We start from the raw sequence: 141890 nt of genomic DNA, 5'->3' as shown, positions 1-141890 counted from the left end.
AATGTGCCCGCTAGTTGAAAGGTTCAGTGTGTCAATGTGCCCGCTGGTGGAAAGGTTCAGTGCGTTAATGTGACCGCTAGTAGAAAGGTTCAGTGTGTTAATGTCGCCCGCTGGTTGAAAGGTTCAGTGTGTTAATGTGACCGCTAGTAGAAAGGTTCAGTGTGTTAATGTCGCCCGCTGGTTGAAAGGTTCAGTGAGTTAATGTAACCGCTGGTGGAAAGGTTCAGTGTGTTAATGTGACCTCTGGTTGAAAGGTTCAGTGTGTTAATGTGCCCGCTAGTGGAAAGGTTCAGTTTGTTAATGTGCCCGCTGGTTGAAAGGTTCAGTGTGTTAATGTGACCTCTGGTTGAAAGGTTCAGTGTGTTAATGTGACCGCTAGTAGAAAGGTTCAGTGTGTTAATGTGACCGCTGGTGGAAAGGTTCAGTGTGTTAATGTGCCCGCTGGTTGAAAGGTTTCAGTGTGTTATGTGACCGCTGGTTGAAAGGTTCAGTGTGTTAATGTGACCTCTGGTTGAAAGGTTCAGTGTGTTAATGTGCCCGCTGGTGGAAAGGTTCAGTGTGTTAATGTAACCGCTGGTGGAAAGGTTCAGTGTGTTAATGTGACCGCTGGTTGAAAGGTTCAGTGTGTTAATGTGACCGCTGGTGGAAAGGTTCAGTGTGTTAATGTGACCGCTGGTGGAAAGGTTCAGTGTGTTAATGTGACCGCTGGTGGAAAGGTTCAGTGTGTTAATGTGCCCGCTGGTTGAAAGGTTCAGTGTGTTAATGTGCCCGCTGGTTGAAAGGTTCAGTGTGTTAATGTGACCGCTGGTAGAAAGGTTCAGTGTGTTAATGTGACCGCTGGTGGAAAGGTTCAGTGTGTTAATGTAACCGCTGGTGGAAAGGTTCAGTGTGTTAATGTGACCGCTGGTGGAAAGGTTCAGTGTGTTAATGTGCCCGCTGGTGGAAAGGTTCAGTGTGTTAATGTGCCCGCTGGTTGAAAGGTTCAGTGTGTTAATGTGACCGCTGGTTGAAAGGTTCAGTGTGTTAATGTGACCTCTGGTTGAAAGGTTCAGTGTGTTAATGTGCCCGCTGGTGGAAAGGTTCAGTGTGTTAATGTGCCCGCTGGTGGAAAGGTTCAGTGTGTTAATGTGCCCGCTGGTGGAAAGGTTCAGTGTGTTAATGTGCCCGCTGGTTGAATGGTTCAGTGTGTTAATGTGACCGCTAGTGGAAAGGTTCAGTGTGTTAATGTGACCGCTGGTGGAAAGGTTCAGTGTGTTAATGTGCCCGCTGGTGGAAAGGTTCAGTGTGTTAATGTGCCCGTTGGTGGAAAGGTTCAGTGTGTTAATGTGCCCGCTGGTTGAAAGGTTCAGTGTGTTAATGTGCCTGCTGGTGGAAAGGTTCAGTGTGTTACTGTGCCCGTTGGTGGAAAGGTTCAGTGTGTTAATGTGCCCGCTGGTTGAAAGGTTCAGTGTGTTAATGTGCCCGCTGGTTGAATGGTTCAGTGTGTTAATGTGACCGCTAGTGGAAAGGTTCAGTGTGTTAATGTGCCCGCTGGTGGAAAGGTTCAGTGTGTTAATGTGCCCGCTGGTGGAAAGGTTCAGTGTGTTAATGTGCCCGTTGGTGGAAAGGTTCAGTGTGTTAATGTGCCCGCTGGTTGAATGGTTCAGTGTGTTAATGTGACCGCTAGTGGAAAGGTTCAGTGTGTTAATGTGCCCGCTGGTGGAAAGGTTCAGTGTGTTAATGTGCCCGTTGGTGGAAAGGTTCAGTGTGTTAATGTGCCCGCTGGTTGAAAGGTTCAGTGTGTTAATGTGCCTGCTGGTTGAAAGGTTCAGTGTGTTAATGTGCCCGCTGGTTGAAAGGTTCAGTGTGTTACTGTGACCAATGGTTGAAAGGTTCAGTGTGTTAATGTGACCGTTGGTTGAAAGGTTCAGTGTGTTAATGTGCCCGCTAGTGGAAAGGTTCAGTGTGTTAATGTGCCCGCTGGTGGAAAGGTTCAGTGTGTTAATGTGCCCGTTGGTTGAAAGGTTCAGTGTGTTAATGTGCCCGCTGGTGGAAAGGTTCAGTGTGTTAATGTGCCCGCTGGTGGAAAGGTTCAGTGTGTTAATGTGCCCGCTGGCTGAAAGGTTCAGTGTGTTAATGTGCCCGCTGGTGGAAAGGTTCAGTGTGTTAATGTGCCCGCTAGTGGAAAGGTTCAGTGTGTTAATGTGCCCGTTGGTTGAAAGGTTCAGTGTGTTAATGTGCCCGCTGGTGGAAAGGTTCAGTGTGTTAATGTGCCCGCTGGTGGAAAGGTTCAGTGTGTTAATGTGCCCGCTGGTGGAAAGGTTCAGTATGTTAATGTGCCCGCTGGTGGAAAGGTTCAGTGTGTTAATGTGCCCGCTGGTTGAATGGTTCAGTGTGTTAATGTGCCTTCTGGTTGAAAGGTTCAGTGTGTCAATGTGCCCGCTGGTGGAAAGGTTCAGTGTGTTAATGTGCCTTCTGGTTGAAAGGTTCAGTGTGTTAATGTGCCCGCTGGTTGAATGGTTCAGTGTGTTAATGTGCCTTCTGGTTGAAAGGTTCAGTGTGTTAATGTGCCCGCTGGTTGAATGGTTCAGTGTGTTAATGTGCCCGCTGGTGGAAAGGTTCAGTGTGTTAATGTGCCCGCTGGTGGAAAGGTTCAGTGTGTTAATGTGCCCGCTGGTGGAAAGGTTCAGTGTGTCAATGTGCCCGCTGGTGGAAAGGTTCAGTGTGTTAATGTGACCGCTGGTGGAAAGGTTCAGTGTGTTAATGTGACCGCTGGTTGAAAGGTTCAGTGTGTTAATGTGACCGCTAGTAGAAAGGTTCAGTGTGTTAATGTGCCCGCTGGTGGAAAGGTTCAGTGTGTTAATGTGACCGCTGATGGAAAGGTTCAGTGAGTTAATGTGACCGCTAGTAGAAAGGTTCAGTGTGTTAATGTGACCACTGGTAGAAAGGTTCAGTGTGTTACTGTGCCCGCTAGTTGAAAGGTTCAGTGTGTTAATGTGCCCGCTGGTTGAAAGGTTCAGTGTGTTAATGTGACCGCTGGTTGAAAGGTTCAGTGTGTTAATGTGACCGCTAGTGGAAAGGTTCAGTGTGTTAATGTGCCCGCTAGTTGAAAGGTTCAGTGTGTTAATGTGCCCGTTGGTGGAAAGGTTCAGTGTGTTAATGTGCCCGCTGGTTGAAAGGTTCAGTGTGTTAATGTGACCGCTAGTGGAAAGGTTCAGTGTGTTAATGTGCCCGCTGGTGGAAAGGTTCAGTGTGTTAATGTGCCCGCTGGTGGAAAGGTTCAGTGTGTTAATGTGCCCGTTGGTGGAAAGGTTCAGTGTGTTAATGTGCCCGCTGGTGGAAAGGTTCAGTGTGTTAATGTGCCCGCTAGTTGAAAGGTTCAGTGAGTTAATGTGCCCGCTGGTGGAAAGGTTCAGTGAGTTAATGTGCCCGTTGGTGGAAAGGTTCAGTGAGTTAATGTGCCCGTTGGTGGAAAGGTTCAGTGTGTTAATGTGCCCGCTGGTGGAAAGGTTCAGTGAGTTAATGTGCCCGTTGGCGGAAAGGTTCAGTGTGTTAATGTGCCTGCTGGTGGAAAGGTTCAGTGTGTTAATGTGCCCGCTAGTAGAAAGGTTCAGTGTGTTAATGTGCCCGCTGGTGGAAAGGTTCAGTGTGTTAATGTGACCGCTAGTTGAAAGGTTCAGTGTGTTAATGTGCCCGTTGGTGGAAAGGTTCAGTGTGTTAATGTAACCGCTGGTTGAAAGGTTCAGTGTGTTAATGTGACCGCTGGTGGAAAGGTTCAGTGTGTTAATGTGCCCGCTGGTGGAAAGGTTCAGTGTGTTAATGTAACCGCTAGTGGAAAGGTTCAGTGTGTTAATGTGCCCGTTGGTGGAAAGGTTCAGTGTGTTAATGTGACCGCTGGTGGAAAGGTTCAGTGTGTTAATGTGACCGCTAGTGGAAAGGTTCAGTGTGTTAATGTGCCCGTTGGTGGAAAGGTTCAGTGTGTTAATGTGACCGCTAGTAGAAAGGTTCAGTGTGTTAATGTGACCGCTAGTGGAAAGGTTCAGTGTGTTAATGTGCCCGTTGGTGGAAAGGTTCAGTGTGTTAATGTGCCCGCTGGTTGAAAGGTTCAGTGTGTTAATGTGCCCGCTGGTGGAAAGGTTCAGTGTGTTAATGTGACCGCTAGTGGAAAGGTTCAGTGTGTTAATGTGACCGCTAGTGGAAAGGTTCAGTGTGTTAATGTGCCCGTTGGTGGAAAGGTTCAGTGTGTTAATGTAACCGCTGGTTGAAAGGTTCAGTGTGTTAATGTGCCCGCTGGTGGAAAGGTTCAGTGTGTTAATGTGCCCGTTGGTGGAAAGGTTCAGTGTGTTAATGTGCCCTCTGGTTGAAAGGTTCAGTGTGTTAATGTGCCCGCTGGTTGAAAGGTTCAGTGTGTTAATGTGACCGCTGGTGGAAAGGTTCAGTGTGTTAATGTGCCCGCTGGTGGAAAGGTTCAGTGTGTTAATGTGCCCGCTGGTGGAAAGGTTCAGTGTGTTAATGTACCCGCGGTTGAAAGGTTCAGTGTGTTAATGTGCCCGCTGGTGGAAAGGTTCAGTGTGTTAATGTGCCCGCTGGTGGAAAGGTTCAGTGTGTTAATGTAACCGCTGGTTGAAAGGTTCAGTGTGTTAATGTGCCCGCTGGTGGAAAGGTTCAGTGTGTTAATGTAACCGCTGGTGGAAAGGTTCAGTGTGTTAATGTGCCCGTTGGTGGAAAGGTTCAGTGTGTTAATGTACCCGCTGGTGGAAAGGTTCAGTGTGTTAATGTACCCGCGGTTGAAAGGTTCAGTGTGTTAATGTACCCGCGGTTGAAAGGTTCAGTGTGTTAATGTACCCGCTAGTTGAAAGGTTCAGTGTGTTAATGTGCCCGCTAGTGGAAAGGTTCAGTGTGTTAATGTGCCCGCTAGTTGAAAGGTTCAGTGTGTTAATGTACCCGTTGGTGGAAAGGTTCAGTGTGTTAATGTGCCCGCTAGTGGAAAGGTTCAGTGTGTTAATGTGCCCGCTAGTTGAAAGGTTCAGTGTGTTAATGTGCCCGTTGGTGGAAAGGTTCAGTGTGTTAATGTACCCGCTGGTTGAAAGGTTCAGTGTGTTAATGTACCCGCGGTTGAAAGGTTCAGTGTGTTAATGTACCCGCGGTTGAAAGGTTCAGTGTGTTAATGTAACCGCTAGTTGAAAGGTTCAGTGTGTTAATGTGCCCGCTAGTGGAAAGGTTCAGTGTGTTAATGTGCCCGCTAGTTGAAAGGTTCAGTGTGTTAATGTACCCGTTGGTGGAAAGGTTCAGTGTGTTAATGTGCCCGCTAGTGGAAAGGTTCAGTGTGTTAATGTGCCCGCTAGTTGAAAGGTTCAGTGTGTTAATGTGCCCGTTGGTGGAAAGGTTCAGTGTGTTAATGTACCCGCTGGTTGAAAGGTTCAGTGTGTTAATGTGCCCGTTGGTGGAAAGGTTCAGTGTGTTAATGTACCCGTTGGTGGAAAGGTTCAGTGTGTTAATGTACCCGCTGGTTGAAAGGTTCAGTGTGTTAATGTGCCCGCTAGTTGAAAGGTTCAGTGTGTTAATGTGCCCGTTGGTGGAAAGGTTCAGTGTGTTAATGTGCCCGCTGGTGGAAAGGTTCAGTGTGTTAATGTACCCGCGGTTGAAAGGTTCAGTGTGTTAATGTGCCCGCTGGTGGAAAGGTTCAGTGTGTTAATGTGCCCGCTGGTGGAAAGGTTCAGTGTGTTAATGTAACCGCTGGTTGAAAGGTTCAGTGTGTTAATGTGCCCGCTGGTGGAAAGGTTCAGTGTGTTAATGTGACCGCTGCTTGAAAGGTTCAGTGTGTTAATGTACCCGCTAGTGGAAAGGTTCAGTGTGTTAATGTACCCGCGGTTGAAAGGTTCAGTGTGTTAATGTGACCGCTAGTGGAAAGGTTCAGTGTGTTAATGTGCCCGCTAGTGGAAAGGTTCAGTGTGTTAATGTGACCGCTGCTTGAAAGGTTCAGTGTGTTAATGTGACCGCTAGTGGAAAGGTTCAGTGTGTTAATGTACCCGCGGTTGAAAGGTTCAGTGTGTTAATGTGACCGTTAGTAGAAAGGTTCAGTGTGTTAATGTGACCACTGATGGAAAGGTTCAGTGTGTTAATGTACCCGCTAGTGGAAAGGTTCAGTGTGTTAATGTGACCGCTAGTAGAAAGGTTCAGTGTGTTAATGTACCCGCGGTTGAAAGGTTCAGTGTGTTAATGTGACCGCTAGTGGAAAGGTTCAGTGTGTTAATGTGACCGCTAGTGGAAAGGTTCAGTGTGTTAATGTACCCGCTAGTGGAAAGGTTCAGTGTGTTAATGTACCCGCGGTTGAAAGGTTCAGTGTGTTAATGTACCCGCTGGTTGAAAGGTTCAGTGTGTTAATGTGACCGCTAGTAGAAAGGTTCAGTGTGTTAATGTGCCCGCTAGTGGAAAGGTTCAGTGTGTTAATGTGACCGCTGCTTGAAAGGTTCAGTGTGTTAATGTGACCGCTAGTGGAAAGGTTCAGTGTGTTAATGTGACCGTTAGTAGAAAGGTTCAGTGTGTTAAAGTGACCGCTAGTGGAAAGGTTCAGTGTGTTAATGTGACCGCTGCTTGAAAGGTTCAGTGTGTTAATGTGACCGCTAGTGGAAAGGTTCAGTGTGTTAATGTGCCCGCTAGTGGAAAGGTTCAGTGTGTTAATGTGACCGCTGCTTGAAAGGTTCAGTGTGTTAATGTACCCGCTAGTGGAAAGGTTCAGTGTGTTAATGTACCCGCGGTTGAAAGGTTCAGTGTGTTAATGTGACCGCTAGTAGAAAGGTTCAGTGTGTTAATGTGCCCGCTAGTGGAAAGGTTCAGTGTGTTAATGTGACCGCTGCTTGAAAGGTTCAGTGTGTTAATGTGACCGCTAGTGGAAAGGTTCAGTGTGTTAATGTGACCGCTATTTGAAAGGTTCAGTGTGTTAATGTACCCGCGGTTGAAAGGTTCAGTGTGTTAATGTGCCCGCTAGTGGAAAGGTTCAGTGTGTTAATGTGACCGCTGCTTGAAAGGTTCAGTGTGTTAATGTACCCGCTAGTGGAAAGGTTCAGTGTGTTAATGTACCCGCGGTTGAAAGGTTCAGTGTGTTAATGTGACCGTTAGTAGAAAGGTTCAGTGTGTTAATGTGCCCGCTATTTGAAAGGTTCAGTGTGTTAATGTGACCGCTAGTGGAAAGGTTCAGTGTGTTAATGTGACCGCTATTTGAAAGGTTCAGTGTGTTAATGTACCCGCTGGTTGAAAGGTTCAGTGTGTTAATGTACCCGCTGGTTGAAAGGTTCAGTGTGTTAATGTGACCGCTAGTGGAAAGGTTCAGTGTGTTAATGTGACCGCTGGTTGAAAGGTTCAGTGTGTTAATGTACCCGCGGTTGAAAGGTTCAGTGTGTTAATGTGACCGCTAGTGGAAAGGTTCAGTGTGTTAATGTACCCGCTGGTTGAAAGGTTCAGTGTGTTAATGTGACCGCTAGTAGAAAGGTTCAGTGTGTTAATGTGCCCGCTAGTGGAAAGGTTCAGTGTGTTAATGTGACCGCTGCTTGAAAGGTTCAGTGTGTTAATGTGACCGCTAGTGGAAAGGTTCAGTGTGTTAATGTGACCGCTATTTGAAAGGTTCAGTGTGTTAATGTACCCGCGGTTGAAAGGTTCAGTGTGTTAATGTGCCCGCTGGTTGAAAGGTTCAGTGTGTTAATGTACCCGCTGGTGGAAAGGTTCAGTGTGTTAATGTACCCGCGGTTGAAAGGTTCAGTGTGTTAATGTACCCGCGGTTGAAAGGTTTAGTGTGTTAATGTGCCCGCTGGTGGAAAGGTTCAGTGTGTTAATGTACCCGCGGTTGAAAGGTTCAGTGTGTTAATGTACCCGCGGTTGAAAGGTTCAGTGTGTAAATGTGACCGCTGGTTGAAAGGTTCAGTGTGTTAATGTGCCCGCTAGTGGAAAGGTTCAGTGTGTTAATGTGACCGCTGCTTGAAAGGTTCAGTGTGTTAATGTACCCGCTAGTGGAAAGGTTCAGTGTGTTAATGTGACCGCTAGTAGAAAGGTTCAGTGTGTTAATGTGCCCGCTAGTGGAAAGGTTCAGTGTGTTAATGTACCCGCTGGTGGAAAGGTTCAGTGAGTTAATGTGCCCGCTGGTGGAAAGGTTCAGTGTGTTAATGTGCCCGCTGGTGGAAAGGTTCAGTGTGTTAATGTACCCGCGGTTGAAAGGTTCAGTGTGTTAATGTACCCGCTGGTTGAAAGGTTCAGTGTGTTAATGTGACCGCTAGTAGAAAGGTTCAGTGTGTTAATGTGCCCGCTAGTGGAAAGGTTCAGTGTGTTAATGTGACCGCTGCTTGAAAGGTTCAGTGTGTTAATGTGACCGCTAGTGGAAAGGTTCAGTGTGTTAATGTGACCGTTAGTAGAAAGGTTCAGTGTGTTAAAGTGACCGCTAGTGGAAAGGTTCAGTGTGTTAATGTGACCGCTGCTTGAAAGGTTCAGTTTGTTAATGTGCCCGCTAGTGGAAAGGTTCAGTGTGTTAATGTGACCGCTAGTGGAAAGGTTCAGTTTGTTAATGTGACCGCTAGTGGAAAGGTTCAGTGTGTTAATGTACCCGTTAGTAGAAAGGTTCAGTGTGTTAATGTGACCGCTAGTGGAAAGGTTCAGTTTGTTAATGTGACCGCTAGTGGAAAGGTTCAGTGTGTTAATGTGCCCGTTAGTAGAAAGGTTCAGTTTGTTAATGTACCCGTTAGTAGAAAGGTTCAGTGTGTTAATGTGACCGCTAGTGGAAAGGTTCAGTTTGTTAATGTGACCGCTAGTGGAAAGGTTCAGTGTGTTAATGTGACCGCTAGTGGAAAGGTTCAGTTTGTTAATGTGACCGCTAGTGGAAAGGTTCAGTGTGTTAATGTGCCCGTTAGTAGAAAGGTTCAGTGTGTTAATGTACCCGTTAGTAGAAAGGTTCAGTGTGTTAATGTGACCGCTAGTGGAAAGGTTCAGTGTGTTAATGTGCCCGTTAGTAGAAAGGTTCAGTGTGTTAATGTGACCGCTAGTGGAAAGGTTCAGTTTGTTAATGTGACCGCTAGTGGAAAGGTTCAGTGTGTTAATGTGCCCGCTAGTGGAAAGGTTCAGTGTGTTAATGTGACCGCTGGTTGAAAGGTTCAGTGTGTTAATGTAACCGTTAGTAGAAAGGTTCAGTGTGTTAATGTACCCGCTAGTGGAAAGGTTCAGTGTGTTAATGTGCCCGCTAGTGGAAAGGTTCAGTGTGTTAATGTGCCCGTTAGTAGAAAGGTTCAGTGTGTTAATGTGACCGCTAGTGGAAAGGTTCAGTTTGTTAATGTGACCGCTAGTGGAAAGGTTCAGTGTGTTAATGTGACCGCTAGTGGAAAGGTTTAGTGTGTTAATGTGACCGCTGCTTGAAATGTTCAGTGTGTTAATGTGCCCGTTAGTAGAAAGGTTCAGTGTGTTAAAGTGCCCGCTAGTAGAAAGGTTCAGTGTGTTAATGTACCCGCGGTTGAAAGGTTCAGTGTGTTAATGTGACCGCTGGTTGAAAGGTTCAGTGTGTTAATGTGACCGCTGGTTGAAAGGTTCAGTGTGTTAATGTGACCGCTGGTTGAAATGTTCAGTTTGTTAATGTGCCCGCTGGTTGAAAGGTTCAGTGTGTTAATGTGACCGCTATTTGAAAGGTTCAGTGTGTTAATGTGACCGCTAGTGGAAAGGTTTAGTGTGTTAATGTAACCGCTAGTGGAAAGGTTCAGTGTGTTAATGTGCCCGCTAGTGGAAAGGTTCAGTGTGTTAATGTGACCGCTGGTTGAAAGGTTCAGTGTGTTAATGTGCCCGCTGGTTGAAAGGTTCAGTGTGTTAATGTGCCCGCTGGTTGAAAGGTTCAGTGTGTTAATGTGCCCGCTGGTTGAAAGGTTCAGTGTGTTAATGTGACCGCTAGTGGAAAGGTTCAGTGTGTTAATGTGCCCGCTAGTGGAAAGGTTCAGTGTGTTAATGTGACCGCCATTGGATATGTTCATTTTGTTAATGTGCCTGCTGGTTAAAGTTGAATAGACAGGTAGTTGCGCTAGCTAGTGGCTAGCTTGTTGTTATTATTTGAGGTGAATGCATTTATTCATTCGAGAATTTGCGTTGAAGATTTTAACAAATGCAAGTAACAATAATTTGGTCAGTTGGTTTTAATGATAAGTTGATATATGAAAGTATTTATTAAAATCATTTGTCTAATAGTTTGGTACTTTTTATTTGTCTTAAACAAACATATACATAACAAAAAACATAAATACAAACACAGGCCACACGAATCAAAGTAGCATTACTGATAATTGATTCAATTATCTGCTTGGAACGGTCTGTGAAACACGAGTTCACTAGAACATGAGCTTAATGTGTGCATGGCCATAAACGCACACATGTCAAAACCATTATTATTTTAAGTACTCAACGACCGGATACAGGCTTTACCTGCAAACGAAGGAAGCCGGAGCAACGGTGCCAACCCTTGAATGGACGATAAAGTCATTCAAAGACAGCCATTTGACAAAGCTCGATTTAGCAAGAGTAAAAAAACTTTGAAAGACCGCTTTCTTAATTGGCCTAATGAGGGATAACTGCCACATTACGTTATTTCCAATTAAAATCCTTTTTTGGTTTGTTCATCCTGCTGTTTGAAACGAATTAATTTTTGCAAGAAGTACGGCTATCATTTATCAAAACAAAAAAATGTATAATAAAAATATCTTCCAAACATTGGAAGATTTTGCATTAAAACATGGAAATAAGTGATTTAAAAAATAACACGTTTTTGTTAGTGTTATGTAGCGTGTTGCATTAACGAAATCGGATATTTCCGGTTGAAACGAGCTTATTTTCCAGACCAAAGATAACTATCGTCATCTTGAAGACTTAATGGAAAACCTGTCATACGGAAACAAATTCGAATTTACACAGCATACTCATTTTTCTGTCATATCTCATTCTTTTATAGATATTTTTCGACGATTTTGACATGAAAAATCGACCGACTCCCTAACATTGTTTTTGCTGCGAGATTCCTGAAAAGGTGTATACTAACTGAAGGATTCCGATCTCTTATTTATAGAACTTATCCTTATTTGGAGCAAACATTGAAGACTTTGTAAAACGGTTATAAAGATGAGGCTGCCTTCTTTAAAGCCACCACGCTTGTCTTCATCGAAGCTCCATCGGCAGCAGAAAATACATCAATAATTTCATTTTTGACTTCGTGATATTGAAGAATGGGTTCGGTAAATCATTGATTTACCACATGCAGCACTTTCTAATTAATGTCTAACGATTATACAAAATGTTTTCTACCTGACCGATTCCCATTAAAAACAACATGTATTCATACAGTTCAGGGAGGTTTTGTAAAAATGTAACGTTCAACGTTCATTATTTCAGCCTTTTATCTACACATTCCAAAATTTGTTTGCTCTTCTTGTAAAAAAAGAGTTGTGATTTGAAAATATAAAGGACACACGCATGAGGCGCGATTTATTCGTTTAGAATAATTATGTGAGAAAATAATAAATAATTGTACAAGGGACTGCTCGCTGCAAAGTAATTGAAGAGAAATATGTCACTTAGGGTGAGTTCACTAGATAAAAGGCAATTATATCAGGTTGAATGTACTAGTATATGCCAATGATTAACTTGAACAATATACTGGGAGAGAGCATATCCGGAGGCATATTTACAAGCCTGGCAATGGCATATCTCTTCATGAATATGTCGTTGTTTTGTTACATGATTTGGCAAGTTTAACTGACGGCTCAATTTCATACCATACTTTTAAGAAACAGGATATAAGTGTATTCCATCGGGTTAGTAAACCCCTACTCGAGATGCAGTTGACAGAAAGATGGCCATTGTTAAGTTTGTCTCACAGCAATCTGTGGCTGTGGTGTTAAGTATAAGATGAATCTGCAGAACACTGCAAAGTATAAGGATTGGTAATATATTAAAGTCAGCCTCCAAAATCCACTGAGAACTACATTAAGGGAACACATTAAACTTCTGAAACCAAACATAACGAATTATAAACTGTGAATATTGACGGATACATTTTTTTAAACTTTAATAGTAAAATATATAAACGTCAATCTGGTGGCATTTTTCCTTTAATAAAAAATAATTGAGTTCCTTATTTTAGAATCTGAAAATACTTAAATATTAAAAAAAATAATTATTATGTTATACTTTTGAAAACAGTAATATAAGTTTATCGTCGATTTAAATGCCAAAAGCAGAATTTGTCAGACTTTATAGAAATTCCTGAAAACAAAGCGCATGCTAATTGTTGTATACCACGGCTTAATACATATTTTACTATATATAGTAACACATCTGTACAGGGATTTCGCGATTATTTCCATGACTCAGCGAGTATCAGTTTTGCGGCCCGGGCCGATTTTCGATTATTATTTTGCGGCCCGAAGAACGTTTGCTCGTGAATTTAATTTTCGCTTTAAAATCAAATTTGGCGACTGTAAAGAAATGTCATGACCAAATAAATCCATTTTATTGATCTGCTTGAACATATTTATTATTAAAATCCTAAAGGGAGGCAAACACGAACGCAGTTTAGGAAGATATGCTAGTGTTTGATAGGCAGTGTGGACCGTTAGGGTGGCGTTTTTCATTCTGCGTCGACATTCAAAACAAAACAAAGGAAGCGGCAAAATTGAATTGACTTGAAAAACAGCAACCATTTATACGTGTTGACATCATTAAAACGAGGTATTGGTTTATTTAAGTACAAACAGTCGTTCTACTTGTTAAGTGTTCATATTTATTGAATTGAATTCAGTTATTTAGGACATGATGTCTGTGATTCGTACAGAAAAAATCGGATAGACGTTGTGGAATTTTCAAGGTGATCAATTGAACTTGGAATGGGAACATAAATGTTGTTTGCCTGTTTGGCTCACTAAAAACTAAATAATAAAAAGTTAATTTAATTTGAGAGTGAGTTAACTCGTCGTAGTCAAGCCATCTAGCGAAATGAGAATGCACAACTGGATTGCAGGTAAACTTTATAAAAACAAACTTTAACCTTGCAAAATAAGAAAAACAAACATATGTATTAAAGAGGTTGATACACGGCGCAGCCGGGCCGGGCCGTTGAGTGAAAATCAGCCCTCGTGCCCATAATGTCCCTCGACAACGTCTCGGGCGTCACTCGGGCCAATTTTCACTCAACGGCCCGGCTACGCCGTGTATTAACCTCTAATTATACACGTCTTTTAAAATTAGTATTACTGAGTTTTTGCTCTATTTTTGTTGTAGATTTGGACCAACTGTTAGATATTTATTGAAATACAGAAAACTTGTTTCGGGGTCTAGAACAATGAAAGAATGTTAATGTTGAAAATAACTGCGATCTAACTAATAAAAATGTAGGTTAAATACAGACACCTAGACTAGAATATAGAAGATAAGTTTTTTTTTACATTTTTAAGTAGATTAAACCAATTGTCTAAAAATGCTACAGTTTACTTACTCTTAGGTTATTTTTCGATTATTTATTTTCACAATGGTGAAACACTTTTATGTGCATTGGTAGAATATCAAAAGGCAATTTAATATTTTGAATGTGTAGGGTTTTGCTCATGATATTAATGGTAAGGTGTTAATGATAATGCAAAATTATATGAAAAGACTAGTTACTGTCCCGGTTTGGCGCCCCGGAACGTCCCGGATGGTGGTCCGTGGGACACCGTGTTTAACCGGGAAGACTTAAGTGGCGGCACCGTAGTAAATTGTGATGATCCGTGATGAGCCGTGTTGATCTGGCTCGATCTGGCAGACCCTCCCGGATGTTTAAAGTGTCTAACACAACCGGGGACCATTGGGAGGAACAGCAGGAACCAGCGTTATCCGGAGTGATCATGAACAACGCCGTAAATGCCGGCGCAGTACAGGGTATCTTCTGTTGCTCAATCGTTGCTATACCGTGATACTCCGTGGTAATCCAGGGTGGTTTGGAATATTTCACTCACGGTAGACATACGGTAAACCCCGGAGTTAAGAAGGACAAGTTCCGGCGTTTGCTGGTAATGTCCCGTTTTTGCACCGATTGAGTTAGGAACTGACACGGTCTAAGCCGGTTTAGCAGACGGTTTGCAACAATGTGTTCCGGCACTCCGCCGGTTGAGGTCGGTAGATCCCCCAATTACGGGCTGACCCGGGTTTTCAGGGTTTATGTCGGATCATCCCTTTTCCACGACGGTATTACAGACGGCGAAGTTACGATCAGACAGGGTGTAGTAACGGTTAGCCGGTAAAATTATCAGTGTGTATAAGTTGAGAGAAAACAACTTCAAAAGTTGAAATATGGTGAATTACGTGTATAACCTGTTGATCGTGAAAATTGTAAAAAACTACTGTTGTATAGTAATTAATAGTAACGAGATACAATTTGAAATGTTACGTACAGATTTATGTTGAGCTTCAAAGACATTATTTATATCATTCACCATTGATAACACATGTTTAAGAATCATAAGAACAGTTCGGATTGGCTGCATTTTGGATATATCAATATGCTACATATAAAAATACATAACAATAAAAATACAATACATCTAACAATGGAATGAAAAAATACATAAAGTAAATGTATAAAATTCATCTTTTTAAAACTAAATTCTAGTTCAAAAATACTAAAAAATACCTAAGAATTTATATTGAACGTTATGAAAAAATATGCCACATGTGCAATTATCATTTATTAGGTGATTCATTTCAATATAATTTTAAATATACACCCTTCAGTGTTGATAGAAATTCATTCCTCATTTTTCCGTAAGCAAGATAACGCCAGACCTCTAAACAACAATTTTTAAACGAGGTTTTGGATATCCTCGGGGAACTGTCTATTTTTTGCGAGAAAAACCATTGAAATAGCAAATTGATTCCTTGATCCACCTTCCTTGTCATTATCTTAAACTGTCAATAATATCATGTTTATACTGTCTCATATATGTGATAAGTTTTGTTGTTGTGATGTGTTTTTCTTTAAAATATTGAAGTTGATGCAAGTATCCTAGGAGCATTGTTTATTCTTTGTTGTGAGAATCATGTTTCTTTGTTTTCATGTATTTTTGTGTACTTTGATATTTAAACATATGGGCCTAGTTGTTTTAAATATGTCCATATGGCACAGTTTCCTGAAAAGATAATAGTGCTTGTATATATAAGACATTAAATTTAATGTGACTAAAACTAAAACATCGCCACACGATAAGTTCTTGCTCAACTGTTCTAAAATATTAAGATATTGCAACTAATACAAATTTGAAATTTTGTTAAGAATATTATCACCTAATAAAAACAAATCCGACCATTACAAAATATTGTGTTGTTTGTTCAAGTTTTCTCGGCCATGACCGGCTTCCTTCTGTCTTAACACATTGTTCAATACTGAAATGTATGTTGCTCTTGCCAATGCTTATTTAATTCCCGAAAGAGTTCGTAGAACAGACAATTAGCCGCATTTCTGCCATATCTACATAATAGCAGTTGTACAATTTCCACAAATAAGCAGGATCTCCTTAGATGTGTCAGGCAAGAAAAATGCTAACCTAATATAACGGACAAAGTGAATATAAAGAAGTGTTACTGACATGTTTGGGATTAGTTTCATTTACTGTGTTTTATTCATTTATGATATCTGTGTAACCTTGCTCATAAGTTCAAGACAGAACAGAACATTAATTGTTAATTTGAGCATGTACAGTTTTTCGCTACGTTATATTAATCATTGTGTAAACTTTAGGCAAACTCTTCCATACACATCTGACAATAATTTTTTTCAGAACGATTCGATGATTCTTCGCTTTATGTCAAAACGGACTGAATTTAAACAACAACGAGATGCATAAAAAATAACACAAATGTAAATGTGTTTTTAAAAATAGAAACAAATGTTATGAAAGCACGAGGTGGTGTGTTACTGATGTCAACGATGTACAAACACAGATACGAGCAATCGCCATTAACTTATCATTATCAGTCACGACCTTATCTCGTTAAATGAAGTTGTCTATCGATTAGAAAATAAATATTGAATGACATGGGAGGCTCCTTGCCATTGTTAGATCACCAGACAAAGAGCGTTAACTATACTACCTGGAAATGAAATTGACATATAAAATACATAGTGCTTTAGGTGCGCTATTGATATAAGTCACGCGGCTGCACCTTAAATGGACCAGTTCAATCATTATCTTTAAATAGCACACGGATGACTGTTGTTATTTCCATGCTTTTAATAAATAATGTTGTTATGTTTTAGCAGCAAACATATACATATAGTTATACGTTCAAACACTGCTAATCCAAACAGCTTTAATCCGATCTGTTTCTTTAATTCGAAAAATGGTCTTTATATACATGTTTGTATGGTGTTGATTTTGTTTGGAAAATAAACTACAGAATAATGCAATGTTACACAATGTTCAGCAAACTTGTCCCTCGACCATGCTAAGCTGTTTCAACTATCGTTCGAAGAAGGTTCGATCCCGATTAACACACCAGCCTAAGAAAATGAAGCCGTTCCACACACTCGAGCAAACGACATGTCTCATTTTTTACGAGTATTTGGAACACTATTAATGTGAAACTACAGAAAAAAGCTTAGTAGCCAAACGTTTAAACATAAACCCCGTTTAATGGCAATGGGTAAACGCCAAAGACATTGAACACAAATACAAAAAAATCACAAACAAGAAAAATAGAACAAAAGCACAAAACTCCGCAAACAACACAGTGCATATATACTATATAAAAAAACTAGGTATGTTTATCTAGGATTGTTAGGTACCGCCTTGGAACGGTCAGTAAAATGTAAACTTATTGGGCGTTAAAATCAGGTACGTGCACAAACCTTGCTCTTATCACAACAATCTTGTATAAAGTAAAACTGTAAAAGGTAAATATTATCAAAGTATGCATTAACGTGAGAAAACTTAATAATAAAACAAATAATAATAAACAAATAGGTAAACCCCAAGTACTTCAATGATAAGGGATCCCAACTCTACATATCATCTAAAATAACATCATTGATATAGAGAAAATTATAGGCACAAAATATTCGCTTGCTGAAGGTACACTTCCAAATTACAACAACACCTTACAAGACACGTGACGCCTATGACTCATGCATACACATGTATAGTACGTACTCAACCATTATTGGGTAACCGCATATGATCAGTGGCAAACCAGGTCACTGGGGCTTAAACCGGGTTTCGTGACTCCAATACAGACAACGTCCTCTGAGACAATAAACATTGGTTTGAGAGAATTTTATCCGGCGACATACATCTTACCATAGCCTTATTGATGTATAGTCCCAGCTATCAGATTGACGATGTCCAAAGAACTATATTTGGAGATTTTCGACTAAAGTCACCTACAAAACCTGTTGTTCAATTGTATAATTATCATCTTAGACCATTTTTTTCCGTTCATGTATTCGCTGATGGTTACCAGCGGTTTCTGGCTTAATAAAAAAACTACAGTGTGGCCCACATAATCTTTGAAATCCTGGGAGAAAGGTTGGCAGGTTACGCATAACCATTTATACTCATTTCAACGATGTGTAACCCTTCCAATACATCCAGCTGATTGTTCTTGCAGAAATCATTTAAAAAAACACACACACACAAAACACAAATTCTTCATGGATAACCTAAAATCCAGACCTACAAACGACTAGTTCAACACAATAAGTGCGTTCGCCCCTGTGTTGAACGCGCTTCAACTGCCTTGTCCCTAAAATTTAGTTGTCACATTCATGAAAAATAAGTCTACGGGTTCGTGCAGCAATCGTAAAACACCACCCTCCATTACCGACCTCATTACCGGCGCAGCACAAGGTCGCCACGACCTCACCTTTTGACCAATTGACGTCAAAATTATAAGGGTACTAGTAATGTTTGAGGGACCTCTAACAAGTTCAATGTCTCTAGGCTTAAGCGTTTTTCAATTATTGACTGGAAGATGTGTATTGAAAGCCCTCGGTCCAACGACTTTGACCCACTGACCTCAAGAGCAATAGGGTTCATCTGATGGTCATGAACAACCAGCTTACACAGTTAGATGATCTTCGGTCATTCTTCAGATATTGTTCGGACGCCGATTCTCAGCTTACGGTGACCACCAACTTGACTATTGATCTACTGACCCCAAAATTGATGTAGTTTATCTCCTGGTCATGACCAATCAAATTACCAAGTTTAAGGTCCCTGGGCCAGAGCGTTCTCCAAGTGTGAACCGATTTTCAACTGAAGACCTCAAAATCAAAAGATTTCATAGTCATGACCAATCTACCTAGAAAGTCTGAGATTCCAGAGCCTAATTGTTCTTCACATATTGATAGGAAACCGATTTTTACATGAAACTAATCTTAAGGTCACCGCGACATTGACTTTGACCATCAGGCCAAAATCAAAAAGCTTTATCTGCTGGTCATAACCAACCTGTCTACAAGGTTTAAGAACCCTGGTCCTAAGTATTCTTTAGATATTGATCGGAAACCATGGGGACGGACGGATACATATCACCCTTAAGGGCAAAACTTCCAGGTAATATAACACTTACAATCATACACTTAAGGTTTTCTGCTTTAAGTTGTGAGCAAAGTGTGACACAAGCTTTGGATGAATTAGGGAAAATCTATACTCTTCCAGTTAATAAAGGGTAGGTTAATAAAAAAACTGAGCTTGCATTCATAAAACATCTTAAGTAATTTCTTAACTTAAATCGATTTTCTAAAATGTTCATGGCTTTAAACACAAACGTATGTGTTTAACATTAATTTATTAATGAAAACGTATTTAAGATATAATTAAGGAATTATAACACATGGCCAGTGATATTCTTAGCCTAAGAAAATGACTTGAGTAAGGAAATGACTTACAACATTTTGTGAATACAAGCCAATGAGCATATATGAGAAAAGGTAATTAAAACAAGTTTTATGGTATTCATATTTAAAACTGAGCAGTAATGATATTAAAATTTAAATTCACATGATACTCAACCATGATACTCATTAGCAACAATACAATGGTCTGAATAAAACAAACTGCACTGGAACGTTAGAAGTACAACAGGGCCCGCACAATAGCTGATTTATCATAAAAAAGAGATACAATTTATTTTTTACAACTTCAAGACGTTTTAACTGATTTAACATAGAAATTAAGGTAATATTGAATAATTTATCTAAATTCAACCACAAAATTCCTACATGTTTATAGTCCAAGTCCCAGTATTTTTTAGTAAAGTAAAAATTGTCTTAAATGAATATATTTTTTTTAAATTATATTCAATTCTGAAAAACCACTGCTTTGCGGTGTTTATGCGACAAATGGTTTGAACTCATTGCAAATATACTCCTTGATACTTTTGCAGTAGTAGAGCAATCACACAAAATTATGACGAGGAGGAATTCGGTAATGTTTGAAATAATTATGCTATTATGTACTATATTTTCTTTTGATTTTCACGCATATGACCTACCATAAAACATTTTCACACTTTTTATTTTGTACAACAATATAACAATATAACAATATTACAGATTGGTATTTGATAGACAACCTGTAGGCTATTAAGTACAATGTTGTTTATGAGTTTTTCAGTCAATAATACTGTTGTTTACTTCTTATTTGTTATACCGTAGGTGCACCAAGTGTCGTTCGTCGGTGTTGTTTATTATTGTACATACATATTTAAATGAAAATCGGCAGAAATAAGCTCAGTAGTCGTAAGTTAAAACATAAACCCCGTTTAATGGTACTGGGAAAATGACAAAGACACAGAACACAAAAACAAACAATCACAAACCAGAAGCATGAAACAATAGCACACAATTCCACAAACAACGCTGAACATATATACTATAACTTAGGAGAGTTTATCATATAAGTTGACATCGTAAAGGAGCCCTAACGGCTCTATTAGTGCTTTATACATATGCATTTCAGTGGCACCATATGTCATAACAAAATATTGCTTTCATTAAAGTTTTCCCTGTTGGGATATTCTCACAATATTCCATTACTACGATAAAAGTCCGTAACAAAGTCGAGCCTGAATAACACCATTATCCTGTCAGAAGAACGATAAAATACATTAGTGATTCCTAGTTCATCTATTGGACTGCAATTAGAGTTAATTGAATCTGGTTGACAGGCGGCTATTGAGCCATGTATTGGTAACACGTTCACGGTTGAGCTGCGCAGCCACAAGGGCAGTGAGGCCGTGTCCTGGAGTCCCCGACTGAAGAGCTTAATGCAGACCGCTCTCAGACAAGTTATTGGTTTCCAGTGGCGCTTCCGTTATTTGATTCCATGAGCGATATTAGGATTTTTCCGGAGCGCTCTATGTTGTGAATAACTTTTCCTTTAGTAGCGGATTAGCAAACGCGTTTTTCAATGTGTTCCTACTTTTATATGAAAATGTGACATTTGTTAATGGTCTTAACATTTATTGACGGTGTTTTTGAATGTTGTACAAATGCTACTTTTAAATTCTCGAAGTAATGCAAAGTTTGAATACATATAGAAAACTGGACTTAATTTAAGCAATAAACGGGTGAGTACTTTCTTATCAATGTGTCTTTGTTAATATTTCTGCATTAGCCTGAAAAATGTATTGGGTGCCATTTGAAATATGCTTAGGAAATATCCTTCTCTGTATAACACTATCTTTTCTAAAATGCTGTCAATTGAAGATTTATACAAATCAACACGATTAAGACTATTAAGATTGGACGATTATCATTATCACATTTTACGTACTATTTCACAATTTCTTATATAGACATGCCGAATCACATGGCAAACGCTCAAGCCATTTATATAATTGTTAGTACAGACAAAAAATCATTCTCATTCTCAACTCATTTGTTTACATTATAAGGAGCGTGGTTCGATGCAACATATTGTGAGTTTTTCCTCTTTTTAAAATCGTATTTTCTCATAGAATGTGTTAATATCATTTTTTTTTTGTAAACGCTCGAAAATATTATATTGAGCAGAATATGTTCTTGAATCAAAACTAATGAGTTGTACTCAATTTCAATATCTTTTGTCGAGTATGCTTTCTTTTGAATATTGACAACACATTAAATCAGCCTATTTTGTGTGAATAAACATTTGAAAAGAGCAAAACATATGATATCAGAACTCACTTTAGATGTACTATGGTGGAATTATAAGTTGAGACTGAGATTGTGATTTGACTTGAATTTTTGGGCCTGAAATTTTATTTATGTTCTCATTCTAAATTGATATTTAATGCTGACTTCGAAAAGGCTTTAATATATTTTTAGTTAAGCTTAAAGTATAAATATACCTCGATTGTAGCTTATGCAATATATATGTTCACTTCATATTCTGTATAGCTCAACATGCTCATACTTTTGTCTAGTGGCCATCATAAACGAAAGTTTTGCTGAATGAATGGGTTAAACACATTTCAGACAATATTGATAGTATTTGGATAACCAATTCTTTTGTTGTTTTAAGGAATATTTCAAGTAGCTTAGAACATATATGAGGGCAACATCATGACTACCTCTGTCATGTTAATAATCAACTCTTGTTGGTAAATGCTGTCATTTCAACATGAACTTGTAATATTGAAACTGTAGTCAAATCTCCTGAAAGAATTGTGTCTAAGTGTTACACAAAAGCCGTTTTCTGCAATAGAATCTATAGAGTAATGCAAAACAAGATTCAAGATTCAAAATATAACTTAAACATATACATGCTTCTCGTTACCTGATATTATGAGTTAAACAAACATATGATCAACGTGAGTATTTTTAGAATCAAACGTGAAAAGAAGAAGAAGAAACATCATATTGGTCTATAAGTTAATTCCCGGTAAAATATCTGGCAGTATGAATAAAATAATTTCACATGCAGGAATTTCCATGCCTTTAATGTTTGCAACATGCAACACTAGTGCTAACCATAATATCAAAATGCAATATACGGAAAACGTGTTATGGTAGTGTTCGTGTAACCCTTATCTGTTTCCCAGAGTAGACTATTCTGTTCAGACCTGTCATATAATTACAACCAATTGTCAGCGACAGTCTGCAAATTATCTTTATATTCCGACTACCTTGCCTGTCTTTTGTTTTGGTCGGCTACCAATTTGGATACTGATTTTCAGGAAATGCAGTTTATGGCCTTGCTGGTTTTGTTAGTGTAAGTGAGCTTCGTGCAATATAATATATATGGATACAGGCGATAACTGTTTAAGGCGTAGTATGCTGAACATAAACATATAAATGTATATTGTAAACATATTAATTAAATCTCTCTCTCTCTCTCTCTCTCTCTCTCTCTCTCTCTCTCTCTCTCTCTCTCTCTATATATATATATATATATATATATATATATATATATATTACTACAAGAATTTATAAGTGATATTTGACGATCCGCTCACGTGCATAGTCAAAAGGCGCGGCACGTGTTGCAATATTCAATAATAATTCCGATCTCAATAAGTATACGTTATTAGATATTGGGATGTATGATAATATATTTATCTAATTAGATAGGAACCGAGTGGGTCAATGCGTACGGTTTGTTCTAAATGTTTGATCAGTTGTAACATAGCTTTTTGAACCCATTATTCTATCACATTGTTTGTTACTCAATATAATGTCAGCTGTAATCATGAGGGACGTCATAACTTACACTTGAATGCCTTATTTTAGTTCAATACCCTCCATTTATAATCACTCACGCCAGATGCTATCAGGATGGTGCTTGAAGTTTATTTGCATTAACCGACGAGCTTAAAAGCTTTTCAGAATGATATCTTCCCCGGATCTAACGCGAGAAACATAGTGTTCCATATTTGCAATCATTTGTTAATCACCGCCAATAATATATTAATAATACAGCATTATGGCTTTCACCTTCCTGTTGTACGTAAACTTTCATACTCGAAGTTTAAAATAATGTATTTTCCCAGACAAGCCATAGTTATGAGCCTAAAATAAGCATTCCTCGAGGCAAACAAAAATGTAAAAGAATCAATTTTCGACTGCAGGAGAGGACCTCAAGGGAAGGCTGATTGGACATTATTGTTCATTCGTATTTTCCTAATCACGCTGACCACATTGATATTAGCTAATATAATTGTATATTTCAGGGGAAATATCGCTAGTGGCCTTTCTGTCGAACTTCGTTCTACGTAGGCAGGATAAGGATAACACTTCGGATGCCATTTACATGGAGAAATTGAACAAAGTGTTCTGATTGTGGTCAGTTTTGGAAGTCGGAAGGTCTTTTACAGTACGGAAAGATTCCAATGACTTTACAACCGTAACTTCGAACTCGAGTGATCACGGTGAAGTGTTGCTCAAGCGAGACATGGATATAATGTTTTATTGCGTGCTGGTGGCTGTTATTCTGCATGAAGGTTAGTAACATCGTTTGAAATACATAAATATCCGCCCCTTTGTAGGATGGGCATGTTAAGAGCATTTTATATTGTTTGTGCCACTGTAGAATGCATCGATACAGTCCTATAGTTATCGGTATCCATTGTTTTTATTCAGGTAATTCAAATAATAAAACTTCATCATTATTGAAGTAAGTTTAATTATACAACAGCGGCACAACAATGTTTTAATGTTGGACTTGAATAGATTTTGATCTTTCAGTTTTATTAAAAGCAAGCAGTAATCTGAGATTGACTCCTGAATAATTGATATCATAGTGAGCAGCAAGCAACATGCTTGGGCGGCCGTGTTAAAAGCTGTTAATGAATTTGGCGCTCAATTACTCATTTACAGGGAATGATTTATTCCATGGATTTGGGAAAACTCAGAAAGGCATTTTCACGCGTTATAACGTTGAAACATTACAAGTCCTATTTTTTAGTGATGGTGTTTATTTTCCTATTTTGTTTCATAGAAAATTCTCCTAATAGATTGTTCCATTTAATAATTAACACCATTAATGCAATCCTTTCAGGAATATTTCGACAGGCATACACAAAGCAGATATGATTTGATAAATTTATATCCTTCTTCTTGTAGTGATTTTCTTTAAAAAAAATCCATAGATACATTCCGGTCCGAGTAATGTCGTCTTCGTTCTGTCCCGTGCACGATGCAGACCTTTACATCACAACTCCAAGTAATATTTGCGGAAAAACATACTACTCAATTTTATAGCCAAAGTTTACCATAAAAGATATCTTATATACAATTATACACAGATTAGAGCATCTTTATTGATTTCAGAGCCCATTCATTCTGGCCGTAATGGAAGTCTACGACCCCAATCATTTTGCCGAGTGATGTTATTTCTAGTATTCATAAATGTCTTTAGAAATAAGAAATTTCCATTTGCAATAAGCAAAACACTACGCTTTAGACTTGTAAGAGACGTAAACGCCAAATTTTCAGTTAGAGATAAGTGTTTATATTTAACCAATATTTGGGAATATCAAGCACATGTTGTTCAAGCTTTTTTTTCCAAATTTGACAATACCAAACATTATTTCGAGCACAACTTTCAATAATTCATTATTCAAAAACAATTTTAATACCAGGGGATCATTTGTGTTACATCAGATGCCAAATATGTCCCTGTAGACTATAATATAAAGCGCTACCAAAATCCTTACCCGGAGACTAAATCTTAATTCTGGACGGCTTCTCTAGAGCTAGTCCTCAGGAGAATTGGCGATAATACGTTGCGTGATGGGAAAGAAGATTCTGTCAAACAGCTGACTAAAAATAAAATTTACATTTGAAATTACGAGTTTATGTCATCGCCTCTGAGATATAGTGTTGACTCTGCATTCAATTTAAGGATTAAAATAGTGGCAATATTTACTTAAAAAAAATCTGAAATAAATAACGGACGGAGCTCAGCATCATTTAAGACAAAAAGGATTCCCAGACTGCTTTCAATTTAGTCTCTAGACAATGGTTCCCTGATAAACCTGCATGCAATTAGGTGGCATCAAAATATTGTAATATTACGACAGGGAACTGATATCTACAAATTATGTTCAATGACACAAGTACAAAAATGTTAAAAGACGAATGGAATATCAAAAACGAGAAAACATTGGACAATCAATACATCCCACAGTCCGATTTCGCTGGTGACAAAATACATATACTGTTAAATGGAGTATACCATTTACATTAAAATGAGACATTTACTTAGGGTTATGATTGCAAGTTCCTGACTATTCAGAACTTGTCTATGGCTTAATTTTATTTATATAATTTGACTTCATCCATGCCTGGTATAACGATACGACCGGGGCGATATTAACAGTCACGCATGGTTAGCTAAAACAGACACATCATCCTACGCAAGTCAAGACTAATTTAATGGGTGGAGCTGCGGGTAATTTAACCATTTTGCGCAAAGCCAAAATGTAACATCTCGAATGTTTAAGATACTATAGATTGTCAAAGATTTTGGTCCTGTACCTGTATGTTTTACGTATACTTATATGGAGTGTGTGTGTCTAAAATATGTTCACGGGGTGATGGATAGCCATATTGCGCGGTAGAGAAGCCAATTGTAAGTTTTAATATTTAAAACAATAATGCCTCGACCAGTTTGGTTACGGTAACTGATATGAAATTATTATACAGTGAATAATAATCGTTTGATACTTAAATAGTTTACACATGTCCCTACTGGCCCTCGTTCAATATCTGAACCTCCAGTCTTTGATTAGGAAACAAGCTAAACGAAAATTTGAGTCTTAGTAATATGAAGAAAAAAAAAAGTTTCTGAGGAGCTGAACTCATTTTCAAACTAATTGGATATTGAAATTAAAGCTAAATAGTCGTTTATTGATCCTAATGTTATGGTATGTAAATTCTTCCAAAAGCTTTCAGACAAGCTATTAAAAATGACACGAAACGTAATCGAACTTTTCCTTCATTTCCTAATTTTGGTAGATTGTCTGCAGGCAAAGATTATAAGATCTGATGTAGCCGTGTTTTAGGAGAAGTATAATGGAATAACGTAGACACACAATTAACTGTTTTGATCATTAACAAAATCACAGAGGAAAATAGCTGATATTAAGTAATATGCCCTTACTTTTTTCTTTACATAATAATGTGATTGCGTATGCTGTGTTCAATCCACACTTTAACTTTGCACTAAGTGCCATTTACCACGTTATTTTAGATCTGCTGTTTTCGTTGCGTTTTTGTCTATAAAAGACTATCCCTTACAGTCATTTTTTTCCTCCTTCATTCGACATGTACGTAAATGGGGGCGACTGGGAGCAGCCAGAGACATTCCATCTCCTCGGTCAGGCTTTCATCCCTTGTTTTGCCTTTTTCAAGTAATGAATATTTTATTATCTTAGTCAGGTTTACCAATCAATACTTCATGCCAATGGCGATTAATTAATCTACCATTCCCAGATACAATTGAAAGTTTAAATACATATTGACTCATTAGAGGGTTAGCATTACAGTTGTTTAATACGGCATCATTCAATTTAAATAAATCATATACGAACACTATTGTTAATCGTATATTACAATGACGCATTCAATTAACGCAAAACAAATTCCTAATTTCATATAAGCAGCTATCAGCTTCATTACTCCCAATTATTTGCCTTTAGCAACTTGATTTCACATAAACTGCATTTTTGACCCACTTTGTTATATATGTCACTTCTGCTTTGATATACTGTTAACTGAAACCATTACATCTTTTACTAGGAGAAACCGGTAAGATGTATCTTGATAAATGATTATGTAACATTTTCAAGATAAAATGTAATACAATCAACCGATTACAGGTTGCATATTTTCGAGTTTAACATAATGTTGTAACTTTTGTATTAACTACGTCTTAGCGTCATAGTTTGACCAAATTAATCCAAATACTTCGAAGATGGTGTGATTTTCGATTTCATTTAGAGTTTATTTCATTAGCATCCAGAAAATAGAAGTGTTATACAAAGAGTATTTCGTTTGTGTTTAAGGGCAGATGATACAGTGGCTTTCGTCGGGATCTTCTGAAAACATCGTCTTGTTATAAACTATCGTATGTTTTGTACCTTAAAATGTATTAGATACATAGTTGTTTGCTTTAAAAAATGACTGTTTAGTGTAATGTTCCTGTATAAGATTGCTTAATTTGGGATCAGCCAGGTTTATAGTAAGTCTGTACAGCCTTTGTCCGATGAACAGTTCGAATATATTAAACTATATTTTTAGGGTTACTTGGATACAATTGCTTGTTAAGACCTATCAGTAAATAAACGTAATCAAGTTCGTGTTTGTTTAGTGACAAACGCACTTAAGAAAGGAACCAAAATCCCTCAATATCGGTGTTTATTATGTGGGATGGTTTAATGTCATTTTGACTTTTCTTTGTAATCAACTGGTTTGATAGTATTCTTGCAGCCACAATTAAGACAAGTCTAAATGGACAATAACAAGGTCATTTGGTCCATAAGAAACTACCTGGAATACAATTTTAGGCCACACGTTTGGTGTTTGTGACATAAGAAACTTCATGGAATACAATGAGGCCACACGTTTGGTGGTTGTGAAAAAGAAATCTCTTTGAAAGATTCGTTTGGGAGATGCACAGCAAGGCTACAACAAAAAAGCGAGAACCAAACGATTCGTGACGCACGGAATAAAAGCTTGAATTCCGACAAAAAAAAATGAAGAAAAGTGCCTCTTTAAATCCAGACTCACGTTTTTGTTAAAACTAAATTTAAGAAAAATCATTATATCCAAACGCGCATTTTTGCTTCATATAATTTGATCGCTGACAACGACTCTATTTATTGGAGGAAATATCACCACCAAGTTAGGGATTTATAGAATTTTGCACAAAGAAAGGATTCGAATATACACCAGCGCATTCCATTCATATTGCAATGTGTTTATCATAATTGATAGATAGTAACACGCCTGCCAGTGTAATTTAGGCAGAGTTTTATGCCATCAAGTGGTAGCACTCTGTTAATGATTTCACATATCCAACTGAGAAAAGTGTAGTAAAATCTATATCGATAGGTCAAGTAAAAAAAACTTAACACATGAAATATCAGAATGTGTGCGCATCGATTGAAAAGTGTCTAGGCCAGTGACTACAATTAAATTTCCTGCATACGTTTAGACAATTTACCAATTTGCAAACGACATAACACTGATCAGTGCTTCACGACCTAAATTCCATATATATGGGTTTTAACTTTTACTTCTGTACTAAACAAAAACAACTTAAGACATAAGTTACGTTTCTCATAAGAAAAATAAATTCAGTTGAACGTTACCATATCCGGTTTAGGAATACAATCAAGTGGATCTAGCACTTTTTATACACTTTTTAAAATCACAATTCATACAGCTTCCTAACCTATTAATCGAATGAAGACAATGGTCTGAGATGGTATATGCATGCTTTCACTCACGGTCATGTGTTAATGTGGGAGAAGGGAATCTAACACTGAAATGTCACTTCGGAATTGGTGTAATTTGACCTCTATTGCAAAGCTGTGGCAAGCTATTGTTTATTGCTTAAACAGAATTTCAAATTCATAAATTACTGGATACTCAAATTAAAATACAAATGTTACTTTCAGCATGAACACAAACAGAGGAAAATGAAGACAAAACTATTTTAAACAATTAAATGATACACTTTTTGTTGTTATAGGACTGCTAAGAGATGGCTTGAGAACCAAATCCGGTTATATCATCAGTATGATTTTCTAAGGTGTATACCGTGCCAACCGAGACAATCCGAGTTATTATAACCTCCAAGCACAGAAAGGATGTTATTTGTTCGCGTTACAGTGAACAATACTGGTCCTAAGTGGCAGATTGAGTTTCGTGAATAGACCCCATTAGATATGACATTCCTTGTATACATAACAGAATTCTCATTTATCAAAATCGAGGCGATCTGTCTGTTTGTTTGGATCATAGGACAATTCCTTGTGAGTGACAGATAGGTCAGCGAGGCTCTGTGGTTGTATGTTACCATGTCAAATATATATGAACGATGTAATCTCCCTCACTAAGTGTTTGAAAAAGAATAAACAAAGAACATGTGGATGAATTTCTATGTCAGCATGTTTTTCCTTACCGTCGATATTTTATGATATTATGATACTCCATTGCATATGCTGCATCATTTGTTGGCATTGTGCAACTACTTTTGAGTTTTCTTTGACCCTATTATTAGTAGAAATATTAACCTTGATTCATGACGCCACGTTCCGTTAGCTGAATGTTAAACAAACACGTTTTTTTTTTAAAAAGAAGAAAGAAATCAGTGCCTCAAACTGAACAGAAATCGTCTAGAGAATGTTTCACTTACCCTCGGCAATACCAATTAAGACGCGCATTTGTAAACCATTGTAACGGCAAAACGATAAGCAACAATACCAGAATATTTTTCCATGGTTACATTCCAAGAATGCACTTAAGCTCAGACTGAATATATCATTTAAGCCACCAGAACAAATACACCAATATGCATCATCGGCTTACTTAAATATTATAAATTATAATATTTAAAAAATACGTTGGAAAGTCAAAAACAAAGTCAAAACTCATCTTTATATGCACCAACTTCATTCATGGTTTCTTAAATTAATTAGTAACCAGCTTTAGGAAATACTTTGTACGATACACGGATTTAGACTTTGCATGCTTCACCCCGTGTCTTGAAGGCTGCAATATTTGTATAAGTGTGTCTTCATTTAATTGTTAAGATTAACAGCTTCATCCTTCCTATAATACGGGATTATTGAAATGTCGCCCTTTTGCTCTTTAATTTTGGCAGGAATCATTGCCTCGGAGTATCTTGTTATAATTTAAGTACTCAGCTATTTAAAAATGTAAACTTTTTCTGCACCGAAATTCACAGCAACATCGAATGCCCTCCAGTAACCAAGACGGTTGACAATCCTTCCCCGACTGTCCGCCTTGTTGTGGAAAATAACAGCTATCTTTGATTACTAGGAATTTGGCAGTATTTTGATAATTGACAGCAGAAATCGTTTTGCTTAGAACAATAAGCAATTAGTGTATATGCCATTTTCTGAACAAATTGTCTTTATGGCGATGTTAACGATTTCTTTTTTTGAAACGAAAGCCGTTCCTCCCAAACAAGGCTAATGGATGTGGTCTATTCGATTTACATAACGATAGGTACCAAAACAATGTTTTTTTTGACAGCATTAAACAACAACAGATAATAATTAACTTAAAGTGTTAAAGTGTACGCAGTGTTTAGTACTGCCATTCGAATTCATAATATTTATTTCTTACCAAAATGCATCGGCTTTGTAAGGGCAAATGAAAAGTAATCACATTGTCGGGCAACAAAAACAAACAGTAAACATGAATATATCATTAACCCTGAAAGTTGAGAAAATAAAGAACTCATTTGGGAATATTATTGTTAGTTTTGGCAATTCTACTGGTTACTGGTTGCCGTTCTTGGCTTTGAAGTTCCATTTCAATTCCATATTTTGGCTTCATTAATTCATTCATGACTTAGAGATAAAACATGGCAGTATCAACGGTCATGCTTGGGACAGCTAAAAGAGACACAACTTCCTACGCAAGTCAGTAGTACTTTATTCAGTAGATCTGCTGGTAATATTACTCGTAAACGCAAAGCCACGATATAATGTCTCAAGTGTCCTTTGAGGTTCACATTTATTCCAATTTCGACGGCATTGTTAATCGGTATTTGCCCATCGTCTATACAAGACAATGCAACACATCGGCTGAAGTGTGTCTGATAATAACTATATTCAGACCTGGTTTTCCTTCTAACAAAGCTTGTCATCCAGAATTTTCATTTCTTATCGCGTTATGTTAATAACCGCAAGGCATGTGATGTTATCTTGTTTTTAGAATACTTTTGTCTCCCTGCATTCTAGTCTGAATGGTAATGCATGTATTCATTTAGTGCACAATATTCTTCAAGTAATTCAGGTTTCATTAGATATCACAATAACAAGAAAATAGTTTTAGAGTTTCATTGTATACTGTGAAATATTGCTAATTTTAGAACGCATTCAAAAGTTTCTGGGATTGTATACAATCACTCAAAAACGGTATTCGCCCCATATTTTTATATAAATTCTATAACTCTACCTACTGGTATAGAATTTTGGATTTATTTGAAATACTTCCACATACAACAAGGGTATAAATACTTGTACAGCGATTGACCAATGCAGATTTATTCGATTAAAACATAGTTATTGTAGTGTGCGGTTGTGAGCTCAAACATATGGAATCCAGGAAAAAAATGAATACATTCCAAATATAAAACAAGATGTAGATATGTAAAATTAATATAAATCAAGTTGCAGACAAATCTGACATTGGCTTGAGCTTATGACCTCGGTCGTAGTGTGAAATGGAAGTCTATAAAATATTTGTCTTTCACAATCCCCTAGACTAGAACAGAAAGAACAAGAAAGTGTGACGACGTACGCTTTATTTAATGCGTCATCATCTATTTCACATAAAAAATAAATTGAAAGTGTATGTGCTAGTGTTATCGTTTGTTTAGTTTGCTCATGAAACCATACATTTGCTTTTTTCTCATATTATTAGCTCACATAAAAGTCTTTCCGTGAGTAATTGTGACCGCCCGTTGTCCTTCTTTCGGTGTCATTATTTCATCATAGCTTTTCCTTTTCAAATATAAGGCTGGCTTCATCCAATTAACTTGTTCGACATGCTTTGAATTGACTTCTCATTTTAAGAATGTTCTGTTTGAATAAACACCATTGTCACAAGAGCCGAAATAGAAGACTTTCCAAAACGTTAGTGTGTTTAATTAAACATCTTAAAACTCATTGATATCTAGAATCAGCGAAAGGCGGTGTATCATTGTCGTTCAAATCGTGGTCGTTGGGTTCAGGATTTGCCTGGATATGTTGTGTATTTTTTTAAATTTGGAAAAAAACAATTGTTTAAAAATGCAATGTCCTTGATATATTGATTTGAATCTTGTTCTTCTGAATGGATGTTCAAATCGTGTTTTTGGGGTGATGTTTTCCCGCGTAGAAAAAACACACAAATATAAAAAAACAGTTTGTTGAAAAATTATATGGCAAAAAATCGCTTAATTGGCAATATTCTATTAAGTAAGACATTTATTTCTCACTTTGTACTGATGACGAGGTCTTTTTTGAAGGCAGAAGTCCATTTTCCTAGTATGCATTCTTCTCATAAATAAAAGAAAAACAATCGGAAATATCTGTGGATTTTATATTATTACGGGCATTATATTTCTGCAATGCATGTAGCGGGGGAAATGGTATTGCTTTGTGGTATTCGGCTCATTACTAGAGCAAGTGAAACAGGTAGGTCGTCTTTGATTTTTTTTACTGGAACTGCATGTGATAAAAATAATCTGACACTCGTCATTATATATTTAACAATCTAATTCAACTCATCTGAACCCGTTAATAAATGGACACAGTTAAACAACACAAACATCCACAAACATCACACAGCATATACAATACATGTGTATAAAACTAGAAGAATTATGATCTTTTGTATGCAAAAAAGGATAGAAAATGAAATTATATTTTACTTTTTGATAAAGGTCTTCCGAATTGTATGCACACATTAAGCCATTTCGTAAATGACGGTTTTGAGAAAAGCTCACAAAATGTATGAACAAATTAAGCGTTTTCGTAAATGACGTCGTTGAAATTTATTTACCTGTCCTGTACACGTAACAGTGATTTGGAAGTGAAAGCGGACTAAAATTTTAAAACAGCTAAACATATCAAAACGGTATGTCACTGTTTGAAACAGTGAACTTTCATTGTCATTTCACTGATAAATCTCTATAAATCCTCGGAAATAATGTAATAAATAAAACATGAATAGTGTCATATGTTTACATCCACGGGAATATGATTGATAGGAAAATAATGTGAAGTAAATTGGATAATTTAATCTTATTACTATACTATTCAAAGAGAAACTTACTTTTTTTCGGAAGAGCTATACTCATTTTTCAATCTATTTAAATATGGTAATTAAAGGTAAAAAGTCATCCTAGGCTTATACGGGAATGCAAAAATGCTTTGGAAAGCTTTCATGCAATCTCTTAAAAGAGAGAGACAAAACGTAATAGAATCTTTCATTCATTTTCTAATTCAGGGAGATAGTTTGCAGGCAGAGATGACATGCTCTGTAGTATCTGTGTGTTATTAGGATAATTGCAATAAAATTAAGTAAAGACCAATTTTTAGCTGTTGTTGAACTAAATATCAGATAATTGAAAAGATGCACATTCTGTATTCTTAACATACTTATATCGTAACGTTTAATATGTTAAAACAACACTCTTAACTCAGAAATAAATACTGAATCGCCACCACGTCAAGTTCAATTGCATACCCGTCTAGTAAATACTATGTCTTACAGTCTTGATTGCTCCAACAGCCAACATGTATGCATACAGATTTGACATTCCATCTCCTCGGTCTCCTCGGTCTCCTGGTATTTCCCTTCTTAATTTATGAATATTTTGTTATTAAAATGCTAATTTATCGATTGATTCATTAACCTCTCTTACACTCTGACCGACCGAGGCAATAATAAATTATTAAAATGAGGTCAGAGGTTGAGAAAAAACAGCCCGATTTGTGTGCAGTCTTTTTTAACACATTGGTCTTTCCCGTCGATGTTATGTGATATTGGAATAAACAATAGTATGTTTTGTGTATTAAACTACGTTTGAATTTTATTTGCTTATTTTTAGCAGAGATATCAGCGCAAGTTCAGAACAGCACCATCCAAAAACGGAGTGTCAAGAAAACATATAAATGTCTCTTACAAAAATTGAGCTGCCAATCATTGTCCAATACTGAAAGAAAAACGTCACGCGAAATGTCTCACTTCCCCGAGACAATACCATTTAAGACGTGCCTTTGTAAACAATTACTGTTTCAATGCGATAAGCAACACATCCAGCCAAATTCTTTGTTTCCTGTGGAAACATTCCAGAAATACACTTAAGCTCAGACTTAATATATCAATAGTAGACCACCATCGACTAGCCTTAAATATATATTCAAAACGAAAGCTGTTTGGAAAGGAAAAACAAACACATCTCAGCGTTAAATATACACACTATGTTCAGAATATTATTTTGCACATTTTTGAGTTCTTATTTAATAGTTAACAACTTAAAACACTCGTTATTCCGTAATATACACGAATTTAGAAATTGCATATGTTCAATGTATATGCATTCTTGATTCATTTTTCATAATGTTTCATAATTCAGATGTTTACTAATCTAGTTTCATTGTTAGATAACCTAAATCCATTGATGTAAACTACGTTTTTTCCTATGGTATTTTAAAAATGTATTTGTAAGGGAATTGTTTAGGATTTTCTAGATTATAATATTATTTGAAAGTTCTTAACGATATTTGTATTATGTTTTTGGATATTCCTCTTTCATATGCGTTAAATTTTCTATAAAAGTTTCACCCGCTAGAAAATTTCTGAAATGTTGGATCTAATAACTATTTTGTGAGGATTACCTTTGAACATTTCGTTTGAATTATCCTGAAAGCGTGGTTTAAATTAGTAAGTTTTCGTGTAGTGTGTTTAAAATTTCTTTTGGATTATATTCTGTGAACATTGAAGATGCCAGGATAAGTGAAGATATTTAGTGAATGTGTGGACTTTGGACATTATTTCTTATCATGTTTGAATTATATCTGTAAAACTGTTAGTATTTCTTGTTCCTTGTTTCTCTTTCTCTGTTGCCTTTGGTGGTCATAACACATGCTTAACCATGTTGCTCAAAGGGTATCTGCTCATTGATACATTTATGTTCGAAGATGTTTCCATCTTGATTTAATAATATGATTTGTAGTTATACAAGTTGGTCAGTTTCTACAGTACGAGGTGATGTTGATCTCGCCCTTCTGTATTTCAACTGGAAGATGCCTTTCGGTGGTTTATAGAGAAAAAAAAGTTTTTTCACTGTTCAAAATTCAAGAACACTCTCACGTCCCACTCATACTTCATCGTGTATAGGGCTTGAACACAAGTTTTACAGTGTCACTTCTTAAATGGCGTTACGTTCCCACACATTTTCGGGCTTTTTTAGAAGAACTACAATAAATTGTCACTTTTTGTATCCATTATAAGCATATCAAATATATCTTTTGCTGATTAATCAGTGAAATATATTGCGGTCTTACACTGAGACAAATAATTATCCTCCGTATAATACAACTATGAGAAAAAAACAACATGAATTTAAATTGAATGCAGTATTTTATTACCAAATATATCCTGCGTAAGGATGCCTTTCACTAACGTGTACGTCATCCATTTTAGCTGAGAAAAAAACCCTGAAAGAATACAAGGCGTTTCTTTTTGCAATGAAATAAATGACTTTAAGTCACGAAGATGTATCATTCGTGAGAGAGAGAGAGAGAGCCGGCAACAACTTTTGGGCCTTAATTGTTGGATTCTAAACGAATCCCGAGGGTGATTTTCAGAAAAACAGACATGAAGCAATTACAGTGGCATGGTGTTTGTGATTTTTTGTTGGCCACCTTTAACACGCTGTTTATCGGTTATTTAATCGAAAAAATCCGATAAAAAATAGTCATAACCCAGAACCGTTGTTTCGTGTTTATGTTTATGCAGGACAATATTTGCTATCAACTAGCGCCAATATCACAAACAAACTTTAGTCACATCTAAATCTCAATCACAACTCATTTCAATATTCTGAGAGCAAATAATTGTAGAGCAAAGCCTGTACTTTAGTGAAAAATATTATTTTTGAAGTATTACCCGAGTACATTTTGTGCTCTACAATATAATTATCTTGCAGAATGTTTGAGCAAAAAATGTTTGCCAACATAACTTATCAGAGAATACATGCACTTTTAAAAATACTTTAAAAAAGAGGAAAATATTAGTAATTACGACTTCGTGATGATGTAATGTGGAAACAGCTTGAGATTGAAAACTGTTTTGTGTAATTGTGAAATATTGACCTGATGCATGTTAATAACTAACATTTTTTACACTTAAACGTAGTACGTAAACCTTGTTTGTGATTGTTTTGTTTTTGTGTTCAATGTCTTCGGCGTTTACCCTGTGCCATTAAACGGGCTTTGTTATAATTATACACTCCAGATAACTAAAGTTATCGACATATTCAAACAGGATATTGTCAAAGTAAAAAAGGCTTATTTCTCAACTAACCCATTGAAAAGACTACATCATAGATTTATTAGTATTTACAGATAAATGCAATAATTCATAATATTCATGCATTCATTTTAGTGATTCTTGTAGAGGAATTTGACTTTTTGCTACGAAAGAATCATCTTCCTAAAATAGTTTGTAATAATATAATTTAAAAAAATACATCAACATCATCATTACCCGACTGTTCATTTGAGTAGAAAAATAAAGAATTCCTTCACACTGACTTGTCATAAAAGACACCAAATCGTTCAGAAAAAAGGAAAATAGAAATGGGGAAATATTTTCACCCTGACGAGTCTTTACTAAAATTCTAAATATTTCAGATAAGGCATGATTTACTTTCACACATGAATTGACACTTGCATATATATTATATATCTCAGAAGACTCCCATCAATTTTATGACTTAGCAATTTTCTCCAGAGTGCATTTATATTAATGCTTTCGAATGCTTTTTCATAGTCAATAAAAGCGCAATACAATACAACCTAGCAAATAAATACCAATCAACATTTTCATTGAGAAAATATGGTCTTTAGTGCCGTTCCCTTTACGATAACCTGCTTTGTTTTTGAAAATAGGTAAAATCACATCGGTACACCATACATCAGGCACCTCACTAGAAACAAGAACGATACTTAACAATTTACAATAAAGACATAATATTGCATCTGTATAATACTTTGTATATTCTAAAAACATCTTAAGGTGATCGGGCTCAATTGGCTTGTAACGTTTTAATTGCGTTTTCTATTTCAGCAACTGATAATGGCTGATTCTGGGTTTCAATTATGTCAGATATAAAGTGAATATATATGGTTTATTCAGAAATACATGTGGACATACTGTCCATGTGTATACATTTGAGAACATAATAAATATATTTAAGTTGTCAAGTGATCAATGCCATATTTATAATATACAGAACATATATGACATCGCGTAAAATACAAAACTAATAACTATTGTATACATGTAGAGTAAAATCAATACATGACAATATATGACAGCGAGAGGTCAGTGTGAAATAATGTTTATATAGGCTATTACTAGTCATAATAATAATGATACTTGTTTTTTAAACTAAGTGCATAATTAATATACATGGCTAAATTTCTACTTTAACATTTTCGGATTGCATTAATTCAACATATTTTGGCACGTTCGGTCTATTCCGATAATACTTATTGATATATGAATGTCGTAATACGTTAAACAGAGGGCATTCGAGAATAAAATGAAATTCATCTTCCAAAACATCACACACAATACATTTTCTATTTTCAAAAGATATTGGTTCGGGTCTGGGCCATCTTCCTGCTTCTATTTCTAATCTATGAGATGATACTCGTAATTTTCACAGATCTTTTCTAAATTTATGTATATTAACATTTGTCAAATAAGGTTGCAACATAAAATTACAAAACATTGTATAAGTTCTTGCACGTGACGAGTTATTAAGTTCTGACCTCTAGTTTTGGATAAATGTATCATTAAGTCTAGACTTCAACAAAGACATCAATATATTTTCATCACCAACACCTTGATTCAACCAAGCATAATAGAATCCAAGAGATTGTAACAAAGTGCATACAGATTTTGCCCAAGATTTACAATTTGGCTGTGTTTCTATGTAACTACACATTTGAATGTAAACACCTTTAGTATATTTATGATCTTCTAAATTAACAATTTTTAACCAATATCTTATTACATTAACAGCTCTTCTGCTTAACAATAAAGTTCTACCAAGCTCTCCATAGATGAAATTATTCTGAGTTTGAATTTTAACACCTAAATGTTTTTACAAAAATTTAAATGAACTCTTTCTAGAACAAGATAATTATTTAGACCACAAATTTCTGATCCATAATTTAAAATTGGAAGAATTAATTTATCAAACAGATCTAATTTATTTTGCATGTAAATTGAAGGGAATTTTATTAAATATGAATTTAATTTAAAAATAGCCTTAGATGCTTGTCCTGCTAGTGTATCAAAAGTTGTTGTAAAAGAGCCTCCACTTGTAAAGACAAAACCCAAGTATGTAAAATTTCTATCTCTAAATTTTCCCCCTTATATATGAAACTAATATTATTTCTTAACCTGCCACCCTTTTTAAAAAATCATTTCTTTAGTCTTGGTAGAATTTACACTTAGTTTCAATCTATCACAATATTCTTCTAATAACAATAAACCATTCTTTAACTCGTTCTCAGAATCAGCCATGATTATATAATGCATCATCTAATTCATCATCATTCAGATAACTAAAATGTACAATAAAATACTTTAAGATAAATCCTTTTTAGCTCTTCCGATTTTGTGTTAAGAATACACTAATTTTCCTCAAGGCTGGTATGTTTTATAAGTCTCAAATTCTTTACAATACTATTATGGTAATGTTGAAATTTAAGGTATAAAAATCTTAACAATGATCTATCAAATTCAAAAATGATCATATGTACAAACATGTGAAGAACAAAGAGACTTTTTTGTTTTGTTTTAAGTTAAACATCAAACCAAGGTTTCTTTTACTTTTAAGGAACATAGAGTTTTATTTTTACTTTTAACAAATTACATTTATCGGCATCATTTGTCAGTACCTTCCCTGGTACAAGAACTATCTAAATGAATCCTATTAATAACAGAAGAGAGTTCTTTAACAACATTTAGATCAATATGATTTACAAAAAAACTTCAAAATATCAGGAGGCCTATATTTATAAAAGGAATCAGAGTCATTAGTTTAGTTGTAAGAGTATGCTTTCATATGACATACTGTCGTTACTCCGTAGGTTACATACACTAGATAAAGGTCGATATACGACATATAAAGCAGTTAATATTTATTTTACAGTGATGTCAAGCCGTTAGCGAATTTAAGTATTATAACAATGCAGTTATCAAAATCTCTGAGATTTCTGATGGAGGACAACGGATTGTACAATAACATACTACACGTTCTACATTATCATAGACTTTTATCTATATGCGTATACTAACCTCTGTTCGCATGCATTTTAGACACAACTGTGTATGTCTGCCTCCCCTTATGCCGATCTCGACACGATTTCAAAATATTATTTTGGCAACAGCGAACTACAATGAAAGACGGTCATATGCTTTGTAAGCATGCCCTAGAGCGATCAGTTAATCGAGGCGGAATATCTGGCCACTGTGTGTGTGTTGTCAATATAAACCTACTGGTACACAAAAAGCATTTTAGATGATGAGCCAGACCCTATTTGTCAACGTCTAATACGTTGTTCAACATATGTTGCTGGTTAATTAACGATCCGGAATTGCCAATCCTTACTAAATGGCGTATGTGTTAAGTTTGTTGCTGACATCGAAGGAGTCATTTATTTGAGATACTTGCATGTCCTACCCGATGATTATTGAACATGTAATGACACTTCATTTCTAATGAGTCTGATACTGGTTTCTGTCAACCGTCAAACTGCTTATTCGAATAATTAAAACAATAAATGTTCTTTAAAACATGAAGATTATTTAACTTCAGGGAATGCCAGATGATTGGACTTGGTTTTAAATTATTGACCGTACAGTGAAATACCCATTCGTTGATTATTCATGTAACGTGCTTTAGGGAAACATAGTGCGTGATGGCGAGATAACGTGTCTACTGCATTGCTATAATTTTAATTTGTTAAATTACACTTTCATGAATAAAACAAAGCGCTCAGCGGAAGCCTTTATTTAAGTACAGATGATTCGTGTTTTTAAAAGCGAAACCTGTGAAAGCCAGTCATGCGTTATTTCACATCAAAGGGCAATATATCAGCTATAAAACACGAAGGCATATATCAAGAACCTAATATGGCATGTAAACTTGAAAGGTATTGAGATATTAAAGAATCAATTGCTTTTATTCACAGAAGTTGACCATATAAAACGCACTGAAAAAAGGAACTTTACTTTCTGATGTCATACGTTTGCTGTCGTCTCCCAATGTTCTATCCGGCTTGTTATTAGATTATTTCCCTTCTGTTTATTATAAATGGTATCGTTCTTAAAGGAGCTGTACTCCGTATGATGAAATAGCGAAAAAAATAACTTGTCAAAAACTGACATAAACTTGTATCGATGTGTACAATGCATTGAAACTTACTAACTGAAATACCACATAGTTTACAATTTATTTATTTTTTGCATTTTTTTTCGTATTGTTCTATTTAAAAAGATTACTAGGTATGTCTATCTAGTAGAATTCATTCCTTATGCGTGATTGGCTAGTCGATGTTATCACGTGATATTACCAGGTTAGGTATATAGCTAAAATACTCCAACCAAGGTAAGGTAAGCCTTCGTAGCACGGTGGATACAACACTGGATTGCAATTTTGTCAACACCGGTTCGAACCAGGTCTCCGACTGGATCATTTTTTTTACATGTTGGCCTTTTTTTCAATTATGATATCAAAGAGTAAAATATTTTATTAAATGATTGTCCTGAGATTCGTTACAGAAAAAAACTTTATTTGATGGCAATCTGGTGTACAGTCCCTTTAATTTACTATTGTCTACATGAAAATACGTCAATGAAGAGCGAATGCTTTTTTTGCGTTTTTAACTTCCGATACAAATTATTAACATTATTACCATCAATAGCGTTGTCTTATTTATGGTATCAACACTAAGTTCCTGAAGTTAAGGTTAAAATTTGTTTTAATAGTTCCCATGCTTTAACTTGGTTGATTTATAGGATGTAAATTGTAAACATGGCGTCAGATCGAAGTTGTATTTTAATATAGATCTACTTTCGAACTATATCGTATAAGTAAAGTCTTCGGATGAGATTTATTATGACATTGATAGGAAGAAACATTGAACAGACCAGTAAGCATATAATTAATGCATTACCACTAAAGAAGCTCTTGTTTCCCTTTTATTATTGGTAATTAACAAACTAAGTTTACAGTTACATACTTATTAGTATGCCTTAAACATATCATGAAATTGTAGGAAACTAAACTAATGTTCCCATCCTATCTATTCGGAAACAGACAGGATTTGTTTGATCTGAACCCATTTGTTTTTTTACAAAATGTCTTTGTTTTGTGATGAATTATAGGTCTTTGATTTATTAGGATTGACATGTTACTTTAAGGAACGCCGTCTGCTTGGTATTTGTTATTGTATATATATAAATATAAGATGTTACGTTCATTGGAATATGAATGCAACTGAATGGATTTGCGTTCATCTCAGGGAGCACAAAATGATCGCAAATCTCTGTATTTGCTGTGTATTTTGTTTATGTGTATATTTAGCCTTCGAGTCTTGACATTACTAACCTCAAAACAGAATGAACTGGCTTTTTTTGAAAATGTCATAGAATCGAAGCGAGCGTTTTCTTACACATCTTCGCTTGATGATCCGGTAATAGTATGAATTGAAATCAAATGATAGTTGGCTTTTCAAATAATAAAGTAATATAATTTAGAATGACATGTACAGTGAAGAAATACATTGTATCTGCACAGGTTATATCTATATTCATAGATGTTGTTGATCGTTCAATTCCAAAATTGTAACCAAAATGCTATTGACATTTCGACAGAAATATGTGTCCACAAGCACAGTTATTTAAACACCAATGACAGACAGCAAAATGGTTAGAATACAATGTAAAAATACAGGCTTGGGAACCAAATTCGGTTACACGATCAGTATGCTTATCATTCGTTTTGTCCGTGTCAACCTAGACACTCCAACTTATTGCAAGCTCCAAGCAAAGAAAGGATGTTATTTGTTCCGTTACAGTGAACAATGTGCGCTCCAATGGGCAGATTAAGTTTCTTAAATAGACTGTTTAGATATGGCATTCATGGCGATCTGTCTGTTTGCTTGGATCAGAAGAGAATTCTCTTTGAGTGACAGATAGGTCAGTGAGGCACTGTTATCATGTCAAAGACCGAAAACCGCCGTACAACGACTGAAGAAATCTGAATAGATTAGCTGAGGTCAGTGTTTGAATCACCACAGAACATGCGGATGCAGTCTATGTTCACATTTTGATTATAACCTTCGATTTCATATAAAATTAAAATAAACAACTGTAAACACTGCCACATTTGTTGCAATAAGCAACCACCTTTAAGTTTTCGTTGAACCTATTATAAACAGAGATATTAGCGTAGTTTCAGGACACCACTTTCCCTTCGCTGAATGCTAAGAAAACACTTAAACATTTTATATTAGAAATCAGCTGCCAATCAGTATCCAGTACTGAGCGAAAAACGTCACGCAAAATATGTCAAATACCCAAGGCAAACCCATTTAAGTTGTGGCTTTGTAAACATCGGCAGCGTCAAAGCAACCATACCAGCAAAAATGTTTTTTATTCTGGTGGAACAGTCTGGAAATGCACTTAAGCTCTGACTGAATATATCAATTTAAGACACCAAAACATTTTTATAGTAAAGACACAACTCATCATTAAAAGTGCAAACTTTATTTAGGGTGCCGTATATCAATCAGTAACCGAATTGACGCTTTTTATTTGGATAATACACGGATCAAGACATTGTATGCTTACCCGTTTGTCTCAAAGGCTTAAATATCTGTGTAAGTGGTGCGTCTAATGGATATGTTTCTTGCTCAAAAATGTATATACTTTATGGAATACGGTTTGTTATAGTTATAAAACTTAATAGTATAACATGACGGTGATCTCGCCCCTTTGTTCTCAATTTTAAATGGAATCACTGCCTGATAGTACCGATAAACTAATACCCATTTGTTTTTGGTTTTTTTCATCTCAGTCTGCATTCTGTATTTCTCAGTAACATGGTATTCTCTCGTGTAGCCAAGATCTTTGACGATCTTCCACCGCCTGTCTGACTTATTGTGGAAAATGACAGCTATCATTGTTTTTAAAGAATTTGGCAAAATTTCAACAATTTTTCAGAAATCCTTTCCCTGAGAGAAAATTATACCAATACCGTCTATGACGTTTTGTGAACAAATTGATTTATTTAAGTTTATTCGATTAAAATTATAACGATATAAACACCATAATGAGGTTTCATTTGAGAGCATTAAACAACAACGGACAATTATAAATTTTAAATGCAAGCATTAGTTTATTCTGTTCGAATTTTTATTTATTTACTACCCTTAAAAAGGCATGTGTTAAGGCAAGCAAATAGAAACCACATTGTAGGGCAACAAACACACATGGTTAACCTGATTATACCATTTATCATGGAAGTTTAGAAAGTAGAATAAATCATTTAGGGATATAAATGATAGTTTTGGCAACTCTGCTGGTGACTGGCTACCGTGCTTGTTTTTATTCTATAATTTGGCTTCATTATTTTTTTCGGTAGATACATGACATGGCAGCATTGACAGTCATACGCTCGGACAAACGCGAGGGCTAGTTTATTCAGTGGATTTGCTGGTAATAGTAAATTCATTTCACAAAGCCAAGATATATCGTCTTAAATGTCATTTTAGTTTCAAATTTATCCCAATTTCGACGGCATAGTTAATCGGCATTAGCCCGACAATACAACACATCGGTTAAAGTATGTCTTATAATCACCATATACATACATAGTTTTCTGCTGACTGCATCCTCACAACGCTTGTTATCTAGAGATATCGTATGGTTATTACCGAGAGACCTGTGATGTCTTCTTGTTTTAGAATACATTTGCCTCCTTGCATGCTCACTGCAAGTGATGAAAAGTGGTGATGAAAATATATTTAGTGCACACTTTTGTAGTTTTTAAGTTATTCAAGTCTAATTAGATATTATTTAATTTTATAGTGTGCTAATAAATATTGATAAATTAGAACGCATTTAAATGTTTCTGAAAATATTTGTAAACGTACACACAAGAACGATATTCGTCACATATTTGTATAAATATTACTCTTATTTTACCTTCTTGACTAAATACCAATTAGATAATCTTGAAATGTATCTTCATTTAACAAAGCGTTAGACATACTGGTACAGCGATTGGCCAATGCAGATTTACACGCTTAAAACATAAATATTGTAGGGTACGTTTGCGAACACAAGCATACTGATTCCTGGGACGAAATGAATAATTAATATTAAATATATAGGCAAGGTTGATTGTTACAAGTCACTGTGTATTTATATCAATGCAGTCACAGACAAATTTATCACTAAACGTGACATTTTCTCAAAATGATGACCGTTGTTTGGAGTGGGCTTCTATAACAAGATGCGTACGATAAATATCACAATCCCCTAAACTAGAATACAGACACGATAAATTGACGACGGACGATTGTTTTCAATGCGTCATTATAATTGTTTTCTTTATCACAAAAAACACAAGGGCGGTGATGGTGGTTGTGTAATTGTATGTTTGTTTGTAATTGAAAGTCTATATCGTGTATATTGTGAGTAATTGTGACGGCCCCTGTTGTCAATCTTTCGTTATCATTATTTTATTAAACATTATTTTTTTCGAAATGTGTGGTTGACTTCATCCAATCTACTTACCGAGGTGCATTGAATAGACCTCTTTATTTATGCTTTTTAAAAGGCTCTGATTAAGTGTACACGGTAGTCACCAGAGCTAAAATTGAAAAAAATCCTACACCTTGTATTAGATAAAAAACAACGTTTTTGCATCAGCGAGATGTTGTTTATCATTTACATTCCAATCATGAGGTTCAGGAGGTATTTTGATGTGAAGCATGTTCCTCTAACTGGTTTCCCTTAAAATCGGGTTCCTGGGGCCCGCGTAAAAAATAAAACAATAACAATAATAAAATATCCTTAATAGTTGTGTAGGACTTAATTCAGATTTGACTTCATTCACGCAATGCAACGGAAACTAAGGGAAATCCCAGTAGTCTACACTTCAATCGAAAACCCTCTTACGATGGTTATTAAATGAATAAAATTACAAAATTACTGCCTTAGACTTAAATGGTAATTCCGCAAGTGTCATATGTAAACCTCAATTTAAAATCAAATGATAAGAAAATACCATGGAGTGAATTGGATAATTTAACCCTAATGCTATTCAATGAGAAAATTTCATTTTATGGCAGAGCTATACTCATTGCCAATTTATTTAATTATGGTATTGAAAGGTAAGAATTGAGCCTATGCTAATAGAATGCAACTTCTTTAGAAAACTTTCAAACAATCAATTAAAAGGGACACATGACGTAATCGAACCTTTTATTCATTTTCTAATTAAGGGTAATTGTCTGCAGGGAAAGATGACAAGATGAAAAATTATGTCTTATTAGGAGAATTACAATGAGATTAGGTAAATACATACTCTTAAATGATGTTAGTCAACAGCGATGTCAAATAACACACTACCAGATATAAGCTAAAATGCCCTGTCTTTATTCTTTACCATACAATATCGCTACATATCACATGTTAAAACAACACCGTCAGCACTAAATACTGAATACCACCAAGCTATGTTCAATCAGATATTTCCGTTTTACAATTGTCTAGAATATACTATCCCGTACAGGCTTGATCCTCCCAACAGCCAACATATATGCATACCGAGGTGACCGGGAGCTGTCAGAGACATTCTACTCCGTGGCCTGGTTTTGCTATTTGTAATTAATGACTATTTAGTTTTCTTTCATGCTTTACGATGAAATGTGGGGTTTAAACAGTGAAATAACAACAGTGAAAATATCAATTTGATATTTTCACTGCAAAATAAGGAGTGGAAATATCAACTTTCAGAACTACTTTTAAATGCCTTTGTTGTTACATGTACTTGCCTTGATCAAAACAGAACATTGGACTTCAGTAAACTATGTCAAAAAATGTTAAAAAAAGAAAGAAATATTTTATAAATTTAAATAAATATATAATTGGAAATTAACAACTTACCATTTATTACCGGTTATCCCGTTTATCAAACATTTTACTGATATTTGAAGCTGAATGTTCGAACATTTGCTTTCATACCAAACAAATTACAGACAAAAACAACTGTTCGAACATAAATAAAATTTTATATCCTCGTTCAAATGTATTTTAAACTGTTAACCGTTGTAGTAAGTAAAATGAGTTTCCTGGAGAATTCACACATTTTACAGATAGATCCGATATTTTTTACCCCACCCACACCTCAAAATGTATCATTTACTCTTTACATTTTAAATCGAAACAGACTGGTCTCTGACAGTAAGATGACTAAATATTAACTTACTATAAAAACACGCGTACATGCAGTCTTAAACTAAGAAGAATGGTTAAAATCCAATGAGTATCCACATTTGTTTTGCTAACACATTTGACCTTCCAAATTTTCATTCTTTAAATAGCGGCGTAGTAATTTGGTTTTGTATTCATACCCATCTTAAAATGAAAAGTGTTTTCATTATTTTTTGGAACATATGTGCACTAATAATACTTCATTGTTTACTGATCATAAAACTTTGCAATAAAAAACGAGCGAATATTAAGCTATAAGAATGAATAGCAGAGAACTATTTCTCAGCAAACCGAAAGTAGAAAAGTTGACAGCTATAACTATGCATAAGGGGCGCCACACGGGTAGCGGCGTAAAGCCCACCCTTTTTAAAAAGGGGGTAATTCAGAAATAAATAAAAAACCCCAGATAAAACTCCGAAATTAAGCATAAAAGAAACAGAAAATTTGTTTATTTCAGTGTAAGATCGTATTTTATTTCACTCGTGATCATAAAAAAACTACATTTTTACTCACTCGTGAAAATATGTTTTTCTATGACACTCGTGAAATAAAATACGATCTTACACTGAAATAAACAAATATCCTCTATATCTTTCATAATTCCTAAATATAATATCATCGATTTATTAATTTACCATCCCAATACTCTATTGTTATACACGAGTCCTATCCGTCGATGTTATGTTATTTCAAAATAAACAAATGTAAGTCTGCAGCTTTCTTTGAATTCTCTTTGACCCTATTATTAGCAGAGACATCAGCGTAGATTCAGAACACCACTGTCCAACATTGAGTGTTCAGAAAATGTATAATCTTCTCTTATAAATTGTGAGTTGCCAATCAATGTCCAAATCTGGAAGAAAAACGTCAAGCGAAATGTCTCACTTCCCCGAGACAATACCATTTAAGACGTGCCTTTGTAAACAATTACTGTTTCAATGCGATATGCAAAATGCTTTGTTTTCTGTGAAAACATTCAAGAAATACACTTAAGCTCAGACTGAATATATCTGAAGACAACTATTGCTGGCTTGGTATATATGCTCAAAACATAAATCCATGTATTCTTGATTCAGTACTTCATTGTTTTGTTTTCATTCCTAGAAAACCTATATTTATTTCAGTAAACTATGTTTTCCCTATGTATTTGTCAGGATTTGTTTAGAATTTTACAAACTATACAAATTTAAGAACATTTGAATGTTTTGGGACATTCTTAGTATATGTTCATTTTGGTGATCTACAGAATATGGAGTGAGCTGATCTTGGGTCTTTCGATAAAATGTTCTATAAAAGTTTCAACCTTTTATTGCCATTAATCTGAAAGTGTTGTTGTATTTAGATAATGTTTGTAAAGTGTATTCAAAATTTAATTTGGATTCTATATTCTATGTACATTAAAATACAAGCAAAGTAAATATAATATGTGAATGTTTAGACTTTGGAATTTATTCCTTATCCTAGGTGTTCAATTTTGAAACAACGTAAATAATTGCTGTTGTTGTTTCAAATGTGTTATTTGTTTGTCTTTCTATGTTGCGTTTGTTTGTCGTAACACATTCTAAACCATGTGGCTCAAAGGCTGACATATATGTGTTAGAGTGTGTCTTATCGATATAATTAATGCACAAACATGTTTCTATATAATAATTATGCAATTTGGTCAGTTTCTGTAATGCGAGATGATGGCGATCTCAAATTTTTGTTTTTCAACTGGAAGATTGACGACAACTGCATTGTTCAATTTACACGTGTTTTATATATGCTTTTCGGTAGTCTATAGAGATTTATCACTTTTTGAAACGTAAGAAGTATCTTACGCCTAAATCAAACTTCAGCGCACACAAAATGCTTGCAGACAACTTTCCTTTCAAATTCGGGCCTTTTCTTTTCTGAAAAAATGCAATAAACTGTCTTTTTATATCCGTTTTTGGGCATACCGAATATAGCTTTTTTGTGCTCAATCAGTGAAATATATTGCGGACTTTACTGAAGTTTATCGTCTGTAAAATAAACCTTCTTTTACTTCCAAAACAGGTTAAACTGTTTAACGCCACATTCAGTCAAACATGAGATAACAGACCAGGCTAAACATGTTTACGAAATTCAATTCAAGCAAGATGATCAACTGAATAAGACTGCTGTCATTTTTGGAACCCTGTGACTGTTTCCCGTTTACACTTTAGGTATTTTGTGGGAAAATTGATTGGCAAAGCCCGACTGTTTCAATTGTCATGAAAAATGACAGCTTTCTTTGTTTATTAAAATAATTGCCGTAGTTTAATAGTTGACGGAAAATAATTTACGTCGAACAATTAACAAACACCGTCGATGATGTTTGTTGATCAGAAACTTTATGATGATGTTGAAGAATAGTATATTAAAAAATTAAAGCCAATTTATCAAAAAAAATAATTGTTTTTGTGTTCTGTGTCTTTGGCGTTTACCCATTGCCATTAAACGGGGTTTATGTTTACACTTTTGGCAAATGAGCTTGTTTCTGTAGTTTTTCACATAAGTTTTGGTGCATTGGAGTTTGTCTAATGTATCTATTATTATTTAAATATAGAAATCAAAATAATTTAAAGCAATTTTAAGTAAATGTAATTCGACATTATGAATATCAACTATAATTAGTGTCAAACATTTTCTGTGTCAGGATGCTTTTCATTTCTTGTTCGTCATCTTTGCTGTAAAAAATCTGTAAGAATACAGAACCTTCGTGAAATTAATGACGTTAAGACACGAAGATGTTTCAGTTGGAGAGCGGGCTACAGCATACGGGCTTCTATTGTTGGATTCTAATGGATCCCGAGGGTCATTTTCAGGCTAACAGACATAAAACAATTACAGTAGCAGTTTTGTTGTCCATGTCTTACACGCTGTATATAGTTAATTGACTCCAAAAAGTATCCAATAAAAAATTAGTCATAACTCAAAACCATCTGTTATGATTAAATGTTCATGCAAGCCAATATTTGCTAGATACTGGCCCCGATATCACAAACATAATTTATTCAGTTCTCAATCACAACTTAATTCAATACTTTAGAGCACATCATTTGGGAACAGAAAACTCTAAAATAAATGTATTATTCTTTAGTTATCATTACTCAAGAAGATTTTGTGTTATAGAACTATTATTATTGCAGAGTATTGAGCAATGATGTTTGTCCACATAGTTAAAAGATAATGCACTTTTAAAAAGGGTTAAACATTAGTAATTTTGAATGCCATACTGTAATGTGAAAAAAAAAAATTGAGCTTGAGATTGAGAAATGACGTGAGTATTTTTGTGATATTTGGTCCGGTTTATTATAATTAATAACACATTTACGTTTAAAACAAAGACCCACACCTTGCTAGTTCTCAGCCAATTTTGCATAAACCGATATGACGTTTGCACTAATCATTGACACCAAAATGCGTTTTGCTTCTATAATCACTTTCTGGCATGTTACCCTCATGATATGTCTTAATCAATCATGTCAAAACACTTAAAAGAAGCATCCTGCGCGTCAGTGATGTATTGAAACAATTTTAGAAAATGCAGTTTTAATGCGTTTACCATTGAAAAGTCTAGAGGAAATTTCTTTGAAATACCTATGCATAAGATTTGGCTGTCTAACTAGTTATTTTGACGTTAAAAACAAGTTACATTCATTAATTAAACAATAATTTGTTTGTGGAAGTTTTCCGTCTTATAGTACATTTAGTCGTTTGTGTGCATTGTGGGTTTCGTAGGAGAACGGAAGGTTGCCGAAAACTGACTTGTTCATCTTACAACTTATGTTTTATGGCATGAATGGCCATGCAGCGTTTGGGGTTTATAAACCTAGATATTTTAAAGCCACTTTCAGATTATTTCCGTTAGTAGCCTTTAACACTATCTGAGCAAAACAATGTGAGACAGTCGAGTCATAATTATTCGTTTTAAATATATCTGTAGATGACGGTCTTTGGTCCTATAAATTGTTATGCGATGACGAGGTTTCGAATTACATATTCGGTGTCTTTATTTGACGTATCACAATTGCTTTTGGAAAAAATTGTTTTCATTTGATCGTTAATATTTCATATGATGTAAACTCGGGGAGTAATATCGACATATTTTCTTTAACTCTGAACAATATGAGGTGGGGGGACCTGTATCTATCAATCTGCAGCAAATTGTATAAGGGAAAATTTTTGGTTTGGGAAACAATATTCTGATTTTTCAAGATTTATCCAAAAAATATAAATCACAAATCAAACATATAAATATTTTACAATGGACTGATATACTCAATATTAATTCTTATTTCAATGATATTAAGCCGTGTTGGATTGTGTTGTAAAACGGCGATTTTCATTATAATGGCAAGTTTATCTAGTTATCGAACATCTCCGAGAGAAAAACAGTCCCCTGATGGAGTATCGCACTTTATACTTACATACTACACGTTCTACAGTAGCATATATACATATTCTCAATGTGCGTAAACGATCCTTTGCTAGCCATCATTCTAGACAAAACACTTAAAGACTGGAAACTGTGTATGTCTGCCTCCCTATAATGCCGATCTCGATCCGATTTCAAAATATCATTTTGGCAATAGCAAACTACAAGGAAGAACGTGCTCTAAAACGATCAGTTAACCAAGCCAGAATATCTGGCCATTTTGTGTGTTCTCACGATACTCAAAAAATATTAAAAACGATGAACCAGGCCCAATTTGTCTGTATATTGCGTTGTTCAGAATATGTTGATGGAATTTCAATAAACCGAAAGAGCCTTTCCATACTAGATGGATTTGTTAATGTTGTTGCTAACCTCGAAGGAATAATTTATTTGAGATAATTGCTTGGGGTTCAAATGTAAAAAAGATGAACAGCAACTTTCTAATGAATTGGATGCTGGTGTTTGTCAAGCGTCAAAGTCGCTTATTCGAATAATAAAAGCCTTAAATGAGCTTTAAACAAGAATTTTATTCAACTCCAGGGATTTTCAGATGATTGCGGTTGTCTTTAAATAATTGACCATATTGTGAATCCCATTCGTGGAGTATTCATGTAACGTGCTATAGCATAGAGTTTCATTGTGCTTGATGGTGAGATAACGTGTCTACTGCAGAGCTATAATTTCACTCTGTTAAATTACACTTTCATGAATAAAACAAAACAACCAGAGGAAACCTCTTTTTAAGTCCACATCACGCATTTTTTTTAAAGCGGAACTTGTGAAAGCTAGTCATGCGCTTGTTCACATCAATGGGCAATATATCATCTATGAAACACGCAGGCATACTTCAAGCCATTGATATGGCATGTAAGTTTGAAATTTATAGGGATTTGAATGCATCAATTGCTATTGATGTTAAGAGCATTGCTTTTAAGACTTACAGCATATAACTGTGATGTATTTTAGAGTAAAAGTGTTACCGTTCGGTCAACGTCCAAAGAATGCCGTACACATGCCATTACCGGGATAACGTTTGTACCTGAATTAGAAGCAACATCTGCTTACGTAAGAGTTTACATACGTGAAACATTTAACCAGTCCTTCAATAGCCCTTCAATTAGATCGCACACAAGCAAGACATGTCTTTTGTGTGGCGACGTTGCATATTGCACATCACAATATGGTAATAATGAAGGTTCATATCATGGCAAGGAGTTTGATCTTTTTATAATTTATATTATGCTTGTGTACGCCACGTGTGTCCTCAATTCACCCACCATCCTCAATATTAATTTACATTGTACTTTCACTTATCAATAGAACGGTTTATTACTGGAAAATCATCAATAACAACAAATTAAAACATAACAAGTGCCGAATGACAGCCTCTCCCCTGTGTCACTCAATCATTTATAACAACACTTCTGAGCGTGTTACTATAGTGAGATATTACTTCATCATCGAGGTATTAACACGATTATGGGATAAGTCAATGAGACCGTTAAAACACAATTTGTTCGCAGTGAAGTGTGTTTGCTTTAATTATGTTTCGATGACACAACTTTCGGAACCTAAGTCCACCATTGACCTGACCTGTCCACATCACTCACTCACCGTTTTCCCCGCCTCCTCATTTCTATTATTTCCATATTAACATTAACTCCACTTCAAAATTGTCTTTGCCTCTTATCCTTTACTTACTCAACATATCTCATTTTATTAATATTTGATTAAACATAACAGCCTTTTCACCATTACAAGCAGCTTGGCAGGATGGCATTAGTGAGACATAGACAAAGATTCCAAGAGTTCTTCTCTATTCTGTCTAGTTATTGTATTATGCAAATCCATGCTAATTTTTAAAAAGTGTATATTATTTCTGTTTATGCTTAAATTGAATACATTTGTACTTGTATTATCGAAATAGATATTGTTTAAATCAGCTATAAAAACGTTGGTCAATTTGATGACCAACGAAGTTGTCACGGGCTAGAAGTAAGTAAAAAGCACGGACAAAAAGGAGCTGAACCTCTGTTCTAATGTCACACGTTTGCAGCCTTAAATGTTCTTTCCGCCTTGAACAGATCATTTATCTTTTGTTTATTAACATTGTTATCGTTCTCACTTATCTGAATGAAAGTATGCCAACAATGACGAGCTACAGGAATGTTGTTTATGTGTGTTGTTTTTACATAAAATACAAAAGATTGACATAATTATCGCCAATAGTGTGTACTTATTTACTTTACCAATCTGCCGTTTTCAGAATCAATACCACTTATGTTTTTCGTCTAACAATAGATCACATTGCCATTGCCATTGCTTTCTTCTAGTTGAAATGTAACTGTAGATTCCTTAGCTACGTACCGTTTAAGCGCGATACCTGGGTTGGGTTGTATCATAGGATGTGAATTGTAAACATAACGTCAAACGCTGCTAAAATATCTTTCAAAATCAACCGCTTTTGAACTCTATCTTATTCACACAGTCTTCAGAAGACACTTGATATTGGTGGGATGAATGGATGAAAATAAACACATGTGTTATCATAGAATCAAAACATTATCAGTGGGGAAACACGTGGCTTCCTTAAATAATAATGATTAACAAAACTGTGTGTATAGATATTGTTTTCATGAAACTTATCATTAAAATTGTAAAAAATAAACAAATGTACCCAAACTATCTATTGCGAAACAGACAATATTTCGCGGATCTGAACACTATTGGTTTAAAGAAAAAAATCTTTGTTTGTGTGTATTATATGTTTAATTCATTTGGTTAGACATTTAACTGTAAGAAACGCAGTCTGCTTTATTTTAGAGGCTGGTTATTTTATTTTAAATACCATCGAAAAAAAACCCCAGATCCAAAGTGGCAATTAATCAAAGTAAACCTGAGATGATTTCCTTTCAGATAATTGAACGGAATATAAATTAAAATGTTTGTCAATGATGTAGGCTGTGTCATTTAAGTAACATACAATTTACCGCAATAAAACGTCGTTTGACAAATTCGAAATATCGTTTTATCAAAGAGATACCAAAGATATTTCATTCATCGGAATATGCATGCAATTCAAAGAAATGAGTTCATCTAAAGGGGCGCACAAATAGTGTAAATATCTGTATATGGTCTCTCGTTTAAGTGTATGTTTTGCTTTTGAATGTTGACAAAAATAACATCAAAACAAATTAACAAATCATTTTATAAAAATGTTTCGATAAGGTTATTAAACAAAATGAGCGTTTCACTTGATAATCTGCCTATTTAGTGCAAATTGGAATGCAATGATAGTTTGCGTTTCAAATTATGGAATATCAGAGTTTGTAGGATAAAAATTAAAAAATAAACCCTGTTTAGGGGCACAAGATAAGAGCCGAAACGACAAAGACCTATCTACACAAACACATTTACATCACAAACACAACAACAAAAAAACAAACATACACAGCAAACAAAAATACAAACACCATAAACAAACCAAACCCTCATTGAACTTGCTTTACCGTTAAAGGGTGGGATTATCGCCTTTGAACGGTCAGTGAGTTTGCTGGAACTCGAGTCCAGTGGGGGCTTTAACTAGCTAGCATGGCCTTAACCACACACTTGTCCCATCATATTTCAATATTACCTAAATCTAAACAAATCAGAGCCTCATCAGAGCACGCATCAACTTAAAAACAATGAGAAATTGCGCAAAAAAATAACATAGTATAAACTGATGGATTACTTTTAAGTACTTAACGACCGAATACCAACATCACCTGTGAACGAAGGAATCAAACCGTAGCAACAGAGCTATCACTTAAGATGTACGATAAAGTCATTCAAGGACACCTATCAGACATAGCTTAATGTCTCAATTTAGTCTTATAACGAAAGTATCATTGTACAGACTAGGAGGGAAAACACCATGAAAATATATTGAAAACAAGGAAAACAAATTTAAAGCTGTGAACTATTATTTGAGATGCAAAAACGAAATGATAAAGTACGAACAGTCCTAAATGGTCGTACAGATAAGCTTTAAGCTTAAAAAAACATTCGCGGACTGCAACGCTCATCTCGATCAAAAATGGTATTAAGAACTATTTTACCATCGGAAAAAGTAAAACTAAAGCTATGGAAAGCTAAAGTCAAACTCAATCATTGCTTAAGAGGAAGATAACATAAGCACCAATTGTGGAATGTAAAATGTATGTCAAATACATTCAAGACATACATTGTCTTCGCACAACTTTAGTGAGATGTTGTTGATTGTTAACTATTCCAGAATTTTGTAGATAGCAGTATTTCAAACAAATGCTTTCGACGTTTCGACAGAAGTATATGTCCCACAAACACAAATGGCATACAGCATAACACGATTGGAATACAATGCTTTGGACCCAAATTCGGTTCCTCAATCAGTATGCTGATCCTTTATAAAGTCCGTGCCAGCCCATGCGATTCAAATTATCACAAGCTCCAAGCAAAGGAAGGCGTTCATGTGTTCACGTTATAGTCTAAGTAACAGATTACGTTTCGTGAATAGACTCGAGTTGATATTACTTTCCCAGTATGACAAACATAATTCTCATTTATCAAAATTCTAGCGATCTGAATGTTTGCTTGGATCAGAAAACAATTATGAGTGAGTGACAGCTTTTTTGCCATGTCAATTTTCTAAGACCACCGTATTCTCCATTGAGAACCGACCAAAGGAATTTTGAATAGTTAATCTGAGGTCAGTGTTTGAGAAAGAATATAAACAGAACATGTGTGTGCATTCCATTGTTATGTATTTCAGTCCTACCCATCGATGTAATGTTTTAAAATTAGTATCCTTTTTGCTGCATCATTTATTTAGACTATGCAACTAGTTTCAGGTGCTTTGTGTCCATTTCATCAGCAGAGATATTAGCGCAGGTTCAGAACACAACTATCCCTACACGTAGTGTTAAGAGAACACACGAATAATTGTGCTGCTATTCGTTGTCCAATACTGAAGGGTAAAGGTCACGCGAAATGTCTCATTTCCCCATGACAATACCACTTAGGTAATTTGTAAACAACTGCAATGTCAATGCGATAAGCAATTCATCTAGCAAACAGTTTTTGTTGTTTTTTCGTCGGAATTGGACATGCATCTAATCATATATCACTAATATATCGATTTAAGATGAGAACAAATATTTGCCACAATCAAATATGCATTATCGTCTGACCGCAAATATATACTCAAAACGTTGGTTGGAATGCAATACAACACTAACTAGCCTAAAGACACCATGTGTACAACATATCCAAATTTTGTACACTTGACTGCAGCTCTTTTAGGATTCCACCTCACTCTTGATCATAGTTCTCAATCGAATACGGTATTCTATGTTTGAAAAATCATTTTGCTTAGAAAAAAAACAAATAACTACATGACGTTCGGTGATATCAATGTATTTTTGATTGTATTGCGAGTTTGTCCATTATTTAAATAAATTATATAATGTCAACTTGAGGGACAAGCTCACAAGTAAAATAATTAAGTAGTCCAAATTGCAAATATAAACGCAGTTTTGAGGCAACCCTGTTTAGAGACTTTTTTCCTAAAGAGCGTCTGAGCTAAGGGATTTCGTCTGCTCTATTGGCAGTCATAAAGATAGACCCACCAAAATAAAGTTTCATTTTGTAGCATATATCAGAGCATTGTAAGTTAAAATTGTAACTAGTAATATTTAGTTAATTTATCATCCAAGTACTCTTGCGTTAGGACTCTTTTTCATTTTCATACTCTTCAAGCATTTTTGGACGACAAGGACTATCGAGAACTAGTTCGGGCAAAATTGTGATACAAGACTGTAAGAATGAACGTCATTTGCTTCGGCAATGACGCTAATAATGCTAAGTAGCGTTAATTATAGTTGTCCGGCAGAACAGTATTTTCAATTGACTTTATTAAACGTTTAAGTGTTACGCATCCAAGTACTCTACGCACAAACTGAATTAAAAGGAATTGACCCAAAACCTTAAAAGTGCTAAGATAATTCTTACATAAACTTGACATTTGCACAAATTATTGACATACAAATGCGTTTTGCTTCTATAATCACTGTCTGCCATTTTACCCTCATGATATGTCTTAATCAATCATGTCAAAAAACGTATAAGAAGCATCTTGCGTGTCAGTGATGTATTGAAACAATTCAAGAAAATGCAGAATTAATGCGTTAACCATTAGATGTTCAATAAAACATTTTCTTTGAAATGTCTTTGCATAAGTTGTTGTTTTCAAACACGACGTCAAATATACAATATTTACACCTCAACTTTCATTCCTTAAATGAACTGCCTTTCGGCAATTGCGTTCATCTATCAATGAACGCAACATCTTCGGATATGTTCGGATCGTAATTCATTGCATAACAATATACATGAAAGCTATTGATCTTGTTATTGGTTGTATTGTGTCTGCAGGGGCCGTAAAATATAGATCAACATTTTTAAAAGTGTAAGTTTATTATATTTTAAATATATTGGTACCAGAAGTGTTTCAATTTTACGTTTTAAAGTGATTTCAAGTGGTTGATCTTTTCCCGCGTTATTGTGACGTCATTTGAAAAAAAAATGTTTCCGGTTATAGTCGGGTCGTTCTATATACCGAATGGGTAGGAACGGGTTACTGAAAGGTTTTCTTAAATGAAATGAAGTATTTTTTAACAATTCTTGAATGAAATAATGAACTTTTGGTGTAAATATAAGGAATGAATTGCGGGGTTGATGTCATTATCGTGGATATGAACGCAATTGGGTTGGTCGAAGTACGCGTTGAGTCCTTCGGACTCCACACACATTGACCAACCCAATTGAGTTCATACCCCGATAATGACATCAGCCCCGCAATTCCTTCCTTAAATAAATACAAAACGCAAACATTATAGATTGATAGTATTCCGTCTTAAAGTTTTAGTGTTTCGTAACTTGATTGACAGATCGTTAAAGCATTGCGCGTTTTGTAGGCGTATGAAGTATTGCCTACATTTGCATCAACTGTTATGACAAGACTGACCTCGGCATCTATAGAATTTATACTCCTTGATATGTCATAAACACCTACAGATTATTTCCGCTAGAAACCTTCAGAATTATCTTATCGAGTTAATGTTGACTATGCTGTGCGGACAACCCGAGCGGTAGTAAACACATGCCTATACACCGGTTGAGGACGGTCTCATATATAAATTATTTACATTCGGTTTATAATGTTTGAAAACAATCAGGGTTGGGATAAAACATGATTTTTACCTTATTAGACATATCGTTTTTGATTAATATTTAGGAATGATGTTTTAGTACAAAAAATTTGATTGTTAATTCCAAATGGAGAAAATCCTACCCATGAAAGTTGTACATGAGATAAATTTAACAATACCTATATAATGGAGTTAAATCCTGTTTTACCGACGTCCTACTTGTTTATTCAAAGACTTTATACAACAAATTGTCCTCCTAGTGCAAGAATTCAATGGAAATAAAAGCAGTTATGGATTTCTAGCATTAAGGTGACGAAATGTGCTTTAAAACAAGACGATAATACACATTCATGGACTGTCAGATAATTGTGGTTGTCTATACATTATTGACCATCTAGTAATATATCCATCTGTGGCGTGCTAGGGGAACATTGTGTTTGATGGCGAGATAACGTGTTTGCCGCATGGCTATAATTCCACTCTGTTAAATTACACTTTCATGAATAAAACAAAGCAACCACCGGAAGCATCTATTTAAGTCCAGATCACGCAGGTTTTTGAAGACGAAAATTGTGTAGGCCATCCATGCGTTGTTTCACATCAAAGGGCAATATATCAACTATAAAACATGGAATCATATCTCAAGAACTAGATATGGCATGTTAACTAAGAAACATCTTGAGCTATTAAAGCAGTGAAGTTATGTAGAATAAATGGCAAATTGAAAGTGCATCGAGATTTATTTTATTTTTCGTTTTCAAAAACATCCAGAAAAACTCACGCAGGTTAAACAAGCAATAAGTTAATCGACCAAAGACTGCTGTTACTGTTTTTGACATTTCTCTACATACATAGGAAATATTTGTGATGAAGTGCTAGAGCAAACGGGTTAGGGTAATTTCATGTCCAAACGAATGCTGTACAAGAGTGCTCGCGAGAGCCATTGGACGTGTTTAACTTGCAATTCTGCTTTCAAATGAGTAATACTTCATTTTTCTAAATCGTACATCCACTTTTCAATAGAATGTTTTTACTGCAAAAAGAGAATATCGTCAATACCAAAAACAACAACAACATAACAACTGCTGAACGTCAAGCTCTCTTGTATTATATCAATCATTCATAACGATACATCTGAACCTGTTATTATTATGCGCAATTGCTTCATCGACCGAGGTATTAAACATAATAATGGGTTAGTCGGTGACAAAGTCCATGAGCCAGTTATAAAAACAATTGTTCCAAGCGAGTTCTGTTGGCTTCAATTATGCTAGGAATTGACAGCTTCGATGACATAACATTCGCAATTTGGTGCACATTAGGGACCCCTGACAGCCTAAAGATAGGGGCTTTTATTTATATTTTGATGCCGCAAGTCTGCTATGGTATTTTTTCTCTTCATCAAGATGCCTTATCCGTCTTGACAGATCATTGGGTGTTTTATTTGTGTTTTTCTATCGGTTATACGGGAATGGGTGTTTTATTTGTGTTTTTCTATCGGTTATACGGGAATGGGTGTTTTATTTGTGTTTTTCTATCGGTTATACGGGAATGGGTGTTGTGTTTGTGTTTTTCTATCGGTTATACGGGAATGGGTGTTGTGTTTGTGTTTTTCTATCGGTGCTACGGAAATGGGTGTTGTGTTTGTGTTTTTCTATCGGTGCTACGGAAATGGGTGTTGTGTTTGTGTTTTTCTATCGGTTATACGGAAATGGGTGTTGTGTTTGTGTTTTTCTATCGGTGCTACGGAAATGGGTGTTGTGTTTGTGTTTTTCTATCGGTGCTACGGAAATGGGTGTTGTGTTTGTGTTTTTCTATCGGTGCTACGGAAATGGGTGTTGTGTTTGTGTTTTTCTATCGGTGCTACGGAAATGGGTGTAGTGTTTGTGTTTTTCTATCGGTGCTACGGAAATAGGTGTTGTGTTTGTGTTTTTGTCTCGCTGCTACGGGAATGGGTGTTGTGTTTGTATTTGGTATCGGTGCTACGGAAATGGGTGTTGTGTTTGTGTTTTTGTCTCGCTGCTACGGGAATGGGTGTTGTGTTTGTATTTGGTATCGGTGCTACGGGATTTGGTTTTGTGTATTGTCGTATCGTTGCAACTGGAATTGGTTTTGTATGTGCTGTATCATACCGGTGAAACGGGATTTAGTCTTTTGTATGTTATGGTATCAAAGCTACGGGTACAAGTGGTGTGTGGGTTTGTGGTATCGGTGGTACAGCAATGGTTTTGTTTGTGTTGTGATATCGATGCTGCGGAAATCGGTGTCATGTGTTGTTGTATCGGTGCTACAGGAATGGGTGTTGTGTAGGTTGTGATTTTGGTGCTAAGGGAATAAGTGTTGTGTGGGTTGTGGTATCGGTGCTACGGTTATGCGTGTTGTGGTATCAGTGCTACGGGAATGTGTGTTGTGGCATCGGTGCTACGGGAATGGTTGTATGTGTTGTGATACTGGTGCTACGGAAAATATTTTGTTTGGGTTGTGGTTTCGGTGCTACGTGAATGGGTGTTGTGTGGGTTGTGATTTCGGTGCTAAAGAAATGAATTATGCGTGGGTTGTGAATTCGGTGCTACGGGAATGGGTGTTGTGTGAATTGCGATTCGGTGCTACGGGAATGGGTGTTGTGATTGGGGTGCTACGGGAATGGGTGTTGTGTGGATTGTGGTTTTGGTGCTACGGAAATGAGTATTGGGTGTGTTGTGATTTCGATGCTACGGGAATGGGTGTTGTGTGGTTTGTGATTTCGGTGCTGCTTGAATGGGTTTTAACAGTATCGGTGCTACGGAATGGTTTGTTTTTGAGGAGATATTGGTGCCTCAGGAATGATCAAATCTGTGTTGCAATATCGATGCTACGGCTATGAGGTTTGCGTATAAATTTTGACATTAGTGCTATAAGAATGAGTTTTGTGCGTTTGTCCACTGGAATGTGTTTCGTATGTGTAATAGTTGTGGTGTGTTAAATACAAACAGTTAACAACAACTACCTTTGTACGTATGGTACCAGCAAGTCGAAAGAATTTAGTTGTTTTTTTGTAAATAGTTCCCACGTTTACGATTACCACTGGGCTGCTATTGCAATTCCAATCTTTTATGTAAAATGTTATGAATTCAGTCGTCAGTTACCGTTTTTGCAATACCTGAGTTGTATTACATGATGCAAAGTGTAAACATAACGCCAGAATCTGAACATTCCCCCACTGATGAACTCAATCATATACGCACATTCTTCGGCAGTGATTTGTTATGACATTGATAGGCTGAAAATATACAGACCCGTTAACATGCAATCAATGTATTTCCAGTGGAAAAGCACGTGCTAATCTTATGTTATTGGTAATTAACAAATTGTGATTGCAAATAAATTATCGCGGAATTCGCAGGAAACTTAATCAGTGTACCCAATATTTATGTTTGCAAAAGGCATCGTTATTTGTGGAGCTGAACCCTATTTGTTTCATAAAATGTGACTGTGTTGTATTGTTTAACAGTTGTTTTACTGATTTTGTTTGACATTTAATTGCAATGAACACCGTCAGTTTCATTCAGTAATATTTATTATTTTGTTCATAAACCGCCCCAATCAAAACTGATCACAACCCCATGGGTTGTAAAGAGGAAAAATAAATAGGAGTGTCTAAAACGATGCAGCGTCAATTAATCAAAGTCAGTCTGAGATCGTTTTCTTTAACTGATTTCACTTCTCTGAAGGTCTTCTTTCAGTTTTAGAAACTAAGTGTTTGGGTTCTCCAATATCTGCTTCTGGTGACGAAGATCTACGATACTTGAAAGAAATCGAAACGTGAATTGTAACAAGCACTATGCGCTTTGACTGGGATGATGAAAAAAACTGAATACTTCCATGGGAAATGTTGTTCTATAAAAATGACACATAAGATAAACTGTATTCATATGTTTCTCCTAGTTTGCAAAAAAAGAAATTTTCCCAATAGTAAGAAGATATGTATACCGATAGGCTTTTCAGTTTTGAATATTGGCAGCAGTGTGCTTTTCGCAAATACATATTAACGTATACTCAATTTCTCTTTTCAGTCTACAACGAATCGTTTCCTCGCCGCCAGAAGCTCCAGCCCACGTTCCTGGCGACGCCGAAAAACGTCACGGTTCACAGGGGAGAATTAGCTGTGCTGAAATGTCATATCAAAGACCTAGGACCAAAAGTAGTAAGTAGATATATTCTTTTCTTGGAGTTCACGATAAACGAATACAAAAACACGTTAATGTATATTTATTTACGACATGACTTGATAGTAGTTAGCGTTCTAGATGAGTCATATTCACACGATTTCTATGCAATTCTTAGTATTCTGGCAAAAGTCTATCGTAAAACATCAGCATACTTGTGATGAGTGACACATTTAACTTTAATCGAGCTGCGGAGCAGTGTGCACTGTTATAGCATTTAAAGTGTCCATTCAGCCTCTTCATCACAGGAATGACCTACATACTGGTAACAAAATGAACGTTAAAAGAGACACATAATAGACACATGCTAGTTTGAAGCCAGTAATGCAATTAAAAGTCACAGCAGGCTCGCTAGTTGAGTTCAGCCATAAATCACCTGATCAAAGACTTATTTCACGAAAACAGGGACAGTCAATGATGTAAGTTTTTCTTTAAATATGCCAATATATTTGAGGTTCGTTTGAACTTAATGTAGTGCGTTCCTTTAGGGATTCTAAAACAATTTCGACAAGACCTTTGAGTTTTAAATAAATGTAAACACCATTTATTTATGGGTGTTACAAAACCTACTAAACGACATCTGCAAAAAAACTCGACGCAACAAAAAGATTTATATAGCCGTTTCCAGTCCATTTGTTTACAGACACTGCATCTTCAACCCTCACTACCCCCCATTTCCCCCAGCTCAAGACTCGATATCGCTTCACAAATGGAGCGTTTAAGATATATCACCGGCGAACGATTCATTAGTGTGTTAACCCAAGTTTCCTTTGGATAGAAAGTTGGAAAAAACATAAACGTGAAGCAAAAATCTCCTGATGAAAAGAGTGGAAGTATGTTTAGAAAATAAAGCATTAACACGAATAACAGTCGTTGTAGTAAATTACAAGATTCTTACAAAAACCTGTAAAAAGAAACAAGACGTTTGAAAATTCTCTGAATAACCAAGAATGTTAATTGATTGCTCCAAAGTTACAACGCTTACGATGATATTTTTACAATCACCGGTATTTGGTCAATGTTCCGGCCTTGTCCATTTTGGTCTGGTCCAATTTGGCTTACTGTTGTTTTATCAATAAATTGTGAATATGTATTGTGTCAATTCTGGTATGAAAAAGCGCACGAAGTCAACAAAATAAAATAAATTGACGCAGAAAACGCAACTTTGTACATTTCACCAAAAAGCGCGTGCGACGTTGTGTACTGACGTCTTCAAGCGCAGTAATTTTAAATCACTATCGACGTCAAAAAGTTCCTTTAAAATCGCGCTTTTACGATTATTCATTTTCAATTGTAATTAAAAGGATTGTATACTTATATTTTTTATTCCGCATTATTGAAATTGCATAATATACTTTTCATAAACCATACAATTAAAGAAATAAGAAGTGGCGCGTTGTTGCGCGTGACTCATCTTACATGGGGGGGGTTGTAAGATGAGTTTTTCCAGCACCGGTCACATGACCGGAAACACACGTCCGGTATGCAAGAAATTTGCGTCTGTGATTAAACGGTAATATTCGAAAAAATGTTCAATCTGAGAACAAAAATCATATTAAACTAAACCAAAAATGGCCGAGTTTGTCATCGGATCGATTTGACTACGCCAAAAAGGTAACTGGGCTGAACTGATCCGGATTTCTCTGTTTTCTCATTGTGCACTTCACTCAAGTGTCTATTCGTGCTCCAACAAGGTTCCGATGTCCTCAAAGAGGTCGTAAAGAGGTTTCATATTCAACGGCATTAGAGAAAAATAAGGAGAATGAATTCAGAGTGGTTTAGTGTTACAGCTGCCCGCCTCTCATCTATAAAGCGGATTCGACAGTAATCCATGTCAGCATTTAGCAGTTCTTACAATCGAGTAGAGATAAATAAGCAAAAACGTACCGAATTCAAAATCTAGTTATATCACCGTGAGAGTTTCGCATAGAAGGTAAACTGATAGGGTTTAAATTGTATTTGTAAAAATAAGTTATTTTTCTCCCACCTCAGATAAGTAGATCCAAACATTTGACCATGCTATAAATTATTATCTTGCCAACGGGCAAAAATAAAACAAATACCGGTATCCGGACCTTCTTTTAAATACAAACTTAACAAGAACACAAAACAAGTTCCTGACTTCTACTACGAAGGTGACCGCAAATCCTGTGTCAATCACGCGAGGTTACGTATGCACTGTAGCAATCTTAATGAACATCTATTCTCACAGAATATGGTAAACAGTCCTAATTGTCAATGTGGTGAAATTGAGGACACCTTTCACTTTTTCTTCACCTGTCCATTATATGGCGTCCAAAGAAATCATCTGATTTTTCAGTTATCCACCGTTGGGCAATTGTCTCTTCAGCTGTTACTCTTTGGGTCGAAGGAAGCCTCATATCAAAAGAACAAACTTATCTTTGATAGCGTCCAGAACTACATACGCCAATCTAAACGTTTTTGAGTACACATTATAACAAACCTTATCTCAATCCCGATCTGACCAGTGCCTGTACCACCTCTCTCGTTCAGCTTCCTTTTATTCTATCGATATCTTTTCCTCCTCCTGACTAAATGATTTTAGACTAAAACAACTTGTTTTACATACCATAGTTTACATAATATGACTATAAGATTATATTTATTCGAGTCACCGCAACTTGCGCACTAGCCTAAGCAGCGTAAATGACCTACAGAAGCGAGACATAGTATAAGCCTTAAGGCTTTCTTCTCAATTCTGTTTACAGTAATGTTTTGTGCATAATTAACATATTCGTTGTTTATATGCATTACATATTTGGTCTTCGTTAACGTTGATTATGGTCAAATTTGTTAAACTAAACTAATTGTAAATATTATATCGAAATAAATATTGTTTAAACCAAATACCGGTATGGAACTCCTTCTTAGTTGTTATCACACAATTACCTCCCTTGTTGAAGTCGTCGTCTGTAGCATCATCGAAACATTGTCTTGTGGCAACATTTTAAGGCTGCACTCTTACAGATAAACCGTTTTTACCACTTTTTTATATTTTGTCTTGAAAAGAGCAAATTTTTGGGTTAATATCTGCAAACCAATGATAAAAGACTGCTGACAAAAGATCAGATCGCAGATTTTCATATTTCCGTTCGAAAAATAATGTTTTATGGCTTAAACCGTTTCCAGCGGTTTAAGAAAAATGCATTAAACATCATTTTCAGAACTTAAATATAAAAATTTGCAATCTAATTTTTGTCAGCAGTCTTATATTACTGGTTTCCATGCATTTTTGTAAATATTGGCTCGTTCTAAGACAAAAAGTAAAAAAGTTGTCAAAACGTTCAATCTGTGAGAGTGCAGCTTTAAATCCTAATTAGTTATTTCTCGCTTCAAAATTGCACCATATTTTTTTTTCGAACTCCATTCTAGAAAAAATGCTGCACTCTGTCCAGAACTTTTTAAAGAACAATTTGATAATTAACATAATCTGAATCACTGCGCGCATATCCATAACAACCACAGTTTATCACATATTTAGACGCAATTATTTTCACTCCGCACAAAAAAAGTACAATGAAAAAATACATTTTTACTTTATTTCGTTTAACTGAGGAAGGAGAAAAAGCATCTTCCTAGCCGCTCGTGTAAGATAGGTTCATCCAAACCCTCGCGCAGGGTGTTCTGCGGAAACTCGGTAAAACTCGTTTCCGCAAAACACCCTACGCTCGGGTTTGGATGAACCAATCCTACACTCTCGGCCATGTTAGATACTTATAATCTAACTTCTATGGTCCTATTTGATAGCAATACAACTTGTATATACATTTTCCTGCCTTAAACCGCATGTATTGTTTTCCCGTGCAGGTTGTGTGGCGGAAATTGTTGAACGACGTGCCCCTGACGATAGGTGGCACGACCTTCGAGCAGGAAGAGAACCGCATTAGTGTCAAAGCGGAACTCATCTCGGAGGAGGAGGACGTACGTACACAACGGTTCTTGATAAGTGGGATGTTTTGACGACGCTACTCAATCTGTTAAATAAAGTTTTAATTTTAATGGCATATTATTAATATATTGATACATTACGGATTCACATGTTGCCACCTACTTTAAAAGTTCTTGAGGTTGTGTTTTATAATAGTTCAATACATTCGATTGAGAGAACGAAATCATATTCGCGAACCATGCTTTGTTTTTGACATGTTTTCTGTTGTCTCGTATAAAAATGTGTGTTTCTCGCCTAGATCTCTCACTGGGATCTGTACATCAAGGACGCCCAGCCGGAGCACGGGGGCACGTACATGTGTCAGGTCACCGCCTCCAAGCTCTACACACATTACGTAACACTGCAAGTACTAGGTAACTGTTGCCTTTTCTTTCTTCTGTAAATACGGGCTTATATAGTGTCTGCTTTTCTGTAAGTCTAAGACTCCTGACATGCAGACTGATGTTTAAGAGAGAAGTCCAACAACGATCTAGTGTTTAGTAAATTACCCTTAATTTGGAAACCATTTTCCGACGCATAAATGGTTTCTCTTGACATGTTTCCTACGCCATTGACAATGTCATTGAAAACCGTTAAGACAAACTTGGCATGGGAAAGAATACTAAAATAACCAATTAAACCAATAAAACAATTTGAAAGATTGGTTACGAGGAAACCTTAGAATGGGATAGAATGTTTCCATTTTTTGGATTGATTGAATGAAATGGGTTCTATTTTCTTAAAATGACAGTTTTATAGTAAATAAATTAACCAATCTCACAGCCATCTATTATTTGCTAGCTTAACAAATAATACTTGAATTAATAATATGAGTAAAACGAGAGCTGTCGCGTTAAGTAATGAGCTAACTGAAATCTAATACATGTACTTTTTTTTTAATAAATGATGAGAGCTCACATTAGTGTTTTTGTTCGGAAAATCAAGTTTTTTTCTGTTATCAATTTACCATCATGGATTTGTGAAGTAACTATAGCTGCAAGTTATAAAAAAAATACATTAGTGTAAATTCACGTAATCTAACGTCATGTTGCACATTAAATTGCTCATCACAGTGGTGTATTGTTGATGTTAAACTTGCCGTGTTGCATTATTACGCGACAGAATAAAATGTTTAGATGTCATAGCTTTCATAATATTTTCCATAATGAATACATAAATCACAACAGAAGAGTTAATAATGTGTGCACGAACTTTCCGGTCTACTCTCATACAATTTCTAATTACCAATGGGCCTTCTATTGGCTGGAAGAATATATATTAACAGTGGTTGGTTTCCTTAGATACGACCATTTTAGATATCACCCATTCATTGCTCTTATTTCTTTGTATTCCAGATGTTCCACAGATAGTGTCAGAAGGTTTGTTATCTTATGTTCACATTCGGATCATTGCTTTATATTTTATTGCTGTCAAGCATTTACGCTAATTTGATAGTGGCATTTTATTATTATTTTAAATATTTCTCATCATAGAGTATTCATTTTAATAGTTTAGTCTGACTTTGTAAGACATGCAGTGATAGTATGAACAAAATAATCAAACATGGTCTTATTATTATGAAGGTCAAACTTGGTTTCATCAGCTCCCTTAGAGTTTGTCAAAAAGTTTCGTTATAATATTTTTACTTTAACACAACAATTGGCTTTATCTTTTAATTGCATGGTTCATCAAGTAGATTTGAAAGTGTTTCGATATCATTTTTATAAATGTGGTCAATTGTCCAAATAAGAGATTTCTTAAACTGTTTGATGCAAATCAAATTTATTGTACTCTTGCTAATCAAATAGTGTTTATTCACATTATGGTACTTGGTAAAGTTCAAAGTACTAATGTCTTGTGACAGCTTTGACAATATGCCTACAGCAAAACTGAACTTCAGATCTTGTGGCCCGGCTGTGGTAGCTGAAACATCAGAATATATGATATTTAAGGCAAAAAAATGATAATACTATCCGTTGTATATTATATACGTTGCATATTGATAAGATGGATATTGACTGAAAACGGACGGATACTTTAGGAAAATAACCAATGAGGTCTTAATTTTATTTACTTAGAAAGATAAAGTTGCAATGCATTATGTTCTTTTACTGTCAAGTTAGAAATATATTTTAATATATCTCTCAGAAAACCCCAGACATATCGTGGGATTTAAATGGTTGATAATAAGATTAACTTCGTCTTTCAGACTTGCAGCTGTCTGGGACCAAGTACGTAAATCAAGGTGAGACTATACGACTAGTGTGCAACTTCACCACCCCTTCGGACGACCCCCTAGGGGTCGACTGGTTCTTCGAGGGGAACATCGTGAAAACCACTGACCTGCGCTGGAGGGATAGGGCCACCATCACGAGGCGAACGAACGGACAGACATATATTAGTGAACTCATAATAGACCGCAGTTCACTATCAGAAATGGGTGTTTACTTGTGTAGAGTGCAGGCGCCTAGTCTGATGATCAGGAGTGAACGGGTAGACGTGTTAAGTGGTAAGTAATGATGCTTGATCATTTAGAAAAGCCAAAACATGTCACGATTCTTGTTGCCTTGCCTACACTAGCTTTTGTCGCTACTCTGAGCGGTTTCTATAACAAATGATGGTCACGCTGTTAGGAAAATGCACAGTTAACGTTAAAACGTTATTCGCTCATTATCGAGATTAACATAATGAAATAGAGGTACATGATGTGTTTCTTTCACCTTTCCTTTTGTGGTCTTGTAACAAGACTCACATTCAATGTTAGTGTTTATGTTTCACAAAATGCTTTAATATTTCGGCTTTATTGCAGTCACGTTGTGTAACGTATAATTTTCGTTTATTTCGTAGTTTTTGGCGACTTTAAAGAACTCTTGACGTGACTTTTGACTTAAGCTATTAGGCAATTGACATAAACCCATATTAGAGGTGTTTTGTATATTGAACAGCTAAACGTTTTATTCCTTAAAGGAGTACCTGATTTCCTGTTGACAGTATTCCACTGCATTTATTGTTGTTAAAAACCCGTCTTCTTTTTCAGCAGGAAAACCCGTTCATCGAAGAGGTAAGCATACGACGATACAATAAAATAAAGAAAAAAGACAGTAATTGAAATGTTTTAGTCTTCGCCCGAAATATTTATAGAAATTCCCTCCTGAATGTCCGTCTTTATATGTATTCTCTCTATATGTGTCATGTTTTGATCAATAAATATTTGACAAAAATCGCTATATGTTGTATCAACAGTTAACATGTATTGAATATTCCAAATGATATGCTTAATATAAACTTAACGGATATTTCCACCAATTGATCATCCCTTACATACTCTTGACTTCTACAGATTGATCATCCCTTACATACTCTTGACTTCAACATATTGATCATCCCTTACATACTCTTGACTTCTACATATTGATAATCCCCTACATGCTCTTGACTTCCACAGATTGATAATCCCTTACTTACTCTTGACTTCCACAGATTGATCATTCCCTACATACTCTTGTTTTCCACAGATTGATCTTTCCTTACATACTCTTGACATCCCTTACATACTCTTGACTTCCACAGATTGATCATCCCTTACATGATCTTGACTTCCACAGATTGATCATCCCTTACATACTCTTGACTTCCACAGATTGATCATCCCTTACATGATCTTGACTTCCACAGATTGATCATCCCTTACATAATCTTGCCTTCCACAGATTGATCATCCCTTACTTCCTCTTGACTTCCACAGATTGATCATCCCTTACATACTTTTGACTTCCACAGATTGATCGTCCCTTACATCGTCTTGACTTCCACAGATTGATCATCCTTTACATACTCTTGACTTCCACAGATTGATCATCCCTTACATACTCTTGACTTCCACAGATTGATCATCCCTTACATGATCTTGATTTCCACAGATTGATCATCCCTTACATGATCTTGACTTCCACATATTGATCATCCCTTACATGATTTTGATTTCCACAGATTGATCATCCCTTACATGATCTTGACTTCCACAGATTGATAATCCTTTACATACTCTTGCCTTCCACAGATTGATCATCCCTTACATGGTCTTGACTTCCAAAGATTGATAATCCTTTACATACTCTTGACTTCCACAGATTGATCATCCCTTACATGATCTTGACTTCCACAGATTGATCATCACTTACATACTCTTGACTTCCACAGATTGATCATCCCTTACATGATCTTGACTTCCACAGATTGATCATCCCTTACATACTCTTGACTTCCACAGATTGATCATCCCTTACATGATCTTGACTTCCACAGATTGATCATCGCTTACATACACTTGACTTCCACAGATTGATCATCCCTTACATCATCTTGACTTCCAAAGATTGATCATCCTTTACATACTCTTGACTTCCACAGATTGATCGTCCCTTACATAATCTTGACTTCCACAGATTGATCATCCCTTACATGATCTTGACTTCCACAGATTGATAATCCTTTACATAATCTTGACTTCCACAGATTGATCATCCCTTATATAATCTTGACTTCCACAGATAGATCATCCCTTACATGATCTTGACAACCACAGATTGATCGTCCCTTACATCGTCTTGACTTCCACAGATTGATCATCCTTTACATGATCTTGACTTCCACAGATTGATCATCCCTTACATACTCTTGACTTCCACAGATTGATCGTCCCTTACATACTCTTAACTTCCACAGATTGATCATCCCTCACATAATTTTGACCTCCACAGATTGATCATCCCTTACATACTCTTGACTTCCACAGATTGATCATCACTTACATGATCTTGACTTCCACAGATTGATCATCCCTTACATACTCTTGACTTCCACCGATTGATCATCCCTTACATGATCTTGACTTCAACATATTGATCATCCCTTACATACTCTTGACTTCTACATATTGATCATCCCCTACATGCATTGACTTCCACCGATTGATAATCCCTTACTTACTCTTGACTTCAACAGATTGATCATCCCTTACATACTCTTGACTTCCACAGATTGATCATCCCTTACATGATCTTAACTTCCACAGACTGATCATCCCTTACATACTCTTGACTTCCACAGATTGATCATCCCTTACATGATCTTGACTTGCACAGATTGATCATCCCTTACATAATCTTGACTTCCACAGATTGATCATCCCTTACTTACTTTTGACTTCCACAGATTAATCATTCCTTACATACTCTTGACTTCCACAGATTGATCGTCCCATACATAATATTGAGTTCCACAGATTGATCATCCTTTACATACTTTTGACTTCCACAGATTGATCATCCCTTACATAATCTTGATTTCCACAGATTGATCATCCCTTACATGATCTTGACTTCCACAGATTGATCATCCCTTACATGATCTTGATTTCCACAGATTGAACATCCCTTACATGATCTTTACTTCCACAGATTGATAATCCTTTACATACTCTTGACTTCCACAGATTGATCATCCCTTACATGGTCTTGACTTCCAAAGATTGATAATCCTTTACATAATCTTGACTTCCACAGATTGATCATCCCTTACATAATCTTGACTTCCACAGATTGATCATCCCTTACATGATCTTGACCACCACAGACTGATCATTCCTTACATGATCTTGACTTCCACAGATTGATCATCCCTAACATACTCTTGACTTTCACAGATTGATCATCCCTTACATGATCTTGACTTCCACAGATTGATCATCCCTTACATACTCTTGACTTCCACAGATTGATCATCCCTTACATACCCTTTACTTCCACAGATTGATCATCCCTTACATAATTTTGACCTCCACAGATTGATCATCTCTTACATTCTCTTGACTTCCACAGATTGATTATCCCTTACATACTCTTGACTTCCACAGATTGATTATCCCTTACATGATCTTGACTTCCACAGATTGATCATCCTTTACATAATCTTGACTTCCACATATTGATCATCTCTTACTTACTCTTAACTTCCACAGATTGATCATCCCTTACATGAAATTGACTTCCACAGATTGATCATCCCTTACATCATCTTGACTTCCACAGATTGATCATCCTTTACATACTCTTGTCTTCCACAGATTGATCATCCCTTACATAATCTTGACTTCCACAGATAGATCATCCCTTACATGATCTTGACTTCCACAGATTGATAATCCTTTACATACTCTTGACTTCCACAGATTGATCATCCCTTACATGATCCTGACTTCCACAGATTGATCATCCCTTACATACTCTTGACTTCCACAGATTGATCATCCCTTACATGATCTTGACTTCCACAGATTGATCATCCCTTACATGATCTTGACCTCCACATATTGATAAGCACTAACATACTCTTGACTTCCACAGATTGATCATCCCTTACATGATCTTGACTTCCACAGATTGATCATCCCTTACATACTCTTGACTTCCACAGATTGATCAACCCTTACATTTTCTTGACTTCCACGGATTGATCATCCCTCACATAATTTTGACGTCCACAGATTGATCATCCTTTACATACTCTTGACTTTCACAGATTGATCATCCCTTACATGATCTTGACTTCCACAGATTGATCATCCCTTACATACTCTTGACTTCCAAAGATTGATCATCCCTTACATGATCTTGACTTCAACATATGGATCATCCCTTACCTTCTCTTGACTTCTACATATTGATCATCCCCTATATGCTCTTGACTTCCACAGATTGATAATCCCTTACTTACTCTTGACTTCCACAGATTGATCATCCCTGACATTATTTTGACTTCCACAGATTGATCATCCCTTACATGATCTTGACTTCCACAGATTGATCATCCCTTACATACTCTTGACTTCCACAGATTGATCATCCCTTACATGATCTTGACTTCCACAGATTGATCATCCCTTACATGATCTTGACTTCCACAGATTGATCATCCCTTACTTACTCTTGACTTCCACAGATTGATCGTCCTTTACATAATCTTGACTTCCACAGATTGATCATCCTTTACATACTCTTAACTTCCACAGATTGATCATCCCTTACATACTCTTGACTTCCACAGATTGATCGTCCCTTACATGATCTTGACTTCCACAGATTGATTATCCTTTACATACTCTTGACTTCCACAGATTGATCATTCTTTACATGGTCTTGACTTCCAAAGATTGATAATCCTTTACATAATCTTGACTTCCACAGATTGATCATCCCTTACATAATCTTGACTTCCACAGATTAATCATCCCTTACATGGTCTTGACTTCCAAAGATGGATAATCCTTTACATAATCTTGACTTCCACAGATTGATCATCCCTTACATAATGTTGACTTCCACAGATTGGTCATCCCTTACATGATCTTGACCACCACAGACTGATCATTCCTTACATGATCTTGACTTCCACAGATTGATCATCCCTTACATGATCTTGACTTCCACAGATTGATCATCCCTTACATAATCTTGACTTCCACAGATTGATCATCCCTTACATGTTCTTGACCACCACAGACTGATCATTCCTTACATAATCTTGACCTCCACAGATTGATCATCCCTAACATACTCTTCACTTCCACAGATTGATCATACCTTACATGATCTTGACTTCCACAGATTGATCATCCCTTACATACTCTTGACTTCCACAGATTGATCATCCCTTACATACTCTTGACTTCCAAAGATAGATCATCCCTTACATAATCTTGACTTCCACAGATTGATCATCCCTTACATGATCTTGACTTCCACAGATTGATAATCCTTTACATACTCTTGACTTCCACAGATTGATCATCCCTTACATGATCTTGACTTCCACAGATTGATCATCCCTTACATACTCTTGACTTCCACAGATTGATCATCCCTTACATGATCTTGACTTCCACAGATTGATCATCCCTTACATGATCTTGACCTCCACAGATTGATAAGCCCTATCATACTCTTGACTTTCACAGATTGATCATCCCTTACATACTCTTGACTTCCACAGATTGATCATCCCTTACATTTTCTTGACTTCCACAGATTGATCATCCCTCACATAATTTTGACGTCCACAGATTGATCATCCATTACATACTCTTGACTTCCACAGATTGATCATCCCTTACATGATCTTGACTTCCACAGATTGATCATCTCTTACATACTCTTGACTTCCAGAGATTGATCATCCCTTACATGATCTTGACTTCAACATATGGATCATCCCTTACATACTCTTGACTTCTACATATTGATCATCCCCTACATGCTCTTGACTTCCACAGATTGATAATCCCTTACTTACTCTTGACTTCCACAGATTGATCATCCCTTACATACTCTTGACTTCCACAGATTGATCATCCCTTACATGATCTTGACTTCCACAGATTGATCATCCCTTACATACTCTTGACTTCCACAGATTGATCATCCCTTACATGATCTTGACTTCCACAGATTGATCATCCCTTACATAATCTTGACTTCCACAGATTGATCATCCCTTACTTACTCTTGACTTCCACAGATTGATCTTCCCTTACATCATCTTGACTTCCACAGATTGATCATCCTGTACATACTCTTGACTTCCACAGATTGATCATCCCTTACATACTCTTGACTTCCACAGATTAATCATCCCTTACATGATCTTGATTTCCACAGATTGATCATCCCTTACCAACACACTCTTGACTTCCACTCTCTAGACGACGACCCTTCAGGTACTTCCTCATCTTCATAGAGAATCCTGAAGGAGCTGGATTTTTCGGCCATTCAAACTCGGTGCTATGTATTCTGATACCAGATTCAAGGAGAATCACTGCTTTATCAGCACTAACATACTCTTGACTTCCACAGATTGATCATCCCTTACATGATCTTGACTTCCACATATTGACATCCCTTACATGATCTTGATTTCCACAGATTGATCATCCCTTACATGATCTTGACTTCCACAGATTGATAATACTTTACATACTCTTGACTTCCACAGATTGATCATCCCTTACATTTTCTTGACTTCCAAAGATTGATAATCCTTTACATAATCTTGACTTCCACAGATTGATCATCCCTTACATAGTCTTGACTTCCACAGACTGATCATCCCTTACATGGTCTTGACTTCCAAAGATTGATAATCCTTTACATAATCTTGACTTTTACAGATTGATCATCCCTTACATAATCTTGACTTCCACAGATTGATCATCCCTTACATGATCTTGACCACCACAGACTGATCATTCCTTACATGATCTTGACTTCCACAGATTGATCATCCCTTACATGATCTTGACTTCCACAGATTGATCATCCCTTACATAATCTTTACTTCCACAGATTGATCATCCCTTACATGATCTTGACCACCGCAGACTGATCATTCCTTACTTGATCTTGATCTCCACAGATTGATCATCCCTAACATACTCTTAACTTCCACAGATTGATCATCCCTTACATGATCTTGACTTCCACAGATTGATCATCCCTTACATACTCTTGACTTCCACACATTGATCATCCCTTACATGATCTTGACTTCCACAGATTGATCATCCCTTACATAATTTTGACCTCCACAGATTGATCATCCCTTACATACTCTTGACTTCCACAGATTGATCATCCCTTACATACTCTTGACTTCCACAGATTGATCATCCCTTACATAATTTTGACCTCCACAGATTGATCATCTCTTACATACTCTTGACTTTCACAGATTGATCATCCCTTACATACTCTTGACTTCCACAGATTGATCATCCCTTACATGATCTTGACTTCCACAGATTGATCAACCCTTACATAATCTTGACTTCCACAGATTGATCATCCCTTACTTACATTTGACTTCCACAGATTGATCATCCCTTACATACTCTTGACTTCCACAGATTGATCGTCCCTTACATCGTCTTGACTTCCACAGATTGATCATCCTTTACATACTCTTGACTTCCACAGATTGATCATCCCTTACATACTCTTTACTTCCACAGATTGATCATCCTTTACATGATCTTGATTTCCACAGATTGATCATCCCTTACATGATCTTGACTTCCACAGATTGATCATCCCTTACATGATCTTGATTTCCACATATTGATCATCCCTTACATGATCTTGACTTCCAAAGATTCATAATCCTTTACATACTCTTGACTTCCACAGATTGATCATCCCTTACTTGGTCTTGACTTCCAAAGATTCATAATCCTTTACATAATCTTGACTTCCACAGATTGATCATCCCTTACATAATCTTGACTTCCACAGATTGATCATCCCTTACATGATCTTGACCACCACAGACTGATCATTCCTTACATGATCTTGACTTCCACAGATTGATCATCCCTTACATGATCTTGACCTCCACAGATTGATCATCCCTAACATACTCTTCACTTCCACAGATTGATCATCCCTTTCATGATCTTGACTTCCACAGATTGATCATCCCTTACATACTCTTGACTTCCACAGATTGATCATCCCTTACATACTCTTGACTTCCACAGATTGATCATCCCTTACATAATTTTGACCTCCACAGATTGATCATCTCTAAGATACTCTTGACTTCCACAGATTGATTATCCCTTACATGATCTTGACTTCCACAGATTGATCATCCCTTATATACTCTTGACTTCCACAGATTGATCATCCCTTACATGATCTTGACTTCCACAGATTGATCATCCCTTACCTAATCTTGACTTCCAAAGATTGATCATCCCTTACATACTCTTGACTTCCACAGATTGATCATCCCTTACTTCCACATATTGATCATCCAATGCATGATCTTTACTTCCACATATTTATCATTCCCTACATACTCTTGACATCCCTTACACACTCTTGACTTCCACAGATTGATCATCCCTAACATACTCTTGACTTCCACAGATTGACCATCCCTTACATGATCTTGACTTCCACAGATTGATCATCCCTTACATACTCTTGTTTTCCACAGATTGATCATCCCCTGCATGATCTTGACTTCCACAGATTGATCATCCCTTACATAATCTTGACTTCCAAATATTGATCTTCCTTACGGGATCTTGACTTCTACAGATTCATCACCCCTTACATAATCTTGACTTTCACAGATTGATCATCCCCTACATGATCTTGACTTCCACAGATTGATCATTCCCTATATACTCTTGTTTTCCACAGATTGATCTTTCCTTACATACTCTTGACATCCCTTACATACTCTTGACTTCCACAGGTTGATTTACATGATCTTGATTTCCACAGATTGATCATCCCCTACATGATCATGAATTCCACCGATTGATCATTCCCTACATACTCTTGACTTCCACAGATTGATCTTTCCTTACATACTCTTGACATCCCTTACATACTCTTGACTTCCACAGGTTGATTTACATGATCTTGACTTCCACAGATTGATCATCCCCTGCATGATCTTGACTTCCACATAGTGATCATCTCTTAAGTGATCTTGAGTTCCACATATTGATCATCTCTTACGTGATCTTGACTTCCACAGATTCTTAACCCCTTACATAATCCTGACTTTCACAGATTGATCATCCCTTACATGATCTTGACTTCCACAGATTGATCATCCCTTACATGATCTTGAATTTCACCGATTGATCATCTCTTACATCATCTTGACTTCCACGAATTCATCACCCCTTACATAATCTTGACCTCAAAGGATTGATCATCCCTTACATAATTTTGACCTCCACAGATTGATCATCCCTTGCATGATCTTGACTATCATAGATTGATCATCCCATACATACTCTTGACTTCCACATATTGATCACCCCTTTCATTATCTTGACCATCACAGATTGATCATCCCTAAAATGATCTTGACTTTCACAGATTGATCATCCCTTACATAATCTTGACTTCCACATATTGATCATCCCTTACTTACTCTTGACTTCCACAGATTGATCATCCCTTACATGATCTTGAATTTCACCGATTGATCATCCCTTACATCATCTTTACTTCCACGAATTGATCATCCCTTACATGATCTGGACTTCCGCCGATTGATCATCCCTTACATGATCTTGACCGCAACAGATTGATCATCCCTTACATAATCTTGACTTCCACATATTGATCATCCCTTACTTACTCTTGACTTCCACAGATTGATCATCCCTTACATACTCTTGACTTCCACAGATTGATCATCCCTTACATGATCTTGACTTCCACAGATTGATCATCTCCTACATGATCTTGACCGCAACAGATTGATCATCCCTTACATACTCTTGACTTTCACAGATTGATCATCCTTTACATGATCTTGACTTCCACAGATTGATCATCCCTTACATACTCTGCACTTCCACCGATTGATCATCCCTTACATGATCTTGACTTTTACAGATTGATCGTCCCTTACATGATCTGGACTTCCACAGATTGATCATCCCTTACATAATCTTGACTTTCACAGATTGATCATCCCCTACATGATCTTGACCGCAACAGATTGATCATCCCTTACATAATCTTGACTCACTAAAGCTTCGTAAAGGATTTATATTAAGGACGGAACTGACCTTTTTCTAATGATCTTATAAGTCAAACGAAAATGTACGATTACCTATGTTAAGACAAAGATCTAAAACATTTTTACAAACATTGGTTCCTAGTGTTTAAAATCAGATTACTGCTTGTTGTTCATTAATATTTGTTCTAGAGAAAAAGGTGAACAGCAAACTGTTTGCGATTATATATCTGATAAATTGCAACCAGGACGGACATTAGTTCAGTGTACTCATTTGTCTTCTGATTAACAGTTCATTACTGAAAGTAAACGTTTACAAGAAGTGTCATTGGAAGAGTTCTTCAAAGTCGTTTGCTATTGCAAATTGTTGTGAACTCATATTGGATATGGTCTTAGAACTCATCCAAGATGCAGCACAAATTAATTGATTATATGCTTTCCGGTAATTTACACAGATTTATTAGTGAACTCAAATTGGTAATTCACTGATTCATAACTGTATGTTATCACGTCCAAATCAAACTAAAATGAGTACAGGGCTCAAGCTCATTAAAATCTGATTCCCGCAACACGCTTCACGACATTACGCTACGTTACGCTATGTAGTTATAACGGTAAACTTGAGGTGACCATTAAGGTGTAATCAGATCGTACATAACGTAAACAAATGAAGTGAACGTCACGATATGATTTTATATGAATATCAACGACGTCATTTCCGAAATGTCGTTACGTTCGCGTACAATTTAGTGCTATCTTCTGAAAAAAGCAAGTACATGCATAATAATGATAAATCATTATAATAATAACATCTTTCTTTAAAGAAGGTAACCCATTTAATATCCTTTTTATGCAAATAATAAAAAGAAAAAAGAGAGGTATATTTCAGTGTAAGATCGAAATATATTTCACCCCGTGAACACCAAAAGTGAACACCAAATCGTGATATATAACTTTTGGTGCTCATTCGGTGAAATATATTACGATCAGACACTGAAATAAACATTTTTCCTCAATTTGATTATGTCATTCCCGGCAACTATGTGGTGATGGAAAATTATATCAAACGATGTAAAGCTAACGTCATCCGGTCGAGATGCTGAGAACAACTGATCAACATTCCGCTCTCTATATATAATTAACTCTAAATTGCGATGTCAAAATTGCTCTAATGGGAATAACACTAAAATATCATGCAGACAATTATTACCACAAAGGCTACTTGGGTAGATATATAACTACGACTTTGGTGGAAAAGAACTAATATGTTCCGAAATGACCATTCGCTTGGTACGGCTCATTTTGCAAGCAGTGTTGCGACGAACATTCAAAGCCTCGGTGATAAAACTGAACACGAAATGATTCTGGTGTAAGAATTTCCATCGGGAGCATCATGTGCAACTTCACGAACTATATCTGTATCGGACATTGTTATGAAATCTTCCCTCTATACGAAATGTCTTCATCATCGCATTGTAAATCTGTATATATTACTTTATCCGAAGCGTGGAATAATAGCCCGGGCTTCTATACAGTTATTTCAGGGAAATATCACTGAACGAAACCGGTCCATTACTTCGCTTTTATTAATACCGCCGATGATAGAAAAGAAAATAAATCGCTGCGTCTGTACCTCGAATCGATCTATATTTACTGAATTTGATTTATTTCAACCATTTTATCAACTGCTCCTTGTCTTTTAACCTTTTTTAGGATGTTGATAACCAAAGCGTTATCTCCGGTCGTACAACGAGCTCCATATATTTGCCGAGATTCAACAGAAATGCGCTTGCTATTCGTTAAAACTGTCAAAATGACGAACTTCAGACAAGAAAATTAGTTCAATTGTGAGAAATCACTTTTTTCTGTTCTTCGGAATTAATCTAAAATTCAGATGATGTGTTTTGTCCTTTTTTCATGAGAACAACTACATGAAGAGAAGGTATCACCCTGATATGTTAAAAGGCATATTTTTAACACTGAACAAATATTATATATTGTTTTTCAGTTAATGCTTTTATCAAATTCAAATTCCAAATTCAAATCATTTATTTGATAAAGGCCACCGGCCCAAAACAATCATTATGTACAAACAAACAAACACAAATGAGACAATTACAGGTGAATGGTGAACACAAGTTACATGTGAAAATTATTTGGCATATAATATATGTAGTGATAAATGTGCATATAATACCATGTACAAAGTAGAACAACCTTATATATAGTTATGAATAAATATATATCAGTATGGTGTTTTTCAACACTGTTATGGTAAATTATTATTCACAAATTCTTCCCGCAGTTTTAAGGCATAGAAGATAAACATTGCTAAGTTATTAACAGTGCTATCTGTTGTTGTGTTCAGTAAGAGATGAAATTTATGCATGTTCGGATTATTGTAATACTTGCTGGGGAGATATTTGATCCTCAGATCATTAAAAGTAGTGCATTTCATTATGAAATGGTACTCAGTCTCAACCTCTAATTGACATATTTTACAAATTCTATTTTCATAGGGAGTATTATAATATCTGCCTGATTCAACTTCTAAATTATGGGCGGAACACCTAAGCTTAGCTAAAGCACTTCAGAACTTTCTTATTTTTACATTATTTAAGTATGGTGCATGTCTATAATCCGTGTTCAGATTTCTGAATAGGCTAAGTTTATGAGATTCTGATATTAACCTTGTCCAATCTTGCATGTATTGGTCTTTAAGTCTTTGCACAATGTTGATCAAGAAATATATTTTCATTTTGGACCAGTTGATCGATCCATACGTAGCTATACTCCGTCACATTTAATATATGTTTAACCCGTGTTGTCCAGTTGCTGTGCCCCAGTTCGTCCATATATTTGAGCATATTATAAACAAGGCGCACAAATCTATCATTTGGCATATGTCGTATCTTAAGCCAATATTTTATTACTTTTTTCATAGTTTGTATATACATCGGAAATCTTCCACAATCACCAAGAACTGCTATGTTTGTTGTTTTCTGAGGGACACACATATATCTTTTACACGCGTATATTTGGACAGATTCAATTGTGTTACGTTTTTCAGTACCCCATATTCTGAACCATATGTTAATATTGGCGCTATTTTTGTATCAAAAATCTTAAAATACGATTTTTGGTTAAGTTGGCCAAATTTGTATAGTTTTGATAGCAACGAAATAAGTACTCGCTTCCCAGTAGTTGCCTGTTCATTTGCCATTCTTGGGAATGATAGTTGTTGTGAAAGGAAAACACCAACATATGGGAATCCGTTTACAACTTCCAATCGTTCCTTATTAAAGTACCACTTTTCAGTCTTCGAAAGTGTGCCCCCATTTTTGTAGACCATGACTTATGTTTTCTTAGTATTGACTGTAAGGTTAAACTCCTGTGTAAAATCTGATAGTTTGTTAGTATTCTTTGAAGGCCTACTACAGTGTCAGCCATTAAAGCTAAATCGTCTGCAAATAGTAGGCATAATATTTCTCGCCAATCAGGGAAGAGCTGAATCCCTTTTAGTTCGCTTTTCTCTATTTGTTTAACAAACTCATTGACAAAGAATACGAACAATATCGGAGAGCAAAGGCAACCTTGTTTTAAACCGGTTGGGCAATCAAATTCGTTTGAAATGATGTTATTATTAGATCGGACTCTGGCTCTAACTTTAGTATACATTGCTGTTAGGGATTTATATAATCTACCGTATACACGATTAGATGAAAGGATTTCAAACAATTTATGTCTACTGACTAAGTCAAATGCCTTGAGAAAATCGACATATGCTACGTACATTTTACCCCCTTTCTGCTCAATTTATTTTCAATCAAACCCTGTAAAATAAACGCGTTATCAATTGTACAGTACCCCTCTCTAAAACCAGCTTGTGGCTCTCTTATTTTGTCAAAAATATTCGCAAAAAAAAGTCAATCGTCTATTAATAGTACTTGTATAAAATTTCCCTAACACATTGAGTAATGATATACCTCTATATTAAATGGTATTTCCTGTAATTTTAGGATCAGTCCTCACGGAGACGGATGCCAGCTATTCGCAGGCTCGGGATTCATCAAACGGGGCCGCCCTTCCCCCGGGTTCCAGTGGTCTGGTGCTGGTAGTCATGGCCACGCTCACCGTAGCCCTCGTGCGTGCAATCTCGTTGAACATGGGAATAAAGACGATATTATCGCACTGTTTTCGTATTATGAGATGAACGTTTATCACGAAGATGGACAAATAATCTTTCAAGAAAAATAAAAGAGATATGTGCCTTACATTCCACGCCATAGGACTGCTGGCTGCAGACTGCTAACGACAATAACTGCACCCCAGTACAGACAAGTGCGTTAGCCATCTGCGCGGTCATTATGACGGTGATACAAGCAAAATATATCTTCAATTCATAGTAAAGACTCCTTCTACTGTACGTACAACCATGCTTACCATATGCATGTACATAAGACTTTCATATAGCGGGTAATAACTAATGTTTCAATTAGGATTTTAAATTTGATCTCAATATCTATTCGCTCAAATGAAGTAGCATGTTTAATAGCAAACGACAACACTATTCGTTAGTGATATTGGCATCGTGCAAATTCAATGGTTTTACCGATCAGAAAAGGAGCCACTGTATGTACGCATAGATTTAAACGTTCATTCTAATCAGATATTGCAATATGGTTTTTATTTCACAATTTATCATTATATGTTGTATCTGGTACATGTTTTGGGTTTTGTTGAGAGATGCATTCTTGCCAATTGCTATCACGACTCTCATTCTGTTTATAGTAAAGGTAAAGTTTATTAAGAAAATGTAAACATACCTGCATTTTTAAAGGACAGGTTTACCTGTTTTTGCTGAATGGCAGATATCTATGAACAACGACAGGATTTAACACACAGCACTTCTCTCTCCGAAATCATCTTCCAAACGCTTCTGCGTGCCTGCACATTATGTAAACAAATTTGTCTCTTGAAAATAAGCACATTCCAAACAGAAGTTCAATTAAGTGTAAATAAGATCACACAGCCCCTAGGACTTGAACATTGTGTGGAGATACATGTTTAAGTCTTATCGGAAATGTTATGGACTGGTTTAAAATACCTCTTATAATATATAAATCACGACCGACTAAACTCATCTTTTGTATTGATTTATATTTCCATCTTTCGTACATACTTTTATACCTTAATGGTCATTTTGCATTCTTTTCTTTCATCTGTCTGTGATACTTTTGATATGTGTTTCATATGATGCATAGACTGTAATAATACCGTTTAGGTGTTGTGGTAAGACTATTTTAGAAATTGTAAAACGACACTGAGTAGTAAACAGAAGGGTATTGTCGAACTATGTTAAGCCATTGAAAACAGATGAAATGTAAATTATCTTTTCAATGATTAGCTGTGCTTGTGTCACTTAAAATTAAATACCATGTATAGCTCCATGTTATTAAAGTCAAACACCAACAAAAACTAATTAACGGACTTTTTTAGATCTTAAGTATTGATTTTTAGAAATCACTGATGTACTAAGAATGAGGAGAGTTTTTGTTTTGTATATTTTACAAAATACATATAGTTCTTTCAGTAAAAGTTGTTTTATTTGTTAACACCATGTTCTAAACTGTTTTATATAAAACATCAGATTCTTACCAACTCGTGCATTTGCAAATAAATCAAGATAATTCGTCAATCGTCACGTTCCTTACCGATAAGCAATCAGAACACCTCGGACATTTTCTTTTGAAACAAGCTCGGATGTATATGGACGGTATACAAAGTCAGAATTATTCACATTTAACTACGTTGCAAGTACTTCGAGTAGTTATTTCAGCTTAGCAGTTACGCCAAAGGACTACTCCAAACGGGTTATGGTTTAATATTATTCACTGAAAATCAATTTAAAGTTAAAAATAAAAATTACATGTTAAAACACTACAATTAAATAATTATGTTTCATTTGACATTTTCATTTGACATTTTTCTCGTCCGATGGTTGAGATGGCTGATGTGTTTCTATTGACCAATAGGCTCAAGTGAACGAAAGTCAACAAGTTGTAAGCCAATCAAAATTTGAGACGGTAGGAAAATCATAATTGAGTACCTGTGGTTAGCATTTGTAACAATAATATACAATTTAAACGCAAAAAACATTGTGTTTATCACGTAAATGCTTAATGAGTACCATATGCCGCTAGAGGATTATACAGATAAGTATGTGTCATTAACTGTGCGACGTAATGTTTCTCAGTTTTAAAATTGGTGTACATGAACTTTGCTTGACCACTTTTAAACGAAAACAGTTCAACCTACAGGGGCAAGACCAGTACCTAACATTTAACCAAGTTCGCTAAGGAACAATTCATAAGGCCAAACAAACCATAACACGTTACGGTGCATACACGATATTAGTAGCTCATGTCACTAGCTGTTATACAGAAGACACCGTGTATGTATGAAGAGAAGTTGTGCAATAATACAAGTGAATCTACTTGGACGAGCACACTAAGATAATGTTCTCAGAAGAAGTTACAGAGTGGGCACTAATACTGGCTGCTTTGATAATAAACCGCGGAGTGTCGGAGCATTTCACATGAAACATAGTTTTCCTGTTGTGTGCAACATTATATTTAACAGTTGTTGAATTTCAAACGTGGACAAACACGTGGATTCACATATTAATCGGCAAAAGCATAATCAAATAAAACAGAACTTAATCCTGCACAATAAATGCGTAAATTAAGTGTTATCCATCGAGTAAAACAGAGAAAAGAACAACATTCCTTCGAAAATCTTTCATTTAAGATTAATCAAGCACATCACAAGATATTGCATCTTGTAACCGGATTATAAATATAATATTAAGGAACCTGCAGCCAATTGTATAAGACCGGTAAATTCTTTGGGTAAAATAAAGTGAGCCTAAATCGATCTTCAGTGATCAACAGTAATCTTAATTAACTATAAGCAAAATACTTTAGAATGCAATATGGCCCAAAGTTAACCAACGAACAACATGTTATTTCAGTGCCATTTGATGATTATTTGCTGATTACTCATACATAACTGAAATTATGCTATGCTTTAAGATTTTTGTATTATGTATTTGCTCTATATTTCAAACGAGATTTTGTGTTAATAAACATGGCTAGGACTAAACAAAACACCGTGCGAAAGACAAAAAGCGTACAAAAACACAGACAGTCTCATCAAAAAGTTGTATTAATGAATTCTAATATTATCCTCTTAATCGCAAGTGCAGGTTAAAGGCAACTTCAATAGCATATCATAGTTATTAACGAAACTACACGTACACGAAAATAAAATGAGATATACCGAGCGGAAGCAAAAATCATTTCTGTACTTCGGAATCAGGGTTAAATTTTGGTTGACCAAGGTCGGACTTGATTCAAATGACAACATAGTAGACGTAGTACTCCGAATGGTGTTATGACTCAAATGGAAGCAAGAGTTTACGTAGTACGCAGAAATGTATGGGAATCAAGCGGTGTTGGGGTACCTTTTTCAGTTAAAAATCAAGATGGCGGTGACATCACTCTTTGTTGCTTTCAAAATCGTTGAAACGAGCAGCAATGAGTACGTACATGATAACAGCACCAGGTGGTTGGCACTCCTGGCTGTATCATAGTATGCTGTTATCAACAGTAAACGTATTGTTTTTTGTTTAATAACTAATTCATTTCTTTCTAGTTCGAACATAGAACTAAGCACTGTAATTGTTCTTCTTCAGGGTAGTAATCACTCTTGAGCTTATTTGCATATGAACTGTGTACGATTCATTGCGATGTGCGCAGTAAAAACAGCTGCTATTGTTGTGAAATTTGGTTACTATTGGCATCTCAAGTCTGTACAAAACATGAATCTGGAATTTTGTAAATTTTCTATTTAAGGTCAAGAGAGAACAAAGTCAAGTAGGGTGGGTGAAGTAGTGTCAGGGTATAACATGGACGATTTCAAAACGTTTTTCACAGTGTCAAGGTCTACATTGAAGTGATTGCTAGACAAGTTGGGGCATATCTGCCTGAGTATCAAACTGTTTGCTTTTCTGGTCGAACTCCAATTCCAGTCGAAACACATCTTTTATTTTTTCCTGCTAGTTGGAGAGTCTCAAGCCATGAGGTTCAATGTGACTCATTTTTCTGTGTTGAACATTAGCAAACGAATGTGAAACCTATTTCTCAGACATTTGAAAGCAAAGTATTTTGTTTGGCCGTTAGGACTAAATATACTAGTGTCCTTTCAGAAAAAAAGAAGAAAGAGGTTCCGGGTATCGATAGCACGCATATTTAGATCAAACTTTCAACGGAGCATTCACAAGCAAATGTTTACAGAGATGGAAATCATCCAGTTACCCTTCAGCGTGTTCGTCGTGAAGACATGAGATATACTTACTGCTGTGCAGGTTGACCGGACAGTTGTCATGATTCAAGGGTGTAAAGACACTCTGCACTATGGTAAAATGGACACGAACTGTGTAATGGTGGTCGTCTTATAGGAGATGGATGATTTCCTGTAAAACCGTGACTTATGACTCCATTAAGAGAGAATGCCCATTTGGCACGCGACCAGCGCTGCTTCAATTACTGTCTGTCGCCGTCACAATATATTAATGAAAGGTCAATTTCTTACTTCTGAAAGGACGTTAAAGCTGCACTCTAACAGATTTACCATTGTTACCAAAAAAATATTTTTTGTCTTCAAATGAGCAACTTTTAGCGTAAATATTTGCAAACCAGTGATAAAATACTGCTGACAAAAGATCAGATCGCAGATGTTCATATTTCCGTTCGAAAACTTATGTTTTATGTATAAACGCGTAACTTACGGTTGAATAAAAATGCATAAAACATCAGTTTTTAACTTAGATATAAAAATCTGCGATCTTATATCACTGGTTTACATGCATTTTCGCATAAATTTGTTCGTTCCGAGACCAAAAAAAATAATAAAAAGTCTTTAAAAGGTCCTATCTGTGGGAGTGCAGCAGATGGCTACAGTACATAGATACCTGATAAAGGTTGATGTTCAGCGGCGCATATCTTGTGTGTATTTTGCATAATATATGCATAATGCAATCTGCTGACATTGACAAAAACTTAAACCAGTAAATAAAGTGACTAGAATGGAAATCACACTCAACAAGTACAAGTTTAATGCAAATATGTTTTCAAAACTTTTTAAACACTATATTTGGTTATAGAACCAAGTCAAGAATGAAAAATTCTACAAGGAAAAAAGACAACAATATGATATGCAACTTTGCAAAACGTTACTTTGAAAAAGCATCTAAATCAGCTAACACTGCATCATAACAAGCACTCTCAGGAACCTTTAGATATTTCTTACAAGCATGACCATGTACAGCTTCATTACTTTGCATATATTTCAGTCCCCATAACTCTGATCCATACATACAAATATGCCTAGTTGTTGCAAAACGGTATAACACATATAGAATGGTATATACCACAAATGTTGAAACGAGACAAGTACTTGATTTAGTACACGTTTTGCCTTGAGAGCCACAGACTCTGCCATCTTATACATGGACAATCTATTTGTAAAATAAATACCAATATAAGTGAAGCCATTTAAATCTTCTCAGAGGTTATTTTCATAAAACCATTTACCTCCTCGCTGCAATTTTACCACCGTTCTTAAAGACGACTATTTTTTGCTTTTTCTTTATTTACGGTGAGATTCAGATCGGAACTAAGTTCAAGAGTCACTTAACATGCCTTTGAAATCCACTAACTGTATCAGACATTAACGCTATGTAGTTAGCAAACATCAACAAAATCATTTCAGTTTTAATCAGGAAAAAATTGAATACCTCTAAAATCGACGTTTGATAAATAATCAGAAAACTCATCGATAAACATACAAATGAAATAGGACTAAGGCTACAGCCTTGGAGCAATCTAACCGGACAGGAAAATACATTTGAGCAACCCTCATCTGTCTTGAAAGAAGCTTAAACCCAGAACGCCATAATTTATATACTGATACAAACGCTTTATGAAAATTAATTAGAGTTGAATACTTACTCTCTTGGAGTTTTCTTGCCTATTGAACACTCATTATCAAACCAGGTTTTTGTTATATGTTTCTTTTAACTTGTTTTATTTTCAAAATCTATCCCTAGTTATAACATAATACATTGAAATTTCTGTGAGATGTTATCAACATCTGAATCATCAGCTAGCAACATGATTTCTAACTCGTTAAATCCTCAATAAAAAGGTCTTGATTGTTGGGATAAGAGTGCGGTTTGTGAACGTAAACTGTTTTTAACCCCTAGTAAAAATACATTTTATTGACCGTTCCAAAGCGGTACCTAATACTCATTGAGACACATAACTAGTTTTTATAAAGTATATATGCACTGTGTTGTTTGTACAGTTTTGTGCATTCTTTCCAGATTTCTTGTTTTTGATTTCATTGTTTTTGTGTTCTATGTCTTTAGCGTTTACCCTGTGCGCTAAAACGGGGTAAATGTTTAAACTTTTAGCTATAAGCTTTTTTCTGTAGTTTTTCGCAAACTTTTTGAGCCTTGTTATCATTAAAACAATAAACATTTTTAATTGAAATACTTATTTCAACGTCGGTGCATAATATCTCTTGCAGACTTTACATTCATCGATATTGACATGCGGCAGCTCTCATCTGATTGAAGAACCCTGAATTGCTCCACATTTGGCAATAGCTCTTTTGACATATTAATATAGTAATCAACAAGACTATATCCATTCTCAGTAACAAGCTTAAAGTCAGGGCTTCCATTTCTTCCGTTTACTATTGATAACTTGAATAACGATCAATTCTATATAAACTATATGATTGCATTTGGGGTCGAAAACCAACATTCCCTCCAAACAACAGAACCACATTCTGTTGTGGAGAACCAATAAGTACATCTGCTGGGAAATTAAGTGTGTAAGGAGTAGGAATAATAGCATACTGCGTAATCATATCATCATTTTCCAGTGGCGAAATCCAAGACTTAAACTATTGATCGATTGTTTTATTCCTCCAAAATTGAAGGGACGAATTGACCTTGACCCAACGCGGTTCCTTCATGCATATCATCCTGATGTTTCATGAAAATCCTTCAAAAGGTTTAAGTGATATGCACCAGTGACCATTTGTTGACAGACGGAAGGACAAAATCAATATTTCTACCCAAATATGGAGGAGATTTGGGGGTTGGTGGTGGTGGAGACATGAAAAATGTTTCTCCAGAAAAGTGTTATCTTTAATTCTTAAGGCTCATGACAATATTCTTGAACCCAAGTATGAAGAAATAATATTTATTCGAAAAGGTACAGAAACAAGCTCTGTAGCAAAAAGTTTAAACATAAACCCGGTTTAATGGCACTGGGTAAACGCCAAAGACTTAGAACATAAAATCACAAACACGAAACATGGAAGAACAGCACAAAACTCCACAATCAGCATAGTGCATTTATACTATATATAAACAACTAGGTATGTTTATCAAGGATTGTTAGGTACCGCCTTGGAACGGTCAGTAAAATGTAAAATTACTGGGGGTTTAAACCAGTTTAAGTGCACAAAACTCACTCTTATCCCAACAAACCTAAATAATGATAAAACGCAAAAGGTAAATCTTATCAAAGTATGCATTAACTTGAGGAAACTAAACAATAAAACAAATGATAATAAACTTATAGGTAAACCCCAAGTACTTCAATGATTCGTGATCCCAATTCTATCTGCAGACGGAGGACAACAATTCAGAGTACCTTATGCAAAAACTTTTCAAAGATACGATGCAGTCATTGTTTGAAACTATGAACATCACACACAGTCTGTCTAATAATATAAAAGGTTTAAAACTGTGTGATCATAGAGTTTCATAATAAAAAGCATCATTGTACTAAAACTGGGAACAAATAAAGAAAACATTATTTAAAATAAAAGCGACATGTATTAGCTAATCTTTCCTTCCAAATGATTTAAAAATGTTAAATATTTGAAGGAAATGAAGTCACATGCCCAAACACTCCGAGTAATCCAAAATAGTTTAGCCAAAAAATGTTTTAAAGATACCATGAATTAGCAAAATCTTCATAAAATCAAATGACTGGAAGCTTAGTTATGTAAGGATGCTATACAACCCTATATTTTGATTCAGGAAAACAAATCAAGTTGTCTTTAATTCTTAATTGAAACATATTGTATTCATCAGCGTTTACAAACATAACATAAAGACAAACAAATACACATGAACATCGTAGAAAAAGGGTCAGAACGAAGGATAAATATATGTTAAAAAGTTCCTGTCCAAGCCTTAGCAAAAGTATATACTTAGTGCAGATGCCATACTTAGATTAATATTGTTGAATATATTTCTGTAATGAACTTTAAGTTCACTGTGAAAAACGATTTTGTACTATTTAATATTATGAAATATTTTGAGGAAATTTACAGGCGAGTTGCAGTGACCAGACAGCAGTTTATAGTATAATAATGTTGTGTGATTAGCAATACTGGCGTCATCTTAGTTTACTTTCATAAATGGAATACATAAAGCCTTTATTCTGTTCGAGAAGAGCAGATTGAGAAAGTTAGAGGAAGAAATATCAAGAAAGAGACAAGGGTGGTCAAGGTATTATCACCTTATAACACATTGCGGAGTTGAGATCAAGTCTCCTTTGATCAGTAAAAATAGGACAAATGAGAAATGATAAAAGGTTGTCTCCTGATTTTATCAAGACCAGAGGGATGAGGGAACAAGATTTTGTAACAAAATGTCGATGTTCCAATAAGCTACATTTGCTCCCTAAGTGGGTATGAATTACCTGTAATCGGCGTTTTACATAAAATATAGATTTTTGGTGGGTTTGAAGGACAAATAAGTCAATGATGATATCAGCTATGCCTTGGTCGTCTGCAACTCACTCACCAACTAACAGTTATTACCAGAGGTAGGAGGTTACCAGTTAGAACACGTTAGTTGTTAGTAGGTTATTTTCACACCAGGAACCCTGAAGCTCATTTAACTTCATTTTACAAATTATCCCATCTTTTAAAAATTGATACCTTCTTTGATTAAAGCGGCAAACCACCATATAAATCTCCTTGACCATCACGTCTAGCTGACTGAACAAAAAAGGGATAAAAAATGGTATTTGAATGCATCGGCAAACAAAGTTTCAGAAAAGGTAAAACTATTGAAGGAACTCCTAAAATTCTTAAAACTAACATGAATGTCTGGTTAAAGTAAACGTCTGTAAAGCCTTATAAACATGGACCCATGACGTTACAAAACTATGTCTATTGGATTAACCTTTCTGTGCATTTTACACAACAATTATCGTTTCAACATTCCACTAACAAGCAAAAATTGCACATATCTTATGAAAAAGTGGGAATTGAAGATGTACCAAAATGGATTATTGCAAATACCTGGAAATTCATTTTTTTCATCACTGACAAGAATTCTATAAACAATTCTTTCTTTTTTGTTATGTATTCACTGTGGTAGCAGCTAATACAGGGTAGGCTATTCTATTTTAGAAGCGCAATTTGTTTTTAAAGGAACATGCTCACACACCATCAAATTCTACTACGCAGCACCTGCAGCAGTGCTATGCAGGGCATTATATAGCTAGACGCGGAATGCTTTGGTTTCAATCATCTGAGCAAATACTATTGCGTTATTCATACGTTCCAACCTTTGTATTTGAACTTGGTTGATAATGCGCAAGGGTAAACGGAATATTTAGTAGTTCCGAGGCAAGGATAACTATTCACAGGTTACAAACTGGCACGTTCTCCGATAAAATGTAACACGCAGGTGGTAATGAAATGGACTCCACGACAAGCCTTAGAGACGTTAAATATCGTTTAGATTTACATTTTGTTTTGAAAATAATGTTATTCAGTAATGTAATATAAATGAAAATATAAATGGTGTTCAAACTGCGTGTTCCATCAAAATGTTATCATAATCAAAGCTTCCTCATGTGTTAAAGGTATCATTTTATAGGGCTCATTAGTTAGTACATGTATCTCATTAATTTATAGTTCACCTGTTCTGATGATCCTTTACAAATAGCTTATGCGTCTGGTCAATACCTGGGTCAGTAGATTTAGGTGCATAGTATAAGGCTTTTGATTTCATTAGATCGCGGTGATGTCAGGTAAATAATATCTAACAAATATCCAACTATATAAGCTTTGAATGACTCTGTAGATACGCTAATGAATAAGGTGTATAATGAGTATAAATTGGATTTGGATGCGTTTTAAAAAGTTTCTCGTTTTATTTCACTTGCGATAAAATAAAATTACACTTAATTGTTCTGACTTATTCAGCCATGAAAAAAGGACTGAATATTTGAACTTGAAGCGTTTCTAAATCTATATAGGTAATGGATGGTCGTTTATATTCGCTTAACGATGTTCAACTGTGTTCTTTCGGAAAAGCTGGATTTATTATTGATTTACAATGGTCGTATATAATGCAATAATAAATATAAAAATAATATGTCTCTATCTTGGTTTTGACTGTTTTAAGCAACTTATAAATAAATGCAAACAAATTAAACTACCCGTTATAAATACTAAATTTGTAGGGCCCCAGATTGGCTTAAAAACGTTTAACGTAAACGTTTGGTTTAAGCAATATTTATTCACATATTTCAATTACATTTTGTACACAGTTAGAGCATAAACATAAGTTTTTTGCATGAGTAAAATGACATGAAAAATAGACATGTGATATATGCACAAAACAATAATTATACGTAAACGTTTTACGCCCACAAAACAAAACATTGTGTTCATTGAGAGTTTCTACGCGGTTAAGCTGTACTGTGTTCTTTAACAAAATGGCTTATTGAGGTTATAGCAGTTTTCGAATTCTAAGCCATAATAGTCAGAACGAAAAGTTCCTGTTTATGATACATCATAATAAAGACTACTATTGGTATTCTGTATCTTCATATTCCGGCATGTATACAATAAATGTTCAGTTCACAGCTTTATACAAGGAAATGTACATAATGGTATATTTGAAATCTTAACATATAATAGGCTAAATAAAATATTTTTATACTATGTTAGACTGTTAATGTACTATATTTTATTATGAGAAAGTGAATATGAACTGAACGCGATGCAAGAACCAACTGTGGGTTCAGTGATTATAACAAATATGACGTTCTAAATGACCCAAGCGTCGACTAACAACTGTTATAATGATAAAACTAATATAAACCTAGCAGCATGGAATGTTACAGGCGTAATGTCCAGAGCTAGCTACTTGAGTGACTGTTTAATGCAAAGAAACATACACATATGTGGAATAGCTGAACATTGGTTATATAACAGTGATTTGTATTTATTAAATTGTATAAACAATCAGTACCGTAGCCAAGCAATCTCTGAGACTTAGAACTTAATGTAAGCCCTGGCCAATATTTGTATGTTTTTCAGATATATCTTCCATGTAAAAATTATTCTGTAGATACATTTAGACACGCCCTAAAAGATGTAGAAAGTATTATTATACAATTTTCACATAAGAGAACGGTTGTTGTAATGGGCGATTTTAACACAGAACTCCCCTCGCGGGAACAAAGATATATGTGCTTAGACTACCGAGGCCAGTCTCTAACAGATACTTTACTTAAAAATAACCTTGTCGCAGTAAATGGTCTGTCAATTTGCACTGGCGCGCTTTTTACTAACGTACCTTTCAATGGTAAAAGAGAAACTCTTATTGATCATATACTTGTACAATTGCATGATGTATACTTTGTTAATAGTTGCCAAATATAAGATGATGATTGTACACATTTTTCAACAAATCGCCCTATCATAATGAATTTTGTCGTTCCGACATATATGTTTAAAGAAACTGAGCAGTCGAATACATACACACGGTTTGTTAACTGGAAGTCGGTTAAGCCGAGATACATTGAAAACTATAAAGCTAGTAAAGAATGGAGCAAAGTGTTAATAAATCTATCTAGTAAAAGTCCTTGCGAAGAAGAAGATATTAACGTATACTACCGTGAAATTGTCAGAGAAATAAATGCGGTACCAAAAAGTGCATACCAAAGGCAAAATTCAAACCTTATATCAAACCATATTGGACTAAGAATCTTTCACTCCTACACAAGAAAATCACAGATGCTGGAAGTAAATGGATACTAAATGGACGTGAAATGCACGAATCGTCGAACACACGAACATTATATAAAACGGCTAAAGCGGAATTCAGAAAAGCTCACAGATATGCAGTGCAGAAATTTATTATGAAACTTGAACAAGAGATAGACGAAACAGCAGAAATGGACCAAAATCAATTCTGAAAGCTTATAAATAAAAAAAAAACGCAAAAAAGCTAAATTCGATAAAGTATTTGAAATGAATTTCTCTGGTAAAACTTGCAATAGACCGGAAGAAATAAAAAAGGATGGAAACATTATTTTATTGACCTTTATTCACCTGATGAAACTGATATGGAAAAACATTTGTTACGTAAAACAGAATTAAACAATGTTATAGAAAATTTAGAATGTGACGTAAAATGGTTACCTTCCATTACAGAACCAGATGTTATCAAACAACTAAAGAACTGTAAAAATGGGAAATCAAGTGGCTACGACAACATTAACTATGAACATTTGAAATATGGCGGCGAGGTAATCATAAAGACATTGACAATATTTTTTCAAACTATGTTGAAATTCCATTTTGTTCCAAAAGAATTAAAACGATGAGTAATAACCACTTTTCGAAGGTGGCAATAAAAATAAAACAGACCCTAATAGTTATCGAGCAATTTCCTTATGTTCAACTTTTCTTAAACTATTTTAAAAAGTGTTATTATACAAGTTAGACGAGTTAGGTGGGCAAACGATAAATTCTCTTCAAGGCGGCTTCCAAAAGAAGTACAGCTGTACGATGACGTCATTTATGCTGAGAGAAATCATCCTCTTCGCACGTGAAAAGCAGTCGAAAATATACGCATGCGCACTTGATGTCCGGCAGGCATTTGATCATGTAACCTTCGAATTGCTTCTGCTAAAACTGCATGAAACTGGGATAAATAGCCATATATTTCTAACAATAATCGAAATGTTTAAAAACATCCAAAGCTGTGTTAGAACTCAAAAATGCTCTTCACAGTGGTTTGACATTCAACAAGGAACGAGGCAGGTTCAATGTACAATCCCGATGTTATATCTTGTCTATATCAATGACCTTATGAACAACTTATTAACCGATAAACGGTGCCTTAAAATAAATAATGCGAGTTTTGGTTGTCCAACATCTGCTGATGATATGATTCTTTTATCGCTTAGTAAAGATGGCCTGCAGCATTTCATGAACATATGTTACACCAATTCAGTCAATGAAAACTACACATACAATGCACAAAAATGCAGCGTTGTGGCGTTTAATGAAAACATAATAGAAAATAATCGCCGACAATGGAAACTGGGTCGCGAAATCGTTAAAGAGGAAACCGGCTTTATCCACCTATGAGTGTATTGTGACAAAAATGTATCGATTGATCGAAATATCAACGACGCTTGTAATGAAATAAGGAAAACGTATTTCAGCCTATCTGACTGTGGTGTGCTCAATCCAATTTCTATAAATCATCTATATGAAATAATAGTTTTAAGTAAAGGACTATTCGGATGTGAGCTATGGTCGTCGATGTCGGAGACACACAGATCATCTCTAGAAACCGTACACCGACAATGCATTAAAGCTATGCAGTGTTTACCGAAATCCACAAAAAACGACTTTGCTTTATCATCTGTAGGCCTAATTCCTATTGAAAATGAAATCGATAAAAGGAAACTATTTTTTCTAGGCCAAATGTGTCACTCATCAAAAAACAAGAGTGTGAAGAATCTATTCAATTTTCGACTTGTACAATACATTAAAAGACCACAAAACATACAGGGCTTTTTCCCAGATATATTCAATATTCTTGGAAAGTATGAATTACATGAACATTTGAAGACATATATTGAAAGCGGACAATTTCCTGAACTGTCGATATGGAAAAGCCGTGTAAGAAAATCAATAAGACAATATGTTTCGAATGATTTCTATCGAAGACTATCAATTGATGAAACAATGTGAGATTTTATCAGCATACAAAGTGAAATCGCTCCATGTATATCTTGGAAATTTGCACAACTATGCAGAGAATACTTACCGTACTGCCATTCAGTTGTGCTTCTGCTAAGTAAACTTTTTTCTTAACCGTACGTGTATATTTGCCCACATTGTAAAATGCAAACTGAATCCATCGGGCACCATATACTTATCTTTTGCATTAATAATGATAGTATTCGACACTTACTTTGGCGTAAACTGCATTCTTTGTTAGGAAATGATATGATCACTAGCTTTTGTAAGCTAAGCTATCGAAAGCAAATTGTCGCGATGTACATACTTAAATCTTACCGATGAATTACGGGTATCTCTATATAAGGTTATTACAAGATATTCGCATTTACTTGTTAAACCTTTGTGTTCCTAAAACAGATTTAGGACATTACATTCACGCAGCATTCAACTGTGTCAATTTTACGCCTGATTGTCGGAATTCTTACTCATCAACAAAATTTATCATAAATTATTATAAAATATGTGTGAGCCAAACATTTGTCTAATTTCTTTCGCTTTCGTCTCAATTAGACAACATGAAATTGGCACTTTTTTTTGTGAAAAAAAAAAAAAAAAAAAATAATACACTGTCTAATCATTTTCGCTTTCGGATGAATTAGATATTAGGCTATTGGCATTAAAAATATTTATAATTTTACAAAAGCAAAATTTGCACTTGAGTTGTTCCATATGTAGTAATAATGGCAATACAAATTAACTATCGCAATTATTTTCCTTTAATCTATATATGTATTGTTTAATCAGTACTACTTGTAAATATATTTATTTTTAGATATTGAAATTATATTATCATTGTCTTATAAATCACATGTAATTAAGTCATACAACTATGCTCCATGTATATATATGTACATACTCGATCACACTTATAAATATGTCTATGTATATGTATTATATAATGCCATGTTCAATCTCTTCTTCAAAGGAGGAAATAAAGAATTATCTATCTATCTACCTATGTTTCTTGCTGGTAAAACTTGAAAGTTCTTATCTTACTTTTTCTGCGTTGCTATTCGTACTGGGTGCTTTTATCGTTTCGAAGAGTTTTGATGATAATGTCTCGATCGGAAATAGCATACACAATCTCGTTGTAAATGTATTACAAAAACTACAGAAACATGCTCAGTAGCAAAAAATTTAAACATAAACCCGGCTTAGTGGCAATGGGCACTTATTGCCACTAAAGACTTATTGAACCATATGATTCAGATAACAGATTCGAGAATACCATCTTTCCCTGTCTGTTTCACTAACCAGTGGACTATGAGGGAGTCATATATGAGATATGTCCGTTTCAACCACTCCAGGCGTGTTAGCTCTCGACCAGTTGATATGAAATATTGTGTCAAAATGTACTTAAACCTGCTTTCAGGTAATTTTGCGACAGATCCCGGACCTTTTGTTAAGCACCGAACTATCACTTGAAAATTACAACGAATGATACATTTACAAATTTAATCAATATTTCGTAGACTTTTGTTTCATATGCATGTTTTTTGCGCTACAACACACGGTACACAACAGACTTATTCGGACAATGTACGAACAGAAATAAAATCTGTATCGAGTTTTGGGATTAAACTAGTAAGAAAACCTCCGAAAAACAAAAATCATGCGAGTAATCTGTGTTACAATGCGGGTACTCTGCGCCTATTCTAAATATCCTTCTTTAACATTCACCATCCATTAAAGCCGAATTATTCGACATCTTGTTCGGCCGATGTACTTGAGCGATCTCGTGATACTCCCCTGTGCTCAATCTTTTCTGATAGTTAAGAAATGGCACAAGTTGCTCCTTTACATAAAAAGAACGAAAATCTCGAGAAAGGCAATTATCGTCCAGTCAGTATTCTTCAAGTTCTGTCAAAACATTTCGAACGAGCCATCAACACTGAAATAGTTGAGATTTTTGAACAACATTTCAATATAATCTTGTCTGCTATCTGACCAAAATTCGGATGCCAAACAACACTCTTAAAAACCATTGAAGACTGGGAGCAGGCGCTCGATGAAAATAAATAGGTGTCATCAGTATTAATGGACCTGTCTAAAACCTTTGATTGCCTTCCTCATGAATTAAAGTACCATGGTGTAAGTGAAAATGCACTAAACTTAATCAAATCCTATTTAAGCAATGGGAATCAATGTGTTAGACTTGGGTAGATGACTAGTGATTTTAAGCATATATATATATATATTTCTATATTTGTCAACAAAAGCAACTTATATAATTATGCTTGATTATACAACTATGTGATATCCTGATAAAAAATGAAGTTAAAAACATTCTAGAATAGGACAGTTTTTCTTTGATAAACTGGTTCTCAGATAATAAAATGCAGGCAACTTCAGATAAATTTCAGGCTGTAGCTAAAGGTCCAACATCTAAAGAATACAATTAAACCATTCAGCTAGACTATAGTATCATCACATGTGAAGAAGAAGTAAAATTATAAGGTGTTGGAATAGACTTTAGATTCAATACTCATGTTTCAAACACATGTAAGAAAGCACCTAGGCAATTAAAAGCATTCAAACGCATTGGGGAACATCTTTGCAAATTAGGTAAACTTAATATCTATTACTCTTTATACAACTTCTGTCCCTTAACTTGGCATTTTGTGGTGAAGTAAATAATAATAAGATCATTACGGTTTATCTACCTATGACCATACATCAAATTCTTCTTCTCAACTCATCTAAATATTCTTTTATTATATCACAATTTACATTTAAGTAAAAGCATGTGAAAACTCAATATATATATAAATATATTTTAATAAAGAGGTGGGCTAATGGCGGCTTCACAACAGGTTTGGAGTTCATCATTATACAAAACAAATATAATTAGTAAGGGGAATGTGGTTAATTAAAATACTTTTATTTTTATAACAAAACAAATTCATTTATTTGAATAAAGATACACTATAATCGATACAGTTATGCGATAACAAATGGAAAACAATTGAACACATGATCAGATTCGTTTAAAGTGATAAACTAAGATTTTAACAAAAAAAATGCTGTTTTTTCTTAAGGTATCCGGGTTCTTACAATTTGAAACTTCACTAAAATTCAAGACATTAGGTCTTGAGTAAAACGACTATGTGTGTATTTTTTTCCAAAAGGATTAAAAAATGGACATGTAAGTAAATAGTGCAGTTCGTCACAGATACCGTTTAGATTACAAAACGTACACTTTCTATTGACATGTGCATTCTGTCTCCATCTACCGCCTTCGATAGGGAATTTATTATTGCTAGTGCGGAAATACAAGAATGTAAAACGTAGAGGTTTGGGTAAGATATTAAGGTACTCCTCAAACTTTATATCGAACTTAAACAGAGAATACGTTTTATCCTTAGACGAAATATTAAATTGTTCAAAAAAGGTTTGCTGACAAGGTCTACAAGTTTAGATTTCACAAGTTTACTGACATGTTTTACAGGTATTCTTTTTTTATTAAGCCAAACGTATAAATAAACCGTTGAATCAAGTATTGACTTGATGTAACTCGCCAAACTGAATTATTACTATATAAAATGTCTTTATATATCAAGAAACTTATTTTCGAGTCATGGGATGAAACGAGTTTACTCCAGTAACTTATCATTCTGGTTTTAACTATGATGTTAAGAGGGTATCTACCAAGTTCCGAGTAGAGCATGTAACGTGGGCTACTCTTTCTAGTATATGTAATCCGCCGCAAAAAAATACAGAGAAGTTGCTCCAGCAGATCGAGGTTTTCAAATCCCCAGACTTTATTAAGTCTCATCTTTCATCATTAAAAATTAGACAACTAAGAACCACTGCTTTAGAAACTTTAAAGATCAAATACAAACAGACACCAGTTTATCTTCACGATTTGGTTAAAATTGAAAACAACTCTCATTCTTTTAGGTATAATAACAATGCAGAGGTACCCTAGGTAAGGACTACAAAGTATGGTTTCATGCTTTTCCGTTCGGCTGCGCCCAAACTCTGGAACTCTCTCTGTCAGCACTTTCGTGCCGAAACAAACCTGAGTCAGTTTCGGAATTTGGTCAACGCATGGAACGGACAGAGTTGTAGGTGCTCTTGTTGCGCTTCTCATAATTAAACATTCCCTTTCATTTTGAGTTGTTTCTGATTGTTCTTTTTTCATTTTGCCATTCTTTTCTTTTGCCATGCTTTTTAATTTAGTTATACTTAGTGTATCCCTAGCCTGTATTGCATCTATCATATCTAACTGTAACCATTACTTTTATCATAGATATCCTTTGACTTAAAATTTGCTTTGAATTATGTCATATGTACTTGCATGTGTACTGCATATATGTGTGGTGCAACTTCTGAGAGGCAGGCTCATCTTGAATCTGATTCAAGCTGACATGAGTTTTAGTATCCGCTTGTGCTACATTTCCATTGAGATTTTTTTACTAAATGTATCTTAAGATCCTGTTAGACTACGGTCAAGATTAGCGCCAGCACCAGGTTTTAAATGTGTATATTGCATATGACAATTGTATTCGTGTTTTAATCATGTGCGGATTCATTATTTTATTTACGTAAACATTTAATACTAAACTATGTTTACCTATGCTGTTATACGCGTTGTTATGTTATAAATGCAACAATAGAACAACAACACTGAGTTTACAGATACTTGTTATTTTGCACACAAAAAGTATCGTAAATGTTCAAATGTTCAAATATGCAGAGGGTCACTGCAGCTGCTTTTATTAAGTACATGACCAATGTAGTGACGTCACACTCTATACAGGCCCCAAGCACTTAATACAACAGTGCCAGCAGCGCCATGCCTTTCGTCTTTGTTTTTTTTCCTTCTTTTGGTTGTTCCTCCTCTGTAGCTGCATATTTCCTAGAGATTAAAACTTATTTTGGTGTAATGTTAGCTCTGTTTTTTCGCAATCCATCTAATTCCTTTTTTCAAATGCATGTAACTTCTTCTGATTTCCACTGAATCTTACAATATTTTACATTTCTGTAGGCTCTTGGTTTTATCCTTGCTCTTGCCCTTACAATATAAAGAACCTTTAGCTTTCAGCTGAACTGATAATTCTTCTAATTCTTTTTTTCACTAAATCGTCGAGGATCAATCTTACCTTGGCGAAGTATATATTTATTTTTTTCTATTAGAACTACAGTTGCATCCTTTGTCCACATTAGAAGTGCAGCAGTGATAGCTGACTTTGTATAAGTGCATCTTCTGAAGAGCCAATATTAACTAGATAAAGTAGCTTCACATTTATTTAAACTAGAAGAAGCTGCTGAAAAAGAAGAATTGTTTGCTGGAAGATGGAGGGCGAACAAACCAGGCAGCCAGGATTTTTTTCAAGCAGTTTTACAGTTATGCGGCTTAGATTCCCAATGCCATAATATAATACATATTTCCCAATTAGAATGTAAAAAAACTCAACGAGAATTCTTACAAAATTGATTAAAAAAAAGAAATGTTTATACTGTTTAAGCAATGTTGACAGACAGACAGACGGACGGACGGACGGATGGACGGACGAGAACGGACAGACAGACAGACGGACGGACGGACGGACGGACGGACGGGCGGATGGACGGACGAGAACGGACAGACAGACAGACGGACGGACGGACGGACGGACGGACGGACGAGAACGGACAGACAGACGGACAGACATAAACACTCTAAGAGACCGATTTGAGTTCGCAATCCGGCTCACAATAAAGGCTCTGCATATTATGGATTATGTTTCATAGAAACATTTAATAGGCATGGGTTCTTGGAATAAAATTATTTCGAAATTATTTTACTAAACTGGACAAATAACAATATATGACAATAACTCCGAATCTTTACAGATTCCGGTTTCTGTGCTTAGTTTCGGTAGAAATATGGAAAACATACATATACATGGTTATCCATTACCATTCAGCACTCATGGGTGTCGCATAAACACTCCATGTCGAAGACTCATAATTTGCAGTTGCAGTTGAACATTTTTCAGCAAGCGACATATCTTAACCATACTTAAATGTTTTATGCCGTGTAGAACCATTTTATGGCGAAAGAAGCGAACAAACCCCATTCAGTCAACTTTTTTTAATGAAACTGATTAATTTGGAGAACAATTGTGTTTTCAATGAATTTACTTGTGGGAATTATTTTCGTAAAACACGGAGGCTTTTTTTATAAACAAAGTCACAACGTTAATATAAATGAACTCATTATGATTGTACACCTTATAAATATTCTAAGTTATAATTTGAGCTTAAGCAATTGTATACGGTTTAAATACTTGGTATTTATTCCGATGTATTCCATTCGTGTGTTTAAAACTATGTTAACAAAATATTTTTATATTGATGAAATAACAAAATTATTGTTTTCATGCAAAGAATAAAAGACTGATGTAACCAAGAGAACCTCTTGCCTAATTAATCAATCTGCAATGTCAGAGTTTTTCTGAGTGATGGCATAGTTTCACAACTGTTCGAGGTATTTTACTTGGTTTGGGAAAACCATCCGTTAAACTGTGACAAAACTTCCTCATGGGACGCACTTCGCAATTGGTGTATAAATCAAAGAAGAAAATCTAAATGCATCAATATGTAAAGTTGCGTTTGTGGCTTCACGTTCGATAAAGCTTTCGAAAAAAATAATCCTTTCTTTCTCAAATCAGCTTGCTTTCTTAAGGTTGATCGGATGCCAGTCAGCATCGCCTATCAGATGTTTTTATTTATTGTTTTAAATGTTAAGTCGTATGTGTTGATAAATCCAATTTCGTACAAACATTTATCTCGAGGCAAACGGACATACATACATACACTATTAAATAATAACATACCTGAGTTCGCTGTTGTTGACTTTCTAAGTTGAATGCCTGGTGCACGAGACAACTGAATCTGGCCATTACGAATGTCGTTGTTCTTGTTTACCTACCTGCCTCAGACGTACTGCACTTCCCTTATACGTTTCTTAACCAATTCGGTTTTTACAGTTGTTATTTAATCTCTTTAGTCACCGGTGCTAATCAATATCGACCCCAAGCTCTTAGTTTGCCATTGTTAAACCTTTCTTAACACTATCTAGCTGCATTTTTGCAAACCAATTTTAAAAAACCTAAAAACATCAAAGATAAGTTCGCGTTCGCCAGTTCACATGTAAAACAATTTAACGATGGACTGTAGCTATAACAGATTATACTCTGATTTACCTGATAAGAGTTTGACCACTTTGATGACAATGCACATTTTAGTTAGTTTTAATATTTGAAAGCCTGCAACCAAACTGAAAAGAAGAATGATCTTTTCATTATATTTTTATGGTTTTCGTATCTGTGGACAGGTAGCTTTACACTGTGCACGACTGTTAAGAAATGTCTTTACAAATGCAGCTTATCAAACTCATCGATTTTTCTCATGTAACAGGAACCATGCATAATGTATGGCTTAATGAGATTTTCTTCTCAAAGTTTAACACTGCCATACAGCAATTCCTTATCGTGGATAAATACTTTCATCAATTCTCATCTTTCGTCAAGACATTAAAGTATTATTAAAGGGACTTTTTATTTCACCATGATGTGACTTTTACGGACACCACTAAAGACAAAACGTTATTGTTTAACTTGAGAAAAACTACAAACTATGCGGCGTGTTTCTAAAAACACCTACAACAATAATGGTAAAACAAATTTGAAAGTGATTAATGTTGCTGTGTAAGTTTGTAAGTATTGTTTTCATTATTTGATAAATCATATCACAGTCAATTATGTAAAGAAATATATGTGCGTGTTTGACTACTTCTACTTCTACTGTTACTGAGGCTGCTGCTGCTGCTACTACTTCTACTCCTACTACATCGACTATCACAACAACTTCCACAACTATCACGACGACGACCACCACCACTACCTTTTTTGTAGTAGTACTCATGTGCTAGTAAATGTTGTTTCAAAAAAACGGTTTCAAGGGAACGGTCATTTCGGAATGCAATAGTTCTTTTCCATTCAAAGCGTTGATTAAGAGCTCGTATGATGTAATCACACCGTTGACAGTGGGAAAGAAAGTGCCGTTACATCGTTTAATCAGTATTTTTTATTGAAAGAATCACTGCATAAGATTTCGAATGAATATCATCGTATTACAGAAATGCATGTGATAGCATGTGCGATCTGCGACCCTAATGCTGTGGGGCAAGTGTATTTAAATACGATTCCTTTACTTCAATTTTAGTTTTGAAAGTAGAAACACTCAATGATGAAGCGAAATCAACTTTATCATGAACATAATTTAGTCTTGTCAATGATGTTTGCACGGGCAAATCGTACAGTAATACAGAGCGTCCATTAAGCAATGCTGACCCGGTAATTATGCATTTATCTTTTATTTACCGTCTACTTATTTTCAATTTAATTAACATTATAATGAATGACGATGGCAGGGGTATCTACGGCGACAAATGTGGTTGGGCCATAATGCCGATAGGAGCGGTAAGGGCTGCAACTGCATCCTGAACAATATTAACGTCAAGGGGAAGGATAATGACGGCGAGCAGAGGGGCAGGAATGAAATAACGGTACAAGAGGCAAAGGGAAAGAAATCAACTACAAGAAGGGTAACAATTACGATATTTGTGGAAATAATCATGATTTAAAGGGAAAATGAACTCCGGAGGGGAAACATGTACGATGAAAAGGTTTTCAAACTTCAACCGAGGGGATAATAACTAAATTAATACCAATGAACAGTTTATAATTTAACGAGGATAAACTTTTAACTAATGAAAAAGAAGTTCGCATTCGTATTCGCTCAACAAACGAAGCATGTAAATGGCAAATGACAGTAAGTATTATTTTCACTGGTCTCAGGCAAATTCAAAAACTAAATGTCAGGACCAGTGCATGTACACGTAAAGTCTAAATACATTTCAATGTTTACACACACAGATACTGCATGCTGGACATGTTTCGATTCAGGTCTGTAGGGTCTTGTTGGGAGATGCATTTTAGCCAATAGGAATTACAACTCTCGTCTTGTGTATAGTGAACTATTAAATGTCCGATTAATTGTTGCCTTTAACCTTTTTCGCTGAAAGCCAGACGTCTATGAACAACGATACATTTCAATTAAGGAGCGCAACCGGTGATATTACTTATTGTATTTTATGAGACACAAGCGTTGTCAGTAATGAACATGTGTGCATATCAAATTAGTAGTAAATTATGTTCATAACATCGAAATTTACATAGAGACGGCTAGATGAGTAGCAAAACATGTTGACGCCCGCTGAAGGATATTTAGTTGAAGTCTGTTACATTGGCTGTCTTAGATCTTGTGTGCCACACATTCAGCGCCTATTGTAAAATAATGATTATGTCAAGTTTCCTTGATCACATTTGTTAAAAAAGACAATGGAAACTACAGGGTCAATCCCTGTAGCCTTAATTTTAACCAACATTCTGTTTAAAGGTACAAGCACCCCGTCTAAACGACAATGCATAACAGCGCAGACATACTAGTAGAATCTCATGTTACTTAGGGATGAGAGATAGGTTGGTGACCTTGAGCTTGGCCTGAGGTGTTATACAAGTTACCTTGCGTATCAGTCAGGAGAAGTTGTGTCAATAACACAATGTGAACTACAAGGACGAGCACGTTTCAAACTTTTTAGACATAAAGCACACGGCACATCTTTGTATTGTAGCAACACTTTGAAATAATCACGATTTTTGTAGTATATGAAAAATTGTTGATGCGTATTAATGACATTTTCCAGTAAGGCAATATCAAATTGTTCTAAATTAATCCCACGAGTTTAGTAAAACGACGAAAGCAAATGCAGGATGATAATTAAATTGTATACGCTTGTACATGCTTATCAAAAAGTGTTTATATGCACAGACATATTAAAACGCTATAACACCTTTTTAGTAGTAACGTCATATTAAGGCATTTAACCCTTTATAAGTAAACTTAATTTTAAGGTTTTGTAAAATGTTTGCTACAGAGCTTGTTTCTGTAGTTTTTCGCATAAATATTAACTAAAACGCCCACAACATGATATATAATCAGTTAAAGACGAAATTGAAGATGATGACATTTCTATATTAAGTTAGAAGGATTTCATTTGATTGAACAGGCCTGGGCCCAAAAAGTGGTTCATCCGGAGCTCCGATAGGCAACAGGCCACACCCATCAGGTGAAGGCGAGCATTCGTTTCCTTACTTGGGCAGAGTTTCCACCTGGTTGACTGGAAGAGTATTACCGATATAGTAAAAAGTCTTAAAAGAATATGTACTATTTATGTGCTTTATATGCATGTATTTTTACTGGTGACTGAATGGTTTATATTTGTTTAACAAGGTAACGAGTAAACTTTGATGAATCCAATTAACTGTTGTACCCATCAGTATATCTGGAAGCTAATGGACAACGACAATACTTACATTATTTCAATATAACAGACCGAAGTTCGCTCTGGATGTTAACTTGTATACAGTTAACAAATTGCCTTTTATATTGGTTATAGCTTGACAACAATTACTTGTCAAATAAACTTTGGTTTATTCCCATGTTTCTGTATGAATTTAATGACGTGAATGTTTTCTTCTAGCATGACGTGACCTTGCACTTACTATTTCAGACAAATGCGTTAAGCCCCCTGCTAAAATGCAATTTGGGCTTAGATGACACAGGAACTCATCGAAAGTATCGAAACGTAAATGAACGTGCATCTTAAACACAATTATATGTACTCCTTGAAAGTTAAGTGCCTATAACGCGGTGTGGATTCCACTTTCCAGTAAAATAATTATGGGATATTGGAACAGTTGCTGTTGTACTTTTTACAGCTTAAGCTTTATTTTCGTTAAATAACTATGACAATAAATTTGGAACTTGTTTACAATTACGACATTTCCGGAAACATCGATATCAATATATAGATAAAAGCAATTATTTAAAAGTTTTTATCACGACGGTTTATATATATACCATTTTCTAAATGCCCGTTCCTACATGTTTTCCCCACTTCTTTGCTGTGTTAATGTCACTGCATATTTGGTTCGTTCACTAAAGGCCACATTTCTGGCTCTAAATCGCCAGACATCACGTAATGAAATCCCTCCAAAACACTGTGTAGTCTGTTATTTAACGCTAACGTTAACGTTAACGCATTAAAACAACATGCTTCACACACTTAACAAACTGTTCCTGGAATTAAATTATCGTTTCTAAATTGTCTGATTAAATTTGCACTTTAGATTGCTTTATTTAAGACCGAATAAACCGTTCTCAAATAAAGAAATAATTGAAAAAATGCATAACAGCGTAAATACAAAGATAGCACGATGTCACGTGTTTAAAATCAGAACATTGCATGTTGGAAGGAACATCAGGATAAATGCAAATTCGGTAATCGTTTAAAGTATAACCCCTATTTCCGTGACATTTTGCATTCAGTACAAATCAGTAACAGTTTCTATGAATACAAATATTTTGCGATGAGACATATAATTTCCGACACGAAAAACTACTGAAATGCATTTCAATTTCAAGTTCATTCACATATTAGAAACTTAAAATACGCCTTCACAAACTTTGTCATTTAAAGAGGTTTTAAATGTCGTTTACCATTGCATTTATTCTGAATTGTTCCTAGAAATTAATGATCGGACTGTGATCTATGATCTCATTCCAGTTGCCACACTAATTAGTATCTTAGATTGAGGAATTAGATTATGGCATTCCCGGGAACGTGGTTACGCAATGTGGCTAAGAGCTCCAAGAAGACCCGCATTATCTGCACAAACATTTTTCAAAAACGACCTTAAGATTCCTGCATGCAATTACGGTAATTGTTTAACATGGGAATAACGACGAAATTATCAAACTTTTTTGAACCGGGGAACAGTATTGTATAAAAAATAACTGGCATTCGAAATTTAGAAAAAACGACCCGCATGTACATGATTTTGTTCCATTCAGGTCAAAAGATAAGTGTTTTGCACATTTGTAGGGAAAAACGACACCCAAGAAACCTTGTCATCTTGAGGCTGCTTTGTTTGTTTTCACAATAAAGCTCTCAGAAGATACATTAACGATACATTTTACATGGTAAATATTTTTCATAAACAACGGTTTATGGTGACATTTTCCTCCCCGAATCAAGAAGAAGAGGAAACAGCAGTAGCAGTAGTAAAAAGGGAAGTAGGAGGAGCAGTAGACGTAGCAGAAACAACAGCAACAGTAGCAGTGTAAGTATTATTAGTAGAAATTGTTCCTTTTGTTCTTGTTTTTGTTGTTATTGTTGTAATATTAGTGGTAATAGTAGTGATTGTATAAATAGCAACAATAGCAGAAGCATAGCAGTAGAAGCAGCAGCAGAAGTATATCAAGTTGATGATTTTGTTTTTGTTGATGTTTTTCAAGATTCTTTCTACCTGTGGAAACATTTATGTTAGACTGTCTGCACACTTTTAACGGCCAGGATTCGGACGGCATTATTTACAAGTGTGTTTTATGTCTGCAAAGTCAATAAAGTCGGTGATATAAGAAATATATACTTTCACATGAACCCATTGTAGAGAATCCTTCCTTAACTATGATTACCGTAATTCTTAAGGTAGTGTAACTTAATAACGGGCAATAAATCAATTATTAAACGTTATCGCTCAATTGAAAAAACAACAACATGTTAAATGGCAAATGACAACAATAGCTGTTAATAATTATGTGGTCTCAGGCAAATTCAATAATTTAATCGACAAATAAGGACCCACTGCCTGCACACGTTAAAGTTAAATCAATATCATTGTTTTCGTTTATATTTGTAATGTATATCGCATGTTGTCCACGTTTCGGGTCATGTCTGTTTGGTTTGGATGGGAGCTGCATCCTTGACAAAAGGTATTATATCTCACATTCTGTTATGTAAACGTGTTTTTGATTTGGAATTTTAAAAGACTGCATTTCAAGCGGACATATTTTTGCCTTTATCGGCTTTCGCTGAATTCAACACGAATGAGAAAAACGAAACCTTTCAGTTAAGCGACAACGACTGGTACTAAAACATACTGCGTTTTATGAGACATTTACGACTTTAAAAGTGTACATTTAAGCCAAACACTAGAAACATCGGTAGTAACATAGCGGGTGCCAGACAAGTATTATACCATAATGGCGCTAAAGGATACTTAAATAAAATAAGTGACATTGCCTGTCTTAGATATGGTATGCTACGCACTGACCGTCTGCTGTTGACATGGGATTTCGGTGTTAACCACTTTTGATTTTTGATTTTGAACTATAGACACAAGCGCAGGTTCCTAAATTGTAACGAAGATTGTGTTTAGAAACACAAGGACTAAGGACCAACAAACACAAATATGTTACAGTTATATTACATAATGATTGTAGCCTATGTCACTAAATGATCAGAAATAGATTTGTGCACTTGACCTTTGAAAAAACAACACAAGTGTCAGACTTTAATGTCCTAAGAATTGTAAATGGCACATTTTAAAAATGTGTCAAAGCCGTGTAAATATCACGTTTTTGTCATATGTGAACATATTCCTGACATTTTGAAGTATGACAATATCATTTTGCGCTTACAAAGATCCCAAGAACTAAGCAATACTACGAAGGTAAATGCAGAATGTCTGCATGAGTAATGTGTGAACGTTGGTACATCCGATCGAAACGTATGCAATATCTAAAGCGTTTGACAAATATGGTTCTTGTTTGATTGTCTTTCTGTCTGGCTTCAGCTACTGATAAGTTATTTATATATTTTTTGCATAACCACATAATCTTTATAACATTCATAATCGCTTTCTTCGCGACAACACAATTAAGTCATACATCAAGGGCAATAACTCATCTTTTTGGGGAAACATAGACGTATACCACATTTTCGGAACAATCTAAATAACCTAATGTTTGTCAATAGATATCCCAATTTGTCGTAATATTAAAACAATAAGTTTCAAAAATTTAACATTGGTCTACTTATTAATTTCTTGATTGTGCTGTTTAAATGTTTTATATATCTTGTGAAGCTCAGAGATATTACTTCCACTTTTACAGCTTTTAAAAGCTACATAGGTACCGGTCTGAAATCGAACATGAAATTACATTTTTGAATAACAGTCCGCGAGTAAAAATAGCATCTACTCAAACGAAAATAATACATTTAAGCGACACCCTCTAGTACAGTACTTTTTCTTTCTTCGTTTTTGAAGTTTATATACGTTTTTTGCCTTTTTACGGTTAAAAAATATCTCTTTATTTCTTTACTTTAGAATATCCAAATGTCTAATAATTTCTGTATAAGCACATCTCCTACTTCTCAAATAAGCAAACACCATATCTTTGATTTTACATCTATTGTGTATATGATAAATATTGTTTTGCAATGTGGATGAATTATTGATGATAATAAACAATGTGCAATAACCCATTCTTTAAAGGGGCTGCCCTCCGTATGATGAAATAGAGAAAAAATAAGAAAATTGTCGAAAACTTGGTATCGATGTGTACAATGCATTGAAACTTACTAACTGAAGTACCACATAGTTTACGATTAATTTCATTTTCGCAGTTGTTAGCATAGACTTTTATCTATATGCGTATACTAACCTCAGCTCGTATGCATTTTAGACACAACTGTGTATGTCTGCCTCCCCTTATGCCGATCTCGACACGATTTCAAAATATTATTTTGGCAACAGCGAACTACAATGAAAGACGGTCATTTGCTATGTAAGAGTGCCCTAGAGCGATAAGTTAATCGAGGCGGAATATCTGGCCACTGTGTGTATTATCAATGTGAACCTACTGGTACACAAAAATCATTTAAGATGATGAGTCAGACCATATTTGTCAACGTCTAATACGTTGTTCAACATATGTTGCTGGTAAATTATCGATCCGATCCATACTAAATGGATAGCGTATGTATAAAGTTTGTTGCTGACATCGAAGGAATCATTTATTTGAGATACTTGCATGTCCTACCCGATGATTATTGAACATCTAATGACACTTCAGTTCTAATGAGTCTGATACTGGTTTCTGTCAACCGTCAAACTCGCTTATTCGAATAATTAAAACAATAAATGTTCTTTAAAACAAGAAGATTATTCAACTTCAGGGAACGCCAGATAATTGGACTTGGCTTTAAATTATTGACCGTACAGTGAAATACCCACCCGTTGATTATTCATGTAACGTGCTTTAGGGAAACATTGTGCGTGATGGCGAGATAACATGACTACTGCATAGCTATAATTTTAATTTGTTAAATTACACTTTCATGAATAAAACAAAGCGCTCAGCGGAAGCCTCTATTTAAGTACAGATGATTCGTGTTTTTAAAAGCGAAACATGTGAAAGCCAGTCATACGTTATTTCACATCAAAGGGCAATATATCAGCTATAAAACACGAAGGCATATATCAAGAACCTAATATGGAATGTAAACTTGAAAGGTATTGAGATATTAAAGAATCAATTGCTTTTATACACAGAAGTTGACCACGTAAAACGCACGGAAAAAAGGGGCTTTACTTTCTGATGTCATACGTTTGCTGTCGTCTCCCAATGTTCCTTCCGGCTTGTACAGATCATTTCCCGTCTGTTTATTATAAATGGTATCGTTCTTAAAGGAGCTGTACTCCGTATGATGAAAATAGCGAAAAAATAAACTTGTCAAAAATGACATAAACTTGGTATCGATGTGTTCAAAGCTTTGAAACTTACTAACTGAAGTATCACATAGTTTACAATTATTTTTTTTTTGCATTTTTTGGTATTGTTCCATTTAAAAAGATTACTAGGTATGTCTACCTAGTAGAATTCATACCTTATGCGTAATTGGCTAGTCGATGTTATCACGTGATATTACCAAGTTAGGTTTATAGCTTAATTATTCCAATTGTTATGGGTATGCCTTCGTAGCACAGTGGATACAACGCTGGACTGCAATTTCGGCGACACCGGTTCGAGCCCGGTCTCCGACACAATTTCTTTTTTACATTTTGGTATTTTTTATCATAATTATGATTTCAAAGAGTAAAACATTTTATTAAATAATTGTCCTGAGATTCGTTTCAGAAAATCTGGTGTATAGTCCCTTTAAACAGTAGAACTAATAAAGAATTTTCTTTGAAATCAAGAATATAACAATATTGCACCTTGTTACTGGATCAACAATGTCATACTAAAGCACTATACCCTTAAAAGTTAAGCGTTTGAAAAAAGTTATTTTTACTGACCTGTTACGTCCACAACATGAAATCTGTTCTGCTAAACACTTTATTTTTTTAGGATGCCATTGTTGTATCAGGGCAGCAGGGTTTCCTTCTGGATGACCAAGAGTGAGCTCAGAAACTGGTTCTCCCGGAGCTCCGGCAGGGAAAAGACCCTATCCATCAGCTGAAGGCGAGCTTTCGTTTCCATAATTGGAAACAGTGTTGGGGTGGTTGAATAGAAGTGAATTACCCGTATTAAGTTGTGTTTAAATGTTTAAATTTTGGAGAAAGTATTGAAATATATTTTTAGTATTTCTTTTCTTCATCTGCTTTCTTTTGTTATGTGATTGAATTGTTATATCAATTTTACAATGTAAAAACACGCATTGTTTGGTGAGTCCAATTATGTTTCATACCTTCTAGTATAAAGCGAAGCTAAGGAAACGTACTAGTATTATTTAATTATAATAGACGGAAGTTACAACATAATCGGTGAGGCAGAGGGAAATGTGAAGAGACTGTATAATGTCACTTCCGACTTACTGGGACGGTCAAGGGATAATCCACTTCCACCTCACACAAGCGAAGTAAACCTGGCAAATGACTTCTTACGGTATTTCAATGACAAAATTACAAAACTTCGCAACGAACTGGACAATATGGACACTCAAAAGTCATTACAAGCTAAGTGGACAAATGCAAGATCGTGTGACCATGTTTTAACAGAATTCCAGCCATTAAGCGAGAAAATTGTGAAAGATTCAAAATCAACAACATGTGAACTGGATATTTTGCCTACACCAAAGCTTAAAGAACACTTGTCAAAATTATCACCAGCAATACCTGAAATTGTCAATCGGTCATTATCATCTGGCGTGTTTCTAGAGGAATGGAAGAGTGCCGTTTTCAAGCCTCTTTTGAAAAAGAAAGGCCTACCTCTAGAACTGAAAAACTATCGGCCGGTGTCCAATCTTACTTTTCTGTCAAAGATTCTTGAAAAAGCGGCAATGAAACAGATTTCTTGTCATATTGAATCCAACAACTTGCTACCATCTTACCAAAGTGCGTATCGTAAATTTCACAGTGTTGAAACTGCTATGATGAAAATGTACAGTGACAAACGCCGCGTATCCATTGTAGTTATGATTGACCTCAGTGCCGCGTTTGACACCATCGATGTACCAACACTGCTTACAATTTTTCATGATGACTTTTTCATCCAAGGCATCCCATTGAAATGGATTGAGTCATATTTAACCAACAGAACAATGAAAGTTGTCATTGAGCAGTCGGCATCTGATACCGAACCATTGAGATTCGGCGTCCCTCAGGGTTCTTGTGCTGGCCCTACTACTTACTCTATATATAGCTGCCCTTAACAAAGTAGTGCAGAAGTATCCAGCAGATCTATATGGATACGCGGATGACCATAAAGTTGCCTTCAAATTTAGAGCTGATGATACTGAGAGTGAGACAATCGTTCTTCAACAACTCAACGATTGACTTAATGATAGTGTGTTATGGATGACTGAGTTCAAACTAAAAATGAATAACAGTTAAACAGAAATAATTGTCTATGGGATACAGCAACAACTGTCCAAGTTGAACATAACCAGTGTTAACGTTGGTGGGATCGAAGTCAACTGTGTCGATACTGTTCGAGATTTGGGGGTACAGATGACCAGTACTCTGAGTTTTGATAAGCACATTTCCAGAAAGTGTCAAATAGCAAATATGCAATTAAGAAATCTGAAGACAATCAGAAAACATCTTACTCAGAAATCCGCAGAAATACTCGTTCATGGTCTGATACATTCACATCTGGACTTTTGCAATGGACTATTCACTGGTATTCCAAGTTACCAACTGGACAAAATACAACGTGTACAGAATCATGCTGCACGCATTGTTACTGGTGCCACATACGAACAACCTAGTGTGGAGATTCTTAGATCTTTACACTGGCTTCCGATTCGTGCCAGAATTATGTTTAAAGTGATTGTGACTGTGTTTCGTGTTGTAAATGGCACATCACCTTCGTACCTTTGTGACATGTTTATTTCATCTAAAAACCAATACCGACAAAGACTGAGATCATCCTCGTCAAGTCATCTCTTTGACATTCCAACTACAAACACTAAACTTGCTGATAGATCTCTAGTATTTGTTGGACCTCAGTGGTGGAACTCATTACCAAATTATCTGAAGGACTTTGCTAATGAAAAGCAGTTTAAGTCAAAACTAAAGACATACTTGTTTGGGCGGTTTAACAATTAGAATGTTGTGTAAATGACTATATCAAAGATACTAAACTCAAGAGTGACTATACGAAGTGCTTTTAAAATCATATCGCATATAATATTTCTTTAATATCATTGCTAATTTTGTTTATGTATATATGCGATGTTTTGTTCTGATATTGTACAGCGCAACCGAATATTTTATACATTTTTGCGCTATATAAATGCTTTGTATTTTTATTTGTATTTGAAGTTCGCTCTTGATGTTTATTTGCGTAGAATTAAGGCTCTCTTGTATTATGAAACGTCTCCAATATGGCAAACATGAATAAGTAAAACTAAGAACATTTTAATAAAGTCAAACACAAAATGGACCACAAACGTATCAGAAAGCGATACCGAGTCTGACATGAGTATACTGGAATCTTGAACTATTATGTATGGCCATTACATCACACTTGTCCCAACCTTTATTAATAATAAAAACAGAAAGCATTTAAGCTTCATCAGAGCCATCATCGAATTTCACATATTGATGTGAATTTCGGATTCCTGGTAACCCGATATAAACTTGATAATAGTTTTTGTAGCTTTGTATACAGACACAGAACACAGTTCATTATTTTTAACAAAAAATATATTTCAGTTGAAGCGAAGAGCAAATGTAAAAAGTGTAATTTCATTATGTTTGATGTATTTTCGGTCACTTATTTTATATAATAGTAATCATAATAGTAAACATAATATATCTGCACGACAGTACACGATAGTCCTTGTACATTCAGCTTGCTTTTCTTCTGTAACATTACAGGAACTTTGCATACCTTTTGTTGAGAGGGTTTTGATTGACAAATTACTCTTTTTATTGCATATTGCTTGACAGCAAGTAATTGTCAATTATAGCATTAGTTTATTCCCATGTTCTTCAATTGACGTCACATTTGTCTTCTAGCATGACGTGACCTTTCACTTTTACCATATCAGACAAATGCATTCAGCCCGCTGCTAAAATGCAATTAGGCTTTGATACAATAGAAACTCGATCGCAAGCCTGGAAACGCATAGCAATTTGCATTTAAAACACAATGATATGTTCTTCTAGAAACACGAGTGCCTGTAATATGCACTTACGTGGTTTCCAGTGACGGTAAAATAATCATTGGATATTGGAATAGTTGCTGTTTAATTCTTACAGCTCAAATTTGTGTTCTCTGAAAACACTTTGAAAAGAAATTTGAGTTCCAGTTTTCCCGTCGATTTTACTATATAAATAAAAGAAATACTTAAAACTCTTTTATTACGCAGGTTTATTTTTTTCTCTCCTAAATGCCCATTTGTACATGTCCATGTCCATGTATGCCTAGCCTCTTTATCGTGTTTATGCCACTACATCCTTGACTCATTTATTACATGATACATTTCCGGCTCCAAATCTTCAGAAAACGCGTTTTGAAAATCCCAATAACTGTGTAGTGTGTTTTATAACGCAGTAGTCTTAAGCGGTTTAAGCGGTTAAGCGCTTTAAGTGGTTGAAACAAAATGCTTAATATATTTAACATCCTGTTTCCGTGACATTTGGTATTTAACAAAAATCAGTAACATTTTCTCTGGACATAATCATCTTATGATAAGACAAACATGTTACAACACGAAAAACAGCTTAAGTATAATACAACAGAATATTTATGCGAAAAGCTACAGAAACAAGCTCAGAAGCAAAAAAAAATAAACATAAACCCGGTTTAATGGCACTGGGTAAACGCCATAGACATATAACATAAAATCACAAACAAGAAACATGGAGGTACAGCACAAAACTCCACAAGCAGCACAGTGCATACATACTATATATAAACAACTAGGTATGTGTTTCAAGGATTGTTAGGTACCGCCTTGGAACGGTCAGTAAAAAATAAATTTACTGGGGCTTTAAACCAGTTTAAGTGCACAAAACTCACTCTTATCCCAACAATCCTAAATAAAGATAAAACGCAAAAGGTAAATCTTATCAAAATATGCATCAACTTGAGGAAACTAAACAATAAAACAAATAATAATAAACTTATAGGTCAACCCAAAGTACTTCTATGATTAGAGATCCCAAATCTATCTGTAGACGGAGGAATACAATTCAGAGCACCTAATGCAAAAACTTTTCAAAGATACAATGCAGTCATTGTTTGAAACTACAATTTCAAGTAGAATTCACATTCAAGAAACAAAAAGTAGGTGCTCACAAACATTGTCACTGGAAGAATTCTAAAGTCGTTTTAACTGGAACTGTCATAAATTGTTCCAAGAAATTACTAATTGGAGAGTCGTTCTCATCTCATCTCATATGCGGCACTAATTTGTATCTTTGTCAGAGGAATTAGAAATATTTGATCATTCCCGTAAACGGACTGACGCAATATGGTTAAAGGGCAGGCACTTTTAGCAAAAAGACATACAACTGATCAAATTTGCCAGATTCAAATACCTCTCCTTTTTAATGTCACAATAATACTGAAATGGCAACAATAGTACATGTATATTAGATACTTTGGCTACGATTCAGATAAAGAAGAACAATATACGAATTTGATTTTTCTCTTCTATATAATGTTTTTTTTTCTATAAAAATATTTCATCATCGGGAAATAAATCTTTAGATAGTACTTATTCTGAAGCGTAGAGTAATCCCCCAAGATTTTGCACAGATAATTTAATGAAATAACACTGGTTTATCACTACGCCTGTCAAGACGATAGAAAATAAATTTAAGTCTCTACGTGTGTAGCCAAACTGGATCTGTATTCAGTAAAATTGATAAAGTTTAACCATTTAAGAAATAGGTATTTCACAACTATTGTATATTTTATATAAAAATAAAGGGCTAATTCCGACCGTTCTACGTGTTTCATATATTTTGCCGTGATTCAATAGAATATGCGCCGGGTACAATTACAGTTCACGATTTAATGGAGCTGTTTCAATTACCACCTCTTCACTATTTTTTCCTACAAATTCTGGATCTTTCCACGTAGGAGTCGGACACCGGATACTCGTAGACCGGGTTCTTCAAGATAGTCGCCCGTCTATATTGCTTCATGCATGTCATCATGGCCACGACCACCGTAGCCGTCATACATGCACTCTCGTTTAACACGGATATAAAACATATATTGGCGTACTGTCCCCATGTTATGGGATGTGCGGTTTTTTTCATCAGAAAAAGTGTCGTGTGCATTACATACCACGCCATGGGGCTGTGGACTTCGTTTCATTTTCATAAAAGTTCTGTTAACATTTAAGTTAAAACCGGCAGTGAAAGACCGACGTTTATAGACGAATATTCTTAGCAAATGGCCTTTTAATGACTACCTAAGCACTGAATATGAACTATTTTGATTACATTAAATGATTCACAGTAGTTATATTCATTTTGATGTTATGAGACTTTGCTGAGTTTAGGTTGTATACATCAGCGAATTTAACGTACCCAACCCGTTTATAGTAAATGATATAGAGCCGCGCGAGTGCAGCAAATACGCACGGTCTTTCCCTAAAATCAATTTTCCATGATCCCTTGCACTTATATTAATACTATTTTCAGCTCAATATGATTCAGTCTGGCACAAGCCGCTGGCCAGACTCATTGGTTTGATAAGTTTATAAGTTTTAGTCTAAAATTAAACAATGACAGTTCCTATTGTTGACACTTATTCACTTATTGATCATTCTTAGTTCCCACATTGTGACTGTCTGTTATCCTGACGTTGGAATGCAGAAGCCTGTTATGGAAGGACGCGTCAGTTAATTCATATCGCTGGGACACAAGTGGCACTCACAAGTGATAAGTCTTATTTCTAATATTGTTTACTGTCTGTTCAGTGTTTTGGCATTGGGAGTCATTCCCTAAACACTAGAAACGTGTTTAGACTCAGGTCGTTTAAAGTAAAAAGAGATGTTATTCCACAGTCAACGCATTTGGCGTTGTGGTTTTAGAACGTTGTTGTGATCTGTTAATTAGGCTATTAATTTAAGAGATTCAAGGTTACCAAGAAGGTGTAAAAGTCCACTAGCTTTTGGGCATTAAGAAAACAAAGCAAAACGTTAAAATGAGGGCAGTTCCTACCGGTACAGAGTCAATGAGACAGTCATTGTAATTATTGAAGTTATATAGTTAAACGCTTCTGGTATGGATCTTTAATTTGGCGCTGTTGGTTATCATAATTAGAATGTTTATTATTTCCTTATTGAACGACTCAAATGATATTAAGCGTTTTTCGAATAATCGGTATTTAATCAAACAAGCAATGAATCCAACGGAAAATGCTATATACCCACTGCTCGGAATACGTTACAAGTGGTTTTTTCCAAACGAAGTTGTGGGTGTGCGTATGATTTTATATTAACTGTTAGTGTTCTTGTACAATTCAAATCTCTAAAGCAGGGACAACCTCAACCACTGACGTCTGACGCGGTGCAAGTATCACATATTCTATAATGTTTATGTCCCGGCAGTGGACGCAAATCGCCTTGCCACTGTCTATGAATGAGAAAAAACAACAACATTACCTTGTAGAGGCAACACATTGGCATGCGCAAACAACAAAATAGAAACCTATATTTCGCATGCCAGTTAAAAATTTGATAATAGAGAGCTTGCAAAACATTCCTTTTAACTGTATGTGTACGTGCGAGCTCATGTTCGAGTTCAACGCCATCCCTGTATGAGAACATTATATCAGTTTACAATTGCAAGAACAATAGCTCAAGGAAATAGATTTTAGAAGAGTATCAGCGAACCTACAAAGACTTTTTTTACTCAACTTGAACTTTAACAAACGTACTGTTTCGTAAGATCTCTGTTTTCTAAAAACCTTTAGATATTTCAACCGACTTGAAATGCTTATTATACGTCTGAATAAAACCAGTCTTTTTTGTCATGCTTTTGGTACGGTTGTATTGAAGATGCGAACCTGACCTTTAATAGTAGATGGAATATACAAGATCATGTCACATTATATGTGTCCTTTAAATGCACAAAATCTAGGATCATTCTTATGTGCAAATTCAGATGTTGTGTGGGGGGAGGGGGTTAGTTTTTATTTGTGAACTTCAAGCTCTTGAGCTTAATTACTTGAATTAAGATAATTGTTACTGAAATTCACATTTCTTTCTTTAGATCTGAGATGAATGTCAGATAGGCGCAGTTTATTTTCTGTGTTTTTGGTTAAACTCTAAAATAAAACTATTGAACGGTTTCAAGATTTTCCCTAATATTACCAACACAAATTGCAAATCATGATACTACAAAAAGCTTTTATGTGCATTGTTTCCTCCTTTATTTGCTTATTTGACACCAGGGGCACTCAACTATTAATTTATGTAACCATACAACTGAATCTTAATCAATTTAAAGAGGAATTGTGTTTCCAAAAAAATGAGGATGGGAATTATTTTAGTAAAACACGTAGCAATTTTCACATGCATTGCTTCAAATAGAATGAGCTAATGGTTCTTGTGAAGTTTTTTACCGCCACTCACAGAAATTGAAGAAAGTTCAAATAGGTCGCATTAATTGTGAATTATGGCATATAATTAAGGGTTTGTTGAAAATGATTTATATTTATAAAATATCATTGTTATCATTTAAATATCCAAACTTAGGTCGTCAAAAATATATGTCTATCGTGACTATCTGCAATGCCAAATATTTTCTATGTCGTGGTCTAGTCCAACGAATAGTCACCTCGTATTACTTAGTCTGGAGGAATATGTATTTAGTCGTAATTAAATTTTGTGCTGAATTGTCTTATCATTCAATCCATATTCTTCTTAAATAAACAAGATTCTTATAGAATCTCAGAGAAGGTTCTTGGGTATTTGTTTTGTATATTATGGACACACGATTCTTATAGAATATCTGAGAAAGTTCTTGAATCTGTATGCTGTATAACAGGAATATTCTTATTTGGTATATAACGGCAAATTTCTCTGATCTTAGTTCTTTTGGTTAAATAAATGTTTTTATTAATGTTTCACAAGTGCTAGAGCATTTCTGCAATCTTGGATTTAATCAAATGGTTAGGATATAATAGAAAATCAACCTTTTAGATTTTTAAAAATGCACTCTTACTCCAAAAATAAGACTTATCAAAATGAATAATATTGTTTAAATATTTTAAAGAGGGTGAATAAATGTCGAAAACAATGGTTCTTATGAAGGATACCGATATATATGCAGAAAGCTACAGAAACATGCTCAGTAGAAAAAAGTTAAAACATAAACCCGGTTTAGTGGCAATGTACCGAGTTTATTTTGAAAGAAATGAGCATAACACACGTTTTCAACCAAATGAGATGATAGTGATCGCAGTAAATCTCTTTACCAATCACCAATCATTTAATAGTTTTGCCCTTAACACAGTTCCAATTTTGTTATCATTAATTAATATTTTCCATAGAGGCATTAATTAGTAAGTAGTTAAAGGTTTATCAATTTATGTTTCGTATACATGGGTATATATTGATTTTGAATAAGAGTATCACTTTAACTAGTCTACGTATATACATTTTTGCATTTGTAAGTAATTTAATTAGATTTTTGTCTAGTAAGAGTTCCGTTTGGTGGACGTATAACACATTTATTTAAACATGAAACTCAGATTAAATAGGAAACAACTGAAACCTACAATTTCAAATAAATTCACATAATATTTTTATAAGAGACTTAAAACTTAATTTCTTAAATTCGTTTAACCTTTCAAATGGATGTGAAAATATCCTAGCAATTCAAGATTGGAGAGCGGTCTACGAACTCGTAAAATATGTTGCTTCACAATTAGCATCTTTATTAGGAATTAGAAAATATTGCTTCATGTCATTCTCGGCAACGGGATAACAGGATAAGGTAAAAGACTCCCAGAATACCAATTATCGTGCTTTTTAGCAAATTATTTCCACAAAAGCATTTTAATAAACAAAGCAGAGCTGACACGGCTGGTCCAGAAGCTGACTACAACTTATCAAATTTCCGCTCTCCAAATTCAATTATCTCTTCAATTCGATGCCAAAATAGCTCTAATGGGAATTACAACTAAATACCATGCAGATGCTTGTGAGTAAAACAGTAACTTGGATGGAATTTTCACGATAATTTTTGTTGAAACGAATTAATGCTTACCAAAATGATCATTTATTTGGTACCTCGTGTCTCCCGATGCGTTGAAATTACAAAGTTAATTCAAGTAATGTCACGTAACAGAATAGAATGTGACGTAATACGTTATATTTAAGATATAATTAAGATTTAATTAAATGGATATGTGTCTACATACTGCATGTTTAGTAATGTAGGGCATATTTGATTGTCATTTGAATATGAAGATGGTTGACAGCCGACCTGGTACAAATGTACAAAATGGTCATGTTAATTACAAAAACGTGTATTCCTGTGGTTGTAAAGCTGTCATAGGTAGACAACAAATTAGTACAAATTAGTATAAAAGAGATGATTTGGGATGTGAAAAGAGAGTTGGCTTAGGCCAGGCAAGCAACGCGGCCTTGGGTCCTTAATGGACGGCAGTTAGGATGTGGGATTACCTTAAATGTCATGCTGTATTATATACTGATTGTTAAACTTAGAAAGAACGTTGAACAATAAAGACTTAGAACACTTGAACAGTTGTTGGTTGGTTACTGAACGAACTATCACGAAAGTTAAGTGAGCGTTGGCGTTACGTGACACGTAAAAGTTTGGCGCCTGCTGACCGAAGATATTCAAGAGCAGGGTTGACGTGGAACACAACGGCGAAGTATTGACGACCACTTGAAACGAAAAAGGTGCAGGGACGAGCGAGAAGTACTCACCTACATACGTATTTGCGGGCCACGGGACAAAAGTTAGTGACGTTTTATTACTTTGTATTTCTTGCCTAGATATGACATGTGTTGCTATAATTTTGGGATATTTAACGGGGCAAAATTTTAAAGTTTTGGATAATAAATGCAATCAGAGCAAAGCTGTACTTTTGAAAGAACCCCTAAGCAATCTAATTTCTGACTTGACAACGTTCCATATTATTTAGTACAATAAAACCATTTGATTTAAATAAGAATAAACTGAAGAATGAGTATTTAAGGTAACAAAGATAAAGATATTGAGAAATTCGATAAAAGAAGTAAAACAGGTGTGAAAAAAACAACGTTAAATGCAAACGAAGAGCTTGTCATGTATTGAACTAAATCATTTAAGTACATTATTAAATAACTATGAAAAAGAAAACTAAGTCATTTAAGGACATTAATTGAACAATTCACATGGAAAGAAATGTTATTAAAAGAAGTCTGAGTAAACTAATTTAGCAGGTCTAACATTAATGAAAGTTGCATAAATACAAAAAAATAATGACTTATACTCAGGGTTTAGTGCAAACACTGAAGATACTAAAATATGTGATGTTTTTATGTCAAAGAAGGAGAAAAATGGCAGGTTTTATTACTTTAGTTGTCATGTAACTGTAAGTAATTGTCAAACAAATCAGATAGGTAAATATATTCAATGTTACCTGTAATTAACTTGACATTAATGATATGAAATCATTAAAGTTAAGTAAGGTTATAGTTGTGTAAATAATTGTAGTATTTTGTCAAGATATCATTTTATATTATATTATATTGAGTAAATTGGTGATGGTTTTAAAGTTTTAAAAATCATATAAATAAATCATTGTTTGGATCATAGTAAGGTCTGAGAGAGAAAGCGTGCAAAACGAAAAGTAATTTCTTAGATGTCATTATATAAGTGTATCGCCTGAATACGGCAAGTAATTTTCAATTTCGAAATCACTAATTAAATTGTTTGTTAGGTAATAAGTAATCTAATTAAATTATTTAAGTAACTCACAGATTAGTTTGGTAAAACTAATGAATCAATTATAAAGTTGTAAGTTATCCGATGATAAGCATGATGGTAACATGTTAAGCTAGAGTTTAGCTTTCTTATAACTATGAAGATGTACAAAGTTGTACAAAGATAAACAAAGATAGTGGTCAAGAAAGACCAGGTTTCTTAAAAGTGATTGGAGATGATACGTTCAAGATATTGAATTTCAACAAAATTGTTGGACTCCTGTGAAGTCACATTAGGGTGTGAGTTATTTAATAAATTAATTGAATCACTTATGTATTAGTTTTCTTAAAATAATGGACTACTTATGAGCTAACATATAAGCTTTGTAAAAATATTGCATAAAAGGTTCTTAATAAAATAAAATGCTGTTCATAAAAACAAAACGTTTCACAAAAAAAACACAAAAAACTTAGGTCAAACATTCATTAAATCAAACATACGAATACTTACGCACAGATACAGTAATTAATTATAAATGGGGCCACCTTCAAAATATAAGCCTGCTTGAAAATATCAACACAAAATTTCATGGTAATAGCAACACCTATGTCAATGAAAGGTAAAAGTACAGGTAATATGTCACGTGATACGAACAGTCAATATCAACATTATTCTTCAGCGGATATCGAGATAATATACCTAGTGGCGATATTGTGTTAAGTGGTCATCGGTGTTTCATAAAGGATCGAACTATATTCTGGTATTGCGTATGTGATGTGCTAACCAATTGGTTACACTTCGGAATATCCAGAGGAGCTAAGCACACATTCTCGTATGACCTGTGCTCGGCTTGACGTCACATGATCAAGTCTTTAGGACCGTGATGATTCCTGTGTGATGGACAACACCAACTTGAGATCGTTAGCATCTTCAATAACATGAACACTTGCACACATATATCTAAGTACACTTCCGGAATTAGCAGTCGTATAATGGCAGAACATTTCGAGTCGGTGGGGACATTCTACAATCAAACAACCCCTTGGCTATAAACTCTACATCTACAACAACACGGCAGCAGCAACAACAACAACGATGATTCCCTGTCTTCAGAATGATAACATGAAAAACAGCGCTACATAAAACATTGACTAATTACCAAATTTGACAACAGTACTGTCAGTGTTAATTACTTGTACTCAATCTGCAGTGTTATTTTCTAATTGTTAACTATGTTTATTAATTACCTGAGGGCTAATTACCAATTAGTCTATATTATGTCAGACATTTTGACAAATAACGTGTCAGTTTACTTTCTATTGCTTACGAAAAGAAAATCTTGCATTAAAAAGGGACGGTATCTATACGTATCTATACAATTTGATATCATTGTTTGGGATTTAGGCACAGATTTTCTTTTGCGTATTTTTTTGTCGAAAATACAACTTGATCATCATTGTTTGGGATTTAGGCACAGATTTTCTTTTGCGTATCTTTTTTTTTTTTTTTTTTTGTCGGAATTACTTTTTTATTTTTTTATTATTATTTACCTGTTTGGGGTTGAGAAACATATTTACTTACGATTTTATTTATCTATTCAATTATAACCATTGTTTGGGGTTGACGCAAAGATTTTCTTAAAAATCTTGATAAAAAAAGGACGAATGTCACGTAACAGAATAGAATGTGACGTAATACGTTATATTTAAGATATAATTAAGATTTAATTAAATGGATATGTGTCTACATACTGCATGTTTAGTAATGTAGGGCATATTTGATTGTCATTTGAATATGAAGATGGTTGACAGCCGACCTGGTACAAATGTACAAAATGGTCATGTTAATTACAAAAACGTGTATTCCTGTGGTTGTAAAGCTGTCATAGGTAGACAACAAATTAGTACAAATTAGTATAAAAGAGATGATTTGGGATGTGAAAAGAGAGTTGGCTTAGGCCAGGCAAGCAACGCGGCCTTGGGTCCTTAATGGACGGCAGTTAGGATGTGGGATTACCTTAAATGTCATGCTGTATTATATACTGATTATTATACTTAGAAAGAACGTTGAACAATAAAGACTTAGAACACTTGAACAGTTGTTGGTTGGTTACTGAACGAACTATCACGAAAGTTAAGTGAGCGTTGGCGTTACGTGACAGTAAATAATAATGAACTAAAGTTGTCCATTACTTGTTTTCTTATAGCGCTCTTTAAACGGAAGAAAAGTAAATCAATCGTTTAATCTATACTTGGAATCGGTACGTATACACTAAATTTGATTCATTTCAACTAAATTGTATTTGCCTTTAGACGTATACTGAGATGTTTTTTTATCAAAGAGTTCAGTCCGACCGTAGTTAGTGCTTCATTGTTTTCTTCCCGATAAACAGGAAACATGCTCCTTATTTGCGTTCACCTGTCAACATGACGAAATGCAAAGAAACACACTTCTACAAATGAAAGAAATTATCTTTTGTCTATTTTGCATTTTCCATTCTAATTTGAATTGTATATGGGGTTTTTCGCTTTTAAGATTTTTCTGATATGACTGCACGGCTTTTTGATATGTTGTCATTCAGTTCCTACTTTCAGTAAAGGAGTCTCGCTGTCAATTTCGGGATCTGTTCTCATTGAGAAAGACGCGAGTCAGTGTTAACATCTTCCTCGCGCTCTATCGGTCTGATGCCGGTTGTCATGGCCACACTAACTGCAGCTCTCCTACATGCAACCTCATAAATGTTTCAGATGGGAATAACTGTGTGTTTTGAGATTAGCATTCATCTCGAACAAAAACATTACATAAATTTTCCTTACATTTCACGCCATAAGTCTACTGACGACAAAAAACACCAGTTCTGACAAGTGCGTTGGCTATCTGAACAGTAATTAAGACGCTGCTACAAGGAAGAGATACATTTAAATCAAATCCGTGTTTAAATTCTTTCTAAAATTATGCTTACCATATGTATTTAAAATTAACCAAATTACTTTAATTAAGCGATTGAAATCGAATGATTGAGTTTGTCCCTGTAAAAGTGTTGCAAAGTAGCTTCCCGGTAGATCCGGTGTGGGCTTTTAAAGAGGTTCACCCGAGGCTTAGACAAAAAGTAGCCCCTTTTTATCTCTGTTTTGAAGTACCGTTCTATCGTCTTTGTGCTGTGGCCGTACACCGTAAAAACCTTCTCATCCTGAAAAGATGCACCATTAGGTGTATGATGAATTTTAGCTTTTGGAAAAATAAGTTTAATGTAACCTCCTCACGATACAACCCCTGAGTTAATAGCTGCTGTCATAAATAAGGTAGGGATTTATCATTATTTTAGAGGTTTACATAGTACATTTACTCATTTTACACAAATATTGAGTATAGGAGTATTGATTTACTTAAAGATAAATTTGGGTGTTTTATATAAGTGCTGTTAACATTTACTTTAAACCGGGTAGAGAAAAAACGACTTTTGTTAACGAATTGTTTGAATTGCTTTTTGTTTGCTATTAAGTTGACGTGTGTTGGTGTGCTTTGCAAATATACTAGTTTGGCTGATTATTACATGTTTGCAGGTCCAACATTGTCTGCATGCATTGTAACCTCAGGCTGCATTAAATCTTGTACTGTTAATGCTTTTAGGAACTAAGGCTTAGTTTTATATTGTAACATGTACGTATCCTTATTAACTAAGCTCTTAATATGAAAATAGTGAGGTATAAGGTATACGTGGGTTTAAAATTATCAGTAGAGCTTGTGGTACTTGTTTTATTATCCGACTTTTGTAAACAAATATTACTTGACTTGACTTTAAACAAATGACATTATAATGACTACCTAAGTATTGAACGTGTAATATTTTAATCACATTAAATATCGGGGCACTCGTCGACTTTGCTTTGGCCGAGTTTGAGTATATATCAGCTTACACACATCACCGCCATCTTATTCAGTTTTACTTAGGCCACTGTCCGGACTCATTTAGCGTAGTCTACAATTGGACGGTAGACAGTTCACATTGCTGGTTTTACCAGAGCTAAAAAAAAAATTTTCTAAAATCGTTAATTAATTAAATTGCTCTGTGAGGATAACATTACATTTCAACCTATTGTGGAATTTAAATATGGAAGCTTTACAAAAAAGGATCAGCAAAGATTGTTTGTAGGGCTTTGGATACATATATATATATTCTGATTGTTTACATCTACTTTATCACTGATCAAAAAGCGAACAACTACACCCTATCATTTCAAACGCATTCACGCAATATTTTTATTAGAAATTTAAAACCGAATTCCTTAAATTCTTTTAACATTTCAGGTAGCTGTAAATATATCCTAGCAATTTAAGATTGGAGGATGGTCTACACGATTACCATCTTAGACTAAGGAACTAGAAATATTGCACCATGTCATTCCCGGCGACGGGCTTACATAATGCGGTGTAGGGCTCCCAGAATACCAATTGGCGTGCCATTTAGCAATTTGATTGCACAAAAACATTTTACAAACAACGAAAAGCTGACACGGCCAGTCCAGAAGCTGACTACAACTTATCAAATTTGCTGTCATCATATTCAATTATCTAATCAATCCGATGTAAAGATAGCGCAAATGGAAATGACAACTAAATACCATGCAGATGCTTTTGAGAACAAGAACGCTTATGAGATGAAGTTTATCATGAACACAAAAATGCAAGGTTTATGAATAAGAAACGGAATTTGTTCCTTACATTCAACGCCATAGAACTACCGGCTACAAACTTCTTTTGACGACGGTCATCAGTTCTGACAGGTTCGCATTGTCAGATCTCTTTTTGCGTCATAACATGTTAAAAGAATAAATGCGTTACAATATGGGATGAATGGTTTTATGTGCAAATTAAAAGATTGCAGCGTTAACGTAAGTTTAAAAACTAACGTAAAAATCTTAAATAAATCTGTGTCGGGATGTAAGGGGAAAATATATCTATAAATAATTACTCAGACATTTGAAATGTTTTGATTAAATGACACTGCCTTACATTACCTACAACAAATATTTAAACCGCCATCAGCCAATATTGGGTTTCACTTTACTAACTTAACACTAACCATTCACTTGCGAGATGAAAGCAATGTTCAAATATCATAGTAAATATAGGTTAACCAGTTACTCACATTAGAGTTCGGCGCCTACCAAAAGATGTTTTGGACTTTATTGCCTGTGAACAGAATTGTTCAAAAGTAAAATCACGCTTGACGCGCCTATAGCCTTTCAACGCATTCAGCGCTTTCATTTCCACATGCTGTCATTATATATTGCAAGTTGTTCATGTTTCGGTTGATTTAATTTTATTGTGTGATAAATTCTTGCAGCAAACTATAATAACTCACGTTCTGTAAAAAGCAAACATGTTTATTTGGAATTTACAAGGCACTAACATTTCCAAAGGACACTTGCTACAATTTTCTCATAATATCAGATATCTAAGAAAACGTAAAAACAATGAACAGAACTCCTATTCAAAGCATTTCTGCGTGCCAGCAACCTATTTCAACAAATGCGTCTCCTGAAAAAAACGCCCATTCCAAAAACAAGAGCATTTTAGATTCAATATGATCACTTAACCCGCACCGGTTGGTATTTTGATATCATTCAAGGCTACGTTTCAATTGAGTCAATATGTTAAACGCATAGTTAATCATAATAATGCACATCTATATCGTTAAACAGTCATCCATCTAATCCAGACGTCAACAACGTGGACTATAAACCATTTATTTATATGGAAACGCTAGGTCAACGTATCAACAATATAAATTATTTTTATTTTGTAATTGTTTTTCAAAATGTATTTAAATCGATTGTTCACAGCCGTATTTAGAGTTGGTGAATGCTTCTCTTTTGCCAATCCTTAAAGTGTCTCATTTATTAAAGTAACATTATCGGATGTTGGGCTTGTCTAATAATTTAGAATTGCGTATCATTGGTGTATGACACCATTTGGTCGTTGAACGAATCAAATTTGTCCATACACCGATGAACTGCAGTACTAAATGATTCAATCCTTAATTAACCTTCAATTTTGGACAAACGATTGGGTATCTTCAGCATATTTGCAGGCAAAGACACACTTCATAAAGAGCATACTTAACCTCAAAGCAATTTATTAGTAAATCAAGTCCAATATATTTTTAAGGAGAAATACAAATATAATTATTCCTTATAAATTCTAAAAAAAAATTCATCAAGTACATCATAGGATATCGCACCTTGGTACCGGATGAATAATGTAAAATTAAGCACAAAAGGTATATACTATAGAATGTGTACTGACACGCCTATAACATGAGAACTAACTAGCTGAAGGCGAGATGGACCATAATGATGTTTCTGTATAAAAGCAGCTTTCTTCGTTGTTGATCTTTGGTAGACATGTTCATTTTAGGGCTTTGACTGGGAGCAACCAACGCCCATTTAATGAAGCCTATGTGGGAAAGGATGGGGTTCATTCCTGTGTCTGGGGGGGGGGGGGGGGGCTCCTGGTTAATCCGCAGTGGGCTACCGGGTGCTCATGCATGACTTGAAAAGGGTGAAGCCGACGTCCACCCCCGTAAGTGAGGATCGTCCCTCCTCGTATGTTCGGTGACCGTAAGTCGTGAAATACGTGGACCACTTCGCATAAACAGACACAAATAACAGTAAAGTATGTTTCGCTAACTATCGATCCCTACTGATAACCATGAGATATTTTACCAAATGTATATGTTCTTTTTATGTGTGTCAAACTAAATTTTTGTCATACTATTGATGTGATAGCTTTGAAGCTGCGAACAATATCCATTACCTTAAAGCTGACGTGTCATAAAATATTTATTTAGTAATGGTCATCTAACGTCTAATAAGGAAATATCATGTTTTCTGCACTTTTATTTTAAAAGTTATTTAACACGGTATCCTTCATAAGAACAATTGTATAATGTATTATATTTCGGGGAAACTAAAACAAATGTGGTACTGCTTATTTTGGAGTAAGAGTGTATCTTTAAGAGACTATTGTGTTTTCAGTATACCGGTGGGAATAATTTGAGCAAAACGCACAACGTAACAGATATAAATGAGCTAATGGTCCTTGTCCACAGTATTTAGGATCTAGGTTATTACTGCAGCCCGCCTATATGCGTAACAGATATAAATGAGCTAATGGTCCTTGTCCACAGTATTTAGGATCTAGGTTATTACTGCAGCCCGCCTATATGCGTAACAGATATAAATGAGCTAATGGTCCTTGTACACAGTATTTAGGATCTAGGTTATTACTGCAGCCCGCCTATATGCGTAACAGATATAAATGAGCTAATGGTCCTTGTACACAGTATTTAGGATCTAGGTTATTACTGCAGCCCGCCTATATGCGTAACAGATATAAATGAGCTAATGGTCCTTGTCCACAGTATTTAGGATCTAGGTTATTACTGCAGCCCGCCTATATGCGTAACAGATATAAATGAGCTAATGGTCCTTGTCCACAGTATTTAGGATCTAGGTTATTACTGCAGCCCGCCTATATGCGTAACAGATATAAATGAGCTAATGGTCCTTGTACACAGTATTTAGGATCTAGGTTATTACTGCAGCCCGCCTATATGCGTAACAGATATAAATGAGCTAATGGTCCTTGTACACAGTATTTAGGATCTAGGTTATTACTGCAGCCCGCCTATATGCGTAACAGATATAAATGAGCTAATGGTCCTTGTACACAGTATTTAGGATCTAGGTTATTACTGCAGCCCGCCTATATGCGTAACAGATATAAATGAGCTAATGGTCCTTGTCCACAGTATTTAGGATCTAGGTTATTACTGCAGCCCGCCTATATGCGTAACAGATATAAATGAGCTAATGGTCCTTGTCCACAGTATTTAGGATCTAAGTTATTACTGCAGCCCGCCTATATTGGATAATGTTAATATATTCATTTCTTTCAGATTATGAATTTGTTGACTTATGAAACTTATATTAATAAAATCGCCGAACTATTTGATTTGATGCATAGAATAACAGAGCAATCCGAATAAACCTCTGTCTTATTGAATAATATGGACTTCATAATTTCTAAGAAATGGCTCGTATTATGAGGGAAATATTTTCATCTTTTCAACTGTCACAACCCTTCTCTTTTGACGCAATCCACAATTGGTGGATAAATTGACGTAGGTAGTCTGGTTGTGTCTAAATATGTTATGTTAAAGTAATGTTAAAGTTTAATCTTAAGTATTAATTACCTAATTCTTCTTCATGGTGATTGAATGCTTCATATTAATTAGCCACTGTTAAGTGTAATGTTTGATACGTCTATTCCTTTCCTTCATACTCGTAAATCTCGAAAAGGTATTATTCTCTACCTACCATAGGGTTTTGCACTACCATTTCCTTGACATAAATTACTTTTTATCCGAGGGGTTATATAAAATCCAAACTTGACTTTTGCATACGAATTCTTATGTGAAAAACTACAGAATCAAGCTTAGTAGCAAAAATGTTTAAAAATAAATCCCGTTTAATGGCACTGGATAAACACCAAAGACATAGATTACAAAAACAAAAAATCACAAACAAGAAACATGGAAAAACAGCACAAAACTCCACAAACAGCACAGTGCATATCTACTATGTATAAAAAGACTAGTATGTTTATCAAGAATTGTTAGATACCGCCTTGGAACGGTCAGTTAATTGTAAATGGGTTAACATGCACAAACCTCTCTCTTATCCCAACAATCCTGAATAAAGAAACTACGTATAAGGTTAAAATTGTCAAAGTATGCATTAACTTGAGGAAACTTAATAAAATAAATAATAATAATTAATAGGTAAACCCCAAGAACTTCAATGACTAGAGATCCCAAATCTATCTGCAGACGGAGGAATTCAATTCAGAGCACCTAATGTAAAAAAACTTTTTTAAGATACGATGCAGTCATTGTTTAGAACTATGAGCATCACACACAGTCTGCCTTATAAAATAAAAGGTTTAAAACTGTACTACTTATGTGAATAACTACAGAATTAAGTTCAGTAGCCAAAAAATTAATCATAAACACTGTTTAATGGCACAGGGTAAACGCCAAAGACATAAAACTAAGTTTCATATTTGTTTATAAAACAAGTCAATTCCCGAATTGCTCTTTAAAAGCTTATAGCCTGACAATGTTACGTGTTGTCAAGTAAATCATTAGCGTATTTCCTGGTTTCTGCACGATTGTAATGAAAAATTGAAAGCACGATCTTTCTTCTAGCATGACCTGAACTTTCACTTAATAATTTCAGACAACTGAGTTAAACCCGTTGCCGAAATGTAATAAGATATTTAATGTTAAATGGAAACGATTTCAAGTTAATTTTTCATGTCAAAATGGTAGATGAATTATATATGAATGGTACCAGAATGCGCCAAATTAGACTGCAATAAGCCAAAATATTCGTTGGAGCGGATCCCGAACGCTCCTTAGCATGTTGACCAATTAATCATGGACCCACCCCTGGAACCGTATAACATATTAAACAAAATAAAACAGACAACAAGCGCATCGAACTAGTTTAATCAATACATTGTATTACCACCATTCTTAATGGAACAGTAGGGTTTTAAACTAGTGTATAAGCACATAACCTCATAATTGTCCCTCTTTTATATTTAATTACAAAATTAAACAGATAAACTTCCTGCCAGCATCAACATGAAAAAAATAAAGACTAGAATTAACCTGACAGATAAACTTTAGATTTATGGAAGAAAGTTACCAGTTATAGTACACTCATTCCAGGAACTGATGAGAACGGAAGTTATATCTTAACAGGATAGGCTCTTTATATGACATTAAGAGGGCATTGAATTATTCAAATAACCCTTCAAACACTGATTGTAAGTTATGTGTTTCATTAAGATAGCACTAAAAATACATGGGAAGATGGTAAGAAGCTATAAAGCAATGTTCAAGCATCAGCAGAGATTGAAATGCACATGGAATATAATGATAACACTGAGAACATTTTTGATATTGATCTGGAATGTGACCTTAAAACCGACTGAGAACTGACTGGTGATATAAGTCTAGATATGGCATACACGCCAGTGATTAGAACCATTCAGGACGGAATTGCATAAACAGAGTACTGTGATAGAGTAAGAAACCGAAGTAAGGAATCCAGTTTATGGCTGCAGTATATTGATATGATTAAATTACTGTGGAAGCTTATAAATGCATAGCGGCAAATTTCAGGCAATTGAGAGCTACATCTGCAACACTACAGAACATCATATCCTATAAGATAGCTGTTGGACGTAATCTGTATGCCAAATCAGCTTACTTTTATCAGAAAAATATACTTTAGTTACCAAAGGAAAACCCGAACCTCTATATGTTGTTCATAAAAGGTAATCATGTAATCAAAATGAGTAATAGGTAAAGCGCAGGGCGGCAATAAACCGACATAGTAATAAAGCAGATGCTAAGGAGTAGTTTGAAATTTTTTGGATTAACAAGGGTTATGAATGAGATTGAAAGAGCTGTCTGGATTTAGTCGCGACATGCAACCTCTGACATAAATGTAGCAATGCAGGGTTTGGGAAGTGGTATGCATATTACAAATGAACAACACTAGGAGACCACAACAGCAACCCGAACTCAAGACAAAAAGGGGACAGAAATTGTTACATTGTACTTACAAGAAAGAAATCCATTCAAATTTAAAGCGAAACTAAAGAGTATAACAAGTGGTATTGTATTGCCTGGAAGTAATGTTGATGGAGCAAAACAGATTGGTGAAAAGGTGGTAGCTAAAATGGTCGGCAACGTTGTGAAAAAAATCACTTTTAGAGAGAAAGACGCCGTTGTGCCAATAAATGACGATCCGGGGTAAAAATCGATGATTGAGGTAAATTAGATCAAATTCCGGAAATCAGCATTTTTGCTTATGTTTTCAGAACATTTTACCTCAAATCCAAGTTTCTTGTTTGATACGATAGCAGAATGCTTTCAAATGTTATACTGCACAATAACATGTACGTTTTGCCATTTCTATGACCTTTATTGTTCAGTTTTTAGATCCAGGTAAAGGCAAATACCAGAAACTTGCAAATATTGTGTGTGTGTTTTTTAAATATCTTTATGTATTTTTTATAACATTTTACAAAACATATGTAACATTCAGCAAAATAAGCTATTTCGATATGTTTAGATATTTATATTGCAGATTAACATACATAAAAAATGTTGTGAAAATTGTATACGTAAATTTAACAGCATAATGACCGAATTCACACGATGAAATGCGAATTTAAAACTTGAATACCAGCTATCCTGGTACACTTCGAATGTATGTTATACATCGAATGATCCTTGGTTATTTTTCAGCAGAAAAACTTAACGTGCACCGAAGAGTTAACCAATTTATAAGAAATGCAGATCTTGAAACGCAGTCATGGAGGTGTATTTTTCCCTCCTTAATGCCAGTTCGTACCAGTACATGTACGCTTGTCGTGTTTCGATCATTGAAACTTTGACAATTTTACTTAATGCCACATTTTGGGCTTTAAATCAGTTCAAAACAAAAAAGAGCATGCTGAAAGTTCTGGGAAATATTAATAGTATCGACAATTAAGTAATCTTTTAATAGCACCATCTATTTTGAGATATTCAGCATTAAACAACATTTCAGTAACGGTTTCTTTTGACACAAATATTCTGTGACTAGACTTATATATTCTTGTACAATATATCGCTTTTTATTATACAACTACACCCAAACAATTTGAATGACATTCACAAGGAAAAAAATAAACCAACGTTCACAATCGTTGTCATTGAAAGAGTCCTTAAAAAAGTCGTTTACCATGGGTATTATTGGGTTATTTGCTAGCAGTTGACGATTGAAGAGTGATCAACGAGCTCACACAAAGCGACTACATGCATTAGTAACTTAGATTCAAGAATTATAAATATTTTATCATGTCATTCCCGGCACGTAATTCCGTTAAGCGCTCTCAGAAGACATATGGCGTGATATATAGCAAAATATTTGCAATATAAAAATCAAAATAAAGCACAGAAAACGTCATCCGGTCGAGATGCTGAGTTAAACTTATCAAATTTCCTTTTGCGGAATTCAATTATTTCTACACTCCGATGACAAAATAGCTCGAATGGGAATCATACATAAAATACCATGCAGATAATTATGACCACAAAAGTTACTTGGGTGGATATATCAGTACCTTTCTGGAGGAAAATAACTTATGCGTTCCGAAATGACTGTTCCCTTGGTACTACGTTTCGAAAGCAACGTTGCCTTTCCGGAAATTCCAAGCCTCAGTGATGAAACTGAACACGATGGTTTTCTGGTGTAGGGATGTCCATCGAGAGCAATATTTCAACTTTTCTTTTTGAATTGCTAGTTGATGTCAACACGCATATTGTGTCATAAAACAAACGTAACATACAGTATATACAAAGAGCTGAGCAATAACAAGTTAACAATTGTTCTAAATAGAATATATTTTGAAAGGATGCTAAACAACCATTAAACTTACATTATACGTATATGTATTATATATATTAAATAAATCGGTAAATCGTTTCGAAATGCTTCTTTTTTCAAATGAGTTTGACGAATTATTAAATTAATGGTACATGATTTTATCAGTTTTGATTGCCATTTACAATAACGTAGGCCTTATAAATTCAATATGCAATCTGACTTCAAACAACGTTTACAATATTATATCAATTTTATAGCTAATAACTATGTATCTAATATTCTAAATTGCTTTCCTTAGTCCATATATTTAAAACAAACAATGAAAAGCATTCCAAATCTTTGTAAAATCTGAACATGTTACGAAAGAGTTCATAATATCCTACTTCAATGCAATAAAAAAGTCTTCTTGGAATTTAAATTAACAAAGTAGAAATCTTTACTGTTCACACTGCTCTGCCGCTATAAATATTATTCTTAATGAAGGGTCGCAATGCATAACATGTAACGCATTTCAAATTATCTCAGACTAAAACGAAATGATCACGAAGATTATCAACTCTGTATGATGTATCTTATAAATGTGTGCAATATATTGTGTTTTCTTAAAAGCGTTAGTTGTTTAAAGATGCACTCTTACTCCCAAATAAGATTGAACACAATTAATAAAAATGTTTAAATATACCTAAAAGGATGAATAAATGTCGAAAACAATTGTTCTTATGAAGGATAAAGAGGAGGATAGGTGCAGAAAACACTGTATTTCTACCTTATGAGATGATAGTAAATCACAGTAAATCTTCTAGCATTCACCAATCATTTAAAATCTTTTGCGTTTTCAGCTATAAAATACACGGTAGCAATATTGTTATCAGTTTTTGATATTTTCCATAAATGCATTATTTTGTAAGTAGTTTAAAGGTTTATCACTCAAAATGTATGTTTGTCATACATAGATAGATAGATGAATTAGAGTGTCACTTTAAGACTTGTATATTTTATTAAAATTCTATTTAAATTTTGCAGATTTGTGTAGTCTTTAAAACTTTTTTTGGCTTGCTAGGAATGTTCCAGCGTGTGACGTCTCTTACTTTCAAAATTTTACTTAGGTAATCATTTGGAAGATGATTTTAGCAAATATATGTTGTGCATACTTTGCATACTTTGATAAGATTTACCATTTACGTTTTTATTTTATTCGGGATTGTTTTGATAAGAGTGATGGCGGAGGTTATGCACACAAAAAGGTTTAAACCCCCAGTAAATTTACATGTTACTGACCGTTCCAAGGCGGTACCTATCAATCCTTCATAAACACACCTAAGTTTTTATATAGTATATATACGTACTTTCTTGTTTGTGGAGTTTTGTGCCTTTGTTCCATGTTTCTGGTTTTTGATTGTTTTTTTTGTGTTCTATGTCTTTGGTGTTTACCCTGTGCCATTTAACGTGGTTATTGTTTAAACCTTTGGCTACTAAGCTTGTTTCTGAAGTTGTTTCATATGAATATTATGAAATATAATCGTCTTGTTGATAAACTGCGTTTTTTCACTTAGAAAATAGCTAATCTGACATCTGAACATTGTTTGAGTCAAATGTTCATAAACTTCGCTTTGGTTTATCCCTATAAACATTTTTCATTATGTGATATTAAGAGGCTGTGATATCCGTGGTACTTTGTTTTGATACCAGACACTAAAATGGCAGCTCCCTGTATGTATTTTGTTCCGTTTCACTCGATCATTTAACAAATACATTTCCTTGCATTGCCAATGGTCCAGCACCCAATTTTCCTTGTATTTTGGTACCCTCAGTTCGCCAAACAGCTTTGTACATTACCCGGAATGTGTGTCACACTTTTAAGGTGGAGGCAAAATATGCTCCGAAAACCAAGCATTTTTGTCATTGATATACGAAATATCTTTTACAGCGTTATTTATACACATTGCGCATGCATCTTATTGTGGACTGGTAGTTCTGTTTCTGTTTAGTTTTGACTGTCCGCCATCGTTGTTTCCGGCCATAACCTTACTTATCTAGGTCAGGAAAACGCTCTCGGACAGTATTTTTGTCATAACGGCCGGTCACCGGCCGGCCCTCGGTCGGCGTAGGGTGCTACTTAGGTTTTAGTATATAAGTAAATAGTTTTCTGGGTCATGTCAGTCTAGCCAGCATCGCAAAAATGAACACAAGGTCCATGTCAAATTTATCGTCAAAATCACATAGTTTTATGTTAATCGAAACTAATTCACAAGCGCCAGACTCGTTTAACATCAAATTATGCTATAGAATGATTTCGACAACGTTATTTAACAGTTTATTTGACAACGGATAGCTTTCTGTTTTGGATACCACGTACGCTGAATTTTAATAGCAGTCAACATATTATTTTGGGGGTATAGAAACGAGATTAAGAATAATTAGGATGAGTGTTGTGCCATATTTTAATCTGTGCTGCATGATGTGTATTATATTTTAAGGAAAGACATACAATTTTCCGTTAAAAGAAATAAAAAGCTTAATGTTTAAAAGTGTTTGTTAAGCTGTCTAGATTTACCAAGTTTCGTTAAGGTGAATCGTCACGATGTGCACCGGCACAATGCATGCTTACCGAGGTAGTAAAGGGGATGACAGGTGCATAATTCCGGTTGCTGCTTCGTGATAACCATTTGCCAGTGACCAGGGTCCTTCTCTACATTGACGCCAGGGAGATCCGGAGTAACAAGGCCTCTATCAACATATGCACCAGATAACAGTAGTCGAGGGAAAGGGCCGCCCCTGGACGCTTACGAGCGCGTTATAATATTACCTAACAATTTTACATTGGAGAGGTGTCTACGATTCAATATGCAGCAAAAATGAGTATCTTAGATTGAGGAATTAGGAATGTTTTGTTTATCATGTTTCCAGTAAGGTCATACGTGATGTGACAAAAAGCTCACAGAAGACCTATAAGCTTGACATCTTGAAATTTATGTGCACAAAATAATGTTTCAAACAACTTAGAATTAATATCAGCTGGTCGAGATGCTAGGGTACAACTGACACAATTTCCGCTCTCTTTATTCAATTAGTCCTTCCTTCCGATCACGGAATAGCTGGATTGGGAATTACACGGTAATAGCGTTTAGATATTTGCGAGAGAGAACAAAAATTCGTTCCAAACTGACCGTTCCCTAAGTAAAGCTCGTTTTGGAAGCATCGTTGCATAGTGCTTTCTGAAGAAGCTGAACCTTATATGTTTCCGGTGAAGAGATTTCAATCGGGAGCAATAATGCAACTTCACAAGCCTATTCTGTATTTGACAATGTTATGGCAAATTACCTCTTTAATAATACAGATAGTGTCCACATGTACATATTTTTCGGGATAATATCTTTATTTTGCCATTTTCGTGTTTTAAATTATTACTTTCATTAAAGCGTTGAATTATTGTCAAAGCTTCTACAGTTTTTTCAAAGAAATATCTCCCTCGTGGAGACGGACACGTTCTGCCGCTAGTCACGATGGCCACGCTTAACCACATCCCTTCTGGATGCCCAATTACAAATGTTTAACATCGGAATAATCAATACAATTAAAAAATATGACAAGACAAATATATTGCACTGCTTCCATGCTATAAGATGAACGTTTGTAATAAAGACGGACATTCAATATTTTAAAAGACGAAAAGGAGTCATTTGCGTACATTAAATGCCATAGGACTGCAGGCTGCTGTCTTCAAGCGACAAGGGAGGGATGCAACCCCAGTACAGGCACGTGCGTAAGCTATGTGCGAATGCATTATGACGTGATTCAATCAAGAGAAACATTCAACTTTGTGTGAATAGATTCTCCTTCTATTGCTCAACCAGATGTAAAGTCATAAGGTCAACCTGTTGCCGAAAACTACGGAAACAATAAAAAAACAGCACTGCAACCCTGATAACATTTATAAAGAAGCTAATTATGTGCAAATGCGGGAGGGTGTGTTATAATTTGCTAAACAAGTTACACACCACATCATCAGGTTAACGGGTTCCCGCAAAATTGTAGTTCTCTAATTACAAGATGACAAAATAATAAACAACCCTGCAATCTCCGTAAGGATTTATGCAGATGGTTTCCCTGTGAAAATACTCATTAATGCAACAAATTTGTCTCTTCAAAAAAAGCACATTCCGAACACAAGACCATTTAAGTTTTAATGAGATCACTGACAAAACTCGCTCGATATTGATCCAGGCTCCGTTTAAAGATATGTGTTCTTTTCTTGTTTCTTGTAAACCTGTATTTCACTATTGAAATGGACTAAAGATATAATAAAATGATAACTGCTGTTTTAAATGTAATATTTGAGAATGTGTTTAATACTTCCTTAAATAGTATAATTTGGATGAATATGATCAAATGAGAATGGAATATGTACTACACAATTTATATGATACATTATGTATTATTTTCTTACATATATATATATGTGATACTTTTGAAAGGTGTTCAATATGATGCACAGTATAAGTACCGCTTATATTAATATTAGGAAATATATATATACATCGACAGAGCAGTGTGAACACTGCAGTTTTCTTCAAGTGTTACTTGTTAAAGAATGGCGAAATGTCAACCTTCTCGATGCGTTTTGTCACTTAGAAAAAAGATGCCCAGCACATATCAATACAATTAAAGTCAAATGCAGCCATAAAGTAATTTACGATGAATTGTTTTGTTGTAAAATGAATATAAACTACGTTTTGTTTAATCCGTGCTGATAAGGTGAGACTGATTCCTGCAATATTCAAGGCAAAATTGTTTACAATTTTAAATGAGATGTAAAGGCTTAGGATTATGGTAAGGGGTACCCTTGATTCGCATTATCTTTTTGAAAAATAAATAATGCAACTTTATACAAGCTTTCGACTACTGAACTTGTTTCTG

The 141890-nt window shown here is 35.3% G+C and overlaps 1 protein-coding gene across 1 annotated transcript; it reads left to right on the top strand.

The window, feature by feature from the left end:
* The first annotated feature begins 20330 nt into the window (after nucleotides 1-20330).
* Nucleotides 20331-84626, top strand: LOC128228347 (uncharacterized). The gene is made up of 9 exons (XM_052939608.1): nucleotides 20331-20589; nucleotides 23173-23442; nucleotides 62224-62354; nucleotides 66205-66318; nucleotides 66585-66699; nucleotides 67681-67704; nucleotides 68535-68834; nucleotides 69363-69386; nucleotides 82948-84626. Exons 2-9 carry the CDS (start codon nucleotides 23394-23396, stop codon nucleotides 83139-83141), a joined length of 951 nt encoding a protein of 316 aa, XP_052795568.1. The 5' UTR covers nucleotides 20331-20589; nucleotides 23173-23393; the 3' UTR covers nucleotides 83142-84626.
* The last annotated feature ends 57264 nt before the right edge of the window (nucleotides 84627-141890 follow it).

This window comes from Mya arenaria, chromosome 3 (assembly GCF_026914265.1).
Source record: "Mya arenaria isolate MELC-2E11 chromosome 3, ASM2691426v1".
Taxonomy (NCBI): domain Eukaryota; kingdom Metazoa; phylum Mollusca; class Bivalvia; order Myida; family Myidae; genus Mya; species Mya arenaria.
The sequence above is the reverse complement of the archived record's forward strand: the minus strand, read 5'-3'. Positions and strand labels throughout refer to the sequence as shown.

Bases quoted from the DNA above. Each gene is read 5' to 3' on its own strand.
- LOC128228347 (XM_052939608.1), top strand. From the start codon at position 23,394: ATGGATATAATGTTTTATTGCGTGCTGGTGGCTGTTATTCTGCATGAA. The intron at 23,443-62,223 runs GTTAGTAACATC...TTCTCTTTTCAG, and splicing joins GGCTGTTATTCTGCATGAAG to TCTACAACGAATCGTTTCCT. The intron at 67,705-68,534 runs GTTTGTTATCTT...TTCGTCTTTCAG, and splicing joins TCCACAGATAGTGTCAGAAG to ACTTGCAGCTGTCTGGGACC.